The following is a 121,896-nucleotide window of genomic DNA, read 5'->3' as shown; positions in this document are numbered from 1 at the left end:
ATAAATTCATTCAAAAGCAGTGTGTAAGACTGGTGCAGGAGAACATGCCAAGATGCATGAAAACTGTGATAGAAAACCTGGGTTATTCCACCAAATATTGATTTCTGATCTCTTAAAACTTTATGAATAAGAACTAATTTTATTTGCATTATTTGAGGTCTGAAAGCTCTGCGACTTTTTTGTTATTTCAGCCATTTCTCATTTTCTGCAAATAAATGCTCTAAATGATAATATTTTTATTTGGAATTTGGAACCTATAAATCAGAGATACTGATTTAGAAACTGAATATATAATAAACTATATATATATATATATATATATATATATATATATATATATATATATATATATATATATATATATATATGTGTGTGTATGCTCTTTTCACTTTTCATGTTGATTAGAGCGCCCCCTGTCTACAGCTTGCGGTAATTCAGGCGTGCTGCGAGTCTATTGTGTATGTGCGCGTGTATGTGTGTGTGTGTGCGCGAGCTCAGTACTCACTCTGCTCCACACACACACTCGCACTCACACACTCTCTCATACACACACACACTCATACAGAGGCAGTGTGAGCAGTGTAGCAGTGTGAGCTGGGGAACAGCAGCGTTTCTCTTCGGTTTAACCTGAGAGCACTTTCCCTCTCTCTCTCTCTCAGCTTCTCCTCTAACTTCTCTTTTAATTTTTCTGTACCTCTCTCACTTTCTCTCTCTATCACTCTTTTGTGTGTGTGTTTTGTGTGTTTAAACCGCGGACGGATGTGAGCTGTGAAAGTCAGGCTGCTCTCTCTTTCATCTCCTGCTTTTTTTTGCTGTATTATTTTTTGTTGTTGTTGAGAAGTAGTAGTAGTGGTGGTAGTAGAAGAAAAAGAAAAGGAAAAACAACCTCAAGCTCATCTTTATCTCCAGCCTTATCCTCCTCCTCATCCTCCTCATCCTCATCTCAGCAGCAGCAGCAGCAGCATTATTAGTAGGGCTGGTGGTGAAGTTGAAGAGCACTGAACGCAGGACTTTGGTGGATGGTTCCTCTGAAATGGACCTGAGGTTTTATCCCCCTGCAGCAGCAGAACCTCCCTCAGCTTCAGATCCTGCCCGGCTGGGAAACTCTCACTACTCGGACTACTGCAGCAAGGTAAGCCCAGTTTACCCTGTGCTGCTCATATACTGGATTAAACACACTGTATACACTGCACAGAGTAGCTATCTTACTGAGTAGTAGCTCACTACTGAGCGGCTGAGGGGTGGGCGATATATGCCAGAGTGGCAGCGTATCACGGTACAATATTACGATATACAGTACATTGTGTATCACGATATGTCGTTATTTTTTTTTTCTATTAAGTTAAATACAAACACAGAAACACAGAGTTTGAAGTTATCATATATCGTGATACAGTAAACAGGACAATTCATTGTCATAGCACTAAAAACACTATCATATTTATAAAAGCTGAGTAAAAGAAAACTTTACTCCTTATCCAATCAGAACAGTAGGATCTAACGACACAATGACACAGAAAGTAATTACAACTATATGGCTTTGCTTTGGCAAGAACTTGGTGTTAAGATAAAGGGCTTACGATTCAATATAAGACAATATATTGCAATACAGTAAGGAAGGCAATATATTGCAATCGGTAAAATATTTTTGGAAGAAAAAAAAAAACTGTCATAGCATTAAAAAACACTATCATATTTATATAATCTGAGTAAAAGAAAAGTTTACTCCTTATCCAATCAGAACAGTAGGATTTAACAGCACGACGAGTATCGTAATACATATTGTGATACAGTAAGCAAGGCAATCTATTGAAGTAGTATACAAAAACACAATCATATTTATAGAAGCTGAGTAAAAGAAAATGTTACTCTTTATCCAATCAGAAGTGTAGGATTTAATGACAAGACAAGTACAAACTTAACAAACTCAGAAAGTAATTACAACTATATGACTGTGTATTGGAAAGAACTTGGTGTTTTGATAAAGGGCTTACGATTCAGTATAACGTAATATATTGCCATACAGTAAACAAGGAAATATATTGTGTATTGTGAATGTTTTTTTTGTTGGAAAAAAAATCATATTATAAAAACACTATCATATTCATAAAATCTATGTAAAAGAAATATTTTACTTTCTTATCTGATCAGAACAATAAGATTTAAAGACAAGACAAGTACAACCCCAACAAACACAGAAAGTAATCACAACTTTATTGTATTGGCAAGAACTTTGCTTTATGATAAAAGGCTTACAATTCAATATATTGTGTTATATTGTGATATAGTAAGCAAGGTTAAAATACTACTACTACTTATAATAATGAAAGAATTGTAAAAATAGTCTACAAACTGTCATAGCATAAAAAACACTATCATATTTATAAAATCTGAGTAAAAGCAAGTTTACATTATCCAATCAGTACAATAAGACAACACAACACTTTGCAAAAAAAAATAAAAATACAGCATTTTATAAGCATTTTGATTACATTTCTTATTTACTATGGCAACCTATTAGCAAGCTAACTGCTATCAGTAAGTTACTGTACATTTTACAGTTTTCTTTTTACAGTGTAACAGTTCTTACCTCGTTAGAACCTCATCAATAATTAACATCTCCTCTTGGCTATACAGCTAGTTTTTTATTTTTATTATCTTTGCGAAATTTCAGTCATGTTTTATGATTCATTTTTAACTAAAGAACACATCATATATTTAAGAACAAAGCACATTTTTAACAGTGCCACAGTATTGTTGGCGCCAGTCCAGAACATTTTCAATTATATTGCCAGAAATAAAGAAATCAAATATATACAAAATCATTTTATATTTTTTTATGATTTTTATGATCAAATATATGATGTTATTTTTTTTTATGAAAATGATATAATCTCGTACATAATGTATTTAGATAAACACATTACATTTTGGTAATAATAGTATTGTCATACAGATTCAGGTTCAGAATTATAGTAATATGTTAAAATTACTGGAACAGTCTGTACTTTATCTTGATAATGTTAAAAGAAGATTATCGGTATAACGATACTGTCTTCATATATTGTGGCCAAACCTCAGATGTCAGTTTAACATTTCTATTGCTGTTGTGATCAATGACATCATAATATTACACACTAATGAAGATAACATCACCATACTCAGGATGTGATAAAATCGTGTTAAGATTACACTACCTTCAAATGTTGTGACACAATAATAGAATTATCCTAGTTTTTGAAGTGTAATTCTTCATGATAATAAAAATCTTTGTGTATTTAATCATAAAAGCACCATACCCTAATTTATTCAGATTTGAATGTTATAGTGTATAGTGTAGTGTCAGTTATGATGAATTTATGATAATCTTATTAAAAATGCTTTGATTGTTTTTTTTAATATAATACATGAATATATTATATATCCACAGTTTTGAGATTATTGATGAACATCAGAATTAAAAAAAAGAAAGTATTGAGAGGTTTATATAGAAAGGTTTATTTTTATATGTAGTATATATTACCCTTTTATATGATTCTGTCAAGGTAAAATTTATTTTAACTAAAGCAAAAGTATTGATTTTTATTACATTGCATAATTTTTTTTTACATATGACAATATATTTCCAATATGTATTTTATGTATATGCATTCACTCTATTTTTTATCAGAAACTTAAAAAAGTTATAAAAAACATATATATATATATATTGTTTTTTTATTGTGATATCCTGTTGTTGACTTATAAAATGACTTATATTGCAATGTATGTTTTTATATATTTCTGTTCTATATGATCTATATGAATATGTGGGATTTAAAGCAATTTACAAATAATTAAATGAAACATATTTCAGTACATTACTGTCTTATGCAGTATATAATACTAATGTTTAGACAGTAAAGATAAAGTATATAATCTGAATATAAATGTATACAGTGCAGGACTGCTTCTATAGATAGTGTGCAGTCAGTGTACCCAGTGTACACTCTGCCCTGCCCACTAATGCCACGCTTATTAAAGTTTGGGCTGGAGTTTTCTACACTCACCACGTGGCCCAGTTAGGGCAGTGTCTGGAAAGTGTATTTTTATATTTAGTAACATTTAATTCTGCTCTTTATTTTTATTATGTGTCTTTGTTCTATTCTGCTGCTGTACTATAGTGTATATAGTATTTATAGTTTTTATGTATTGTTTAATCCAGTTTAATTGCAAATGCAGCAGGACACCTGGTGTGTTGGGGTGCGAAAAAAATATATATACCCTTTTTTGTGAGAAAAAAAAATGTCTGAATGCTGAAAACCAGACATGATTTTTTTGCAGATTTTTATTTTCTTTTTCCACTTTTTTTTTTAAATATTACTACTTACTCTACACTAGTTGCGATTTCATTGCATCATCAAAATGTTACTGTTCTTTATAAATTGTTCAGGCTTTTTTGCTTTTTAGAGAAAAAGTGTCTTTTTGGCATTTTTGAACAAATACTTTATTTTTCTGGATAATTGGTGCATCCCTAGTGTGTATGCACCTCTCTATTAGCAACTAAGGAGAGAGAGAGAGAGAGTGCTGTTAGTTTATTATTTAAGACGTTGTGGAGGAAACACATTAATGCTAATGAAGCTGAAAGTGTGTTTTATACCATTTTTGCTTGAATATTTTTAGTTGCTGAATAATTTTGATTGTTGAATAATTGGTGGGTCCATAGTGTGTATATGTGATCTATAGCTCTATCTGTGAAGTAGGGAGTGCTGATAGTTCATTTGCTCATAAAGCTGTTGAGCCTTAATGGTAATAAAGCTAAAAGTTATTTTTTTAGTCATTTTTGAATAAAATAGTTTGTTTTTTTTGCGTAATTGATGTATCCCTAGTGTGTATGAATCTCTTTATTAGCAACTCAGTGAGAGAGTTAGTGACTGCTGTTAGTTTATCATTGAGACATTGTAGAGGAAACACACTAATGACAATGAAGCTGAAAGTGTGTTTTATGCTACTTTTGGCAGAATCATTTTGGTTGCAGCATAATTGGTGCATCACTCTTGTGTATATGTGATCCATAGCTCTATTTGTGAAATAGTGAGTGCTGATAACTCTGCTGCTAGTTTATCATAAAGCTATTGAGAAGGAAGAGCCCTAATGCTATTGAAGCTAAAAGTGTGTTTTTGTCATTTTTGACAAAGAAAAAAGTTTGGTGCATTCCTTGTGTGTATGTAACCCTATTTTAGAAACTCAGTGAGAGAGTGAGGTAGTGCTGTTAGTTTATCATTATTTATCATTATCTGTTAGTATATCAATAATTTGTGTTGCTAAATATTTTTATTGCTGAAAAATGAGTGCATTCCTAGTGTGAATGTATCTTTATCAGCAGTGAGTGATTGCTAGTGAGTGATAGTTTATCAAAAAAAAACTATTAAAAGGAAAAGCACTAATGCTAATAAATCTAAAAGTGTGTTTTTTGCCCTTTTTGGCAGAATCATTTTGTTAGCTATATAAATTTGGTTGCTGAATTATTTTGATGGCTGAATAATTGGTAGGTCACCGGTGTGTATGTACCTTTATTGGGAGTGAGTGAGTGAGTGCTGGAACTTCATAATAAAGCCATTGAGAAGGAAAATTGCTAATGCTAATAATGCTGAAAGTGTGTTTTGTTTGCCATTTTTGACAGAATAATTTCAGAAGAATGGTGGCTGAATATTCTGTAAATCCCAAGTGTGTATATTCCTCTGTGTATGAGTGAATCATGAAACTGTTAAGGAGGAAAGATGCTAATGAAGCTAAAAGAGTGTTTTTGTTTTATTTTTGACCAAATCATTTTGTTTGATGAATAATTTTCAGCAAATTGGTGCAGCTCTAGTTTATGTATCTTTACCTGTATCTCTGAATGAGTGAGTGCTAGTATTTCATTATAAAGCCATTGAGGAGGAACATTGCTAATGCTAATGCTAATGAAGCTAAAGGTTTTCTCTCTGGCAGCACCTGCTCATACAGCCCGGCTGTGTGAGTAACTGAGTTATTTAGTTATTTGGTTGTTTATTTAAAAAGCAGGCGGGTAGGAAGTAAGTTCTGTTGGGTGGGTTTGGGCTTGTTTTGGGGGTCCGGGGCGGTGTGGGGTGGTGTGTTGTGGTTGTGGGGTTTTAGCGCTGTATTCATGAGCCCATGCCAACTTTGGTGGAGGTCAGATTCTGGAAAGCCCTCGGGGAACAACGGAGCTATGTGGCATTGTCTCCCCCCCTCTTCAGTTCCCCCATAATGATGGGGTGTGTGTGTGTGTGTGTGTGTGTGTGTGTGTGAATAAGGAGGGGGTAGGGTTACGGTGGGGTGATGCAGTGGGGGTTGGGGGTTTTGCATTATTCTTCTTTTCACTGCCTCTTGATTCACTGCCACAGGGGCTCATATCCATGTCTAAGGGAAGTCACATTGTCATACACACACACACACACACACACACACGCACGCATACTTTCTGCATAAATCTTAAACCCAGTAGATTGCATGCTTGTAGATAATCACAGAGCCTATACTTACTTTTTGTGATCAGATTTGTATTTTATTCTATTAATTAAGCTTTCTTGACACATTAATCACACAATAACTATTTTAGTTTAGAAAATCTAAATAAACAAGATTAATAAAAGAGATAAGAAAAAACAGACAAAAACAAATCTTTCCCAATCCAACCAGTCGTCCCATCCAGTTCCATTTACATACAGTTTAAACAAACTAACTAAATAAAATCTACATATTTTATTTTGAGTTTCATACACATTCTTTTAAAACATGTTTTCAAAATGTAACTATATTTATGATATTCTAAAGTGAATGTCTAAGAAAAGTCACATTGTCATACACATATACACATACTCTTAAAGGTCTTCTCCATACATCTTTGAAAGTCACTAGGTTATATGTGTGCAGATAATTACAGAGCTTGTACTCACATGTATAATATATAATCATATTTTTTGATTTTCTAAAAATTGCTATTCAGTTATAACACAACAATCATAAAATAATTGAAATTGAATTAGAAAAATCCCTCCAGATTTCTCCAAATCCCACTGGCTTGTCACATTCTCTGTGCATACAGCCAATACAAACTCTTAAATAAGATAAAAAAATAAAATAATTAATTAAAAAAGAAAATTAAAATAAATACATTCCATACAAAAGAAATGAAAGTAAATTGTGTTTATAAATACATTTAAAAAACAAGAAAATTATAAAAATAATATATTTAAGATTTATTTTACATATAAAGAAATATTTTTATATATTTACAGGATGTAGTGGTGGAAAGCTAGTTTATTACAATGTTTTATATACAAATTGTTTTATGTATAGTGTGATTGAAAGGGTTTTAACATTCTAATGTTTTATATAATATCATGAAGTACTACATTAATTGTATTAAAATATTTTTTCAATATATCATTGTGTTTTATGACATGCTTAAATTGAAGACATTACGTTATTTAAGAATTAACTTTAAAATTTTACTCTTAGGCTTTTGTGTGCTTGAGGCTATAAACATATATAGAAAATATATATATATATATATATATATATATATATATATATATATATATATATATATATATATATATATATATATATATATTTCTATATATGTTTATATATATATATATATATATATATATATATATATATATATATATATGTGTATATATATATATATATATATATATATATATATATATATATATATATATATAAAACATAATTTTAAAACATATTACCAATTATTATATCATATTACTCTTTTTTATTATTCACTTTTATGATATTGTAAGGATTAAATACTTCAACATATCTCATGATATCATGGTGTGATTTTGAAGGCATACAAATGTTAAGTTGAGATTTACAGTAAATTCTGATGAATATAAATCTCAATACCATTGTACACACTCTTTAATCATGTAGAAGAAGTCACTTAAATTCAATTTATCGTAGTAATATGATGGAGCATATAGAACTATATATTTTGCAGTCCTATATCAATATGTAGTGTGAATAGGGGAAAGTGGTGTGTGGTGATATGATGTTATTAAAAGTGTGTTTTATGATAATCCTGGGTTGTGTAATTTATCCTGTGTGAGAGTGTGGGATATAAACAGTGGTGTGGGGCTAAAAGCTTTGGGTCTGAACTGAGTTTATAGAGCTGTTTATAACAGAGCCAGACGGAGACGAGGAGGAGGGGGGTGGGGGGGGGGTGGGTCAGATATAATCTATACAGGCTATAATCTATAGAGTGGGGGTAGAGAGAGAGAGAGAGAGAGGGGCAGGAGTGTAGATGAGAGTATGAGTGTAGCAGTGCTGTGTGGTATCTCCAGAATAAACACACAGAAATTGATGGTATGTAGCTATAAGTGGAGACGGCCCAGAACCGCTAACACACATCGGACCCCCCCTCTGTTCTGAGTTCTTCCCCCCAGGGCCGATAGTTCTGTCTGTACTGTCTCTACTGATTCTGTACCCTTCTCTGATTCTGGCTAATAGTTTTCCACCAGGCTAACATTAACCAATATATTTCATTCAGGCTAACTCAAGCTAACAGATATAACTCAGGCTAACTCTGGTGAACCCAGTCAATTTAGGCTAATATGGACTAACTACAGGCCAAAGGAAGCATTCAGGCTAGGGTTAGTTAACAGCTTTCATTCAGGCTAAGCCAGGTCAACACTAGGTAATGTATTCACTAAAGGCTTACAGAGGCTAATGCTTTCAGGCTAACAGGTAAAATCCGGGCTAACTCTAATTAATATGTTTAAATGAAAGCTACCCAGGCTAGCACTAGCTTAAACATTTAATTCAGGCTAACCCAAGCTAACCCTAGTTAACAGATTCCCTTCAGGTGACACTAGCTAATATATTTAAATCAGGTTAACACAGGCTAGCTAACAGATTCACTTCATGCTAACACAGGCTACCCTAGCTAACAGATTCACTTTAGGCTAACACATGCTAATGCTAGCTAATATATATATATATATATATATATATATATATATATATATATATATATATATATATATATAATTCATGCTAACACATGCTACCCTAGCTAACAGATTCACTTTAGGCTAACACATGCTAATGCTAGCTAATATATATATAATGCAGGCTAACACATGCTACCCTAGCTAACAGATTCAATTCAGGCTAACACATGCTAATGCTAGCTAATATATATAATTCAGGCTAACACATGCTACCCTAGCTAACAGATTCACTTTAGGCTAACACATGCTAATGCTAGCTAATATATATAATTCAGGCTAACACAGGTTATCTCTAGCTATCTAGCTATCTCTATACCCTAGCTAACAGATTCCATTCAGGCAACACAGGTTATCTCTAATTGATATAGTAACAGGCTGCCTTTAGCTAAAAGGTTTTGTTTAGACTTCAGACTGTAGCTAACAGACACAATTCATACTAAACCAGGCTAATGTAGGCTTACCCTAGTTAACCAATTTAGTTCAGGGCAAGTCAGGATAATTATATTTAATCGGTTTCTTTAGGCTAAAAGGTTTTATTCAAAATAATCCTAACTAACACTAGCTGAAAGAGATTCACGCTATACTTATGCATTTTGGTTTAATTTAGTTAAATTAAACCAAATTGTAACAGCTTGAAATTAACTAAGCCAGGCTAACTCTAACTAACAGGTTTAATTTAGACTAAGCCAGGCTAACACTAGTTAACAGGTTTAATTTTAACTAAGCCAGGCTAACACTAGCTAGCAGATTTAATTTAAACTAAGCCATGCTAACATTAGCTAACATGTTTACTCTACATCTCTATCTAACAGGGTTAATTTGAAATAAGCCAGGCTAACACAGGGATTACACACAATAAATCTGCCTTAACTGTTCATTTAGGCTAACAGAAACTGTAGCTCTGTCTTTGTAAAATAAAGATGGAGAATGTTCAGCTAAAAAAAAAATAATAATAATTTCACTTAAATATGGGTTTAATGTGAGCAGTGCCAAAAGCACTGGTTCCTGCAGCGAACAGTAAAGCAGCCTCTGTTGTTGCTTAGCAACCCCTGGAGAGTGGAGTGATACAGGCGGGGCTATCAAAATTATTATATAGCATAATCACCTTTATAATCCATTGTTTTGCTCCTGGAATAACCCAGGCTAACCCAAGCTAACAGGTTCAGTCAGGCTAATTCAGGCTAACAGGTTTAATTTAAACCATGCTGGGCTACCTCTATGTAACAGGTTTAATTCAGGCTAACCTTAGCCAATAGATTCACTCAGGCTAACCAATCTAACAGTTTTTTTTTACAGGTTTACAGATTTATACAGACTAACCAGACTAAAGTGTTTAACTCAGGCCAATGCAGGCTAACTCTAGCTAACATGTTTAACTCAGGCCAATGCAGGCTAACTCTAAATATAAGTGCTAACACAGAGTTAGCTAAAAATCTACAATGTAAATGATATCAACAAATTTACATACGTCAGCACATTTAGCCTACAGCAGTTTAGCCCCACCCATTCAGCCTAATTTAAGCTAGTTATTTGAAAAGAGGAATAAAAATTAATTAGAATAAGAATAAGAGAGTATGTGATTGAGAGAGAGAGAGAGAAAGAACGAGAGAATTTGATGGAGAGAGAAAGGGAGACAGAACGAGAGATGGAGTGATGGTCTGTTTTGGGTTTCATGCTTTGAAAGTTATAAAAGCTCACATGAGATTCGGCCCTTGACCATTAATGGCCGGCGGAGCTGCGCTGCTGTATCAAAGTCAATGATTTATTTCACGCCTAATGACTTTCAGCTGGCGCTGGGCTCTCAACATTAATGGAGTTCGGAGGCCTGAAGTGAGATAATACAGGCAGGCTGTTAGCGCTGAGCGCCGGTCGGGGGGAGGTGGGTGTGTGGCCGGCCTCTGAGTCCTGATGAAGGCTGATATCATGCTTGTGTTCTTCAGGTTCTGTACAGTACAGTGTTGATGAGAAGAGAGAGAGATTATTAAAGATGAAGTCAGTCGATTAGATAACTATGTGAAGTTTGATGAACATGGTCTAGTTGGAAGGACCACCATCTGTTGATATTTCAAAAGTCAGTACAAATTTGAGTTTCTGATCGTCAATCATTAGGTTTGCAGTGAGAAGGTCAGGACTAAGATGAATAAATGTAGCCTTGGTCCATATCCATCCTTATAGGCCTCATATCAGGCCTTATACAACCTATATCGAGCCTTCCAATGACCATAGCCTACTTTAAAAAGCAACTATCCTGCCTTAAATGTCCATGTTACTCTGACTCCAAGGCTCTGACTCTCTTTCACTGACTTTCTTACTCTGACTCTTCTTCTCTCTGTATGAGATTTGATGCTAGTGTGATTTTACTCTTAAGCTGATTGCATTAAAAGCAGATGCGAAATCGGATATGACAGTTATGTGTTTCACCAATGACTCACTGAAGTGTGTATAAGTGTGTGTGTGTGTGTGTGTGTGCGTGTGTGTGTGCTTTAGCCCCTAGGCATTTTCAATTAAGTCGATGTCTGAGGGTCGCGAATGTCAACCCTGACATAATACTATACTCTATATATATATATATTGAAGCTAGCCACCGCCCCACTAGATGTGCTCAATTTCAACATTTCAACATTTCTCACCTAATTTACCATTTTTTATTAAGCACTTATTTGCCAAACCTGCTGCTAATACAATCAAAACTATATACTAGAAAGGAAACATGGAATGGTTGCACAACTTAAGTGGTTTCCACTTTCGGACTGATGCTTTGTCATACATACAGTTGTGGTCAAAAGTTTACATACACTTGTAAAAAAACATAATGTTATGGCTGTCTTGAGTTTTCAATAAGTTCTACAACTCTTATTTTTCTGTGATAGAGTGATCGGAACACATACATGTTTGTCACAAAAAACAGTCATAAAATTTGGTTCTTTCATAAATTTATTATGGGTCTGCTGAAAATGTCACCAAATCTGCTGGGTCAAAAATATACATACAGCAACAAAATTTGTCAATTTTGGTGATGTAGCGAGTTGTGTCAATCAAATTAGCTTCATGTCATGGCCTCTTCACTTCTTGTAAGTGATTCTGATTGACTACAGCTGTTGACTTCTCATGAGCCCATTTAAATAGGGCTCATTTGACCCAGTGATTAGACTCAGCTACAAAAGCTACAATGGGAAAGTCAAAGGAACTCAGTGTGGATCTGAAAAAGCGAATTATTGACTTGAACAAGTCAGGGAAGTCACTTGGAGCCATTTCAAAGCAGCTACAGGTCCCAAGAGCAACTGTGCAGACAATTATACGCAAGTATAAAGTGCATGGAACAGTTGTGTCACTGCCACGATCAGGAAGAAAACGCAAGCTATCACATGCTGCCGAGAGGAGATTGGTCAGGATGGTCAAGAGTCAACCAAGAATCACCAAGAAGCAGGTCTGCAAGGATTTGGAAGCTGATGGAACACAGGTGTCAGTCTCCACAGTCAAGCGTGTTTTACATCGCCATGGACTGAGAGGCTGCCGTGCAAGAAAGAAGCCCTTGCTCCAGAAAAGGCACCTTAAGACTCGGCTGAAGTTTGCTGCTGATCACATGGACAAAGATAAAACCTTCTGGAGGAAAGTTCTCTGGTCAGACGAAACAAAAATTGAGCTGTTTGGCCACAACACCCAGCAATATGTTTGGAGGAGAAAAGGTGAGGCCTTTAATCCCAGGAACACCATGCCTACTGTCAAGCATGGTGGTGGTAGTATTATGCTCTGGGGATGTTTTGCTGCCAGTGGAACTGGTTCTTTGCAGAAAGTAAATGGGATAATGAAGAAGGAGGATTACCTCCAAATTCTGCAGGAAAACTTAAAACCATCAGCCCGAAGGTTGGGTCTTGGGCGCAGTTGGGTGTTCCAACAAGACAATGACCCAAAAACACACATCAAAAGTGGTAAAGGAATGGCTAAACCAGGCTAGAATTAAGGTTTTAGAATGGCCTTCCCAAAGTCCTGACTTAAACCCCATTGAGAACATGTGGACAGTGCTAAAGAAACGGGTTCATGCAAGAAAACCATCACATTTAGCTGAACTGCACCAATTCTGTCAAGAAGAGTGGTCAAACATTCGACCTGAAGCTTGCCAGGAGCTTGTGGATGGCTACCAAAAGCGCCTAGTTGCCGTGAAAATGGCCAAGGGACATGTAACCAAATACTAATGTTGCTGTATGTATATTTTTGACCCAGCAGATTTGGTGACATTTTCAGCAGACCCATAATAAATTTATGAAAGAACCAAATTTTATGACTGTTTTTTGTGACAAACATGTATGTGTTCCGATCACTCTATCACAGAAAAATAAGAGTTGTAGAACTTATTGAAAACTCAAGACAGCCATAACATTATGTTTTTTTACAAGTGTATGTAAACTTTTGACCACAACTGTATATGTATGTTTATATATATATATATATATATATATATATATATATATATATATATATATATATATAGCAGCAGTATGGTCTTAATGCTGCTGTTTTGTGTATATGGTGCAGCCCTTCCCCTCCAGCATGCCAGTGCCTGGCTGTACAGCAGCTCTGCAGTAATGTGAAGTGAAAGTTTGAGCTGATTTGACTCCGCTAACATGAAGACCAGAGAAGAAATTAGAGCGAGAGAAGAAGAGAGAGAGAGACAGAGAGAAAGAATCACTCCAGTTTTTTTTTTTTCATTTATCAGGTCAGTGCTCTTCAGATGCAGTGTGTGATGACAGTGTTTGGAGGATTGATTGAGAACGAAAGCTCTATCAGAGTTTCACTCTTAAACATGAACCCCGATCAATAAACCCATCAATCACCCTCTCTCCCCAAACGCTCCACTCACATAAAGTTGCTAATGGTGTAAAACAGTAATGTTGGAACATAAGATAGAGATACCATTCAAAATCAAGGGTTGGTATGATATTCCAGGTGGACGCTAGACAAGGGAGTAAATGTTTGCTGTGATGTTGCTGGATGGCTGCTCTGGTAAATGGAGATCCCACGTGAGTTGCTGTGGTGTTGCGCCTGGTCTGGTCTGAAACCCTCCCAAGAAGAGTAAGAATTGATTTTGAAGAACCATTGGATGAAAGGGTGTCCACAGAGCAAGGCAGAGCAAAGTAGAGTGAGGAAGAGCGAAACAGAGTGAGGTATAGCAAGGTAAAGTGAGCCAGAGTGAGCTTGAGTGAGGCAGAACAAAGTAGTAGGGAGAAAATTAAAAGTGTGTAGAGAAGTGAAGTAAAATGATTTAGAGTGAGGTAGAGTGAAACAAAGTGAGTTAAAAGTAAGGTAGAATAATGTAGGGTGCGGTATTGTGAGGTAGAGTGAGGTAAAATTATGAAGATCAAAATAGAGCAAGGTAGAGTGAAGTAAAGTGATGTTAGGACTCAAGTATGAGTGAGGTAGAGTAAAATTAAGCAAGTTAGAATAAAGTAACAGTAAGGTAAAGCAAGGTATAGTGAGGTAGAAGGATATGAAGCAAAATAGAGTGAGGCAGCTTGAGGTACAGTGTGGTAAAATGCTGTAAAGTGAGGTGGAATGAGATACCAAAATCTATGAATAATTTTTGGGGTGTAATAAAATATCAATATATGGAAGTATCATGATAATTAGTATTACAATATTGTATAGATTTTTAAATACACAGTATTGATTTTTAATTATTCGTTTGGATGTGAAATTTGTGGATCATTTAGGGCCCATCTTACACTCTGCGCAAGGCACGTTGCATTACTAATTGCTACCTTACACCCCGTCAACAACAGTCTATTTTCACGCCGATGTGCGAGGTGGTCAGTTCAGATACATTTCTGGCGTATTGTTATCTTGATGGCGAAAAAAACACAGGTGCTCCACTGACTGTTTTGAACCCTGACAACAGTCAGTTGTCAGATGTTCATTGCTATCTTGGCAACGCAGGAGCACAGTGGGCTTTTAAAGGGAATAGCAAGTAACTTGCCCAAAACACACCTATGATTAATTATGAAAATTAGTTTATGTTTTTTGTGCATTTTGAGCTGTACAAGGTGTATTTTTGGGCCCACTAGATAGCAGTGTTGGACTCTGATCTGATTGGATAAAAAGTATACTTTTCTTCATTCAGATTTTATAAATCTGCTATTGTGTTTAAATCAAAAATGTTATTTAAACACACAAATCACAATATATCATCTTGCTTTCTGTATCATAACCCCAGTATCGTTTTTTTCTATTCACAACTCACTCTGGTACTAGATGTGTAAGAAAATATCAGTATATCACAGTGAGCTGAGAGTCTGGACGCTGCTGACCGGAGCTTGTCCTTCTGCTGAAGGATATCTGTGAGTTTTTCCTGTGTCAACAGCTAAAGTCAACAGCGCACAGGCAGCACACATGGGTGGATTGTCATAAATGTGTGATGTTTGTTCAGCCTGTGATCTTTGTCCGTGCAGAGTCCAGCTCGAGCTGTGTGTGCGGAGCCGAATCGAACAGGAAGTTAACAGCTTATTAGCAAACAGCAGGAAGTGTGTGTTTTATATGAGTTTCAGTGTAAATGATGCTGCTTCAGTTAAACATTCACACAGTTCCCCTTTTAACACCAAATAGCAGCTGATTAGAACAGGTTTAAAATCTGAAATTTGTGTTTTAGTTCTAAACCAGACCTAAGAGACCACCAGTGTGGCCAGTGTAGTGTAGTGTAGTGTAGTGTAGTGAATGGAATAAGTAAAATCTGCTATCTGAAGGCCTGAATCATTACACACCCTGTTCAGACTGTGTGGATGTGTTCAGTAATCTATAAAATACTTATTTATGTGGTTTCTGACCAAATCAACTACTGGTGGAGCTGTCACAAGGACCATTTTTATTTGTAGAATGCTTTGTTCCAGTAATTATTGCAGTTAATGAATGTTATATTTATATATATACCTTATTATTACTGCAGTTCTTCACCTCTCAGGCCTCTAATTCTTCTATACTCTGCTGAAACTGAGACTTAGTCCTTAATCGTGCTAAGCTAAAGTGCTAAAGGCTAAAGCTGTTTCCATGTGGGTCAGCCAGACGTGACTCTTCCTGTAGCAGTTTTTTGAAGGTGTAGTAAACAGTACTCACCGCTCTCTGGCTTCATCTGTAATTTCTTTAAAGAAAAGACTTCTACTTTTAATAGTTACAGAGTTCTCTGTGTTTCTGTGTCTTTTTATAGTTATTATGATATTTATTTCCATTGCTACCAACTGCAATTCTTTTTTTACCATAAAAAAAAATGGAGGTTCTAAAACTTTTGACCGGCAGTGTGTACTTTTGTACAGTGTGCTTTTATACACAGTTAACATAAGAAAAGTGTTGTATATTTATATATTTATTTTACCTATAAATGTATGTTTGCTTCTGTTAATATGCAGCGAAATACATAAATTATAACCATCATTTAAAATGGGCAATTTAAAAAATGATTTATCACTTGCAGCAAATATATATTGTAAATAAAAGAATCCCATTTATTCTAATATACTTTATGTCACTTATTTGCAGTGCTTTTATTGCCATATATCAGATATGGGTAAAGAGGCCAGTGCAGATATTATCATTAAAATGCACTCTGCTGCACATTAGCATGCTTTTAGTGCATCAGGGGGGATTTCACACAGGTGACTTTTATTACTTATTATTTACTCAGAAAAACACTGTCATATCCTGTCCAGTCCTCACAGACAGACAGACAGACAGAGAGGCAGACGGACAGGCAGACAGACAGACAGACAGTGAGGCTATAATCAGTTTGACAGTAAGACTGATATGTGTATCAATCTAAAACTGATCTGCTGGTTTATATAGTTGCTGGTTTTGCATGTTGGAAATGCGCTGTTAGAACAGTGAGTGCATTAATGCATCAGCAGCTCATTTGCATGGATTTGTATAGTGTTATCAGTAACCTGAGCCGTATCAGACCTATCAGCTCTAAACACACTTACAAATGCACTGCCTAAACAGAGCAGCCAGGTCTGCACACCTGCCTCGTCTCACTCACAATAAATACAAAGATATAAAACAGGGCTGGGTGATGTTGTAAATATATATATATATTTTTCAAATTTTTCAACATTCAATTTCAGTTTTCTCGATTACATTTTGATTTTGATTTTTTACATAACAGCTTCAGTTTTTATTTGCAAACAGACATAACCATTAATAGTGATGTGCAAGCTATTGTTTCTTTTACTATTAATATATTTTTTAAAGAATAGTAAGCAGACTTCAACCAAACACACAGCTTTTATATAAAACACAGTGCAAACATATCATTTCATGTATTTCAATTAAAGAAAAGAAAAATGTAAAATATTTAAATCACTCCCACATAAAAGAGTTCTTTAAAGAAATCTACTGAGATTTACTCTGGCAGCTCTTATATATAAGCAGTCCAGGCTAAAATATTCAATTTAATTTCAGTGTGAGTGGGCGGGGCTAAAATCTTGTAAAAAGCTGTTTTTTTGATGGTGGCCTACTACTGTATTGTTGCTTCCAAACCAGATAAAATCTAGAGTGTACTGTCCTGCAGTAACTAATATAGGTATTGCAAGGGTATCGCTGTTAGTTGCAAAGGTGTTAGGTGGTTGCTGGGGTGTTGCTGTCATATAGGTGTTGACTGCTAAAGTGATGCTTAGTGGTTTATGAGTTGTTACTATACTTTAGGTTGTCTGTGCCGAAAAGTTGCTAGGTGGTTGCTAAGATGTTGCTAAGCAGTTGTTAAGACGTTGATACGGTGTGGCTGAGTTGTTCCATTTGGTTGCCAAGGTATTGATAAGCAGTTGCTAAGGTGTTGCTATGATATTACTATGGACTTGTTTGGTGGTCGCTAAGGTGTTGCTAGAGTATATGCTAATACTTTTGTCTGGAAGTAAGTTTGTCCACAAACTTTTGGCTAAATTATTTTGTAGTTTTCAAAAACACTTTATTGATTTTTTATGTTTTGTTTAGCTGTAAAGATTGGTGTCAGAAGTGGTTCATTTAGTGTATTGTTTATATGCCACCCACCAGATTGTCTTTGGATTCCACTGTTCTGATTGGATAAAAAGTAAAATTTTCAACTTTTCTTAAATGTTTTAGTTTTTATTTCTAAAATTAAAATTACAAATGCCTACAATATTGCAATATATTGTGATATATTGAATCGTAACCCCAATACACAGCACTAGTGTCTGATGGTGAGTTATGGATGTGAATCAGATCTGAACACTTGTATTCGGACTGTCGGTGTAATTGCTGCAGGATTTTGGACGCTGATGGTAACAAAAGCTATTAGTGTTTAGAAGTGGTGCTCGCTGACCGCACGCTTCACTGACCGCACGCTTCACTGACCGCACGCTTCACTGACCACTGTCCAAAAGGATTTACTTCTGATTGACAGCCCTGCTGGAATCTGAATAGAGTTTTTAATTACGAATCGCTAGTGAGTGTGAGTGTGTGTGTGTGTGTGTATTTGTGTGTGTGTGTGTGTGTGTGAGAGAGAGGGAAAGTTCATTACCACCCTACAGGTCACACAACAGAGCCACACACAACCAAACACAATACTCAATACACACACGCATGTCACCGTACAGCAGCGGTTTGATGAACTCATGCTGTGTGGCTGGATGAGATTGGTTATCACTAGAACTGTGTATTGGCCAGATCTTGATCACTGTTTTATGATTTCATGTACGCTGCCTGACCAAAAATAAAAATCTCCACCTGGATTTAAGTAAGTAAATGATGTGGGGTTGATGCTGCAGATGGTCTGCAGGTCTAGGTTCAGCAACACAGTTGCGCCACTGACTGAATTGAACCCTGACAACAGTAAACAATCAGACATTCGTTGCTGTTTTAACAATGCAGGTGTGCTGCGTGCTCAATGTGTGTAGACCCTCCTCCTTACACACGCACAAAGACATGCAGCAGTGCACAAACCCAACTATTACATCAACAACAAAAAGAATACAGAATAAAATAACTTTGCTGTTTTTGTTAATTACCTGCTTGCGCACCTTTACAGCAGGAAGATGCAGGTCAGTTTTCTCTGCTGAAGAAATCTGCTGAAGCGCTACATTGTTATAATAGCAATCTGCCAAAGTCAGAGCGCACCTGGCTCTTGAAGAGCATGGCAAGTGCCATGCTGATTGGTTAACTTAATGTATGCCTTATGCACATACGTTTCCCGTTGTTACGATAGCAAAGACACACTGACTCACCTTAAATGAAGCTGCCTGGTGCACGGTTCACCTATAGGCTCACCTATAGATTGCTATATTTTGTGTTCTTTCTAATGTCATATTTAATGTTATATTTAGTCACATTCTATTCTATTATTTACTGTATTATATTCTGCTTTATTCTAATTCATTCATACGCTACAGGCTTTACTATGCTCTATTCCGTTCCATCTTCTCTTTATATTTCTTTTCTTTTTTATTGCTCTAAATTATTTTCTTTTATACTGTTGTGTATAACTCATGCTTTCTGTATATATTTTTATATATATAAATCTGTTCTTTTCAGTTTAAAGCATGTGTTGGTTCAGCAGTGCTGGGGGCTGGAGCTGTGTTTTGGTGTTGCCTGGAGTAAGCAGTAAGCCCTGTTCGTGCCATTAGCGCGGTGATTGCAGTTATTAGCCGCGGTTATTAGCGGTAGTTGTCTGTAATTAGTGCATTTCAGTGCACCTGTGTGAACACCTGGGATTTTCTGAAACGGCCACTGAGGAATACATAAAACCTCAGAGTGGACCAATCAGTGGAAAAAAAATCCCATGATTCATCTGTGTGTTTATTTCATGAGTCACGATCTTTATTAGTGAGCATTTCTTACCCAGAGTGCCTCTATATAAAACAGTCCGTACATGAATGACTGGAATAGAGAATAATAAAATGTACAATGGGTAATAAAATGCGATTGTGTTAGTGGGGGATTATATAAAAAAAAAAACAGTGAACTGTGTTTCTGTGCCACAAACTGGTGCCAACTTCAGCCTAAATTACCACACACTCTTTACAGACTGTGTGCAGGTGTTCTCTCTCAGTAATCGCTCATAGATCTCGTTATGTGGTTTCTGCCACTGTAAAAACTTACTGTTATCTAAAATATGGGCAACAATTCAGCTGTTTTCTGTTCAGTTCATGTTTATAGATAACAAAAATATACTAGTACATCTCAAAACATTAAATTATCTTTGAAAAGTTACTTTATTCCAATAATTCAGTTTGAAAAGTAAAACTCATATATTATATAGATGTATTACACACAGAGGAATCTATTTTAAGCATTTATTTCTTTTATTGTTGATGAAAACTCAAAAACAGTGTCTCAGAAATACGAATATTATATAAGACTAATTGATACTTTTTTGGCAGTGTGGGCAGTGTGCCAAGTCCTGCTGGAAAATGAAATCTGCATCTCCATTAAAGTTGTCAGCAGCAGAGGGAAGCATGACGTGCTGTAAGATTTTGTGGGAAAAAAAAACTGCACTGACTTTAGACTTGATAATAAAACACAGTGGATCAACACCAGCAGATGACAGACATGTCTCTCCAAACCATCACTGATCATCAGTAAATTTTACATTTTATTTGTAAATCAAGGGAGCAGAGTCTGGAGGAAGAGTGGAGAGACACACAGTCCAAACTGCTTGAGGTCTAGTGTGAAGTTTCCACCAATCAGTGATGGTTTGGAGAGACATGTCATCTGCTGGTCTCTATGTTGCCACTTTAGAAGGCATTTTAGGAACACTTTTTAACCATGGGGGCACCAAGTGCAGTGGTTTTTATTGCTATTTCCTGATGATGTTTATGATATTATACTTTGTATACTGAAATATTAGGGGTTCCTTTTACTAGAACTGTGGGGCCGAGACCAGCTCCTCAAAAAACAAACACCATAATCCCCCCTCCACCAAACTTTTTACTGGACACAATGCATTCAGATAATTACAGTTCTCCTGGCAACCGCCAAACTTTACTTCTTAATCGCTTCCATCGTGTTATAATATCACTGGCAGTTGGCTGTGGAATATTTAGTAGTGAGTAGTGAAATTTCACGACTAGACTTGCACTAATGTTTGTAGAAGCAGTCTACATGACTATGTTCTTGGTTTTATACACCTGTAGCCATGGAAGTGATTGTAGCACCTAAATCCATTGGTCATGATTCATCATTCTTAAGACATAAAGAATGATTGGACAATGAGGGTGTAAAAAAATCATTTTGAATCTTTTATTCCCCAATTATTGATTAACAACTATAGGAATCACAAGGCCAGAAACCCAGAAACCCCTTCCCATGTGAAGGCAATGGACAAATCCATTGCCTGTCAAAAACATTCTAGCAAATGCAAATATTTGGACACAGGCTATAGTTTAGTATAATATGATAAGTCCTCGGCCGTGTGTTTGTTACAGTTTGAGATTATTTCCCGGATATAATTAGCTTTGCGTCTCTGCCTCGGCGTCCGCGGCGCAGTGTGGCGGAGGCAGTGCCAGGAGATCAGCTCATTAAGTAGCTGAACATAATGATGATAAAATCTGGACATGTGTTGGCTGTGTTTTGGCTGGTGGAGCGGGTTTTTGTCTGCCCTGCCACGCGCATCGAGAAAACTCTGGCACAAATCTCTGATTTCGATTCATCGGAGGCGTCGCGTTTCTGAGCGAGCTCGGCCCGAAGACAGTCGGCGTATGAATGGCTGATTAGGCTCCCGGTTTGAGAAAACATCCAAACAGATGGCGGAGAGAAAAGCGATCCAGAATAGCTTAATTGTTTGGTTTAATCTCGCTATGAAACATATTGCAATCATTTTCACATAAAGGCGTTTTTTTTTTTTCTTCCAAATTCGGGTAATGAAAGTGGTGGTGCGGATCCAGGAGTCTTGGAATGGTGTGAAAATATCCCAACCCTTCATTTTTCCTCGTTTCCATCAGCCTGTCTGTTGGTTTCTCCAAAAGCATGGAGATTTCTTTTGATTTCTGCCTATATAACACATATAACATTTATCAGCCATAACATTAAAACCTTAAAATTTAAAGGTGGGACTGAACAATGTGGAAAAACACTCTTAGATATCCTGATATCGATGATACCTCACTTTACCTCGTTCTACCTCCCTCTACTTCTCTCTAACTGCCTCTATATTTTTCTCTGCTTTGCTCCGCCTCACTTTACCTCTTCTACGTTACTCTACCTGCCTCTGCATCCCTCTACCTCAGTTTATACCTTGTTCTACCTCACTCCAGCCCACTCCACCTCTCTCTATCTCACTCTATACCTTGCTCTACCTCATTCTACCTCACTCTGCCTCACATTCTGTCTTATACTATCACACTTTTCCTCGCTGTAACATTAGTCTCTGTGTTCCAGATACCAAAAAACCCCTTTCAGAGGCCCCCCCTGATCTGATTGGATAAAAAAAATAACTCTTCTTTTATTTAAATTTAACATACAGTACTGTGCAAAAGTTTTGGGCACCAAAGAAAATTACACTAATCCATTTATCTCAGCAATTTGAATTTTTTCCTTAAAAAAGCACCACATATGATTTGAACAGATGCAAATAAACATACATACAGTAAAAAGTAACAAGAAATTCTCATTTTTAACTAAGTATGTTATATCCTGTGAGCCAAACTGATGAACAAAGTGTAGTTCCAGATTTCTGTGTGTGTATATGTTCAGTTCCGTCAGCAGCTCACCTGATTTACCAAATTTATCAATTTACCAAACCAGGTGATATGATGAGAACTAGAAATAACTCTATTAAACTCAGGTGAGGAGAGATTAGGAGATGTTTTAAGGAAAACACTTTTCGTAAATTGCTGTTTGTATTTATTGTAATGTTAGTGTTTTACCGAGCTAATAAACACTTACTTCACAGATACAACACTTATTCTTTACTGAAAATCCCACAGGTGCCTAAAACATTTGCACAATACTGGATAAGATATCGTGTTTTTATCTTGTGATTATTATGCCCAGTTCAGGCTGATTTAACATTCCAAAACTGAAGCTGCTGAATCACCAGCTTCAGAGCAGGTTCTGATTACGGCTCGTGGGCGGCTCTGCAGTATGGGGGGTATTGAGTATTCTGGAGACGCTGTTTGAACACCACCTGTCCGATTCTCTCTGAAACCCAATCTGACAGATCACAGGAGGGGCGGGGCCAAGCACCAAAAGACCAACAGGTGCCACTTTCAACACCAAAGAATGGAGTTGGACAAACAACGAGTCATTAATACACCTACAGATGGGCCCACAAAGACGTGACATGGGGGCGTGGCCTGATCTTCACAACTCAGTCAAAAGTTTAGACACACCTACCTAAACCTGAACTTTAATGAACGTTGCATTCAGCTACTTTGGTTAAGTTGCACAAACATACACACAAGGCTTATCTAGTCTCTGTAAAGATTCAAGAATTACTCCCAATAGAATAGGACTCTAGAATAGGATGCCTAATGCCAGTCTGGGCTAAAGAGGAATAAATCCCTCCAGTATTGAGCTGTGGAGCAGAGGAACTGTGGAGCAGAGGAATGATGGAGCTCCATCCAATAGTTTCGTCTATGAAGTGTCAACTCAATTAGGTTTATTGTTATAGCGCTTTTTACAACAGAAGTTGTCACAAAGCAGCTTTACAGAGGTAAAAAAAACAGGTCCACACCTCTTATGAGCAGCACAACAGAGATGCCAATTATTGTGGTGACAACAGTGGCAAGAAAAAACTGCCTTACATTAAGAAAAAGAAACCTTAGACCAGGGGTGTCCAAACTTTTTTTGTTGGGGGCCAGAAGGAGAAATATATTTGAAGTCACGGGCCACAGACTCTGTAATAAAACAAATAATGAAATATACCACTTTAAATAACACATTTTTCCTGATTACTTCATTTACACACCATTTTACTTGACTAACTATCTTTATCTTTGACAGTGTTGTGTAAACTAAGATTTTTCAAATTGATGTTTCATTTCATGATGTCTCTTAATATTAAACTCTAGACAACTTTTAGACTCTTTGGGCCTTTTCCTGCGCTAGAAATGCGCACCCTCTCCGCTTTTAGACTCTTTGGGCCTTTTCCTGCGCTAGAAATGCGCACTCTCTCCGCTTTTAGACTCTTTGGGCCTTTTCCTGCGCTAGAAATGCGCACCCTCTCCGCTTTTAGACTCTTTGGGCCTTTTCCTGCGCTAGAAATGCGCACCCTCTCCGCTTTTAGACTCTTTGGGCCGTTTTTCTACGCTAGAAATGCGCACTCTCTCCGCTTTTAGACTCTTTGGGACGTTTTTCTACGCTAGAAATGCGCACTCTCTCCGCTTTTAGACTCTTTGGGCTGTTTTTCTACGCTAGAAATGCGCACTCTCTCCGCTTTTAGACTCTTTGGCCTGTTTTTTCTGCGCTAGAAATGGCACTCTCTCCGCTTTTAGACTCTTTTGCCCCGATTTTCTGCGCTAGAAATGCGCACTCTCTCCGCTTTTAGGCTCTTTGGCCTGTTTTTTCTGCGTTAGAAATGCGCACTCTCTCCGCTTTTAGACTCTTTGCCCCGTTTTTCTGCGCTAGAAATGTGCACTCTTTCCGCTTTTAGACTCTTTGGCCTGTTTTTTCTGTGCTAGAAATGTGCACTCTCTCTGCTTTTAGACTCTTTGGCCCGTTTCTGACACCTAGCGTTCAACAGCGGGCCAACTTTCATTCTATTTCTAAAATACCTCACGGGCCGCTCCAAAAAAGGAAACGAGCTGCAAATGGCCTCGGGCCGTAGTTTGGACACCACTGCCTTAGGAGGAACCAAGACTTGCCCAGTACAAGCAAATAACAAACAAACAAACAAATAACAGAACAAAACAACAACACAGAGAGATAATGTGGAGCTATAGCTAAAGCTAATGTAACATGTGCTAATTTATGGAACTGCAGGCAGTGGAAAGTCAGGCTGGGCAACATCAGGAACAGATGGGCATCTCGATACCTGTAAAAGAGAAAGAAAGAGAAAACAGAAATGCAGAGAGATGGAATTATTTTTGACTGGATTTATGTAAAACAGAGAATATAAAACATTATCAGAGTGTGATTATCTATCTGATGACTCCAAATGATCTGAATAAAACAGCCTAATTAAAGAGAGAGAGAGGGAGAGAGAGAGAGAGACAGAAGGTATCCACCATCCGTCCACAAACCTGAGTGAGGGACCGTATGCAGTGGAGAATATCAGCACCAGCATCTCAATTTACCCACAATTCCCTATGTCCAAGAACCCCTGGATCTGCAGCCTTATCTAAATGGGAAAAAAAAACATTAATTACCAAAAGCTAAACTGAACAAGTACGTTTTTAATCTAGACTTAAAGATTGAGATAATCGGGGAGATTATTCCACAGTTGGAGAGCTTTATAAGAGAAAGCTCTTCCTCCTGCAGAGCTCCTCTGAATTCGCAGTGGTTAAAGTGTTGTGTCCGTGTGTGAATGTGTGTAAATGTGTTCTCTGCTGTAAGACTGTGTGTGTGTGTGTGTGTTGTCTGGTGGATGGTTTGACACTGATGCAGTTTCCTCAGTGTGCTGATGTGGTCGGAGGTCGGGCTGAGCGAGTGCTCGGACAGGGCCGCTCTTTATGTCCGAGTGTTTCTGTGTCGGTTCTGTGGTCTTTGAACAGCTGTGTTTGAGCTCAGAATTGACCCAAAATAGCAAACCTTAAAAGTCTAATTGCACACTTCACTCTCCCAGAAATTCCTCTCGCTCTCTCTCTCTCTCTCTCTCTCTCTCTCTCTCTTTCTCTCTCTCTCTCACCCATGCTGACAAAGAGAAACACAAAGACAGGTCCTTAAAAACTCTGTTTTATAGATTTAATTACAGGTAGACACTCTCTTTATTCACTGATTTTATGTTTATTTGGGTTTAGTATTCTAATGTTATATAGAGTTAATTACAGGAAGACACTCTCACTGAACACTCACTTTATTAGAGTTTATTTGCATTTAGTATTATAATGTTATATAGAGTTAATTACAGGTACACACTCTCACTGATCACTGACTTTATTAGAGTTTATTTGGGTTTAGTATCCTAATGTTATATAGAGTTAATAATTACAGGTAGATACTCTCACTGAACACTCACTTTATTAGAGTTTATTTGGGTTTAGTATCCTAATGTTATATAGAGTTAATTACAGGTAGACACTCTCACTATTCACTGACTTTATGTTTATTTGGGTTTAGTATTCTAATGTTATATAGAGTTAATTACTGTTGGTGGACAAAAAAGGTGTTTAAAAACTGCAGCAGCACTGCTGCTGTATCTGATCCACTTATACCAGGGATTTTCCTCTGAGGCAGAACAGGAAAACAGGGGAACACAGGAACAGCCGCACAGTTAAATCCTGTAGTTGAGGGGTGTGAGCGCGGGACAGTGGCGAGACGAGAGAGTAATAGAACGGGACTGAAACCGTGAGCAGAGCAGCAGCGAGCGCTCAGCTCATTTGTACAGGAAACCAGATGAGAGAGTCAGACTCGATTTGGGGTGGTATTAGTCATACGCCGTGTGCCGTTTCCTGCTGAAAGTACAGAAATTGGGCCAAAGAACTCTTCCAGAACCATTTGTTTCATAAACAGAGGCTGTGAGAAGTTAGCAGCGAGTGCTGACGCTGGATCAGCTCGGACGCGAGGCAGCGCTCGCCGTGTTCACACAAACGCTTTGAGCTATTTTCAGCCTTTTCCACACAAACGCTTTGATTCTGACACTCAACTGAAATAGAAATTGGCCTTCAGTTCTCTCCTCTTCAGGCTCTCAGTCCGACCCGAGTAAAACTGATCTGACTGAGGGAGAATAAAGCAGATAAATCACAGTTTAACCCTCAAAACTGGGAGTTTCCAGCGGTTTCCAGCAGTTCCATTATGGGGGATTTATAACTCAGCTCAGTGGAAAAAGCTGTGGGCCTTTAAAGCACCTGAAGCCCACGCTTTACCTTTAATCATATTTTTGATTAGAGATATTTTATGAGATGAAAACAGTTGTTGACCTTTTTTAAAAAAAAAAAAATAGGATGTTCCTTAACCCTTGTGTGGTGTTCATATTTTTGTTACTCGTTTACTTTGTTACTTGAATTTAATTCAGCAAAATTAAGCAATTTTACATTAAAATGCTTTACACATGCTTGCTTCACCTAAATTGCAAGCAATATAAACAGCTTACATGGTTAATATTTGCCCTTTACCTTTCTTATGTTACATTTCTTTCAAAAAGTGCTTCTCTTTTTTTATTAGTTTTTTAATAAAATGTAAAAGAAAATGAATTAAACTCAAGATATGAGTAGAAAATTTGTTTAGTTTCAAATTTACAAATGAAGCAATGTTTATTAGCCCTTGACCAAACATACTGTATGTAATATAAATGGTTGGGGGGGTGTACAGTGTGTTTTTATCGAAAATGTGTTTTGATGTATGCTTTTCACAAAAAATGAGTTTGAGTTAGAAAAAATATTTTTTTAGTATCATTTGATGAAAAATGAAAACGGCTCCCACAGACCCGAACACCACACAAGGGTTAAAGCTCAACATGCTGTTTTTTTTTTTTATTTTGAACTGAACAGAATGAACATAATGAATTTTACAGGTTTTCCATTTTTAAAGTTGTCAGTTTTTCACAATTGCATGAAATACATTTTCGAATCTATAAATGTATTTGGCTTGCTATAAAAAAAAAAGTCAATTACAAAACTACAATTTAAAAATATTTATTGGATGAGTGAATTTGTCATTGTTCGGTATAAATAATTCAGTCTGTTCCTTTACATCAATCAAAAATTAATTCAGGCTTTTAAAGCCTTTAAAGGCTTTCAGCAGTGAAGAGAAGAATTATAGGACTGACATAAATAAAATTATAAATAAATAAAAATAAAAAAACATCTTTTTAGGGTCATACGGCACTTCTAATGGACTAGTAAAAAATACATTTGATGTAAAACTTTGTATTGGTAGTGTATATGCATTATTTTATTAGAATTATATCTGCACATGCAGCTGCAATATGTATTTATAGTATATATTTCAGTTGTATGAATTAGGGCTGTGTGATAAATTGATATAAAGATAAGTAAAGTAAATGAGCTGGACCTGCAGCACAGTGTGGCTATATATTACTATATATTACACACACACACACACACACACACACATACATGACACCAGTGTAAATGAAAACCAGCTGCAGTGCTGTAATTAAAGAGAGAAAGAGAGAGAGAGAGAGTAAAAAAAAGGGAGAGAAAGTGGAGTGAGTGTAAACAATACTGTGTGTGTGAGTGTGTGTGTGTGTATGTGTTGGGTGGGGCGAGGGGGCTAAGAAGCCGGGCAGATGTTCCCCCCCGGTTGCTGTCAGTCGGTGAGTTTACAGTTGGTTTAGTCAGTAATTACGGCAGTGTGTGTGTATGTGTGTACATGTGTGTTTGTGTGTGTGTGTGTAAATGTGTGTGTGAGTGAGAGAGGGAGAGAGAGAGTGTAAACAGGGGAAGCCCTCCCTGCTCACACCTGGGCAGGGGGGGTGGTTGGGGGTCACGCACCTGCAGCTAATCTCATGTCAGCCTGATTCGGAACAGTCTACACACACACACACACACAAACACACACACACACACACTCAGTAAAAGTACATATATATATATATATATATATATATATATATATATATATATATATATATATATATATATATATATATATATATATATATATATATATATATATATTGTTTTAATATTATATATATATATATATATTGTTTTAATATTATATATATATATATATATATTGTTTTAATATTATGATATAATAATATTTCATGCTAAATGGTTGCATGGCTCGAGTAGTCATAGAGATGCAGATTTCCAGTATCTATCTATCTATCTATCTATCTATCTATCTATCTATCTATCTATCTATCTATCTATCTATCTATCTATCTATCTATCTATCTATCTATCCATCCATCCATCCATCCATCCATCCATCCATCCATCCATCCTTTGCACACCGCCCAATCTGCACACTGCAAATTTGAATTGCTTAGTACTTGCACCAGATTGCACAGACCGTGTTACAAGCTGGTTGCTATGGAGCGGCTTATTGGTTAGTAGGATGATGATGATGATGATGATGATGATGATGATGATGAGGGCATTGGTGTGGAGTTGCAGCAATGTTTAAACTTTTTCTCCTTCAGCCTTGTGTTAGGCTGTTGCCATGTGGTCAGTGGTCTGGTGGTTGCTATGATATACCAGCTGGATGTTGTAGAGTTGCTAAGTGGTGACATTGGTGACACAGTTAATGTGGTAATGTTGCTTTGGAGTTGCTAGGTTGTTTGTTGGTGGTTGATATGGTATACCATACTAGGTTTTAGGTCTTGGAAACAAAGCTGTGTATCTTAACTGGGCATAAATTCAATGTTAGATATGAGCTGTTGTACAGTCGTGTGTGTGTGTGTGTGTGTGTGTGTGTGTGTGTGTGTGTGTGTGTGTGTGTTTTGCCGCATGAGGATAAACAGCTATGAGGTCACTGCCGATCAATAGTGGAATGTAAAAATAAAATATTGATGAATGTACAAAGCAGCAGATTGAGTACATGCAGATCAGCCTGTTTCAAGACTAAGCTGGATTTGTACCTCACACAACCTGTGAGTGCCATCAAATCCTCCTCACAGCAATGTTCAAACATCTGATCCATAAACATTTGGCCACATAATCCTAGTATTGACTCCAATTAGGGCTGGATATCAAAATTTGATACCAAAATGTTTTTCGATACGTACGCCAGAGCTATAGTTACTGCTCTTAAAGTTTTTTTGCACCTCGTATCCAGAGTTCTAGGGAGTTTTATCACTTGTGTTGAGTAAAGGATTTCGCACCCAGGACGGGAGAAACTTTTCCATCTGTCTCTTTTCTGACTGAATAATTGTTGTTTGCTGTTGTTTCCTTTTTTGTTTTACTCTGATTAAAACAGTTGTCATACAGCGAGGAACAGCAGCAGGAGCTCCTCAGATAAAGTGCTGTTCTCATTTTTCTCCAGGCAGGATGAAGCATTTGACTCCACAGGGCTGACCTACCATCACTCCAATGATTTAGCTTGTCATGCTAAATGACTAGCGTTAGCTAGTGAGCTGTATCTGCTTCTTTGGTGGTGCTGTTCTACACAGCATTCTGCTAGCGCCTCTAGTATTATGGAAGTATGTGAAAAATACTTTGTTATACTATGGTTATTGCAAAATACCCTGAAATATCGTAATATTATTGTAGAGTTATATCACCAAACCCTACTGAAGACCTACAGGAGGCAGCTTGATGCATTACACTGTATGGACAAAAGTGTTGGGACCCCTGCAGAGAAGAGAATAGATTGAGCTTCTTTGCATGGCATTTTCCCTGATCTTCACTAAAGTGTTTGGATCACTGATCGTGGTCCTGCGTGCTTATGGGTCGTTCTGGGTGTTTTCTCAGATTTACGGCGTGATGCCGTTGCCTAGCGACGAGGGATGTGCATCAGGGATGCCGGACCACAAGCTTTCGAGGCGTGTGACCACAACAACTTCCTGCTCATTAGCCTCTCTACTGAGCAAGAACAAAGTCCTTAATGATCAGCCATAGGTAAAAAAAAAAAAAAAAAAAAAAAAAAAAACTATGAAAAAATACAGGAAACAGTTTACCTTTAAATATTTGGGAAAATTCAGAATTCAGCTTTTATTTACTGAAATATGTTTCACACATTGTTGACAAAGATGTGCAAATGCACATTAGCTTCTAATAATAGAATAGAATAGGACTATGTGGAGCGAATAGATAAGTATGAACATGTTGGCAGTGGAACTGTGTTCTCTTGAATGATGGAGCGCCATCCAATACTACCCTACTAATGGGATGAGTTGTGGATTTGGGAATAGGCCTGTCACGATAAGAATTTTATGTGGACGATATATCGTCCCAGATATTATTGCGATACACTATACTTTTTTTATTTTAAGATTATTAAAGGCCACTGACTTAATGATAACAGAATAGCATAAAAAAGCAATTATACACCTTTTTTATGCTTTTTATTATAATTAAATAGGGAATTAAATACTTATTTATTCACCTACTTTAATTCACACTGTATATATGGAGTCACATTTAATTAGTTATTGAAGCATGACTGGCCAAAATACTGTTCACTGTTATATATGTGAACAAACATACTAATTAGGGGTGGGCAATATTATATCGTATACAATATATCGTGACACAGAAATATCATGATATTAAAAATCCATATCGTGATAATAGGGCTGTTCTGTCTTAAAATTAGTCTATTATTTACTGTGAAGCTTTAAGTGTATTTATTGTATAATTGTTTTAGTTTGCAGTTTATATGCATGCACTAAATATTCTGCAATATTATTTGCTGCATTATATTATTTTATGCTATATTATTTATTTTGCCACATTATGATTATTCTGTTATTATATTATACTATATTCCTGAAATTAATGAATTATTTTAGTTTTCCTATATCGCCAAGTATATCGTTATCACAAAAATACCCTGAAATACCATGATATTATTTTAGAGCCATATCGCCAACAAAATAGACAATATCACGATTATCAAAAAGGATTGAGGTCATGTTCATTTATTGTACGATAATCGATATTGCAGTTATCGTGTCTATTTGGGGATGATGTGGGATGGTGATCATCAATTAACACCCTAATTTGCTAATCTAAGCTCTTGTGGCTAAATGCAATCAAATCCTCACAGCTGTGCTCCCCAAAAAACCTAGTAGAAACCCTTTGCCTTCTCTGGACAGTAGAGACAGTAACTCCAACAAAAGCAGGATTAACTCTTTTAAAACTTCTTTTATCCTTGATTTTAGAATAAACAATAAATAAAGAGTTGTCCCATTACTTCTGTCCTCATACAGTGTTTTTTCAGTCTGCTGGTTTGATCTTCTCTGTAAAGGTCTTTCTCTCATCAGTGAAACGTCAGATCAGATGGTGGATAATCGGCGTGATTTTGCAGCACGTTCTTCTTCATTATCTCCTGAGTTTCCCACATTAGTGATGAGTTGATTGAACACAGGTCTCGCTATGTCTGCGTTGTGTTCGTCTCCAGATGGCTTGAGCTTCACTATTGATTAGATCTGTGAAGCTGCGACTGGAATAAAACTGCTGCAAATGACAGAGTTCATTACGTCTTTCTCGGGGAAGTTCACAGGTGTTTGAAAACAACAACGGCGAGTTCTTTGTCATTTTCGTGAAAATCAATACAGTTCGCAATAAAATACGATTCTAATATTTTCTTACAACCCTCTTATTGAGTTTGTCCTTTTGAGTTTGGTTTCTCTGAATGGTTCTTCCTCATGTTCTTATGGGAAAAAAGAAAGGAAGAAAGGAAGGAAAGAACCAGGAAAAAGCAAAAAGTGATTCTTCCTCATGCTCTTAGTTTTTGTTTTTGATTCTTCTTTTGTTTCTCTCAGTGGTAGGTAAAGGTTGTTTTTACGAACCAATTGTTGAAGTGCAACCAAAAATTGATTGAATTAAAAGGTTATTCTTCTTAAAAAGTACCAAAAATCTACTTTTTTATTTAATTAAAAACAATGTGTTTCTCATAGTCTTCTAGAAGTTATTTTAAGGCTTGATACTTCTCGCCCTGTTACATTTGTAGCCTCAATTTGGTGACAAGGGGCAAGGGACACAAGGACACAAGGATTTTCCCAACTTTTTGCAAAAACAACCTATAGTGCTGTAGAAGAACATTTGATTGCTACCCTACTACATTCCTAGTGTGGGTTCTGAACATGGAAAGCGAGGCTCAAAACTGCTCTTTCTTCTTTTCCTGTTGTATATGACGCATCTTACCATGGATACTATGGAGCAAAATAAAGTGTGGATTAAAAAAAAATAGCTGATGGTTTAATACAGGGGTCGGTAATATGCGGCCCGCAGGCCTGATGTTGCCCACAAGCATAAAACATCTGGCCCGTGAGGTTCTTTGAAGTGTAGTGAACGATAATGAAAAAAATAAATAATAAAATTCTTCTCTGGTGAGCTTTTGTTTACATCCCTCACCTGATTCTCTGTCGCGCTCTGTGGGACTTTATTTTCCGCCCGTTTTCGTTTCTCCTTATATGGACGTTTTTTTCCCAGCCACGTCTGGCGGGGCAGCGATAGTGTATTGGACCACGCCCCTTACGACCCGGGTTTGATCCTGCATGAGGAGCTGTGTGTTTGTTTTTTTTTCTTCCTTTCTTCTTGGGTTTATCTGCTTTGAGATCAACTGTTCTGCAATTGGGTTCAACAACCCTCTGGGCTGGAGAGCTACTCCATCCCATTACACTTCATTTTCCAAAACAGATTTTTTTTTTGTGGCTCACCAAGTAATGGCTTGAAAAATTGCCGACCCCTGGCTTAATAGGTAGCTTGCTGGATTAGCCACTGTGCAAACCAGTATGCCGATACACGTCCACAGCACAAACAGCCTCGAACACACCCACGAGAGACAAACTCGTTGTCTGCCAGTGTGAACACCGGGTCAATGGCAGTGTTTATTTGCTTTTAAAGTTTCTCCTCTTGAGCCTCGGCTCCACAGAAGAAGAAGAAACACCATAAAAGCCTGAGGAACAAACCCCCATACTCTTACTTAGCCTGGTTCCTCTTCTGAGTCTTGATTCCTTTTGTGTTTAAATAGGTATAATTCAATAAATCCAGGCTGTATTTTAGCAAGACTGTTTTTGGCATTCTGCCATCAGATTAAAAAACACCAGTAAATCTCTGTCTGAATTAATAGTGAAGTAGGTTAAATTGAATTAGCAGTAATGGGAGTTGGCACGAGTGCTTTCCCCTCTCCTTCAGAATAGCTGAAATAATAGCGGTCCTCTCAGGCCGGTTCTGGCTGCGGTCCACCGGGTCGACCTTTATCTCCTCCTGATGTTCACAGATACACTCAGAAAGCTCCTGATGCTCTCAGCACACCATTTGTTTATAGGTTGGTCTGCTGAGCACCGTAATCCTGCCCTCATATTTACATTTTCATATTTACAGTTCTGCATTTCCAAATTTCCGAATCTCTGCATTTCCACTTTTTCACATTTATACTTCTCCAAATCTTTGTATTTCTAAATGTTCACATTTCCAAATATCTGCATTTCCACATTTCCATGTATCCACATTTCGGAATCTCTGTATTTCACCATTTCCCCATCCGATATTCCACATATCGTCGCTGTCCAATGAAAAACACTTATCTCCAAAACAGCAACTTTACAGGAGAGAGAAAAAAACTTGTAAACTTTCAATAGAAGTCAATGTAAAAAGAGTTTATTTCAGGTCATTTTGAAGAGTTTCTATTGGTCCGTTCATCAAGAAATTTTGGCAAAGTGTAAAGGACAGTTTGTCTGTTCAGATTATGTAGAAAACTAAAAATCGACAAAAATGGAGATAAGTGTTTTTCATTGGACAGCGACGATATTCAAATTTCCAAATTTCCAAATTTCTCCATCCGCATTTCCACATATCTGATTTCCCCATCTGCGTTTCCACATATCCACATTTCCAAATATCTAGTTTTCCACATTTTCCCATCTGCATTTCTGCATATTCGAATATCTGCATTTCCACATTTCCACATCCATATTTCTGCATTTCAACATTTCCACATATCCATGTTTTAAAATCTCTGCATTTCCACATTTCCCATCCGCATTTCCTTATTTTCCCATCCGCATATCCACGTATCTGAATCTCTGCATTTCCATTTTCCCAGTATGTATTTCTGCATTTGCGCATACAAGTTTCATGTTTTCGAATATCTGCAATTCCCTATTTCCCATCCACATTTCTACATATTTGCGTTTCCAAATATCTGCATTTCCACATTTCCCCTTCCACATTTCCACATACCACATATCATTTCCTAACTTCCACATATTATTTCCACATTTCCACATGTCTGCATTTCCACATCTTCTCATTTCCAAATTTCTGCATTTCCAATAAAAATATGAGCAAAATCTGTAGAAATCCTTTCTAATAAATGCTACAATCAGCTTTACCTTAATCCATCACTGACACAGATGTGCAAATGCACACACAGCTTGTCTAGTCCCTGTAGTCCTCTGTTCTAACTGCCTGCTCTGTGATGTGCTTTTATTAAATAGAGGCCCATCCTGAAAACATTCCTTATAACTTAAACATAAATGATATGGGGTTTTTGTAGTATGTGTATACTACATGAACTGTGAAGTCATATATTGTGTGTTATATTATTTTACTATGGAAAACAATTTATTTATTCAGTCGTTAGTAAGTTCTCGTGGCCTGGTTGAACTGTCTTTATGTTATTATTGCAGTCGTCCAGTCACACATGCTTGGCCTCCAAACACACTTTCACACACTTTTTACACACACTCTTGCACACACACACGCACACGTTATGTTGGGGTAAAAATAACCTGACCTACCTTCCAGACCTTCCAGCTGTAAACATCTGCGAGCGCTGATACAGTTAAACATGTTCTCACAGCAGTTAAACAGAGCTGACCTCCCACAGCTGCACTGAAACCTGCACCATTTATCACAACACTGCAATTAAAATCACTAAATAAATTAGAACAGTAGACATATTTTATTGTATTGTGTTTATTTTTGTTATTGTGATACACTGTATACTATTCTAAGTATATTGTAAATAAACCTGCCACAATAACTATTTTATTCGGACAATATGTTGTCCCAGACATAATTGCAATAAACATTACCATCATTTTATGCCACTGATATATTTATAGTAGCATAATAATGAATAATTGATTTAGCTTCTATTGGATAATGGATTTCACTCATTTTACACCATGTTCTAAATTATTATGCATGTGATATCTTTCTCAGATTTTCCTAAATGGTAATGCAAATGGCATTCATAATAATTTCTACGTCATGACCTGTTAAATATAAATGTAACTTTATTTAACAAACTTCCCAATGATGAATAAAAAATGTAACATGCACTGTTTGTTAAGTTGGAGCAGGGAGAGGACATGAAGGTGGAAACAATTGCGAGTAATATTTAATGAAACAGAAATAAACCAAAGAAATAAACACAAAAACAGAATGAATAAACAAACATGACTAACTAACAAAAACAAGAAATAAACTGAGACACGAAAAAAGCAACCTAACCGACGTGAAAATGTATAGAAAACCGACACAGGACACGGAAGAAGACAGAAAACAGGAAACACCCGGGGACAGGTAACGAGGGGGCGGAGCTACAAATGAACACAGGTGAAAAAACACTAAGGGTGAGACATGGGAGGAAGGACATGTGCAAGGGAAACAGGAGTCACAGAACAGGATAAAAACTTGACAGTGTTTCAAATTATGCAGGCCACAGGTTTCAAGCAATATGGGAAAGAAAAAGGATCTCTCTGCTGCTGAAAATAATGAAATTGTGCCGTGGCTTGAACAAGGTATGAAAAACTATTTTTTTTACAAAACTGAAGCGTGATCATCGTACTGTGAAGAGATTTATTGCTGATTCAGAGCACAGACAGGTTCGTGCAGATAGGAAAAGGAAAAATGAGGAAGATTTTTGCCAGGCAAATTCAACAAATTAAAGAGGGCAGCTACTAATATGCCATTACAAACCAGCAAACAGGTATTCGAAGCTGCTGGTGCCTCTGGAGTACCGCAAACCTCAAAGTGTAGGATCAACCCTGGATGGTCCAGATGGATTGAGTAGTGGCCAAACATCCATAATTTTTTTTATTAAAAAAAATATATTTTGGAGGTTTGTTCAGTATTTATATTACATTTATCTTAAAATTATACTGACTGTCATTTGCATTGATCATTTAGGAAAAAAATGAAAAAACATCACTTGTTTAATAACTTAAAACACAGTTTAATAGCAATTAAAAAACATATATATATATTAAGAATATTCTAACATTAAAATGGATTACAAATAGAACTGTCCGTTTAAACAGAAAGAGACTATAGCAGAAATTACATCAATATTCAATGCAGGAGATTCCCCCACACACATATATCCCACAATTCAGTGCATTCAGAGCTCTGTGTCTTCACTGGGACCTGGCAAAAGTCATGGGACATGTCAGCGTATGTTTGCTAGTATGTTCACAACATGCTTAATCTCAGTGTGTTTGAAATATAATTTAGTGTGCAAGGGAAATCCCCACCGCCTGGTGCGAGAAGAACGAGTACAACAAGTGTTTCCTTTTGGGTCGTACGCTTCAGCCGATCGTAAAATAAAGCAATTAATTGTGCGTGTCAGCTTCTATCGGCCTCTGGTGAAATATATCTTCATTTCCAGCAGCTCGGTCGCGATGCCCGGAGCGCTGAGTTATGATCCGCTGTAATTTTCTCTCAGTCTGAGGGGATATTTAACCAGCTAGCGGCTCAGAAACACTCGGAAACGCTCAGAAACACTCGGAAACGCTCAGAAACGCTCTCTGTTTTCCAGCTCGCTCGTTCAGCTGATGGGTCTCAGTGTTGAGCCGTGTCTAGAGACCTGGTCAGAGGGGTTAAGGGTCATTAAAGTTAGCAAATGGTTGCAGAGCTAATTTACAGCCTCTGTTTAATTGAGTCAGGGCATTTAATCCTGAATAGCACGGTTCTAACTAATGTTAGCATCATGCTAACTTCATAGCAGTTTAATTCAGTTCAGTTTATGTATATTTTGGTTTGTTTAGTTATTTTAAATTATTTTAATGCAGTTTCTGACACTATTATTCCTTCTGCTGTCCATGAACATACTGTACTGAAGTATGCTAGCATTGCTAAAAACAGTAGCATCAAGCTTCAACCGTCTCAAATTCTGTAAGATAACTGTTGTATCTAAAGCTAATAGCTAATAGCTAGTCTCTTAGTGTTTTTTATGTTTATTTATTTAGTTGTAATCTTAGGAGTGTTTATGGTTTAGTATTTGTTGAGTTATTTTATCCTTGGTCTTGAAAGCTTAAAATGTTTTTGGTCCTTTAATCCTTTAAAGGGTGTTTTTTAACCATTTTCTAACCATTATCACACTCCCTGGTCCTCCTCCCCCTTCAGTTTATATAAACTACGATTCCCATGATCCCCTGTTTCCTGAAAACTTACGTCACATGCTGAACAGCTACAGTCATGAACACATTTCTTGTTTAGCAAATTTCTTTTATATACATTTGTGGAAAACTCTCTGATTTTGCTATTTATAGGTTTACGTTTGAGTAAAATGAACATTGTTGTTTTATTCTATAAAACTACGGACATTTCTTATAAATTTCAAATAAAAATATTGTCATTTAGAGCATTTATTAGCAGAAAATTAGAAATGGCTGAAATAACAAAAAAAGATGCAGAGCTTTCAGACCTCAAATAATGCAAAGAAAACAACAAAGTTCATATTCATAAAGTTTTAAGAGTTCAGAAATCAATATTTGGTGGAATAACCCTGGTGAATTTTAATCACAGTTTTTTTCATGCATCTTGGCATCATGTTCACCTCCACCAGTCTTACACACTGCTTTTGGATAACTTTAAGCAACACCTGGTACAAAATTTAAGCGGTTCAGTTTGGTTTGAAGGCTTGTGATCATCCATATTCATCTTGATCATATTCCAGAGGTTTTCAAATTGGTAAAATCAAAGAAAAAGTTGATTCTGGAAAAATGTATATTGAAATTGCAAAAAACACTGGCCATCCTGCGCTGTGACTATAACACACGTGTACGTTCTGGTACCAATGCTAAAATCCCTAGCTGTCCTAGTTGATGATCATGAATCATTAAACCAATCAGGATAAATGTTTCCCAGATGCTCGGCGGCAGTGTGAGCGGATGGTACTGAGGATGGTGTCTGTATTCCCAGGCTGAAATCGGAGAGCTGGATCAGAGTGTTAATTCTAATACACTAATTACCCTTCAAACACAGCTCTCACAGCTCGTTTTAATCAGTGGTCTGCTGATCCAGGGTCGGACGATACTGATAATATCACTGATACCAATATTTCGAGTTAAATACACTGATATTTGATCATATTGGCTGAAATTAAATCCTATCATCTATCTCTTTATTTTCTCCATCTCTCCACATTCTATCTCTCTTTTTAAATCTAATGAAGGTATCTGATACAATACAAACAGACCAAGTTTTTATTGACACCATCTCATTTATTATTTATTCTAAAATCTAAGGTATACATTAAAAAAGAGTTTATCCTGCTTTTGTTGGTGTAACTGTCTCTACATATTGATATTGGACTTAATTTGCTATGGAGATTTGATTCTCTACTATTTCTCAAGCACAATTTAGTTGATAAATGAAAAAAAAAACATTTTACTTGAAAAAATCAGTAAAATAAGTTAGATTTATTGAGTATTGCAATAAATTAATGTTAAAAAGAGATATATTACATATTGAGACTGTAGGTAAGAAGATATTTGTGATATATATAGTTTTTTGCAGTCCTCTCACACTCTCTCTCTCTCTCTCTCTGTCTCTCTCTCTCTCTTTCTCTCTCTCTCTCTCTCTCTCTCTCTCTCTCCATGGCGACCCTGACCCACTTTTGGAGCTGCTTATTATGCTGGCTCGGGTTTATCGGTGGAAAGAATGTGTGTAATTTGGTTTGACAACAGGGCCCGGCATGTTCCTCTCGGAGAACCTCAGAGCGTTCTTATTAGTGATGTCAATCGATTAAAAAAAATAATCAGAATAGTCACAACTTTATTCTGTGGATAATTGCGATTATATAAACGTTGAGTCAAACTTAATAATAGGGGTTAATAGTAGATATTTGAATATTATGTCATATTATAATATGACAGGTTAGTTTTGATGAATAAATTAGAAACTTTTGATGTGCTGAGTAAAAATGTAACGATGAGCTTTAGCATCATGCAGGAGTTATAGATGTGTGTGAGAAATAGAGAGAAAAGAGAGCGGTAGTAAGAGTTACATATGAGATTTAATCTATATTTCAACATAAATTAAAAGGAATTAATTTATCATCTGAATTTGACATGAATTTGACATTAGTGATGCTGTGTTTATATCGCTAAATAAAACACTAATAATCACCAGGCTCTCTCTAAACTGCTGACAGCACTAATTGTATGTATTGTTGTTATAGTTATGTGTATGGGGGTGTATGCAGTGGTGTTTGGGTGAGGAGTCTAAAGGGGAGCTGTCTCACACTCGCGCCTCTCGCGCTTTCCTAAGCCGAGTGATTGACCTTTAAGATTTCAGCAGAAATGAAACCGAGTGAGCTCCCCCCCCTCTCAGCTCCGCCCCCTCCCCTGGGCCGGGGGTTTCGTGACAGGCTGAGGTGTTCCTGTCCTGCTGGTGGTTGAGTTGAGGTGATGAGTGTGAGTTTCAGACCGGCCCCAAACTGCATTTCCATCAGACCTCAAACACAAATGGAAATATTCAGAATCAGCTCACACTCAGCATCCATCTACACCATCGCACCCAGTTCAGGAGACGCACATGTGGCCAGTTTATAAATAAAATATATTTATAAACTGATGAAATAACTTCTAAATCTGTCATAAATCAGATTTTATTGTTATCTTGATTTGGGTTTTTGTGACAAACTTATTAAAATAGATTAATTCTCATTAACAACAGCAAACTCAGCAACAGAGGAAGCTCTTCACCTCTGTGATCACATGACACAGAAAGACTGGAGGCAGAGTGAGGTTAAATGAGGCAGAGTGAGACAGCAAGGGCAAATGAGGCAGAGTGAGGTTAAATGAGGCAGAGTGAGACAGCAAGGGCAAATGAGGCAGAGTGAGGTTAAATGAGGCAGAGTGAGACAGCAAGGGCAAATGAGGCAGAGTGAGGTTAAATGAGGCAGAGTGGGACAGCAAGGGCAAATGAGGCAGAGTGAGGTTAAATGAGGCAGAGTGGGACAGCAAGGGCAAATGAGGCAGAGTGAGGTTAAATGAGGCAGAGTGGGACAGCAAGGGCAAATGAGGCAGAGTGAGGTTAAATGAGGCAGAGTGGGACAGCAAGGGCAAATGAGGCAGAGTGAGGTTAAACGGTTACAGTGAGGTTAAAGAGGTAGAGTGAGGCCGTGTAAAATTAAATGAGGCAGAGCAATGCAGAGTGAGGCAAAGCAAATTTTAATGAGGCAGAGTGAGACAGCATGTTTAAATGAGATAAAGTGAGGCAGAATGAGGTTAAATGAGGCAGAGCAATGCACAATAAGGCAGAGCAGTGAGATTAAAAAGGCAGGTGCAGTGAGGCAGCGCGAAGTTAAATGAGGTAGAGTGAGACAGCGAGGTTAAATAAGCCAGAGCAACACAGAGTGAGGTTAAGAAGACAGTGAGGCAGAGCAAGGTTAAATGAGGCTGAGTGAGATAGCAAGGTTAAATGAGACAAAGTGAGGCAGACTGAGGTTAAATGAGGCAGAGCAAGGTTTAATGAGACAGAGTCAGGCAGCAAGGTTAAATGAGGCAGAGCTACACAGAATGAGGCAGCGTGAAGTTAAAGGTTAAATGAGGCAGAATGAGGTTAAAGGATGTAGAGTGAGGTTAAATGAGGCATATTAAGGTTAATAGAGGCAAGAAAAGATTAAATGAGGCAGAGCGGGGTTTAATGAGACAGAATCAGGCAGCCAGGTAAATGAGGTATAGAAAACCAGTGAGGCAGAGTAAGGTTAAACGAGGCAGAGCGAGGTTAACTGAGGTAGATTGAGGTTAACTGAGTCAGAGCAAAACAGTGAGGCAGAGTTAAATGTTAAAGGTTAAATGAGGTAGAGTGGGATTAATTAAGGCAGAGTGAGGATAAGTGAGGCAGAGTGAGGTAGAGGAAGACAAATACAACTACATCCTTTAAAAAACAATAAATTAAATTATTAAGAATATCCCAACATTTAAAATGAAAAATATGTAAAACATAAATGAAAGAAAATTATATTACTTATATTTTATTTTATTTGAACATATTGGATAGTACATTGATATTGTAATTATTGTAAAAGACTTGGTTGTAGTAAATATTTTTCAGTATTTTTCCATATTGCCAAAAATATTATATTTAAAGAGGTACTCTGAAATATTGTGATATTATATCAGGGCCCCGGTTAAGAAACAGCCTGCAGTGTTTAGAGTTTTTATGTTTATGAAGCAGATTTTTTATAAAGGCATTAAAGCTGTTTGTGACGGTATGAGAGGTTTTATAATGGATATTTTGGAGCACTCTGATACGTCCAGCCGCTGAAAGCTGGACATAAAAGGGGAAGAAAATGAGCGGGGTGGGGGGTAGTGTGTTTGAATTGCAGGGTGTGAAGAATAAACACACACACACACACACACACACACACACACACACACACACACACACACACACACACACTCTCTCTCACAGTGTGATTTTCCCATAGTCTGACCTTCTATAAGAAACTGATGAGGAATGAAATTGGTTCCAGTCTACAACAACAGAAAAAAAAAGATTCGATTCACATCTTGGTGTATGGGACACACACACACACACACATATACACACACACACACACACACACAGAACAATGTCTTGGATGAGGTTTACAACAACACAAAAAACCCCAAGAAAAATAAGCTTAGTTTTACTCTATTGGAATCCAGATTACCCATACACTGTATGGACAAAAGTATTGGGACACCTGTTCATTAATCACTGTTTAGTTATGGTTGTGATGATGTTGCCAGGTGGTATCTATGATGTTGCTAGATGATTACTATGGTAGGTATCCCAGGTGGTTGCTGTGGTGTTGCATCTCTCCTGGTCTGAAGTCTTCCCAGAAAAGTGACCATTGACTGTAGAAGAAACACTGGATGAGATGGTGTCCATATACTACCTCACTCTACATCTGTTCTACCACTCTGCCTCATTCTGCCTCACTCTGCTTTACCTCAGTCTACTGCGCTTTGCCCCACTCTACCTCTATATTTCTTACTTTGCCTCAATCTACCTAACTCTATACTTCACTCTTTCTCACTCTTACCATGACTTTACTTTATCTAACCCTGCGCTCCAACTCGTTCTACCTCTGCCTCATTCTGCCTCACTCTGCTGTACCTCAGTCTACTTGTTTGGCCCAACTCTAACTCTGCCTCATTTTACCTCACTCTGGCTTACTCTACCTCAGTCTACTTTACTCTGCCTCATTCTACCTAAATCTGCCTCACTCTATCTCATCCTGTCTTGCTCTATCGCAATGTAAATTGCTTTGCCTCACTCTACCTCACTCTGCCTCGATCTACCAAATTCTACCTCCCTTTACCTCGTTCTGCCTTGCACTACCCCACTCCACATTGCTTTGCTTCACTCTGCCTCAGTTTACCTCATTCTACCTAACACTGCCTTGCTCTATCTAATCCTGTTTTGCTCTACCTCACTGTACATTGCTTTGCCTCACTCTATCTCAATCTTCCTCATTTTACCTCACTCTACCTAACTCTGCCTTGCTCCTCCTAATTCTGCCTCCCTTTACCTCATTCTGTCTTGCACTACTCTACTCCAAATCGCTTTGACTCACTCTGTCTCACTTTGCCTCATTATACCTCACTTTGCCTCATTATACCTCACTCTGCCTTACTCTACCTCAGTCTACTTTGCTTTGCCCGAATCTACCTGCCTCGCTCTACCTCACTCTGTCTTGCTCTACCTCACTGTGCATTGCTTTGCCTCACTCTACCTAACTCTGCCTCACTCTACCTAACTCTGCCTCACTCTACCTAACTCTGCCTCGCTCTGCCTAACTCTGCCTCACTCTACCTAACTCTGCCTCGCTCTACCTAACTCTGCCTCGCTCTGCCTAACTCTGCCTTGCTCTGCCTAACTCTGCCTCACTCTACCTAACTCTGCCTCGCTCTACCTAACTCTGCCTCACTCTACCTAACTCTGCCTTACTCTACCTAACTCTGCCTCGCTCTACCTAACTCTGCCTCACTTTACCTAATTCTGTCTATCACTACCCTTCTTCATATTACTTTGCCTCACTGTGTCACTGTGCCTCATTGTACATCACTCTGCCTTACTCTACCTCAGACTACTTTGCCTGAATCTGCCTAACTCTGCCTCGCTGTGCCTCACTCTACCTCCAGCCTAGTTATGTTGTGTGAGCACAGTCTGCAGTGTAAAGAGCTCCCTCTGTTGCTGAACGTGGGTAATGCAGTTTGAGTTTGCTGTTATTCACTATGTTATCGCAGCTCTTACGATGTGTTTATCGTCAAAAGTCATTTCATTACAGCAATAAAAATACAATTTATCTTCCAGCCCTAGCTGCCACATACAGAAATACACAGTGCTGGTCTATCTCTGATATCTGGAATATTCCTAATTCCTAATATTCCTTTATTAGCAATTAAAACCCACTCAGAAAGAAATTACATTCACAATCACACACTTAAACACCTTTAAACAAATTAAACTCACTTAACCGCACACACATTCAAAAACAAAACATGCCAAAGTGTTCCATTAGAAACAGAGCAAGTGAACACACTGCTGAGAGACGTGCACTCATCACATTTACCAAGAGAAATAAAAACGTGTCCCGATAACAATTTAAACCCATTTTACACAACAGCCCCCTGCTTTTATCCACTAAAAGCCTGTTTCACAAAGAACTCAGCTCCAGAGACAGCCCCGCTGCTGCAGCTCGCAGAGCCGAGGAGGGCGCGGCTATAAAGAGAGGAGCACAGGTGCGAATCCAGAAATAGGATTCATTCTATTTGATTACAGTATGTATCAGTGAGCAGGAGATATGTCACTTCTAGACATATCAGCCAGAGCCAGGCCAGCAAATGCATAAAACCAATTTGACAAAGAGGTCAATATACAGCAGCCAATAAAAAGCGGAATCTACAGGATCTGTCAGGAGCCATAAACATCAGAATAATGGCCTCCCTCTTCCTCTATTCCTCCTCTCCTTCTCTCCTTCTCCTCTCTGATCGCTTTCTGTCTGTTTATTTATTTTATCCTCTATTTCTCCACCGAACACAAAATGTTCAGCGGTGGTGATGAAACGCTCGACACTTCCTGATGAAAAGCTTCTCAACTGACGATTAAGGGTGTAAAACTACATCAATATATTGAAGTATCACGTTAATATATATTTTGTTTTGCAATACTGTAGCAATGTTCGAAAACATTGCTACAGTATAAATATATAAAAAACATATAAATATCTATGTTTAATTATAAGTTTAGGTGTAAAGATTGGTGTCAGAAGTGGTTTAAGTTAGTGTTGTATTTAAACTGCACAATAAATTCAACTGTTCTGATTGGATACAAAATACAATTTTTCTTCTACTCAGATTTTATAAATATAATAGGGGGCGATATGCTGAGATGGTGTCCATATACCTTTGGCCATTTTGTGGATCATAGTTTTGTTCCTGTGTAATCATACTGCATCAATCTACCTTACTCTGCCTCGTTCTGCCTCTCTCTGCCTCGTGCTACCTCACTTTAAATCGCTTTACCTCACACTAGATATATGTATGTATAATATATGTTATTTCACGTTATTTCGTTTTGCAATACTGTAGCAATTTTCAAAAACGCAGTATCAAGGTTTAATTATTGGTTTAGATGTAAAGATTGGTGTCAGAAGTGGTTTATTTAGTGTTTTGTTCAAACCCCGCCCACTAGTCAGCAGTGTTGCGTTTAAACCCGTATTGGCCATATTGTGGATCAGATTTCTGGTATTCTAAAATCATTCTGCCTCGTTCTACCTTACATTACCTCACCCTGCCTCATTCTGACTCGTTCTACCACACTTTGCCTCATTCTGCCTCATTCTCCCTCAATCTACATCACTTTACCTCACTCTATCTAACCCTGCCTCACTCTTAGAGCTTAGATCAGGCCCAAAATATCGGCTCGACTTGCCTTTAATGATTTAAACCGACATTTTTTTTAGTAAGTAGAGTGTTAAAACTATTTTTTTCTATACTTTCAGGCTGTTTGAATGAGCGAAATCTGTTCAGAATGATGTTAATTAACATTCCAACACTGAAGAAGATCTATTATTTAAGATAACACAGCTGATCCACAGCTTAAACATCGGTAAAAATGATGCTTAAATGACTTTCCTCTATTTTAATATAATTTAACATGCTTTAAGAATAGAAAATAAAGTCTAAACAAACATTTTTTTTGTTTTAAGCTTATAGTCTGCCGGGAGTTCGAACTCCCGCTCATGCAGCTTTACCATCAGCTGGCGGCACTCAGAGGGAGCAAAATTGGCCCTGCTCCCTCCGGGTGGGTAGATGGCGCTCTCTCCCCATCACACTTAAGGTGGCGCTGGGCGGCACGAGGCGTCTGTGAGCGGATGAATCGGAACCTGATGATTTATCCGCAGCAGCTCGAAAAAAGGGGTGATTGATTTCACACGTGTCGGAGGAGGCGTCACCGGTGATGGGGACGCACAAAGGGGTGGGACAATTGGATATCCAAATTGGGAGAAAATGGGGGAAAAATCAGAAATAAAAATTATTTAAAAAAAACAGATGCCTACATCATAGACCTTTTTCTTTAGCCTGACTTGAGCCACTTTTTAAAATCATTGTAAATGTACATGTTTGCATCTCTTGCTGACAGAGAAAGTGTTGATGCTTCATTAAACAGATTTTTGATTAAAAACGTATTTTTTAGTGCAGTGATTTGTTAAATAATATAGAGGTTATTCATGATCATCCATGATTAGCACTCTGTGTCGTTACACAGGTACAGTTACACTCTTTACCCTGGTAAAAGCACTGTATCCTTGTTATAAATGCACACCATCACAGTGTTATTTTCTCTCTCTTCTGCACTGGTTTATATCCTCTCCTATAAATTCAGTCCTCTTCACTGGTTCTGCCTTCAGCCTCCCCCTCCCCCTCCTCATCTCCTCCTATTGATTCAGTGTGATATGAATAATGTACAGAATCTGATCTCATTACTGCTCTCGGATATAGAATACTGATGATTGTATAGCATTAGCATGAAATTAGCTCTCTCTTATAGTCACTGGGAGATGATTCCTCTCACAGTCGAGTTATTGTGCTCATTTCTGATACGAGGAACGAGAGCTCAGTTGTGTGAAATGGCCTGAAAATCACGTTTCTGCCTCAATTTAACATCCCAGAATCTAATACGCTGCTGAGATTCATGCATATTATATAGGAGTCTTTGTAATATTAGTAATAGTGGTATATCTACAGTGTGTGTGTGTGTTGTGTGCAACTATGCAAACCAGATATTAAATCCCAAACTGTCTAAATGGCTCTTTAAATAAGTTAATCAATCTTACTTTAATCTTATAGAACCTCTACAGTGATAGTCTAATGCACAGCCTAATGCACAGTTTAATGCACAGTCTAATGCTCAAGTTCAAGTGCACAGTCTAATGCTCAAATTTAAATGCACAGTCTAATGCTCAAGTTTAAATGCACAGTCTTATGTACGGTCTAATGCTCAAGTTCAAATGCACATATTGGTGCTCAAGTTTAAATGCACAGTTTGATGCTCAAGTTTAAATGCACAGTTTGATGCTCAAGTTTAACTGCACAGTCTAATGCACAGATTTAAATGCACAATCTAATGCTCAAATTTAAAAGCACAGCCTATTGCATAGTCTAATGCACACAGTCCCATGTGCACAGTCTAATGCACATTATAATGCATAGACTAATGCACGCAGTATAAAATACACAGTTTAATATACACAGTCTAATGCATAGTATAATGCACAGTCCAATGTGCACAGTCTAATACACAGTCAAATGCACAATGAAACACAGTATTGGTAGGAGTTTCTAATAAAGTGGCCATTGACACTGGAAGCACAAGTTGTAGTAGGTGGTTCTAATAAAGTGTCAGTCAGTTGAAGCACAAGATTGCTGTGGATGCATGTTTTATTAAGGTGTTTCTAATAAAGTGGCCAGAGAAAAAGCATCAGGTGGACCACATATAAACGCACACGCACACTTATCTCTCTCTCTCCCTCTCTCTTTCTCTCTCTTTCTCTCTCTCTCCCTCTCTCTCTCTCTCTCTCTCTCTGGGCTCTTCACAGTGAGCTGGGGGAGTGGTTTTGTGTTGAACAGCTTAATTACAGCAGTAATAAGTGTAGCTGTGGAGTTTAGAGAGTTATTGGTGTTAGGACGAGCATGTCGTTAAGCCCCGCCCCCGAGGATCTTTGCGTATTAATCATAATGAGGAATTTGTTAGCATGCGGTCGTGTCGGTTCAGATCAGTTTCTCCTACACGGCTTCCTTCTGAAGCTGCCAGCTGTCCGGCATGGTGCTGCGCGGATCGATTTACAGGCCGCTGGCCATTAGGGCCTGTTTTGTTTTTTGTTGTTTTTGTTATTTGATAAGTCATTTGCATATCCGCGGCAGCTGCAGGACGACGCTGCTGCTTTACCTGCTCACACCTGTCCCTCCTTTCTCTCCTGTTTCCTCTGAAACTCTTCATTTTCTAAAGTGTCCTACAGTCTGACGCCTCAGCTCTGAGAGATGACACACTTCTGCTTTACAGTGATGCAACCAGGCTCCGCCCACAAGCAGCACGGGTGTGGTGTTCTATAATACCAGAGCCATCTTTAGGCTGCAGTTCTCAAAACAGTCATGACACATGTATGAAATGTTGATATATTATAGGGTGATTACAATATTTAACCCTTGTGTGGTGTTCATATTTTTGTTACTCGTTTACTTTGTTGCTTGTATTTAATTCAGCAAAATTAAGCAATTTTAAATTAAAATGCTTTACACATGCTCGCTTCACCTAAATTGCAAGCAATATAAACAGCTTACATGGTTAATATTTGCCCTTTACCTTTCTTATGTTACATTTCTTTCAAAAAGTGCTTCTCTTTTTTTTATTAGTTTTTTAATAAAATGTAAAAGAAAATGAATTAAACTCAAGATATGAGTAGAAAATTTGTTTAGTTTCAAATTTACAAATGAAGCAATGTTTATTAACCCTTGGCCAAACATATTGTTTGTAATATAAATGTGTGTGTGTGTGTGGGGGGGGGGTGTACAGTGTGTGTTTATCGAAAATGTGTTTTGATATATGTTTTTCACAGAAAATGAGCCAATGCCAATGAGTTTGAGTTAGAAAAAATATTTTTTTAGTATCATTTGATGAAAAATGATAAAAAATGATGAAACATTTTAGTGTTTTGCCCTCACTGGCCACTTTATTAGAAACACCTACTACAGTACCTTGTGCTTCCACTCACTGGTTGGCCACTTTATTAGAAACACCTACTACAGTATCTTGTGCTTCTACTCACTGGACGGCCACTTTATTGGAAACACCTACTACAGTACTTTGTGATTCCACACACTGGCCGCTTTATTAGAAACACCTACTACAGCACCTAGTGCTTCCACTCACTGGCCACTTTATTAGAAACACCTACTACAGTACCTTGTGCTTTTACTCACCAGCCGGCCACTTTATTAGAAACACCTACTACTGTACCTTGTGCTTTTACTTACTGGCCACTTTATTGGAAACACCTTCTACAGTACTTTGTGATTCCACACACTGGCCACTTTATTAGAAACACCTACTACAGCACCTTGTGGTTTGACTCTCTGGCCACTTTATTAGAAACACTTCCCTTGTGTTTTCTCTTATTTAAAGGACTTTTATAATATATAAACTGATTTATCTGATGTATGGACGTGTTTAAGTTGTTGTTTTTAATATCCTCTCTGTTTCTCTCTCTGTGTTTCTGCAGTTTGACGGTGAAAACATGTTCATGGGTATGCCTGAGCCCAGCGCGGACTTTGTGCCAGGGAACCAGGTGGGTTAATTACTCTTCCCTCCTTTTGTTTCAACTCGTAATTAAACCAATTTAAGCCGCAGCATCTCAGAATTAGTGCTGCTATCTGCCGCCGCCACAATCAGACTCTATTATAGCCTGTAAACAAAGCCTTTAAATCTTTGTGTGGGATTAATGAATCGCAGCTTTAATACGTATTTATTCGCCTTTCATTTCCTCTGTTTACTCTTCCGTGTGTGTGTGGAGTTCTCGGAGGTGTTGGATGTTCCCACCAGGCTTTAATGGAATACTCCTGTAACTTGTTAGCCTAATCTCTGTGTGCAAGTCTGTATCTGTGAGGTACAGTCAGTTACCTCACACACTCGTTTCAGCATGACTCGCTATACCTGCCAATTTCCTTTATTTCATTTTGTAGCAAAAGTAGAGTGGATTATACGTCAGACTTAGTGTGTGGGAGAACATCAGAAAATATTATATATACAGCTCTGAAAAAAAAGTTAAGAGACCACTTCAGTTTCTGAATCAGTTTCTCTGATTTTGCTATTTATAGGTTTATGTTTGAGGAAAATAAATATTGCTGTTTTATTCTATAAACTATGGACAACAATAGAAAATATTGTCATTTAGAGCATTTATTTGCATAAAATGAGAAATGGCTGAAATAATAAAAAAGATGCAGAACTTTCAGACCTCAAATAATGCAAAGAAAACAAGATCATATTCATAAAGTTTTAAGAGTTCAGAAATCAATATTTGGTGGAATAACCCTGTTTTTAATCACAGTTTTCATGCTTCTTGGCATTTTCTTCTCCACCAGTCATACACACTGCTTTTGAATGAATTTATGCCTTTACTCCTGGTGCCAAAATTCAAACAGTTCAGCTTGGTTTGATGGCTTGTGATCATCCATCTTCCTCTTGATTATATTATTATTATATTATTATATATATAGAGGTTTTCAATTTGGTAAAATCAAAGAAACTCATCATTTTTAAGTGATCTCTTTTTTATCCAGAGCTGTATATAGGTATTTTTTAATTGTTCATGAAATTAAGATTGTGTGGGACAGAAATGTAAAACTAGAAAATTAAACATCAATGCGAAATGATTTGGTCTTTACTGTACTAAATCGAAAAAAAAATGAAATATTAGAAGTTTTACACCTAAATATGGCCCAACCAAAAAAGAGGTGTTTTTAGTCCAGATCAAGTAATCATGGTCTGGTTTATCTGCAGTGTAAAAACACTTTTCTACAATAATTTATTAAATATTATAAAGTGATGCTAAAATCACCTGTAAAGCCTGAAAGAGTTTAAAACAGAGACGTTGAATAAAGAAGTAAACCTTGAACCACCCCATAACTCTTTCTTTCTCTCTCTCTCTCTTTCTCTGTCAGTGTGTGAAGTGTTATGAATAATTACGCTCGGCTCTAATAATGAAACCTATTAAAGAATCCGTCCATATGTTGGAGCGGGCGAGCGGGCGAGGTTGAGTGCTGATCCTCTGTTCTGGTGGATGTTAGTGAGGTTTCAGGGCCTTGCTCGCTCTCTGAATGTGTGATACGGGGTAATTCACACCTCTTTCACACACTCTGTGAAAATACTGCACTTAAATATGATCACTCTCTCATTTGAAGAGTCTGAGGAACTGCAGCTCTTACAGCTTCTCTTTGATTGCTCCCTTTGATCGCGGTGCTTTTAGGAAGGAAGATAAAACTTACCGGGAACAATAAACGATTAAAGATTTAGACGGATGTGATCAACATTTACATGTAACACACGTGCAACACTGCAACATGCCAGATACATCTCAGCATGTTGAGGTTGTAGAGGTTCCTAATGGTGTTCTGTGATAATACATCTCATGCATCTTCAATACTCTCACGCAGTTCCTGCAGATTTTAAGTAGAGGTGGCTGGGAGAGTTGATAGCATTTCCAAAAGCATTCCACATGTTTTCAAAAAGGAATAAGTCTGTGCATATTTTACTTTTGCATATTTTAATACGCCACTACTGTTTACTTTAATTAAAATAAAATAGCTTGACATGTAAACATAATGGCACAAATAATATGTTTTTTTTTTCCAAACTTTTACATTTAGTAAATTAAGAATAATTGAAGAATAATGTGCAATCATATGTGCAGCTACACCACAAGCCATGTAATATTATTAAAACAGAGACATCAGTCCAAATAGTTCAGAGATCTGTTAAAATGTGAAACTCATATATTATGTAGATGTATTACACACAGAGTGATCTATTTTAAGAGTTTATTTCTTTTATTGTTGATGATTATGGCTTACAGCCAAAGAAAACCCAAAAATCAGTGTCTCAGAAATGTAGAATATTATATAAGACCAATTGTTACTTTTGGCAATGTGGGCAGTGTGCCAAGTCCTGCTGGAAAATGAAATCCACATCTCTATAAAAGTTGTCAGCAGAGAGAAGCATAAAGTGCTGTAAGATTTTGATGAGGACATGTCTCTCCAGACCATCACTGATCATCAGTAAATTTTACATTTCATTTGTAAATCAAGGGAGCAGAGTCTGGAGGAAGAGTGGAGAGACACACAGTACAAACTGCTTGAGGTCTAGAGTGAAGTTTCCACCAATCAGTGATGGATTAAAGAGACATGTGATCTGCTGGTGTTGATCCACTGTGTTTTATTATCAAGTCTAAAGTCAGTGCAGTTTTGTTTTCCCACAAAATCTTACAGCACTTCATATCTTACAGCTTCCCTCTGCTGCTGACAACTTTTATGGAGATGCGGATTTCATTTTTCAGCAGGATTTGGCACACTGCCCACACTGCCAAAAGTACCAATTTGTCTTATATAATATTCTAACATCCTGAGACACTGATTTTTGGGTTTTTATTGGCTGTAAGCCATAATCATCAGCAATAAAAAAATAAAGACTTAAAATAGATCACTCTATGTATTATGAGTTTCACACTTAGAATTGAATTACTGAAATAAAGTAACTTTTTTAATTATAAAATTTTTTATTCTAGTATAATATAAAAGATCAGATTTTAGACCAGATTTTTATCTGTGGTGTGAATGCAGCTTAAGTGAGAGTGAGATAAAGCAGCATAACAGTATAAAGAGTGAGTTACGGGGTGATATACTGTACGTTTAGAATGTGTACAGCGGCACTGTTTGTCTTTACTGCAGCAGGAAACATAAATTAGTGATATTTCACTCATGTATTATTCAGCGTGATGTGGAGAGAGAGTGAACAGCGCAGATCATTCCAGCCATATGCTGGGTGATAATCTACAAAGATTTCTCTACTGAAAACTGTTTATTTGTGTGAATAAAGCGCTTCAGTTTATTCACAGCAAGCTTAGATTTCTAATATTTTGTCTACGGTTGAGTTTTCAGTGAAAATTCTCCAGCACTAAGGCCTTAGCATTAGCCGCTAATCACAGCTCTAGCGGGACGTAAATGCAGCACGATAGCGCTAGACTGAGTGTTTTAGTGACCCAGGGCAACATTAGCTAGCGGTTCATCCCACATAGCTTTTTAACATAGCAAACACACTTTCTGAATGGCCGAAAAAGCTAGCGCTGCGGTTAGCAGCTAAAGCTAATGCTCATAATGCTGTACTTCAGCGAAGAGGCTTTACTGCTCCTTAATACCTCACTGGTAGAGTTTGTACATAAGGTGCACTGGATTATAAGGCGCACCATTGATTTTTGGTCAAATTGAATAATTTTAAATGGCCTTATAGTCTGAAAAATTCAGTACTTTTAATGCAGGTTAATGGAATAAACTTGTTTGAATGATCTGGATTTTGTTTATGAAACACTGTAGAGAAAACCTACCAGACCACACTGTTTTTAGAATGCAAATATTACACGCTGCAGGAATTATGTCAAGGCACGATACCATTAAATACAATATTTTTTCTCCTCTCAGCTCATTAATTTTGTGACTGCTGCTTTAAATCCAGTTCAGCATCACTGCATTTACTTAAACAGCTGGATATTAAGCCTTGATGTGTTGAAACAGATGTTCAGGAGGGTGGAAAACACTAAAATGTGCATCTACAGTCTAAACAGACCTAAACTATACTCAAGGGACATGGACAAACGTATTGGGACATCTGCTCATTTATTGTTTCTTCTGAAATCAAATTTACTTATTAAAAAGAGTTTATTCTACAGTCTCTACTGTCCAATAAAGACTTTCTACAATAGTTTAGAACATTGCTGTGAGGATTTGATTATATTAAGCTAAAAGAGCTGAATGTCGAATGCATTATCGCATTAATTCAAAATATTTGAGGATATACTGTATTAATACTGTATAAATTCTGTATTCTGCTGGTTGGTAGGTGCTCTAGATAACTATCATTTATTCATTTTCTTTGGTCTGTTGTAGTTCCGCGTTCCTGCGAGTCCGAATCAGATGCAGCAGAGCCCCAAACAGGGCGGACAGTGGAAGAGGGAGGCGGACAGCTCGAGACTGCCCTGGGTAAATACATCACTTTACAATATGCCTCAGTGCAGTTGCTAAGCTTTGCTGTGTGGTTGATAAGATATTCCAGCTGGTTGCTGGAGCAATTACGTTACTCTTCTTCCTAAAGTAACAGCAAGTACAGAAAATAAGATTATAAATATAAAAGACTGGGAGACACTATATGTACAATACAAGAAGGACACAGATAGAATACGTGAGACAAAAAGACACAAGACAATAGTTTAACAGTGATGAAGGGGAGATTAAAGAGGGAATGACAGTTCAAGTATATACAGAACCCATATAACAGTAGTGGAAATATAGTGGTATAATAACTTTCAGCTGGTTGCTATGGTATTTCAGCTGGTTGCTGTGGTGTTTCCCCCCTAAAAATAACAAATCAGTCTCTCTTTCATTCTCTCTCTCTCTCTCTCTCTCTCTCTCTCTCTCTCTCTCTCTCTCTCTCTCTCTCTCTCTCTCTCTCTCTCTCTCTCTCTGTCTGTCTGTAATTAGTTTTATTGGCAGTAACAGGGTTGAGTTCACCTTGACCCTCAGTGTTCAGCTCCTGCTTTTAATCACACATTAGCCGAATTACACTTTACACTCTACACGCTACAGTTGCTGTGTGTGTGTGTGTGTGTGTGTGTGTTAGGGTGTGTGTGTTGCTTTCTTTAGTCTCAGTATTAAAAGTAGTAAAGAAATAAGCTTGAATTCAAAAGCACATTAAAGAAAAATTAAGTTTGTGTTTTTATTTGATAAACTCTATCTGACCAACAGGCATGTTAGATCTGGTTATCTGGTTTAATGTAAGCCATGATGTGGGTTGTTTAGATTGTCATAAGGGTCAATGGTGTAACACTGTCAGACATTGTAATGGTCACTGGTGTAACACTGTCAGTCTTTGATATGGGTCAGTGGTGTAACACTGTTGAACATTGATATAGGTCAGTGCTGTAACACTGTGGAACATTGATATAGATCAGTGGTATAAGAGTTAGACATTAAAATTGGTCAGTGGTGTAACACTGTCAGTCTTTGTTATGGGTCAGTGGTGTAACACTGTTGAACACTGATATAGATCAGTAGTATAGGAGTTAGACATTAAAATTGGTCAGTGGTGTAACACTGTCAAACATTGATATGGGTCAGTGGTGTAACACTGTTGAACATTGATATAGGTCAGTGGTATAAGAGTTAGACATTAAAATTGGTCAGTGGTGTAACACTGTCAGTCTTTGTTATGGGTCAGTGGTGTAACACTGTCAAACATTGATATGGGTCTATGCTTTAACACTGTCAAACATTGATATGGGTCAGTGCTGTAACACTGTTGGACATTGATATGGGTCTGTGGTGTTACACTGTCGAGAGATTGATATGGGTCAGTGATGTAACAGTGATGATTGTGTTATGGGTCAGTGGTGTAACACTGTCAGAGATTGATATAGGTCAGTAGTGTAACATTGTCAGTCTTTGTTATGGGTCAGTGGTGTAACACTGTGAGTCTTTTTATGGGTCAGTGGTATATCACTGTCAGACATTGTTATGGGTCAGTAGTGTAACACTCTCGGACATTGTTATGGGTCAGTGGAGTAACACTATCGGAGATTGACATGGGTCAGTAGTGTAACACTGTTGGACATTGATATGGGTCTGTGGTGTAACACTGTCAGACATTATTATGGGTCAGTTAGTCTTTATGTGTCAGTAGTGCAACAGTGTCCCACTTTATTATGGGTCAGTAGTGTAACACTTTCAGACTTTGTTATGGGTCTATGGTGTAACAGTGTGCATTGTGTTATGGGTTAGTGGTGTAACACTTTCAGACTGTTATAGATGTCTGGTGTTAGATTTTTTGATGGGTCAGTGGTGTAACACTAACAGTGTTATGGGTCAGTAGAGTAACAGTGTGAGATGCTATTTATCTTAACATGCTATTGTAGCTGTAACTGCAGTAATACAGTATTTATTAGTGATAAATCTATAACTGATCAGTAAATATACAGCAGATGAGTTTCGTTTTACAGGGTCGTTTCAGACTGACGGGTCTGTTAGTGAGCGGTATTGTCAGTGTTGAGGTTGGGTAGTGAGATGAGTGTGAGGTCGAGTCATTACTGTGATTTTATTGTGAGCTGAGTGACAGCGTGTGAGAAAAGGCTGCATTTGAGCTTCACTTGTGGGAGTTTATCTCAGTTTTGGTTTGAACTCGTGCTTTCCTGAGATCATTTTGTCATTTTGTCGCTTTTCAATATTTCCCACTTGAACCATCTGCTTTTTTAGAGTTTTTAAACTGAGAATAGTGAACCAACAGTGTCCTTTGAGCAGCATCTTTTGGGCACTGATGGAGGACCAGAGCTTCTGTCTCTGACTTTACGTTATTTATCTACAGGGTGTTTGAGCTGTAGGTAGGAGTGTGTAATAGAGTGGAGGACTGAGAGATTAAACACAGTGTTTAAAAACTCCAGCAGCACTGCTGTGTTTAATAAGAAAGTGTCACAATACTTTTGTCCCTGTTGTGTATCTGCATTGGTTTAATGCATTGTTGGATCTCAGGAGTCTGTGTGTGTGTGTGTGTGTGTTGGCTGTTGAACAGCAGTTACATTTATATGTTAATTAGCAGTGAACGTTCAGATTAGCCTCGAGCTCGGCGCACTCTACGTTTATTTATTTTAACACTGTAGCAAGATGAAGTGGTGTGTGTGTGTGTGTGTGTGTGTGTGTGTGTACCCACATGCCAGTGATTCCAGATAAATCCAGCTACACACACTGCCGCTAAAATGTCTAACTTCGAAAATATACATGTTCCTCATGTTTCTGGAGGTTTCTCAGAAACACTAGAGCCTCAGTACTCTGTTCTCTCGACTGTATATATAAAGAGCAAGAAGAACCCATTAGTGTGAATGAGGAATGAGGCAGTATGTTGATTTAAAAACAGCATTTTTATTTTATTCATGATTTTATTTCTTTTTTTCTACTTTCAGTGTTTGAATATTCTTAATAATTAAGTGATAAGTTTATTTATATTCTCTTATTTCTTATTTTTTATGTCTCTCTCTCTCAGAGTGGCTGGTGTACAGTAAATAGGCTGGGTTATTATGTCCAACTACTGTAGCATTTAGCATTTAAGCTAACATCACTCAGAGCCGCATTACCAAAACAGCAAGGCAGGCTTGTTTTTGTGTTTTGTTTCCTTTAAAAAGTAATATAATTGTAAGTTATTATAAGTAATTGTGTGTAATTGTATGTAATTGAGTAATTACACCATGGCACAACGACCTTCAGGACACCTGTAGAGCCAGGAGACGACACAGCCAATCAGCATCTTCAAAAGCTTCTGTAATTTGAATAAGGTGTTTCTGCAGGTTGTAGGTGGTGTGAAGAGCACACACACACACACACACACACACACACACACACAAAACGGCTCATATCTTGTTTTTGTGTGTTTTTATGTTGGTTTTAAATTTGTTTTAAATCATACAGTTGTGTAGAATGGGTCTGTTGTGCAGCTGTGGGGTGTGTAACAGGTCAGTGGTGTGATAAGAGACAGTATGGTGTGTTATGTGTCAGTGACATTGTGACAGTATTGTGTTATGTGTTAAAGGTCAGGGGTGTGATAGTATAGTGGATGTTTTGTTATGTGTCAGTGGTGTGACAGTATTGTGTTATGTGCCAGTGGTGTAACAGTATACTTTGGCGTGTTATGCGTCATTGGTATGACGGTATGGTGTGATATGGGTCAATGGTGTGACATTATGGTGTGATATGGGTCAGTGATGTGACAGTATGGTGTGATATGGGTCAGTGTTGTGACAGTATGGTGTAATACGGGTCAGTGGTGTAACAGTATGATGTGTCATGCATTAGTGGTATTACAGTGTGGTGTGTTTCAGGTCAGTGATGTAACAGTATGCTGTGTCATGCATTAGCGGTGTGACAGCATTGTGTTACAGGTCAGTGATGTAACAGTATGCTGTGTCATGCATTAGTGGTGTGACAGTGTGGTGTGCTACAGGTCAGTGGTGTGACAGTGAAGTGTGTTACAGGTCAGTGGTGTGATAGTATTGTGTTATGGGTCAGTGGTGTAACAGTATGATGTGTCATGCATTAGTGGTATTACAGTGTGGTGTGTTTCAGGTCAGTGATGTAACAGTATGCTGTGTCATGCATTAGTGGTGTGACAGTGTGGTGTGTTACAGGTCAGTGATGTAACAGTATGCTGTGTCATGCATTAGTGGTGTGACAGCATTGTGTTATGGGTCAGTGGTGTAATAGTATGCTGTGCCATGCATTAGTGGTGTTACAGTGTGGTGTGTTACAGGTCAGTGATGTAACAGTATGGGGTCTAATGTGTCAGTGGTGTAACAGTGTGAAGTCTGTAACAGGTCATCACCTCACTGGTCTGTGTACAAAAGAGCCATTTAGCTAAACAAATACATGCTTTAAGTTAAGGAACGAAGAGTTTTTTGTAGACATGGTAGACTATAGTGTAAAATAGGCTTTTAGTGTTGTTATGAATCTGTTATTACTATTAATATTATTATTAGAATTGAAATAGAATTACAGGAAGTATTGTCATGTTCTGACTGTACCGCTCTTCTCTCGTGGCATTTGTTTTTCTCTTCTTCATAAGTTGGCAGTGCCAGCGTTTCTCTGAGGACCTCACTGTATGAATTATGCCAACATATTTCCCCCAAACCCGACGCCGACATCTGTGAGGCACAACACAATCAAATATGCAAATGAGCGCGATACATTGGCTTTTAGCGGAGAAGTAGGAAGCTCATTAAACGGATTATTGCAGTCCTTAAAAGTAACAGTTGGACGTTATTGGAGCTGAGTTTAGATTTGGACGCCAGTCTGTACCTAATTGCCTGGATCTGGCAGTGTTACAGCTTCATTTAGCTCAGCGCTAATAATGCTATATATTACTGCTAATACAGCACAGACAGAGAGAGAGAGAGAGAGAGAGAGAGAGAGAGAGAGAGATTCATTTGTGTCATCTTAAATTAAATCAGCCTGTTTCTCTCTCTCTGTCTCTCAGCTTTTCTCCTACATTAAATCTCTTTTTAAAGAGCAGAAGACTGTTTTTGTTTCTTTGTTCTTTTTGAACACACAGATCAAGCATAACATTATGACCACCTCCTTTTTTCTACACACATTATCCATTCTTTCAGCTCTACTGCTTATATAGGAGCACTTTGTAGTTCTATAATAATTCTTTAATTCTATGTTAGAAATCTAGTCAAATTCTTGAATTTTTTTAATATCTCAGTTAGGGGTGTGCCATATCATATTGTACGTAATAGTAAAATTTTATGTTTAATTTAATATTTATTGCAGTAGTGTATTCTTGAAACTATTATTTTTTTAATTCACTGTTTTGTCATATCGCCAAGAGTATCATTATCACAAAAATACCATGAAATATTGTAATATTATTTTAGGTCCATATCGCCCACCCCTATCTTCAATACCCAAATACTGTGTTCAGGTAAATTGCTGTGGTGGTGTATTGCTATGTTGGCAACTAAAAACACAGGTGCGCAACTGAATGATTTGAACCCTGACAACAGTCAACCATCAGATGTTCATTCTCTTCATTATCTTGGCTAAGCAGTTGTTACACACCCATAGACATGCAGCAGTGCACAAACCCAGCGTTTACATCAACAATAAACAGAATACAAAATAAAATAACATTACTGTTCCTGTAAATAACCTGCTCACACACCTTCCCAGTGTGAATGAGCAGCTCAGTTTCCTTTTACTGAAAACTGCAGGAGCGCTGCGCCATTAAAATACCAGTCCGCACCTGGCTCTTAAAGAGTAAGACAAGTGGCAAAAGCACACCTATGATTAATTAAAGTATTTAGTACATGCCTTTTGTTCATTTTCAGCCCACAAGTTGTACTTTTCCCATCGTTATGATAGCAAAGACACACTAGCATTCTCTAAATCAAGCTGCATGATGCAGAGTTGACTGCTTGCATGTATATCGGTAAAACAATGCTCACAGTGTTTAAGAACTCCAGCAGCACTGCTGTATCTGATCCACTCACTGTAACACCTCATACACCACCACCATGCTAATCACTGCTAATCACTGCAGTGCTGAAAATAATCAATCCACCACCCAATTAATAATAATAATAATAATGGAGTTGATCTGTGGTGTTTTTCTCTCCTGTTGGGCTCTATATATTAAAGAACAGGGTGAAAGAAATAGAATAATAAGGTAAACAGAGAAATAGATACAGAAATACAGTCTGTAATTATTAAACAACAACAAAGTACACTATAAATAGTTTTATTTATAAAACATAATATTTATTTCTCTATCAGTTCAGATTTTTATAGAACCGTTATATTGTTCAATGTGTCATGGTGTGCACAGAATTGCAGACACGTGCAGATACTGATATAAATATATGTTTATTATAAAATAAACAGATGTAAACCTAGTCGATACAGAAACAATGGGTAATCACCAGTAAACAGAGCAATGAAGACGAAACCATACCATAAACGAGAAACAGTCCAGAGTTCATACACGAGAGATCCAATGTCAGAGGTAATCCAAGAGGCAGTAGTGAAAACACAGTCCAGGTAATACACAAACAATCCAGTATCAGAGGCAAAGGCAATAATCGGCGTCGAGAAAACAAAAGCAAGGTCATACACAAGATAAACTGAGACAAGAGAAATAGAACGCTTTGTAATGAGGAGAACCTACAATACGCGGCGTGGTAGTCTGTTTGGCGTGCACCTTTATAGTGCCAGTAATCAGTATTCGGGACTTCCTGGAGGAAGCAGGTGAGGTGTCACGTGATCAGGTGAGTGCGTGATGTTAGCGGGTGGTGCATTCTGGGTAGTGTAGTTGTTGACCTGAGAACCTCCATTAGAGCTTGGTGTGGAAGGGACAGAGGAGCTAACAGCACCAGACGTGACACAATGTTGTAATGTTTATTCATCTTCTTGTATTAAAACATTTAAACAGGAAACAGCATTAAGTAAAAAGTAGCTCTTTAATACTGCTATTAAAGAGTAGCTTTAATCTGAACATGCTTCCTGTCTGTAATAAACTCAGACCCGGCTGTGGAAGAGCTGCGCTGTGTGTTTCTGCTGATATCTGTGTATATTTTATTTATTTAATATTTTTTTTTTCTGCAGTATTTCACTCGACGGAAATGTTGAGGGAATAATTCATGAATTTGCTGGAATTTTATACACGGCTTTCATCTCCTTATCTGCTTTACATCTTTTTCATCACACTCTAAACTGACAGGGGCCGAGGAGCCGAGCCGCGAGAGGACCGCCAGAAAAAAAAAAAACACAAATAAATAAATAATATAAACGGCTGAATCTGCAGCCAAGCCCAACTTCACAGCCAGAGAGAGAGAGAGAGATCTGCCTCTGTATAATAAACATTAGAAACACTATAAAACACTATAAAACAGTAAAAACACTTAAAAAGCGGCCCAAATCCATGTTGTGTATCAACAAACAGCCTAAAAATAAACATCAGGTTTACTGAGAAGATCAAATCTGGGTCACTTTCACCTGCAGTGTGAACAAAACTTAAAAAAAGGGACCAATTCAACACCAGCGATCATCCTGACTCATTAAGGATGCTCTGATATTACTGTACGTTTTAGAACCACACTGCTGAGGTAAATTTATGATTAGAATCGCACTGCTGAGGTAAATGTATAATTTGAATGGTACTGCTGAGGTAAATTTATGATTAGAATAGCACTGCTGAGGTACATGTATGATTAGAATAGCACTGTTGAGGTACATTTGTGATTAGAATAGCCCTGATGATGTCCAGTAATCATATTAGCCCAGCACAGCTGAGGTAAATTCATGAATAGAATTGCATTGGAAAGATACAGTTATGATTAGAAAAGCACTGCTGAGGGACAGCAATGATTAGAATAGCACTGCCAAGGTAAATATATGATGAGAATGGCACTGCTGAGGTAAATTCATAATTAGAATAGCCCTGCCGAGGTACAGTTATTATTAGAACAGCTCAGCTGATGTAAAATTATGAATAGAATTGCACTGCTACTGTTGGTATGCTGGGATGTTAAAATGTGTTCAATAAATATTTTTACACTGTAGTTTTGTAGTTGCTTTGTCTTTATGTATTATGACTAATTGAGGGTTTTCCATACAGTGTGTGGATTATAATGCAGTCAGAGTTACTGTTAATTCTGATTATCGTATGTTAGATCTTTAACACTGATCTGAAGAACCTGTGAAATGTTCTATGGAACGTAATGAACATCAAACAAACCACAGAACAGAAGGTTTACAGTTCTTAACTCCCTTATTTATCACACTCTTACCGACAGATTGGGCCGTACTGGATTTTTCCAGTCCCTCAAGTTACATCAAGTTCTGCTGTACACTATATCACACATTAATCAGTTCCGATTTGTAATCTGTTATTTTGTGCTGCAGAAATCTTTTATTGTGGTTTATTACACACATGAATTATCATGATTGATATATTTTAGGTTAGGGCTGCATGATATTTCCAAAATTTTACATTGCAAATGTTTTTTTTTTTCAGTTATATATATATCGCAATATCCCGATCAAGAGCTGAGTCAGAGCTGATCACTCAAAACCCGAGAAAAACAGCAAAAGAACAGTAATTGGCCCTTTAATTAACCATTTAAATGGCTTTTTAAAAGGTTAATAAGAGCGTTTGTTTTTCTGGGATTAAACGTGTAAATTCAGCTGTAACTGGAAATATCTGCACTGCAAAACTGTGCTGGACTAAGGTGCACAGCTTTCCACACATGGCCATGTGGTTACCTCGTGTTTATTCCTTCCCCTCCCCCTTGTGCTTCTCAGACAGCAGCAACGTGTCACTCACACAGACACAGAGACAGCACTGTGTATCTTCTTCTTGTGTCAAGAATCAAAGCATTGCAACAATACGTGTTTGATTTCATTGTCTTTAGTGACATTGCACGTCCTGCAATGTGACTATTGCGTCTTCATGCATCGTGATGGTGATGCTTAAACAATATATGGTGCAACTCTATTATAGTTCAATAGTTTAAGTTGTTTAAGCTGCTAATAAATCTTAGCATCATGCTATAACAGTTTCTCCCGTGTTTTCTGTGTGTGTATTACAGTCCTACCCAGTACCCGGTCTTGGAGATGAGGATTTTAACATCCCGCCCATCACCCCGCCCACTCTGCCCGAGCACGTTTTGGCTCACCTGCCCGACACAGACTCGGCGTACCACCCCCTGTGCCCACCCGTCTCTCAGAGCGGACTCCACCCCTTCCACCTGCAGGAGCTGCCCATGTCCGTCCCCAGCATGGTGGGCCAGGACACCAGCCTCCTCACCAACTCACTCTCAGTGGTACGTCCCAATAATCACCTACACACTTAATCACTAACTAACTCACTGACACTGCTGTTCACACTCACTCCGGTAAAAGTGATCTGAATCAGGATTTCATCACCACTATGCAAATACGTGATGTAGATATGAATAATACTTTAATTTGATTCTGGATAGTATTAGAACATCTAATTAAACATATATATATATACGTATATATATATATATATATATATATATATATATATATATATATATATATATATATAATTGTGGATTTCAATCTTATTAGAACTTAACTCTGAATACTAACTGAATAATTCATAGTGCCAACTGAATAAGTTATTGTGGAATTTAAATAATTCATAAAGGATACCAAATAACTCATAGTAATTACTGGTTAATTCATAGTAGGTACTTAATATTTCATGGATACAATTTTTTAAATATTTTTTAGAGATTCATAGTAGATACTGAATACTCTATAGTAAATACTCAATACTGACTACTGAATATTTAAAAGTAGATGCTGAGTATTTTGTTGTGAATTGACATTAATAAATCATAGTGGATACCTCAGTTACTTATAATGTACACTAAGTAATTTATGGAAGATACTAAATCATTCAAAGAAAATACGAAATGATGTATAGTGGATACTGAATAATTCATAGAAGACAATTAATAATGAACAATAATTACTGAATAATTCATAATAGATTCTTAATAATTCATAGTGGTTACTAAATTATTGATAGTAGATACTAAATAGTTTAGAGGATGTACTGAATAATCCATAGAAGACACTAAATAATTGATGGTAGAAATTAAATAACTAATAATAGATACTAAATCATTCATAATGGATTCTTAATAATTCATAGTGGATACTAAATTAGTAATGGTAGAAACTAAATAGTTGATAGGAGATACTGAACAATTCATAGAAGACAAGGAATAGTTGATGGTCGATACTAAATAATTAATAATATATATTAAATAATTCATAATAGATACTAAATAATTCCTAGTGGATACTCAATAATTGATGGAGGATACCAAATAATTCATAATAGAGACTAAATAATCCATAGTGGATACAGAATACTTGATGGTAGATACTGAATAATTTGTAATAGATACTAAATAATTCATAATGGCTACTGAATAAATAATGGTAGATACTGAATAAGTAATAATAGATACAAAATAATTCATAATGGACACAAATTAATTGATGGTAGATACTGAATAATTTGTAATAGATACTAAATAGTTCAGTGTGGATATTGAATAATTGATGGTAGATTCTGAATAAGTAATAATAGATTCTTAATAATTCATAGTGGATACTAAATTAGTAATGGTAGAAACTAAATAGTTGATAGGAGATACTGAATAATTCGTAGAAGACAAGGAATAGTTGATGGTCGATACTAAATAATTAAAAGAAGATATTAAATAGTTCATAATAGATACTAAATAATTCATAATAGATACTGAATAATTGATGGAAGATACTGAATAATTCGTAATAGATACTAAATAATTCATAATGGCTCCTGAATAATTCATGGTAGATACTGAATAATTTGTAATAGATACTAAATAGTTCAGTGTGGATATTTAATAATTGATGGTAGGTACTGAATAATTCATAATAGATTCTTAATAATTCATAGTGGATACTAAATTAGTAATGGTAGAAACTAAATAGTTGATAGGAGATACTGAACAATTCATAGAAGATGGTCGATACTAAATAATTAATAATAGATATTAAATAATTCATAATAGGTACTAAATAATTCATAATAGATACTGAATAATTTGTAATAGAGACTAAATAATCCATAGTGCATATGGAATACTTAATGGTAGATACTGAATAATTTGTAATAGATACTAAATAATTCATAATGACTACTTGATAAATAATGGTAGATTCTGAATAAATTATAATATATACTAAATAATCAATAGTGGATACAGAATAATTGATGTTAGATACTAAATAATTCATAATAGATACTAAATAATTTATAGAGGATAACAATCTTTTATAGTACGTAGTGAATAATGCATAGTAGATACTGAATAATTCATAGTGGATACTGATTCGTCTTGCTTAAAGTATTGTAATATATTGTTATATAATGAATCGTAACTCTTGTATTGTGATGCGTATTGTTCTTGCCACACACACACACACACACACACACACACACATTCACTCATTACTTTCTAGAGAAATGAAACACACAGCGAGTCGAGTGTGCTGGTGAGAAAGAGTGTGTGTGTTGTTGTGTGTGTGTGTTAAGTGTGAGAGTGTGTGTGTGTGTTGTTGAGTGTGGTCGGAGCTGGGGACAGAGTCTGAGGTGCGAGAGCGTGAGTCAGAGCGAGAGCTGGGTTTCTCAGTTTTCAGCTATTGTTTTCCACAGCGCTGTCACCGGCGGCCCGAGCGCGATATTCAGCTTTATTTACACTTCCCATACTGCTGCTAACCACACACACCTATTCTTACGTGGCGTGTGATTTATTATGACATTTCCATCAGAACCGCACTGCCTTTCGCCCGTTTCAGAGGTGATGCTCTCTTACCGGAAATTAACCAACAGTAGGTTTATAGGTTTTAACTGATAGACCAGAACTCATCACTGCATGTGTAAGGGTGGGCGATATGACCCTAAAATGATATGACAATTTTGGTAACGTTTGGGTAAAGTTTTTGCGATATTCTTTGTGATGTGAAACCAACAGTAAAATATAAGGATATGTACAGATATATTTTACTGTTGGTTTTTACAGCACGAGGTCCCATTTACAGAATGTTAAGTAGATTATTTTAGAATAGATTTATTCATTACTCATTTCCTCCAGTATTTTTACTACGGTCCCTAAAGTGCCGCTCGGTGCTACAGGGAGATGTGAGTGTGCAGCGGTATTGTGTCTCAATCAAGGTGAAATATAATACAGTATATCATATAAAAGTAAAGTTTAGTAAAGATGGTGACTATCGTTAAGAGTATAATTGTTTATCATTATTTGATTAAAACGATTTAAACTGCCTTTAGTATAGGTACCAGTGCAATTCTTACATTGTTGAATTTATTTATTTTTTTTATATAAAAAAAAGAAAACATTTTCTGATTTTAGTCTCCTGAAGTGTCTTATTCCATGTAAGCATTATTTTTTTGATATCTTCTCAAATAAAAAAGGACACTTTTAGAAATTAAAATTACTTGAAACAAGTACGTGAAAGTTAGAAATAAGTTATTTTATTTTTATAAATTATTATATTAATTTAACAAATTACAAATGAGAATTATTAGATATATAGACTACATTTAACAGGATTTTAATTGCTAATACATCATTTTTCACAGTGCAATTATTAAATTAACTTACTGTACAATCTATTACCATGACTATTACCATAATCATTTTTGATAACCACAATACTGTTCACTATGTATGTTTAGCAAAGGGAGTGGATTATATAGGAATAAACAAGTATATCCACATAAAAAAAAATAGAAAATACAATATTATTTAGGTCATTTAAAAATGTGTTTGTTTTAAAGTGTCATGGTGTGAATATTCTTAATAATTTAAAGTAATTGAATGTGCCCCTGATCATCTGATCTTGGCATCATATTGTTAGAGTTGGACAAAAACCTTGTGTCTTTTCAGGAGAGGAAAAGAAACCTGATTTTCTTTTAATGGAAATCACTGTAAATAAAATATGTGATTTTTCTTTTATTATTTATTTTTTAGAGCATTTCTATTGGTCCATTCATCATGAAATTCAACACAGTGTATACAATATTATTTAAAAATATAATATAATATGATATAATGTAAAAATTGATCTATGACCTAAAAATAATAAAAGAAAATAATTTGAAATATATTTGAAAGGTGTGTAATTGCATTAATATGCTGTTACATTATCATTATATCAGTAGAATAAACTGAAAGTTTAACTCTCAAATTTACTCTATTTACCACCTTTACTCTAAATAAAGACATTTAAAGATATACTTTTGTTTCTTTAGTTTTGCACTGTAATTTCTAAGCTAAGCACAGTTTCTGAACTCATTCAGCATAGTTTCAGGCATCATGCAGTGTATGTAATGATCTGAGTGCATTACTGGAAGTGTGGAAAAAGAGTTTTTATGATTTTTATCTTGTGAAATTCGTTACAGCTGTCGCTTTTGCTCATCGGATGTTTTACCGCACAGTCAGCTCGTTTAGTTTAGTCAGTTTTAATATTTCCGTAATTAAACCTACGCTGGGTAGTTGTTTTAGGCTGAGGCATGTTTACCAGAACTGAGTGGATAATGGTGAACTGGTAAAAATGGTGCATCACTGGAAATTTGATGAATCCAATATGTTAATTTGTCAGCAGATCACCAGACATTTCCATGACCCTCACCTAACCGCACGGAGCTAACGCCAGTTTAGGGGTAATTTATATTCAGCAGAAATATATCTGTACTATATTTAGGGACGGGGCATCTCGACTGTGTGCTTTTACTCTAATATTTCACTTCATCTCTGTTTCAGTAATCATAAAAAACTGCAGCAGCGTTAGTGTGAGTGTGAGGTGAGTGATAGTGAAATATCGCCAGAACAGCCGTATTCACTCGGTGCGGGACTTTTTTCTTTATTACCAATAACACCGCACCTTTAGTGTGAGGTACATCTAATAAAATCATTATCAGTAGACATGTGCCGATCTGGTACTCAGTATTTTGTTTTATTAATTCATCATTTTATTTTTTTATTTATCATTATTATTTTATTTTGATTATTTTTAAGTCAGTTTTAGCTTCATTTAATTCTATTGATTAATTTTTAATCAATGAATCAATCAAACTTTATTTTGATTGGAAGTACATTGAGGGCAACCCTCATTTTCAATGCAGCCGAGCATTTACAAAAACAGGGATTGACATGACATTTTAAAATAACAGTCAATAAAAGATAAAAATAGATATAAGTAAAAATAGAATTAGAATAAAAAATAATTATAATACAACTCGGTTTAATTGATAAGAAATAAAAAAAAATAAAAGTTAAGAATAAATAAGATTACATAAAACAGTCACAGGCTGTATGAAGATGATTAGATATTAAAAGTTTAAAATGATTAAGTGATTTTATCTTTTTCTTAAAATATTTTTTCTATTTTTATACTATTTTCTTTTTCTTTCTATCTATCTATCTATCTATCTATCTATCTATCTATCTATCTATCTAGCTATCCTTTTTTGTTCTATCTATCTATCTATCTATCTATCTATCTATCTATCTATCTATCTATCTATCTATCTATCTATCTATCTATCTATCTAGCTATCCTTTTTTGTTCTTTCTGTCTGTCCATTTGTTTCTACATACATCAATACACCCTTCTCTCTCTTTATCTGTGTATGCTTTTTTCCTTCCATCCATCCATCCATCCATCCATCCATCCATTCATTCATCCACTAATCTATCCACCCATGAATCCATCCATCATTTCATCTTTATCTTTACAACCTATGCATCCATCTATCCAACAGTCCATCCATACACCTATCCATCCACACATCTGGTCTTGTCTCTTCATCTATATATCTATCTCTCTTTCCATCCATCCATCCATACATTAATTAATTCACGCATCAGTTTCTCCATTTATCCATTTTTCCATCCATCTACATTGGACCATATCTCTATCTAACCCCACAAACCCATCCATCCATCCATCCATCCATCCTTCCATGCATGTATTCATCCCTCCCTCAGTCTCTGTGTCTATATTAAATAGATGAGTGTGATATATGATCTGTATTAAATGACAGTTGGAGGATATTTATTAGCTGTGATTGACAGACTGAAGACAGACAGTGGTTCTGTGTTTTATTGATGTCTTTGCTGTAGCTTTGATGTAAACACCTCAGTTTATAAGTGTGTGTGTATGAGTGTGTGTGTGTGTATGAGTGTGTGTGTGTGTATGAGTGTGTTTTATATGTAAAGCTGTGTATAAAGTGGGAGTAAAGCACTGGAGGGTGTTCCTGGGTTCTGTTCTCTCTCTCTCTCTCTCTCTCTCTCTCTCTCTCTGCTGTAAGATTCTGAGATTCACACAGGCATTTGTTCTCTTCACCTTAATGTTCTCTCGCTCCGAGAACATCCATTTAGAGCCGCTATGAATTCTGGTTGCCAGGCGACGGGCAGGAGCGCGTGCGCTGGTGCTGTGCAGAATGAAAGAGCCGGGCTGATGGAATTAATTTGCTCTCAGCATTAGCCTGGTGGAGCTGCTCTCTCTGGTGGAACCGGTGCAGTTCTGCGTTCGGGTTTATGGGTCCGGGCCACGGCTCTGTCGGTTCTGATAGAAACACACAGAAATACCTAAAACCTGTTTGGAAATATTAGATTAGATATTAGTTTTGGGGGCGTTGAGTGGTGTTGGGTGAATTAGGGATAATGGAGGTGTTGGGGGTGAATCAGGAGTACTGAGTGGTGTTAGGGGAATTGGACAGTGTTGGGTAAATTGGGGGTGTTGGGAGTATTGAGATGGTGTTGGGGTTTTGGTTTTGGGTGGTGTTGGGAGTATTGAGTAGTGTTAGGGAGTATTGGATGGTGTTGGGGTGGTTTTGGGTGGTGTTGGGAGTATTGAGTAGTGTTGGGGAGTATTGGATGGTGTTGGGGTGGTTTTGGGTGGTGTTGGGAGTATTGGATGGTGTTGGGTTGGTTTTGGGATCTGTTGAGATACAGATTGCTGCCCCCACTGCTGGTGTGATGATCTGGGGAGCTATTGCAGTATTATTAATCATACTTTTACATTTATAATGGTTTTAAAATCAGTTTGAATCCCATTTTAACGAGGAAGTGAGTGTGAAAAGGTGTGTACGTTGTTTGTAATGCAGAGTATTGAGGTTTTCTGTGCTTTTGTGTGAGCTTCTGCACAAGGACGTGAGATACGCTCTCATTACTGAGGCTGAAAAAGTGCTTATCACTGCACTGTGCTTTTATTACCCAGCGCAAACAGTGGCTGAGATCTGCACCAGCACTTACGCTATTTATACCTTTTTAATGGAAACAGAAGGGTATGAAAGTGGGCTGAAGTGATCGGCTGCGTAAAACTGACTTTATTCCCTGCCCTTAGAAAGACACTGGATCGCTGAGAGACGTTCTGCCAGGTTTTACCTCACTTATCCCTCACTCTCTTTTTCTCTCTCTCTTTCTGTCCGAGCTTCTTTGTGTTTGATGCTAAAGCTCTCTGTTAAACTTTTACTCAGCACATTCATTGACACCACTCTTTTAAAATTAAATCCATTTTACCTTTTGTTTTAAATTTAGTCTTTTATTAACATTTAAATGCTCATTATTAAAAGCTTCAGATGTAAGAAGTGTGATTAATCATGACTAGATCATTTTTAAATTAATTGACCCCAGTGTAATTGAAGTGCAGGGTTTTTTCCTCAGTGCAGTGTGCAGATCTGGACCAGAGAGCACAGTACAGTAAAAAACATGCATTTAAAGAGGGCTGATATGAAACGAATGCAGCCCGTCCCACAGTACAGGCAGTACAGGTCAGCGGGTGAGCAGAGAGGAAATAAAGCCTGAGTGTTTGTTAGTTAAAACTTAAAAAGTGCAGAACAGGCAACCTTTAGGGGGTTTTGTGTGTGACCTCATCATGTGACCTCTATTCAGAGCGTCTGGGCCTTTGTCCTCCCTGCAGTAGAGATTAATGGGTGAGTGGAGATGATAAATACCAACAGCCTCTCTCTCTGACAAACACAATTCAATATTTCTACAGCTTTCTAATGGCCCTGCTGACCATCCATCCAGCTACACTGTAATACAGTAATACAGTTTCTCTCAGGGCCTGATTGGTTTGAATATTTTCCTTCAATAAATAAAAGTTTCATTTAAAAAGTGATTTTTATATTTACTCTTAGATTATCTTTGTCTCATAGTTAAGTTTGGTAATCAGAAAAAATATCAGTATGACAAAAAAAAGAAAGAAAAAAAAATATATATATATATATATATTTATATAAATGATTTACTAAATCATATATATATATATATATATATATATATATATATATATATATATATATATAATGATTTACTAATTGGATTACATCTTGGATTATGTTTTTTGTAATCTGCTAATTTAAATATTTGTTTTAATTATAATTATTATTATATGATGTATAGATATTAAGTAAATAATACAATTGTAACCAATAGTATTTGTTATTGTAACGCTGTGTGAAGGACGGGACGAGGAGAGCGGACGCTAATGCAAGTAATATTTATTTAAGAACTGAAAACAAAACATAAGCCAAACAGAAACTCATACACAGGGAGACCAACTAACAGACGGGATTAACACAGCCGTGACAGACGTGTAAACGCACAAGAACCGACAAACTAACACTAATGACAGAGACGCTTAAATACACACACAAGGCGGGAAAGAGAACAGGTAACACCTGGGGATTGACTAATGAGGGGCGGAGCTACAAATGGACACAGGTGAGTGGAAAAACACCAGGGAAGAAACACAGAGAAGCCGGGTCACGTGAGAATAACAGACATGAGAATAGACAGAAAACAGGCAAAAGATGTGACAGTTATATTATATTATAGTTGATGTGAATGTAAATAGTTCACATCCTCTATGTAAACACTCCTGCACATTTAGTGTAAAAGTACAGTTTAATTTACTTATTTTAACATTTTGGAAAAATAATCGATAAATGGAACCAGTGTAGAAGAAATTATAGTTTCAAATAATTCAGTAAGTAACAGAACATTCTGTTTAAAATGTGCAGAAAAATATTTAATATTTAAATTCCCTGACTTTCTTTCAGTTATTTACATCTTTACGTTCAGATTATTGCTAGCTACATTAGCATTGTTAGCATTGTGAGCACTTTAACCTGTACGTTTTGTGTGTTTGATGGTCACTGCTGGCTGTAAATCAGTGTGTTATGCTGGACCGGGCGGTTGTGGAGTTACTGGGTGTGTAAAACTGTGTGTTTCTGTGTTTCAGAGTAAAGTGAAACAGTAGATTTTGGGTTTTTGGTGAAATGAGTCGCACTGTTCTCACGCTGCTGCCGTCCGCTCAGCTTTCCCATCAGCCTACTCTTTCTAATGAAACACACACACACACACTCACACACTCACACTCACTCAGTCTCTCACACACACACACACAAATTACAAATATAAAAATACAAAATCCATATTTACATGATTTTCTGATGTTCTCCTCCAGTCTAATCCAGCCTGCTTTAGCCCCTATATGCAAAAATATAAAATAGGAGATTTGAATTTTATATATATATATATATATATATTTTTTTTTTTTTTTTTTTCCTGAATCAGAAACGGATCAATGAGTCAATAAAGCAAACTTATTTTCCTGTTTAAAATAAGAGTACATTGATGGTGGCCTCATTTACAACATAGCTGATACGTAAAGAGTTAAATACAGCATTTTAATAATTATGCAAAAAAATATTAAACAAATAAGATTAACATCAATAAAATAAATAAAGTAAAAATGCAAGAGTAGCAATCAAATGTAAATGTAAATGCTAATGTAAATCATAAAAGTAATACAAATCATGAATAAAATTCAGAAAGCAAAAATGAAAAAAGCAACTGCAGATACATAGAAAAAAAAGAGTGTGACTGAAAATCTAAAACAAAAAAATGCATAAGCAAATAAATATATATATAGCAAAAATAAAATATATATATATATAATAATATAAATATAAATCAAACTAAACAAAGAACTGAAATATACAACAAAAATAATAAAAAATCTTTCATTAAAGCATATTATTAAAACATAGCTTATCTTAAGCTGTAACTTAAAATCTAAAACAATAAAACATTCATAAGCAAGTAAAAAAATAAATATAAATATATTTAAAAAAGTTAGTCAAACTAAACAAACAAAGAACTAAAACATACCACAATAATTCAAAACTTTTAAAATCTTTTAAAATAAAACACAACTAAAACATAGCAAAATCATTAAGAAAATATTGACATAAATATTGACATTTTATATATTCAGCTATGTTTCTTATTTCAGTGTATTAAACTCAGTGTAAATCACTGAACGGTGATATAGGAGCAGCTCAGTGTTGTGTGTGAGTTTGGTGAGTTTGTTGGGGAAACAGAGGTCTGACCTTTTTATCAGCGCGTGGGTCAGAACCTACAGACGTTCCATCCCGACACTGACCACATTACCCTCCTATACACAGCACAGGGTGGGCACCCCCCCCCCCCCCCCTCTTCATTAGAAACAGTGGGAGGAGGGTGATGATGATGGGGATGCTGATGCTGATGAACACTCCGACTCATTTCACTAAAAAAACAAACTCTAATGTTTCAGTTTACAGAGAAACACAGATCTACACATCCAGTAACTCAGTACTGCATCAGTCCAGCACAACACACTGGGTTTTTTTTACGGGGAAACTGGATCACAGATGATCAGTCAACAGTGATGACCAAACCAGTCTGAATGATCTCTCTAATAAATTAAAAAAACACAGATAAAAAAAGTGCTGATGATGCTGTTTCTATATTTTTAGAAAAAAAGTTAAATCATATAATTTTTTTTTAATTTTGCAAAAAAAAAGATTAAATAAAAAAATCTAAATGTAATATGAATTATTATTATCCTCTCTGATATACGAGTACCTTGTATCTCCAAAACAGCAAGTGTACAGGAGAAGGAAAAACATATTTTTTAACATATTTATTCAAAGTTATTGGTCGCATTTCAGAATAAAATTCTGATACACTATAAAGAACAGTTACCTAATTTAAAATGTGAAAAGGTTGTGTGACAGTGATAAGATTATTATTATTATTATTATTATTATTATTATTATTATTTTATTATTATTATTATTATTATTATTATTATTGTTGTTGTTGTTGTTGTTGTTGTTGTTATTTATTATTATTATTATTATTTTATTATTATTGTTGTTGTTATTTATTATTATTATTATTATTTTTATTATTATTATTATTATTATTATTATTATTATTATTATCTAATTGAATACTTTATATAATGTTTGTACATGTAATTTCATTTTATTTAATTTCATTTAAATGTCTAATTGCTATTTTATTTTCTTAAATGTTTGACTTTCCTGAAATAAAAGTAAAAAAAAATATATTACAAACCTGCCTGTATGTCAGTGGGTACATATATCTGACTGTATAAAAAAAAAGTGAAAATATATATTTGTATGTGGTCATAACAAAGTGAACTGGATTTATTTAACTTTTTTGGATTTATTCAGATTAATGCATCATTAAACAGTTATATAAAATGCAGTTTTATGACTTTCTACATAGTGTACTTATTAAAAAAATAAAATTTTATAGTAAATGTGTCTAAAACAGTGTGGTGGTGCTGCTGCAGGCCTTGTGTGGAGCCGGTTTCCTGTGTGATCAGCTGACTGTTTGTGATGGTTGAGCCGTGTGTGTGTGTGTGTGTGTGTTTTGATTGATCAGAGTTCTCTGTGTGCTCTGTATCTGGGGGCAGGGCTCAGGGCAGGGGGTGGGACTCACCTGTCCACCCCTGAAGCTCCACCTGTCGGGGGGCTTTGTTTGTGTAACAATAGCAGGTGTGGGGTAGATTTCAGCACACCTGCTGCTGCAGGCGGTGTCAGGTGACCCGGCCCCGCCACCACGGCTCCAGGCTGAGAGGAATTGATTTCAGCCTCCAGCTAAAACACAGCTAATCTTACTGCCCCTCTCAGCTCTTACAGATTACAGCAAAACTGTTACATTTACAGCCTCCAATACAGTCATGTTACAGAGTTAACTAAAAATAAAAATAAACGTTGTGTTACAGTTTGAGTAATGTTAGTTGATTAAATTATTATTTTAAGGTAAAAGTTGTTACAGTTTGAAGTAAAGTTGTTACAGTTGAGGTAAAGTTGTTACAGTTTTAGGTAAAGTCGTTATAGTTTAAGGTAAAGTTGTTACAGTTTGAGGTAAAGTTGTCATAGTTGAGTAAAAGTTGTTATAATCAAGGTAAATTTATTACAGTTTGTGTTAATAAATTGAATGAAAATTGTTACAGTTTAAGATAAAGTTCTTATAGTTGAGTTAAAGTTGTTATAGTTGAGGTAAAGTTGTTACAGTTTTGAGGTAAAGTTGTTACAGTTGAATAAAAGGTTTTACAGTTTTTATTGGTTGTTTTTTTTGGGTTGTGATTGAGTTGTATAGATGTTGTTATCAGATTGTGTTATGTGGTTTTGTATGAGTTGTTAATGGGTAGTTTATGGGTTTTTATTTGGTTGTATATGGGTTGTAATTGAGTTGTGTAGGAGTTGTTATTAGGTTGTGTTATGCGGTTTTATACGGGTTGCCGTTTGATATATGGGTTGTTTTTTGTTATTTTGGTTATGTTTGAGTTTTAGGTACAGGGTGTACCCAGAGTGCCAGTGCAGAGTGTGTTCCTGTGGTTTAGAATAGGTGCGGTTAGCGTGTTTGTCGTGGTTTTGCAGATTTATTACTCCCTGTTTTCTTGTGTTTATATATCAGTGCTGTCAATCAGTTTAAAAAAACATATTCAGATTAAACGCAACAATAGTGACTTGTTTTATTAAGTCTAGTGACTTAAGCTTGTAATAGTGGGTTTTTAAATATAAATAAAAAATGGATGAATAGGAAAATTGAATTATATTTTTATTAGTGGTGGAAATCACTTAAAAACAGAGAGAGTGTTATTTATGGGATTTAATCCATATTTCAGCACTGAAGTCTGAAGTTAAAAGTTTGTGTTGACACGTTATTATTTCTATGTTATTTTGCAGATGCAGCAGATGGTGAACTCAGACTCGAGGTACAGCAGCCATCCACACGTCGACCCCCTCAGACCCAGAGTCCAATCAGGCATGACTCCTCAGGGTCAGCTGACCACCATCAACCAATCACAGCTCAGTTCTCAGCTGGGTGTGAGTGGAAACGGCAGACACGGATCTCCGTCTCCCCCGGAGAGCAAATCGGCCACACCCTCACCATCCAGCTCAGTGCATGAGGACGACGCTGAAGATGCTCTGAAGGTATTATCATCAGAAATACACTGACATGCCGGAAGTCATGGGAAATCATGGGAAAGAATGTTAATTGATCATGAAGTGTTACTTTAGGGGACAGGTCATTAAGGACTGGTCATCGTGCTCATAGTAAGGCCAGGTGAATTATGGGAGTTTGATAATGGGTTCAGATGGATTGGACATTCTATTTCTGAAGTTAAAGTGCAGGTATTTAACATTCCTCCATAGCAACACCTTACCAACCACCTAGCAACCAAATGCTATACCATAGCAGGCCCTTAGTAACAGTAATAGTAATAGCATGCCTTTAGAAACAGCCTAGCAACAACTTATCAACTGCTTACAACCTCTTAGCAACCAACCTGTTACTATAGCAACCATGTGGCAACACCTTAGCAACCACCTAGCAATATCTCTGCAATAAACACCTATATCATGGGTCAGCAATAGGCCCGCAAGCATGAAACATCTGGCCTGTGAACTATAATTCCTGATAATGAAAAAAATAAAAATAAAATGCTTCCCTGGTGAGCTTTTGTTTACCAACCTCCCCTGTCTTTCTCTGTTGCGCTCGGCGTGACTTTAGTTTCTGCCTGTTCTCGTTTTTCCGCCTGTTCTTGGGCTCCATATCTCCTTATAAGGGCGTTTTTCACTATTCACTAGCCGGGGCAGCGGTAGTGTATTGGTCCGCGACCATGACGTCACGGGTTTGATCCTGCGTGAGAAGCAGTGTTTTTATTTGTTTATTTCCTTTCTTCCTGGGTTTACCTGCTTTAGGATCAACAGTAATTGGACCTGCAATTGGGTTCAACAACCCTCTGGGCTGGAGAGCTACTAGTCTGTAGCACTCCATCCCATTACATCTTATTTTCCAAAACAGAATAATTTTTTCTTTGTGGCCATGTAATGGCTTGGAAAATATCTGGCCCGCGGCCAAACTTAATTGCCGACCCCTGACCTAAAGTATAGTAACACCTTACCAACCACATAGCAACATTTTCACAACCAAATGCAACACTTCACAGCCAACTGCTATAAGTCGTAGAGTCTTTTTTGTTTTATATGATTTAGTTTCTTTAGTTAAATAAAATTGCTTTAAGCTGTAAATTTCTAATATATCAAATATAATAAAAAAAACGAAATGAAATTCACATTTACAATATGTTATTTATTCTGTGTGTTGGTCACAAGTAGGGGTGTGCCATATCGTAACGTACACGATAATATCGTCAAAATGTTTAGATATCGGGAACGATCTTATACTCTAAAATATTGTGCCATATTACACATCCCATTTCCCATTATATATCTACTAGAGACAGATTATATCTGTCCAGTACCATTTATTTTACTTTAATCCTGAATAAATGGAGATATTTGGAGAGCATTATTATTATTATCATGACATTCTGGATCATTGACTTCTGTTACAAATCTGATAAAATTCTTGTATTTTTTAATATCTCACTTAGGGGTGTGCCATATTATATTGTATGTAATTATATATATTTTTTTTCTTGCAGTGTATAGGTTATTTTTGCAATATTTTTTTAGTGTTTTGTCGTATCGCCAAGAGTATCGTTATCGCGAAAATACTAGAAATATCGTGATATTATTTTAGGGCCATATCGCCCACCCCTAGTCACAAGGTGAAGTAAACCTCCAGTTTTAAGGAATGATGATTTTCTGGCAGTGGTTTACTTCAGTCTGCTGCTTCCTCAGTGTCTGTTCTGTAACATTAGAGCAGGTATAACCCAGTTAATGATAGTAGCTGATGCTCCAGAGCTGTTGAGGAGTTCTCCCGGGCTGGAGACGGTCCATTCAGAACTCACCCAGAGGAAGCCCAGGGCTGCTCATTAAAACATCAGCAGCTGTACACGACCTGCGTCACCTCTCACTTATTTTCACTTATTAACCCTGCTGTCCCGATACACATGACCTATGAAATGTGTATATATACACACCATATACTTACCAATATATATTTAGTATCTTATATTGTTGCATTCACTGGCCACTTTATTAGAAACACCTACCATTTAATGTATCTCCCCTTGACTTTTAAATACAAACTCTTTGTATAGGTTTTTTTCTAATAAAGTGGCCAGTGAGTAAAAGCACAAGGTACTGTAGTAGGTGTTTCTAATAAAGTGGCCAGTGAGTAAAAGCACAAGGTACTGTAGTAGGTGTTTCTAATAAAGTGGCCAGTGAGTAAAAGCACAAGGTACTGTAGTAGGTGTTTCTAATAAAGTGGCCACAGTGAGTAAAAGCACAAGGTACTGTAGTAGGTGTTTCTAATAAAGTGGCCAGAGAGTAAAAGCACAAGGTACTGTAGTAGGTGTTTCTAATAAAGTGGCCAGTGAGTAAAAGCACAAGGTACTGTAGTAGGTGTTTCTAATAAAGTGGCCAGAGAGTAAAAAAACACAAGGTACTGTAGTAGGTGTTTCTAATAAAGTGGCCAGTGAGTAAAAAAACACAAGGTACTGTAGTAGGTGTTTCTAATAAAGTGGCCACAGTGAGTAAAAGCACCAGGTACTGTAGTAGGTGTTTCTAATAAAGTGGCCAGTGAGTAAAAGCACAAGGTACTGTAGTAGGTGTTTCTAATAAAGTGGCCAGTGAGTAAAAGCACAAGGTACTGTTGTAGGTGTTTCTAATAAAGTGGCCAGTTAGTAAAAGCACAAGGTACTGTAGTAGGTGTTTCTAATGAAGTGGCCAGTGAGTAAAAGCACAAGGTACCTTGTGCACTTTATTATGTTTCTAATAAAGTGGCCAGTGAGTGAAGTATAAGAATTATTATTGTGAGCTATATTAAATTGTGTGGATTTTTTTTTCAGACTGGTGCTGAGAAGAGAGCTGCTTCAGAAATGTCCAAAAAACCCAAAACCCCGAAGAAGAAGAAGAAGAAGGACCCGAACGAGCCGCAGAAACCCGTCTCCGCCTACGCCCTGTTCTTCAGAGACACACAGGCCGCCATCAAAGGCCAGAACCCCAACGCCACCTTCGGAGAGGTGTCCAAAATAGTGGCGTCCATGTGGGACGGACTGGGAGAGGAGCAGAAACAGGTACTTTATACTGTTTTACACCTGCCATGTTTGTCCTACCAAAGGAGATGGTGTTGATCTGGATAAATATAACCATGATTAAGATGATTCAGAGTTTCAGATTAATTACAGGACATTCAGACAGACCATAATCACCCAATAAACAAGAAAAAAAGAAAAAAACAGTGTTCTGCTGAAATCTGACTAACCTTGGTGTGCAGGTGTGTCACCAGCAGCAGTTTGGGTAAAACAGATTACTCTGGTGATTCTGTATCTACTGTAACTGTAGATTAACCCCTATTTATAAACAGAAATAACAGGAATCTGACAGGAATCTGTATAAAATGAACAATCTAATTCAGTTAGTAGGAGAAAATAAAGCCAAAAAAATCACAAATTAATATTCCAAAGATATAAGCATGAAATATAAAAATATAAAAAACTCATATTTCAATAAGTCATATTGAAATATAAAAGTATACATACATAAATTCTTACATACATACAGACAGACATATATATGTGTATATACATAAGTACATATATAAATATATGCCTACATAAATATATACATAAATTCATGCATAAATACATAGATACATACATTAATATATATATATACATACATTAATATATACACACACATTCATATATACTTACAAACATACATAAATTCATACATACATACATAAGTTCATACATACATACATAAATATGTACATAAAGTAAAAGTAATAAAAGCATCCGAAATAAGAAGAAAAAGAAAACTATTATTACTATTATTATTATTATTATTATTATTATTATTATTATTATTATTGTTATTATTATATTGTCTTCAAAGAAAATGATAAACCAAAAAAGGCATAAAATAAAATAACAATTATGTAAAACAGTTAATTAAAATAAATCTGTATGATTAATGTATGACATCACAGAGCTGAGCTTTGTCATCTGGAGAAAAAATAACAAGATTATTCCTCTTAAACCTATTTTAAATATCTGACATTTCTTAATGTTGCTTTTTTGTCTATTTTATAAGAATTTTAAACATAATAAAATTTTGTTTTTCTTATTTCTTAATCTACCGAAAGTGTCTTATTCTTTTGGCAGATATTGTTTCTTGTTTTGAGCATTAGTTCTTGAATTTATACAATTTATAAAATAAAACAATGCCCATATAATAAGCCAGATTTAGTTTATTAAAACACTTAAAACACATACAGGGAAGTTAGTAATAATATATTAATTTTTGTAATATTGTACATAATTAATATTGTAATAATTTGAAAATGAGAATTATTGGATATTTAGATTACATTAAGAGGATTTTATTTGGCACAGTATAATTTGTTGCAGTGTGTTTTTCCCCTGATTTTTGTCCGGGTATTTTAACCCTTTGAGGTTTGCGGGGACTGTCCCGCTCCCTGTCCCGGTCCCGGCGCGGTGTGTGTTCACGCTCAGCTCTGATGATAACACTGTTTAAACAGGGGGCGGAGTCATGTGGTTATTCTGGTTTATGTGTTTTTCACGTGAGACACGTTTCCTTCTGTTATGACAGATAAAAAAACACACACACACCAAATGTCATGCGAAAACCTTTTATCTCCAGTTTTGCTGTTTTCAAGTTTTCAATTTTCTCCATAATGTGAAACCGGCACTTATTGTTTACAACAAATCAAGCATAACATTATGACCACCTCCTTGTTTTCTACACCCATTATTCATATATGTATATATTTATATGTACATATGTTTGTGTATACATACAGTACAGCTTTGGAAAAAAATGAGAGAGCACTTAAAAATGATGAGTTTCTTCGATTTTACCTAATTGAAAACCTCTGAATTATAACAAGAGGAAGATGGATGATCACAAGCCATCAAACCAAACTGAACAAGCAGTGTGTAAGACTGGTGGAGGAGAACATGCGAAGATCAGGAAAACTCTGAATCAGGAGCAGGAATCTCTGAATCTTTGTATTATTTGAGGTCTGAAAGCTCTGCATCTTTTTTGTTATTTCAGACATTTCTAATTTTCTGCAAATAAATGCTCTAAATGACAGTATTTTTATTTGGAATTTGGGAGAAATGTTGTCTGTAGTTTATAGAATAAAACAGCAATGCTCATTTCACTCAAACATAAACCTATAAATAGCAAAATCAGAGAAACTGATTCAAAAAAATGTTTGTTCTGACCTTTTTAAAGCTTTTAGGTTGAGCGTCTGTAAGAAACAAGATTATCTCCATCTATCTTCTGCTGATTCTCTGCAGATTGAGGTTTATCTCTCTACAGTTGTGTTTTATAGTTGTATTTATTTTTATTCAGCAAGTCTGTGGGCCGGGGGAACAGGGTGGGAGATGTTTACCTGATAAGAGAACATTGCGTCTCTGCTCTGAGTGTGTTGCTGCTGGTGGAGGGCAGTAACCATGCTGATATATTGATGGGCAAATAATTACCCATACGGGACGACTAAAAGGGGAAATGTGGAGGACCATAAACTCTGAGAGCTTCAGTGCACTTAACTAACCAGCGCTCAGCCCCCCCCCAACACACCTCCACCCCCCACCCCCACCCCCAACTCACAAACACTGCACCATTACTGTTCAGAGACAAATAAACCCACAGTCTGAGAATATGATGGGGCTGGGCTAGCTCTCTCTCTCTGCCTTTCATTCACTCTCTCACTCTTTCACTCACTCTCTCATTCACTCTCTAACTCTCTCTCTGCCTCTCATTTACTCTCTCACTCTCTTTCTCTCTCTCTGCCTCTCATTTTCTCTCTCTCTCTCTCTGTGACTCTCATTCACTCTCTCTCTCTCTCTCTCTCTCTTTCTTTCTCTCTCTGCCTCACATTTTCTTTCCCTCTCTCTGTGACTCTCATTCACTCTCTCTCTCTCTGTGACTCTCATTCACTCTCTCTCTGCCTCTCATTTACTCTCTCACTCTCTTTCTCTCTCTCTGTCTCTCATTTTCCCTCTCTCTGTGACTCTCATTCACTCTCTCTCTCTCTCTCTTTTTCTTTCTCTCTCTGACTCACATTTTCTTTCCCTCTCTCTGTGACTCTCATTCACTCTCTCTCTCTGTGACTCATTCACTCTCTCTCTCTGTGACTCATTCACTCTCTCTCTCTCTCTCTCTCTTTTTCTTTCTCTCTCTGCCTCTCTGTGACTCTCATTCACTCTCTCTCTCTCTCTCTCTCTCTCTCTTTTTCTTTCTCTCTCTGCCTCACATTTTCTTTCCCTCTCTCTGTGACTCTCATTCACTCTCTCTCTCTCTCTCTCTCTCTTTCTTTCTCTCTCTGCTTCACATTTTCTTTCCCTCTCTCTGTGACTCTCATTCACTCTGTCACTCTCTCTCTCTCTCTTTCTATATATGTCACTCGCTCACTCTCTCTCTGGTTTCTCTGCTGCAGGTCTATAAGAAGAAGACAGAAACTGCTAAGAAGGAGTATCTGAAGCAGCTGGCAGCGTACAGGGCCAGCCTCGTCTCTCAGGTACCAACTGAACTTCTCCTGAAGGGTTTAGGAAAATCTATACAGGCCTGAGGTCATGTCTGTTATAATCATTTAATATAAATAATCTAATTAAGTTTGCACAATACAAAGCAAACAGGGTATGATAGCCAATTCCCAGCAACCACCTACCAATACCATAGCAATCATTAAGCATCATGGCAATTGCCATAAATACACTAACAATATCCTCCAATACTCAAGAACCTAATTCATATTATGACAAAAACTACTCAACTAAGTGAAGAAAAAATACTTTAAGAAATGAAGATCAGTCAACTCAAAAAATTCAAAAACTTTAAAAGTATCCTCAAGTGCAGTCGCAAAAATCATTAAATATGTTATGATGAAATGGGCTCTCATCAGGACCAGAGTTACCAGCATCAGAAACCGCAAGTTAACAGCTCCCCAGATAAGAGCACCTAAAAGCTTCTTCACAGAGTATTTTGGTTTGTTTAACACTTTTTAGTTACTACATGATTCCTTATGTGTTCCTTCATAGTCTGAATCACTTCAGTATTCATTTAAGTAGGGAAACTAAATAAAATTTAAACGAATTGAGAAAGTGTGTAAAAACGTTTGACTGGTACTGTATATGAAAATAGAGAAAATACAAATTGACTTAGTATTACTTATATTATGCTAATGCTAACTGTTCCCATATAACCTTGCTAATAATATATTAAAGCTAATGGGAATGTTGTAGCATTACACTCACTATGCTAATACTAAACTCAGTAGTCTTTGTAACCTTGTTTTGAATTGTTATAAATAAATATGCTGATGCTACACCTGAAAACGAGTGGAAAATGAGTTAGCACTACTCAAGGTACAATATATAATGATTCAGCTTTTATTATTAGCCACATTTTTATAATAATTATTTTTATTTTATCAAAGTTTTAATCCAGTTTTACTCTGACCCTCTGCAGAGCTATAATGACCCCAGCGATGTGAAAGTGTCCCAGGCCTCCCAGATGTTGGGTCCGAAGCCCCCAGTGTTCCCAGGAGCCGGCCAGTCCCACCCAGGCCTTTACATGGGCCCCCCGTACCACCAGCAACCAGGCCTGAACCCCCACCTACCACCCAGCCTGCGAGGGTGCCCCCCTCGGACCAGCGCCCCCATGCCCGGCTCTGTGGGCATGAGCGGCATGGCCACTACCCCCCCACCCCTGCAGATCAGCCCCCCCCTACACCAGCACCTCGGCCTGCACCAGCAGCAGCAGCAGATCAGCAGCCACACGCTGCAGCTGCACTCACCGTCTATGGCACAGGTGAGACTATCAGACACACACACACACACACACACACACACACATTCACACACACACACACATACACACAAAACTTTTAAATGAATTAAATTAATTAAAACTTTAAAAAACAATCAATATATTATAAGAATATGAATTAATTATATTATAAAATGAACCCATTAACATTGGTTTATTTCATAGTATACACAACACAGGAATTTTTACATTTAATTAAATAAGTATAAAAAGAATAGAAATTAACTTAAAAAAAACTAAATTTCACAAATGAAACAGAGATAAATATATAAAAATAAAAATAGAATAGAAACAATACAAATTAAAATGCACATGAATCAACGTTTTTTAAAGAATAAAAAATGAATGTTAAAAGATTTTAAAACAACAAACATTTTTATATTTTTCTATATATTTATTATTTTTGAGTGTTTAAGAACCAAAAGTTATAATTATAATCATTCTCCATCCGCTCTGATTATTAGATATACTAATTTTATATACTAATACATATATTATATAGCTGTATTACACACAGAGTGCTCTATTTTAAGCGTTTATTTACTTTAAATTCACTATATATTCACTTTTAATTTATAGATATGTACAGTCTTGTTTATTATTATTATTATTATTATTATTACTATTATTACAAAATTACTATTATTTTCAGTAGCTGCATACTTTTTTCAACAACCAGACATATATAGGTATATTAGAATTTATACACATGTTTACTGATCACATGCTGTAGGTCATGGGAGGTGGGACAAGTATAGTGACCCATGACTTTTGTCGTGTCCCATGGAAGCTAAAGAACATTGCACTGACCTGTGGAACCTGTGGGCGGGGTCTCAGGCATTGAATGTGGATGTGGTTATTTCTGCCAGTCACTTGTTGACACATGTCTGTTCATACGGACAGTTCTAGCCAGACGCCACCGGTCACCATCATTACCACCCACTGCACTGCACTGTACTGTCCACTGTGGGTGGTAATATCAGTCTGTTATAGTGCATACATGGTATATCACACATTTACTGTGTGTATATGTGCTTTGAGGATCAGGATAAAGTGGTTTTCCATCTTATTCACTATTTAATTTTTATGTAATTAATTAATATTTCATTGTTTTGTACTGTTTTTCTGCAAACAAGCAAGTTTTATATTATTGAGAACATTTTTTAAACAAAGTTGAACAAGCTACAGTCAAGCTACAGCGTGTGTGTGATAGGTGTGTGTGTGTGTAGGTGTGTGTAGGTGGTTGTGTGTATACAGCAGATGCTCCTCCATTTCATTTTTCATCATTTCCGGCTCCTTCATCCTATCTCTCACTCTGCAGAATGAGGTCAGGAGAGAAGCCATTAATATCTGCCAGTGTGCTTTATGTCGGCCAGCCACTAGTACACACAGACACCCCCCCCCCCCCCCCCCCCCACCAGCCGACCATACAACAACACCACCCTACACCCCCCCCCCACCCATATCACACAGACAGATTTTCAATTTTCTGAGTAATAAACAGCTGCATTAGAGTCTGCTGTGATTTAAAGCTGCACAGAATATAAAAAAAACTCACTGAGATTGATGAACACATCACAACAGCCCCCCCCCCCCAAATAAACACCTCCCCATTCTGTTTAGACCTCTCTCTATCACTCTCTCACTCTGTGTGTGTGTGTGTATCATTTTGAACTGCCCTCCTGTTATTAGCCTCTGTGCCAATACTCTGTACACACTTCCCCCTTTAATAAGCTCAAAATAAGGTTTAAACTAAACACACACACACACACCTCACTTAAGAGAGAGATTTAGACTAAGATTAGCTGCCCAATCAGAACAGCTATCAGAGTACAGCACCAATCAGTAGAGAGGAAGTATGTTACAATGTGTTACAGTGAGGTACAATGTAGTAAAATGTGGTACAGTGAGCTACAATGTGTGACAGTGCGGTATAGTGTGTTACAATGGGGTTCTGTTCTACAATGAGATATAGTGCAGTACAGTGTGTTACAGTAAGATACAATGAGATACAATAAGGTACAGTAAGGTACAGCGTAGTACAATATGTTACAGTGAGGTATTGTGTAGTACAATGTGTTACAATGTGTTACAATGAGGTACAATGTGTTACAATGAGGTATTGTGTAGTATAATGTGTTACAATGAGGTACAATGTGTTACAATGAGGTACAATGTGTTACAATGAGGTACAGTGTGTTACAATGTGTAACAGTGAGGTATAGTGTAGTACAATGTGTTACAATAAGGTACAGTGTAGTACAATATGTTACAGTGAGGTACCGTGTAGTACAATGTGTTACAATAAGGTATAGTGTAGTATAATGTGTTACAATGAGGGACAGTGTGTTACAATAAGGTATAGTGTAGTATAATGTGTTACAATGAGGTATTGTGTAGTACAATGTGTTATAGTAAGGTATAGTGTAGTATAATGTGTTACAATGAGGTATTGTGTAGTACAATGTGTTACAATGAGGGACACTGTGTTACAATAAGGTATAGTGTAGTATAATGTGTTACAGTGAGGGACAGTGCAGTACAATGTGTTACAATAAGGTATAGTGTAGTATAATGTGTATTACAGTGTATTACAGTGATGTACAGTGTAGTACAATGTGTTACAATGAGGTATTGTGTAGTACAATGTGTTACAATGAGGTACAATGTGTTACAATAAGGTATAGTGTAGTATAATGTGTTACAATGAGGGACAGTGTGTTACAGTGAGGGACAGTGCAGTACAATGTGTTATAGTAAGGTATAGTGTATTATAATGTGTTACAGTGAGGGACAGTGTATTACAGTGAGGTATATTGAAGTACAATGTGTTACGATGAGGAAAAGTTTTCTAGTGTATTAATGTGTCACATTGTGTAACATAGTGTAACAGTGTAATGCAGTCGTAGGTATTATTATGTCTGTGTATCTTATAGTGTTCAATGTTACATTTTTCCCAGTGTGTTAAAGTATAGTACAATGTGTTAGTGTGTTGTAGTATATGACTTTGTGTTACAGTATATTGATGTGTATTACTGTACATTACACTGTAATACAATGGTGTGTTACTATATTGTTACAATCCACTATACAATCCATCTACAGGTGTGTATTATGGGTATCGCTCTTTGTAGTGTGTTAGTGTATAAGTATGTGTGTTTGTTACGGTGTGTTAAGCTGTATTATAGTGTATTAGTGTGTGTATTTGTTGCAGTGTGTTCTGAGTAGAGAGAGGAATATTGATATTGTTAATTATTGCTGAGTGAGACTCATATTTTCAGTTGAAAGCATTCCTGAGGAAAAAGAAGGGGAAAAGAAGAAAAGTTGAGAATTCCCATTTGAATTTGAATAAGCCCATCGTAAGTTTTCTGTTGCTGGGAATTCTGGGAAACGTGTTCAAAAGAGAGCATCTCGTTGATTGAATTTTTATGTGTTGGGTTTTATCGCTGCTCGGCAGATGAAGGAACTGTTGCAGTGGATGATCAGAGTTATAAAGAGCTGGTTGGGTTGGGGGGGGGGGGGGGGGTTGGTGGGGAGGGGGGGTGTTATAAGGGAAAAGTCTGTAATTTCCATGAAGATTATAATGGGAATTTGTCTGAAGTCGAATTTTAGATTACCACAGGGCTGTGCTGGTCTTGTGGAGGAGAGTGAGAATTCCGGAACGCTTAAACTTGGCTTTTTCTTTCTCTCCGATTGTGGAAGGAGGGAGGGACGGATGAAGAAGGGGGGGGGTGCAGTCTTAAACCCGTTTCACAGATCCGTCCTTTATGGAGGAGCTTTAAAATCCAAAGGGGAGTAATAATCCATGTTTCATTTTTGCATATTTGTGGAGCGCAAACAAAAAGGGGGTGGCGGTTTGAGTTTTTCGGGAGTCGGCGGGGGGGAGGGGCGGGACACAAAAGGGCAGATGGAGTCTTTGTGTCAGAATGAAGGGGAAGAATTTGAGGAACAGTCCATGAATAGGTAGAATCTCTGGAGGGGGAAGAAAGGGAGTGGGGGGGGGCAACGCTGTGCCACCTGCTGTCTTGCTCTTTCAGGAGAGGGTCTCTTGTGTACCCGCCAGATTAACTTCCCATTCACACACACTCTCTCTTACACAACCACAACACAGCCCAAAACTCCTCAAATTAGAATATCGCACTCGTTTATTCCCTCATTTCCCTCCATCTCCTCCCTCCCCACCGCTACGACACTTGTGCCCCTGGTGTGAACTGTGTGGTTGTGTCCACTCTAGTGTACAAATCGAACACAAATCAGATGAGATATTTATTTATTTAATTATTTATTCTCATCAAATAAAAAAGTGTTAATTAAAAATCCACTTAAAGCTATATATTATGTTATGTTATTGTTATATTATGTTTTCAATTCTTTTAATATATTGAAACACCTGCTAATTTATTATTCTCCTGCTTTTACTTAACTGTCCTTACTGGCCACTTTATTGGAAACACTTTCTCACAGCTTCTTTATTGTCCACTTGATTTGAAACACTTGCTAATCCTGTCCTTTCACTTACTGGCCACTTTATTAGAAACACCTACTACAGTACCTTCCACTTACTGGCCACTAATCCAGGGCTTTCACTCACTGGCCACTTTATTAGAAACACCGACTAATCATGTGCTTCCACTCAGTGGCCACTTTATTAGAAACACCGACTAATCATGTGCTTCCACTCACTGGCCACTTTGTTGGAAACACTTTCTCACAGTTTCTTTATTGGCCACCTGATTTGAAACACTTGCTAATCCTGTCCTTTCACTTACTGGCCACTTTATTAGAAACAACTACTAATCCTGTGCTTTCACTTGCTGTTCACTTTAGTAAAAAATATAGAGGATTTAAAGGTTTTTCCACAAATATTTGGACGCAGAGTAAATATAATGTATATAATTGTGGAACAGTATTATTAATATTGTTAATATTTGGTTGTTGTTTCTCTTTTAGGGCTTTCCTCTCCAGGCTGAATATCAGAGTATGATAAACGTCTCCTCTGCTGGACCGGGCCTGTCCCCCTCCATGGACTACCGCACCGGCTGCAGAACCGGACCCGGACAGGGGGGTCTGGACTGGACCCCGGATTACTGCGGCAACGGGTACGCCTTTACAACAGCCTCCATTCACTTACACAGTTACCACACCCACACACCTTATACTTATATTCACTGACCACTTTAACGGAAACACCTAGAGCTTCTCAACTGGACACTTTGTTGAAAACACCTTCCCAGAGCTTCTCAAATGGCCACTGCAATGGAAACACCTTCCCACAGCTTCTTTACTGGCCACTTTATTAGAAACACGTACCCTACTTTATTGGAAACACCTTCCCGGAGCTTGTCAACTGGCCACTTTATCGGAAACACCCTCCCAGAGCTTCTTTACTGGCCACTTTATTGAAAACACCTTCTCAGAGTTTCATCCTTGACCACTTTTTACATTACATTTGGCAGACGCTTTTGTCCAAAGCGACTTACAATATTGAAGTGCAAATAATAGAAGAGGTTAAGTACAAAAATAATAGAAGTTAAAAATAAGACATCTATAGATAGGGCCTTAAGGAGGTCAAAGGGGAAATAATGGGATAGAGGAGTAGAGAAGAGGAAGAAGGAGATGAGGTTAGAATTAGTTAGTTTGTTAGAGGTGTTAGGAGAGTAAGTGCTCTTTGAAGAGCTCTGTCTTCAGGAGTTTATTAAAGAAGGTGTTATTAGAAACACCTTCCTAATACTTTAATTCACTGGACACTTTATTGGAAACACCTTGCCACAGCTTCTTCACTTGACACTTTATTGGAAACACCTTCTCACAGATTCTTTACTGGCCACTTTATTGGAAACACCTTTCCTCAGCTTTTTTATTGGCCACTTTATTATAAACACTAATCATATTCTTCCATTCACTGGCCACTTTATTAGAAACACCTCCCCAGAGCTTTTTCTTTACTGGCCTCTTTATTAGAAACACCAAGGTTTTTCTTTACTGGCCACTTTATTAGAAACACTAATCATATCCTTACATTCACTGGACACTATTAGAAACACCTCCCCAGAACTTTTTTATTGGACAGTTTATTAGAAACACCCACCTTATACCTACGTTGACTGGACACTTAATTGGAAACACCTTCCTACAGCTTCTTTATTGGCCACTTTATTAGAAACACTAATCATATACTTCCACTCACTGACCACTGTTTTGTGTTTGTTATCCACAGCGCCCTCCAGAGGGATAAAGGCTTGTACCTGACCTGATTGAGACCATCTTCACTTCCTGCAGCTTCACAGGACCAAGGCAGTTCCACTCCAACTGTCCACCTCCTGCCTACCCGTTCAGGCCAAACACACACGTAACACACACCTCAGAGCTGCACGCGTGTGTGTGTTTGCGTGTCGCTCTTCAGCCAGACCCTGTTTTTACACTCAGAGAGGTCCCAAAACGTTTCTCAGACATTGTGAACGTTAAGGACGGGTGTTAAGCATGAAAATGTCACCAAAATTAGGATTAAATAAAAAAAATAAAAAATTAAATTGCTTTAAATACAATCATACAGGTTTAATACCCCCCACGACCACAGTCCCTGTTTCCTCTTATAGTGGTGGTCCTAATTATAGAACAAGACACAATAAGGCATCTCCTAAAGTGTGTGAGACGAGTGAAGCGAACCGAAGCGAGGTTAACCTGCGAGAAGTTAAACCGCCTGTGAGCACTTACCGTCGAGCAACTCACCTACCCAAAAAACCAAATACGCAAAAATTAGGAAGATCAATTTTTAAAAAATATATACACATATAGAGACAGTGTGGACGACTCTCTTATGTCGCCCCACCCACACACTCTCTATCTCTATCTTTCTCTCTCTTTTTCTCTTTCCTCAAATAACAGTGGTGATTTTTAGGTTTTGTGAGCCCTTTAGAATTTATTTTTATTTCTACATAATTTTCACACAAGTCCTATAGTTGGATAAGGGGAGTCAAATCAAACAAATGCAAGAAAAATATTAGATTTGCTCATTCAGTTATAAAAGATCACTACTGCGTATCTGGGAGTGATAAATGTATGTGGACGTTTTTTTTTTTTTTTAACTCCGCCCACATTTCTATTGGATCAAGATCCATTATGTGGTAGAACGATATGTGTTCTTAGGGTCATTGTCTTGTTGCATGACCAACATTCTCTTGAGATTCAGCCAGCCCTCCTGGCCCAGATGCAGTAAAACAGGCAGAAACTCTAATACTACCTCCACCATGTTTCACAGATATGATAAGGTTTAAATTCTGGAATGCAGGGTTTTTCTTTCTCCAAACATAACACATAATTAGCCAATGTGAGAAAGGCCTTAAGTTGCTTAGAAGTTACATGAATTTTCTTTTTGATAGACTTGATAGATCTCTGCTGTCTTTTAATAAAAAAGGCTCCACCCACTCACACCTGATTATTGTCCCAGTGATTCATATACTAATTCATATACTTTAACCACTCAAAAAAAATGTGATACTGAATCATTTTCCTCACTATATTAATGAACAATGAAGTCTCATTTGCTTGATTTGGTTCTCCTCATCTACTTTTAGGATATATGTGAAATCTGATTAAGTTTTTTGTCAAATTAATTTAAAAATATAGAAAATTCTAAAGGGTTCACAAAATTTCAAGCACCAATCTCTCTCTCTCTCTCTCTCTCTCTCTCTCTCTCTCTCTCTCTCTGTTCTGCTCTTTGCTAGTGAACTGCCTTAGAAACTGAAACTGAACTGTTGTATAAGTATAAAAGTGGTCGTTCAGAGGCATCGCCATTAAACCATGTTATCGGCTTCGGTAGCCCCGAGATTTCCAGCTGTAAATAGAATCTGTGTGATTATTATTTACTCCTAGAGTATAAAAACTGAATCTTTTGTGTTTTTTATTTTTATTTTCCAACGTAATTCCAACTGGACCGTTCCGGTTCACTTTTAGAGATAAAACTACATAAATACATACAAATACATACATAAAAATGGAGAACTAACATATTTTCTTGGATTCTTGATGGAATTTCCCAGCCAGAATAGATTTGAACAGTAAATGCTGACTTTTTTTCCTGATTTTAATTAAAAAAAAAACCTCGTAGCATGAAACGAGTTCCGGAAAAAACGAAGCGAATTTAAGATAAATGAAATACAGTAAATACGATTATTTTGTACGACGCAAAAATACTACTTCTACTTCTTTTGTATCACGTCTGCCACGCTGCTGATGAACGCAGTCAGTCATCCCGGCCGTGTGTGTGGAAGTGTCGGAAGCTTGTGCGGTGTTAATTGGACGCAGTGGCAGATTGGATTGGGCTGTATAACCCCGGCATATGGCTGATCAGCTCCTGCTCCTCTACACTGTGTCTATATCAGATCTTTTTATGGTACTTGTTTGCGCCTATTTATGAGATAATAAAGTAACTGTAGGTGTTTTTAAGTAATTCTGTTAGCGATTCTGGGATGTTTTTTCTGTTCATTTGTTTTTGTTTCCTGTTTTATTTTTTTTGGCAGAATTGATCCAGGCGATAATGTGAATAATTCTTATTTAGTTTTTATTGTGTTTGAAGAATAAAGGCAACCCTGCATTTTTTTGTGCAGTAATCAATTATCGTGTGTTCTGTTTTTATTCCTACAGTGATACAGACTTTATATATACAACTGCTCTACAGATTTGAATCTGAATTTTTTTTTCCTTAATGTGAATTTTAATACAGGTTAATACAGAAATATGTACTATATGTACTATAACAGAAAGGAAAAGAATAGCTCTCACTGTATGTCTCTCTCTCCCTCTCATTCTATCTGCCTTTCTTTCTCTTAATGAATCTCTATCTCTATTTTTCTCTCTCTCTGCCTCTCAGTATCTCTCTCTTTCTCTCAGTATCTCTCTCTTTCTCTCAGTATCTCTCTCTTTCTCTCAGTATCTCTCTCATTCACTTATTGTCTGTCTGTATCTCTCGCTCTCTCTGTTGCTGTGTATTTGTTTACTCTGTCTCATTGTATCTCTCATTCACTCGTTCTCTCTTTGTATCTCTCACTCTCTCTGTTGGTCTGTATCTATTTTTTACTCATTCTCTCTGTATTTCTCACTCTCTGTCGCTCTGTTTTTCTCTCTCTGTGTATCTGTCTCTCTCTCTCTGTGTCTCACTGTATCTCTCTCTCTCTATGTATCTTTCTCTGTATCCGTCTCTCTCTCTCTGAATGTCTCTCTGTATCTCTCTCTCTCTCTCTTTCTATGTATCTCTCTCTCTGTATCTGTCGCTCTCTCTCTGTATCTCTCTCTGTCTCCCTCTCTCAGGATCTCTCTCTGTATCTGTGTGTATCTCTCTCTTTGTCTGTCTCTCTGTATCTCTCTTTATCTCTCTCTTTATGTCTGTGTATCTCTGTCTCTCTTTATGTCTGTGTATCTCTGTCTCTCTGTATCTGTCTCTGTATCTGTGTGTATCTGTCTCTCTCTCTCTCTGTATCTGTCTCCCTCTCTCTCTCTCTCTCTCTCTCTCTCTTTCTCTCTCTTTCTCTCGCTGTGGGTCAGGCTGACTCTGAGCTCTGCTGTATTTAGACAGTATAAATCAGAAGCCCATTATCTCTCACTTCAGGCTGGTTTATTGGCTGAGTGGGCGGGGCAGGTCTGGGGTCAGGCTTTATCATGCTTTTATCGTTTTATCGTGAGAATTAAACTTTTGTCACTTATAGATCACCTATAGATCAGGTCCTTCTTTAGCCAGCTGTCAATCTGCAGGATAGATCCTGTATATTAAGGATGTCCTGATTGGTTACTTTGATCCATAGATAAGATGAGAAAAGCAGCTGATTAATATTGATGTAAAATATTTTATAGTGTTTAATAGCTTATGATTCAGTCTGACTGATTTACCTGACCAGTCCCTTCTGAGATCTCTCCTCAGAGTTGCCAGATGAACAGGTATGCCTGGTAATTGAGCTTTGTGAACACCAGGTGGCGCTCTGAACACTGTGATTAAAGCAAATGTGTCTGACTCATCCCTGATCCTGAATCACTGGACCCGATTGGTTATTGATCATTACTGACCATGTGCATCCCTTCATGACCACAATTTACTGTGATGTTCCAGGTTTCTCATTTGGTGATGTATCTCAAGTTTGTGATGTGGTAGAACAGGTGATTCACAACGTTAAAAAAGCATGAATGGGTTAAAAGCAGAGGTTAATGGGTTAAAAGGTTGTAAATTTCCCCATTGTGGAACTAATAAGGGATTAATAATAATTATTATTATTATTATTTTTATTATTATTATTATGATTAGTAGTAATAGTAGTATTAGTATACGGAAAAACACATTTTTGAATATACTACAAATATATTCAAGACAGTACATTTTAATTTTATAAATGTTTTCTTTACATTCTTCACATTTTAAAAGTAAATGTGTATGTGTGAATGTGCTCTTATGATGATTCACATATTCTGCTGTAACACAGTACTGCCATCTGGTGGCCACGAAAAGAGTTGCATAATAATTACATTATAGCACTATAGTCACTACAGCAGTGTGCAGGTGTTTATAAATAATACAGAAGGTAATGCTATATTATGCAACCATATCATTATCAGATACAGTTTATCCCATTGTGAAGCACATACACAGTACCAGTCAAAAGTTTGGATACATCTTATCCGGTTCAATGTGTTTCTTTTATATTATGATTTTATACATTGTAAATTGTGTTAAACAAACCAGAATATGTTTTTTTTTACTTTACCTGGAATAGTTTTCTCAGCATCTTGAAGGAAGGAGTTCCTGGAGGTGCTGAACAATAGTTGATGCTTTTCCTTCATGCTGTGAAGCTCCAGCTCATCTCAATTAAATCACCTCAAATCACCATCTCAGTTCATCAGGTTTAGATTAGGGGATTAATGTCGAGGATAATAATAATAATCTACAATATAGAAAATACATTAAATAAAGAAACACATTGAATTAGAAGCTGAGTCCAAACGTTTGACTGATACTGTATAGACAGGGGTGGATTAAGGTGATCAGGGCCTCTAGGCTACATATCCTTCACACACAAAACAAAACAATAATATTTATTTGTATTAATCTCATCAATCATTAACAAAAAATATTTGTTCATAATTTTATTAACCACAACAATATTCTGTAATTAATCATAAATAAAACCATGATTTATTTTAGGCATATCTCATATATTTAGGCATATCTCGTAGTTTTGATTATTTTTAAATTAAAATATTTTAATGTGTTTAACTGAGCGCTTTAATATAGGGAAAAACAACCTGGAAACATGCCATCAGCTGTGTGTGTGTGTGTGTGTGTGTGCTCTGGTGCGCCAGAAGTTGGGTGGGTTCACTCTAAAAAACAGAGGTACAATATAAGTACTTTTTTGTACTCAGAGGTACACTCTTCATAATTGTACCCTCAATGGTACCATATTGGTCTTTACAGGGTCAGATTTGTTCCCTCTGAAGTACAAAGTCATTCCTAACAGCAATAAGTACAGATTTGTACCATTTAAACAGCCAAAAGGTACATTCAGTATTCTGTATCACTGTACTAATGAACAATATATATTTAAATAGCACATTTTTTATTTGAAAGCCAGACAATTTTAGATCATCAAGTTTTTGACACATATTCAGTTGATGATAATGTTTATAATCTTTATAATCTTTACTGGCACAAAAATATGGGTACAAAAAAGGACTCTCACTGAAAGGTACTTTTTTGTACCTCAATATAAGGTACAGCCCCAGCGACAAGCTTCGTACTCTTTTAGGTACAAATCTGTACTTACTTTTCTTAGAGTGTTGGTTGTGTGAAAATGAACCACTCTGATTGGCTAAAATCACTTTGCCCAACAAATCTTAAACTCACAAAGTGTTTATTATTAAAATATCATTAAAAATGTTTATTTAATAAAGTGTGGCCAATCAGTGGGCCCTAATTATTGCATGATGGGTCCCAAGGATGCAGCCTAGGGTTGCATGTGCATTAATCCGCCCCTGTGTATAGGGCATTATGTTGCATTTAATGCACTGGAGAGCACTTTTCCATTGGAGTGGCACCTAAAGAGGCAATTTTGCATGTATTCTCACCTGTAGAGGAACATTAATCTTACTGTAAAAGGCACTTTTGGGACACTGTCTAGTAGGCGTGGCATAATAGCACCCATATCTACTGGATGGACAGAAGGGCACTGATAGATGGGAACTCATTAAGACATATTATCAAAATGTCTTGATCAAGAGGCACATCATCATACTTTACTAAATGAATGGGCACCCTAGTGGGCACTCAGAGGCTTTTTTTCCCCACATGAGCTGTTTTACAAAGAAGAATGTGGCCAAAATCTCAGTCTCCGGATGCGCAAAGCTGGTAGAGACAAACCCCAAAAGACTTACAGCGAATGATGACTCTACTAAGTATTGATATAGCGGTGCTGAATATTTGTTAGATTTCTATTTAATAAACAAAAAAAACATGTATTACTTTCGTTCCACTTTACACTTATTCAATACTTTGGTTTGTCTTTCACTTAAAAGCTCTATAAAATACATTTAAGTTTGTAGTTGGAAGGTGACAAAATGTCGAAAATTACAAGAGGTATGAATACTTTTGCTCACATGTAGTAACACTTCATGATAAGTTTGTATAATGGGTGTATGTCTCCACAGAGCTCTGAGAGTGATGCATCAGTATTATAAACATAAGCACTGCCCAGTCTTGTCTTTGTCTGCCAGTTACCCAGAACATTCTGATGTTATCACTAAAACTTTATGACTGTATTAATCCTCCAACTCCTCCCACCAGCGACTCACCTCGACCTGCTGCTTTCATCATAATCCTGAACACATTCATGTAAATATTATACTGGCTTGACTCTAAATCAATAAATCTATTAAACAGGACCTGCCTGACAAAGTGGATTAGACCAAAAGATACTCGAAAGCTAGACATCATGCCAACATTCAAAGGAATTCAGAAACAAGTTGAGATCAGTTATAAGACCATTTCTCAAGTTTGGAACTCCAGTGAACCACAGTAAGAGCCATTATGCATACATGTCGAAAAACGTGGAACAGTGGTGAACCTTCCCAGGAGTGGCTGGCTGACCAAAATTACCACAAGAGTGCAGCAATGACTCATCCAAGAGGTGGTAAAAAAAGACCACACAACAATATCCAAAGAACTGCAGGTCTCACTTGCCTTAGTTAAGTTCAATGTGCATGACTCCACCATAAGAAAGAGACTACACTGCTGAGCAAAAAGAAAATTAGGGCTTGTCTCAATTTTGGGCTGACGAGAGAAAATCTTTTTGGAAGGTGTGTGTCCCATTACATCTGCACTAAAAGTAATTTACAACCTCACAAATTCCATGTGATTTTTGGTCTGACCCAGCTTAAGCCATTTGAGCAGTACTGATTCACACATTCAAGAGATTGGATTTACAAATTAAAAAATATATATTTATATATAATTAAAATATTTTTTTCACATTCGTACATTTGAATTATTATTAATATTACTTTCTGTTTCAAGTTTGCACATTCCAGTTAATTTGTGGATTTGGATTTTCGTGCATGCAGTTGTTTAAACGCAGTTACAAGTTTCAGTACATTTGTGACTTCTGTTTTACAAACTCAAAATCTTTATGACCCTTTTTTGACTCCATACTTTGCTGCTTTAAAACCTGATCAACTTCCTGTGAGAACATTCATTCTGCTCTCTGCCATCAAATCCTGAAGGAAAATGTCCGGCCATCACTTTACTACATCCTGTAATCATCACCTGCGTGGGCGGAGTCTCTCTATACTTCACGCTGATTGGGTTGCAGAATGCTGCCAGTTAGATGAGTTGCTTTTCCAGGTGTTGAGGCAAATTCTACCTCTCTGCCAAAATTTGAGATCCTTAAGCAGGCAGATTACACTCGGAATCCTTTTATTTCTGTTTATGAATAATGGTTAATCTACAGTTACAGTAGATACAGAATCACCAGTGTAATCTGATATATCGATACTGCTGTATGACGCACCTGGACACCAATGTCAGCAGGTTTCGTCCTTTGGTTTGTTTTAACCCATGTGTGGTGTTCGGGTCTGTGAGACCCGTTTTCATTTTTCATCAAATGATACAAAAAAAATATTTTTTCTAACTCAAACTCATTGGCATTGGCTCATTTTCTGTGAGAAACATATATCAAAACACATTTTCGATAAACACACACTGTACACCCCCCCCCCCCACACACACACACACACACACATTTATATTACATACAGTATGTTTGGCCAAGGGCTAATAAACATTGCTTCATTTGTAAATTTGAAACTAAACAAATTTTCTACTCATATCTTGAATTTAATTCATTTTCTTTTACATTTTATTACAAAACTAATAAAAAAAAGAGTAGCACTTTTTGAAAGAAATCTAACATAAGAAAGGTAAAGGGCAAATATTAACCATGTAAGCTGTTTATATTGCTTGCAATTTAGGTGAAGCAAGCATGTGTAAATCATTTTAATGTAAAATTGCTTAATTTTGCTGAATTAAATACAAATAACAAAGTAAACGAGTAACAAAAATATGAACACCACACAAGGGTTAAGTCTGAGCAGAGTCTGCCCCAACTTTGGTCTGAAAAACTAAAACATCTAGAAAAGTGTTTTTATAATGCAGACGAACCAGCCATGATCCAGTACATCTAAACAGAGACCATCTCTTTTGTTCAAAACAAATGTTGGTGCTTTCGACCGGGTGTGTGGTTTGTCACAAACACCTGCTACTTTGCTCCAGACCAAAACTACAAACTGAACTATATGGACCAAACAAAGCAGATTAGAAAACATTCTAAAACGTACACTGACTGTAGATTTCATAGTATAATTTAATTTAGTAAAGAATAAATAGGTTTTCTTCCATTTTTTTGGTCTTAAAAATGTTAAATTTTTACTTATTTTTTATTTATTTATATATTTCATGTTAAAAGATGCAAAAATGCAGCCCTGACAAATCCTGATTGTGACTGATTAAATACTAGGGGTGGGCGATATGGTTGTGAAATAATATCACAATAATTCATTGTATTTTCGTGATATCGATACTCTTGGTGATTTAAAAAAAAAAAACACTGATTTAAAAAATAAATTTCAAGAATACACGACTGCAACAAAATGATTGACAGATATAATCTGTCTCTAGTAGATATATTATATAAAGTGAATTGAGAACAGTGTGGATTTTTCTTTTGCTAAAAACAGCAAAAAAAGTAGTACCCTGATGTGATAATTAGGGGTGGGTGATATGGCACAATATTTCAGGGGATAATAATATTGTTCACGATATTAAAAATTGTTGGCAATATTATGGCACACCCCTATTAAATACTATTTATGATTCACTATATTTAATATAAAAAAATATAAATTTAATGAAATGTGAATTGTTAAATTTAGCCTCAAACAGTGAGACAATTAAACTGATAACGTTGCACTGATTGATTTGGTTTGAAGGGAAGAAAAAAAAAGGAAATAAGAGATTTTCTGCCAAAATATTGCTTTAAAACAACATTACCTGTTCAGTTCTGTGTTTACAGTTAGACGGGGTTACTATCAGGCATTATCAAACTCACAGTGAGGTCACTGCGGTCCATACCACAGCACTGGGTGAGTGTGTGTATGTTTTACTATCTTTTTGAGGACCTGATTTATTATAATGTTATTACAAAAATTGGCATTTTAATAAAAAAAATCTAAAAGAGCGATATTATTTACTTTTTGTTACAGTGGTAAAGTTAGAGTTCGGAGCAGGTGTAGTGTAAATCACTTACAGTTATTATTGTGTGAACAGACAGTCCTCACAAAACAGCAAAACCAACATGTGTGTGTTAAAGGGTGAGTTTGGTCACTGATTTGGGTTACTTTAGGTCAGGCTTAGCTTAGCTCTCTTTACTGAGTGTCCAGGAATAACCCCTCAGATCCACGACCTCCAGTAACCCCTCAGCTCTGACTCTCACAGTCACTCATAAAAATAACAGGAGCTCTCCATCATCAGAACAGCACCCGGCCCGGTCACCGGAACCCCACACAGCATAACAACCTGTTTTCATCAGCCGCTTCTGAGAACCAGCTGCTGTCCACTGTGTCCACTTCATCATAACAATAATAATGAAATTAAATCATTAAATACTACATTTATTGTATTTGTGTGGCCGCTAACCACAGCGCTAGCTCTTTCTCCATTCAGAGATGAGTATATCAGACTGTAGTCTGCATGTTCACCGTGTTAAAACAAGCTATGTAGGACGTGCCCTGGTTTATCGGAACACTCAGGATTCCTCAGTCTAGCGCTATCGGGCGGCATTTACACCCCTGTTAGCGCTGCGGTTAGCAGCTAATGCTAATGCTAATGCTGCTGCACCCAGCCTTAGTGCTGGAGAAACTTCACTAAAAAACACACCTTTAGATAAAATATTGGAAATCTAAGCTTACTGTAAATAAACGGTGATTTACTCAGGAATAAACAGTTTTTAGGAGAGAAATCTGTGTAAATTAACATCCAGAAAAAGGGGAACATGGTCACACCCTTGCTCACTTTGATGTAGGCATTCTTTACTAGTGTCACTTAATGCGCTTTTTAATCCAGTGCACCCTATATTCTGAAAAATATGGTAATCCTCTCCTGTTGGTGTTAACACAGTAGTGCATGCAATTAATCTGGAAACTATAAGGGATAAAAAAATATTAATGACGTTTTTTGTTTGGTTATTTTTAATAATTTGTATATTTAGCTATTTTTATAAAATTTCAACCTATTTAAAAAAAATCACCCTATTTAAATGTGTACAAGAATTCCCTGGCCACCCTGTTATCCTAAGATAACCCCGCCCCTTTAAGAAATTAACCTTTGACATCATCATTGACATCACCACCTTCACTATGTTTTATTTTCAAGGGAGAAAAGACACAAAGAGATACAGGTTAAGGTGTCCACCCTGTTAGGTAAATTTTAAGGTAATTAAAATAATTTTTGAAGGGGGCGCCAAGTGGTCCAGCGGTCTAAAGCGCTGCCACTATGATTGGGAGGTCGCAGGTTGGAACCCCCGCTCATGCAGCTTTGCCATCAAGCTGCCGGCGCTCAGAGGGAGTACAATTGGCCCTGCTCCCTCCAGGTGGGTAGATGGCGCTCTCTCCCCACATCACTCCTAGGGTGATGTCTGCAGCACAGGGCGTCTGTGAGCTGATCTATCAGGTGCTGGCTGCTCGGCAATGCTGCATCAGCAACAGCTGGAAAAGAAGCAGTGGCTGACTTCACATGTATTGGAGGAAGCATGTGTTAGTCTTAACCCTCCTGGTGTGTTGGGGCATCACTAGTGATGGGGGGGAGTCCTAGTGAGTGGGTTGGGTAATTGACCGTGTAAATTGGGGAGAAAATGGGTAAAATTTGAAATAAAATTATATAAAAAAAAAAAAATTGAAAATCAAAATGTATCTTTAGAACAGCATAAAAACAAGTATAATGAACAATTAAATTCTAGATCAACCACGATTACATCGAATTACTATTTTTACAAAATTATCCACCCTGTTGTATGTCAGGGAGGATGTATGCAGGACAGGAAATAGAAATATTATTATAAATATAACTAATGATAAGAATGAAAAAACTTACATCCAAAATGCACAGTGTTTCAATAATGATCTATAAACATTTTATTTAGAGTGAAATAAACAGCTTGTCAGTGGTGTACAGTGATGAACAGGAGTGTTGAGAGTGGTGAATCGATCTAATCAATATGATTGCAGTGTGTGTGTGTGTGTGTTTGTGTGTGTGTATTTGTGTAAAGGTAAACACAGTAGCATTCTTGGAAGTCTGATTACACTCAGTCTGAATTAGATAAAGATTTAGACACTGTGCCATTTTCATCAGACACAGGGGCAAACAGGCCCGCCCCCAAAGGTCACATGACTTAACCTGACCTGATTGATTTACCTCTATATAAACTTGCTTGAACCCGACTTATAATATCTCACCGATATCATTCGGAACAAAATGTATGATTTTGAAGATGATGCACTGTACACTGTAGCCCCACTTATTTTGGCAATAAAAAAATAAATAAAAGGTAGATATACGTAAGACTATGTACCTTATAAATACAGTCTAAACAGTCTAATCTGGTCTAATCATGGTCTAATCTGACCAAGTTGTTCAGTAGCAATTAATCTAACATTTTTTTTAAATTTTTAATTCAGTAATTAAAGGATTCAGGATTAAAGTTACTTATCCAAGTTACTGTGTGTTACTTTTTTGATATTTTTCATAGTTAAAGATACTGTAGTGTTCGGCCGAATGCGTTGAAAGGATGGACAAGAAAGACGTTTATGGCATCACATCAATGTCAAAAGTCGGGGGCGCAAAAATAACTTCTTGCGAGCGCAAATTTGAAGTTTACGAGCAAAAAAAGGGAATTGTTTGCGCGCTGAACAGAATATTGCTCATTTTTTCTCCTGTCGGGTTTTTTTTTTCCTCTCAAATTCACAGTTCTCCTTGTGCGCAATGCAAATTTGTTTTGAAATGAGTGGTTTTGACAGTTTGGGGGGGCGGGGTCAGGGTCGCCTCCCTCAGCGAATGCTATTGCCTGCTATTGCCTACCTCCAAGAGCCAGAAGAGGGTGGAAAAAAAAGGACAGCAAGAGAGAGTTAGCTAGCTGGCTATGCTAACATACAAACAACCCTCTCTAGCGCTGTCTACCCAGGTTTTAGCATAGCCAGTTAGCTAACTCTCCTGCCGTCCTTCTTTCTCCGCCCTCCTCCAGCTCTTGTTAGAAGGCGGCCCATCACAAACCATGGATATATCAGCCAATTGCATTCGCTGAGGCAGGCTTTCCGGACTCCGCCCCCAAACTGTATAAACTGCCTGTTTCTACGCTCTCGCACAAAAAAAATCACTTGAGAAAAAACAGAAGCCGCAGGTAATTCGCGTAGCCAATTTTTTTGCACATTTGCGCTTGCGAGAAGCGTGTTGGTGTTTTTGCGCCCCTTACTTTTGACATTGATGTGATGCCATAGTTACATTAAAGACCCTGATAATATGACCATGACATGGCCAGACGCATCACCAGACCGATCTCTGATTGAAAATGCACGTCAGATGCTGTTGAATGCGCTATCAACTTTATGTAAGAATATGCAAGCTGCATAGGATGGATTATCACAGGACTCCATTAGGAACCTCTACAACTTTGACATGCTGAGCTGTCTGGAATGTTGCAGTGTTACACAGGTGTTACACATTACTTCTGTATGTGTAGCTGAATAAATATTACCCCTATCAGAACTGCCAGATGTGACATATTCCCCCACTTCCCTCCTTTGTGTAATGTATCTGAGTGCGGGAGGACAGATTGTAGTGGACGCTTCTCCTTGAACTCCAGTGACTCGTCCTGTTTGATGAGTCAAAAAACAACCTGGCATAAAGATAAGCACGTGTCATCTCGGCCAACAGCGAACATCCGATTCAGCTGCAGCAGATAAACTCTAGGCCCTGAGGTTACAGAGTTCAGAGACCAAACACTGAACCTGGAATCTGCTCTGTACTCAACACATTTGTTTCAATACCAGGATAATGTGTCTTTTGTGTTGCTGGATAGTTTTATAATTTTCATACACAATGTGTAACAATACAATTTACAACATTTAATCTGATTTCTTTTTTTTTCTTTTTTTTTTTTTTTTTCAAATATAGAGGAATAACATTAAGGAGGGTGTCCACACATATATGGGAATGTTGTGTAAGCTCCTTTACCCATAAAACCATATTTTATACATTAAACCTGTTTAATAGGGCAGATCTGAACAGACTGGGTTTGCTTACAGAGGGCATTTCTAAAAAAAGGCCAGTGGCCAGTGAGTGGAAGCATGAGGTACTGTAGTAGGTGTTTCTAATAAAGTGGCCAGTGAGGGAAAGCACAAGGTACTGTAGTAGGTGTTTCTAATAAAGTGGCCAGTTAGTGGAAGCACAAGGTACTGTAGTGGGTGTTTCCAATAAAGTGGCCAGTTAGTGGAAGCACTAGGTACTGTAGTAAGTGTTTCTAATAAAGTGGCCAGTGAGTGGAAGCACAAGGTACTGTAGTAGGTGTTTCTAATAAAGTGGCCAGTGCATTGAAGCACAGTGCTGGTAGGTGTTTCTCATAAAGTGGTGTTTTTTGTACAGCTTGTTTTTGAATGAATATGCAATAAATTAGTTATTTAAGAAAAATAAACTATGCACTCATTCTGCTCTACTATAAAAAGTTTTAATTGCATTCTTTAAACAGCAAATGTGAGAACTGTGGCAAGCGTCCAACTCATTAACAAGCAATTCTACAGCAATCATGTTGTTCACAAAACACACAGCAGCCCTAACATTTATGATCATTTCCAGGTTATATATACAGCGCCAGTATTGTTCCATTAATCATAAACATAAATAACAATAATTACACTACAAAAAAGTATCGAAACTGTTAGTGTCCTCAGCCAGGGTTTTGCTTTAATAAAGGAACTCATGGCTCACAGGCAGTAAATATTACTGATAACTAAAGAAGCAGAGCCGTAAAGTTTTAACTAAAGCAGGGATGCACCACATGTATGGCAACCAAAAAAATATGTTTCCAAAAAACATATTTCGGTTTGGTCCATAAAAGCCATAAACAAAAAGTTTCTGCTGCCACTATGATTGTCTGTTCAAATCAGATCATGCTGTTTGGCATCAGCAGCCGGAGTCCGAGAGAGAACAATGGTCCACGCTCTCTCTGGGTGAGTAGGTGGTGCTCACTCCCTACAGCTAATGCAGTCGTCTCTTAGCTGATGCATCAGAGCTGGGGATCTGGCACTTTCCTCCAAATGTGCTGTGATAGTGATGCTGCATTGATTGGCGGCAGTTGGAAAAGAGGCGGAGTCTGATTTGACATGTATCGTAGGAGGTGTGTGCTTATGTTTACACTTCTAATGTTGGGAGCATTGAGTGGGTTCAATAAGTGTTCAATAAATATATATATATTTTTTTCTTGTAGTTTTGTATTTGCTTTTTTTTTGGAAATTGTCTTCAGTGGTGAAAAAAGTGGCGATATTATATATTCAGCTTTCAACTGAATATTTCATTTAGTCTGGTTTCAGCCAAAGAACTGTTTTTAGTGCACCTCAAACTTAAAGCAGCTTTTGAATATGTTAAATGTGAACATTATCACTAATCATTTTAGAAGCCTTCAAAAAATAACACTTCAAATCAGCAAAAAACATAATTATAAATATACAATATTAAATCTACTTACATTTATACACATTACTGCCACGAGAAAGCACTGTATATTATATAATAAGGGGTTAACACTGACTTGGTCTAAACTCTAAACAATGTGAAGTTACATTTAAGTATCTGATTACAGAGCATTTTTTGAGTTAACTCAACTTCTGTAAGTCAAGTGTTCTTCTAACTCTCATCTTAGACGGTTTGCAGTAGGCAATTTAGACTCATTTTGATAAAAGGATTAGCATAAACACTTTAGCAATACCTTTCACATGTAGCAACACCATGGAAACCCAACAACTACACCATAGCAACACTTTCGCAAGCACAAAACAAGCCACAGCAACGGCTTAGAAGCACTTTTTTTAACCAACAGCTACACCGTAGCAACACTTTAGGAACCACTTTAGGAATACTGTAGCATCTTCCCTTTCACACCTTTCATAGCAACCAGCATTTATACCATAGGAGATCCTTCTCAACCACCTAGCAACACCTTATCAGCCAAGAGCTACACCATAGCAACAGCTTAGCGAACAACAGCACTTTTACCACAGTAGCACCTTCTCAACAGCCTATTAAACACCTTTACCAAAAGCAATAATTCAGAAACCACTTAGCATCGGCTTAGAAACTAACAGCTATTTCATAGCAACCCTATCATGCCCATAGCAACCTAACTGTTACAATTGCAACTACTTAAAAACCCTTTAGCAACTTCCTAGAAATACAATAGCATTATTAACAGAGCTAAATTAAGCTAACTCAAAAAGCGCTCTGTAATCAGATGCTGCTTCATATTTAAGTTACTTAGTTTACATCGTTTACAGTGTAAAAATGTCACAGTTTGGTGTTGGGAGGTCCTACTGGGAGTGTACGCTTTCCATTAGCGCTGTGTTCAATCAGACCAGTCCTAACGAGGAATTTCCAGTGGCAGCAATCTTTGGTTTGTCTAGACAGAACGTAACAAAACAACAACAACATCTACAACAGCATTCGTGCTTCAGTCAATAAATACGGACAGTGGGATCATCCTATTGGGCTTTGAGTCGGTATCTGAAGTCGACGTCGTAGGTGGGCTGTAAGATGCCCAGTCCAGCGCGGGACTGGTCCAGGGGAGGAATCTTCACCGCGGAGTCCAGAAGCTCCAACTCGAAGTAGGACAGAACCAGAGCCAGGAACTGCTTGATCTCGTGGACGGCGAAGAAGCGTCCGGGGCACTTGGTGACGCCGGAGCCGAAGGGCATGTAGAAATAGCGCAGTTTCCGGCCTTCCCTGTAGAAGCTTGTCTTCTCCTGCCCGTTCTCATCCAGGTACCGGTCATACTTGTAGGTCTGGAGGGGAAGAGCAGGGGATGGTCAGTTAAAACACAGTGTTTATGGACATTTAATTATATTTTTATTCATCTGATTATTTGAAACTAGTGAAACAGGTGAAGACTGCACACTTACCAGAGGATCCGGGTAGATTTCAGGATCAAAGTGCAGCATCTGAGGGTAGAGGGCGATGACGTCGTCCTTGCGGATACGGTAGGACTCTTTGTTGTCCAGATGGAGCAGGAAGTCCTCTTTAGCCACTCGGACATTCATAGACGCGCTGGACAGCCTCATCGCCTCCTTTATTATACTGTCTGTAGATCACAACACCACACATACAGAAATTTAATCTCATTAACTGGATCTGCATTAATGCCGTTTCTAACTAAATGGACTGATAGATCTGTAGATAGATGGGTAAACTGTTACATAGGTTGGTAAACAGATGGGTGAAGTTAGTTAGATATGTTGATAGGTACCTAGTTAAATAGATAGATAGGTAGGTAGATAGGTGGGAAAGCTAAGAAAGGTTGGTAAGTAGATGGGTGAACCATTAAATAGGTAGGTGGATAGATAGATATCTTAATAGGTACGTAGGTAAGTAGACTGGTAGGTTGGGAGGTAGGTAGGTAGAATTGTAGGTAGATGGGTAAACAGTAAAAAAGGTTGGTAAATAGATGGGCAAACCATTAGATAGGTAGGTGGATAGTTGGATATGTTAATAGGTTCATAGGTAAATAGAGGTAGATGGGTAAACTGTAAGAAAGGTTGGTAAGTAGAGGGGTAAACCATTAAATAGGCAGTTGGATAGATAAATATGTTATGGGTAAACAGGTAAACTGATAGGTAGCTAGGTTGGTATGTAGGTAGACTGGTAGGTAGATTGGTAGGTAGATGGGCAAACTGTAAGAAAGGTCAGTAAGTAGATGGGCAAACCATTAGGTAGGTGGATAGATAGATATGTTAATAGGTACATAGGTAAATTGGTAGGTAAATTGGTAGGTATACGGGTAAACTGTAAGAAAGGTTGGTAAGGAAATTGTTAAACCATTAGATCGGTGGATGGCTGAATATGTTGATAGGTATGTAGGTAAATAAACAGATAGGTAGGTAGATGGGTAAACTGTTAGAAAGGTTGGCAAGTAGATGGGTAATATATATATATATATATAAATATCTATAATATAGATAGTCAGGTAGGCAGGTAAGTAAATAGGTTGGTAGATAGATTATTTGCTAGATAGCTAGATAGCTAGGGATTTTTCCTACCGAGAATGGGCATGTTGTCCAGCTGTTCTCTGGTCAGAACCAGCTGAGGGTTATTGGGATCCACCTTCTGGCTGGAACTCTCAAAAATCTTCATCACTTCTTCACTAGCAGCCTTTAATGCTGTGGGACACCTGAAAGCAGGCAGAGGACAGATAGATTAGTAAAGAAGGTGCAGTTTTGTTGGATGAGGCTAGTAATCAACGTGCTAAAACTATACTGCAGTGTTGTTGGATGAGGCTAGTAGCCAGCATGCTAAAACTATTCTGCAGTTTTGTTGGATGAGGCTAGTAGCCAGCATGCTTACAATATACTGCAGTGTTGTTGGATGAGGCTAGTAGTCAGCATGCTAACACTATACTGCAGTGTTGTTGGATGAGGCTAGTAGCCAGCATGCTAAAACTATACTGCAGTTTTGTTGGATGAGGCTAGTAGCCAGCATGCTAACACTATACTGCAGTGTTGTTGGATGAGGCTAGTAGCCAGCATGCTAACACTATACTGCAGTGTTGTTGAATGATGCTAGTAGTCAGCATGCTAACACTATACTGCAGTGTTGTTGGATGAGGCTAGTAGTCAGCATGCTAACACTATACTGCAGTGTTGTTGGATGAGGCTAGTAGCCAGCATGCTTACACTATACTGCAGCGTTGTTGAATGATGCTAGTAGTCAGCATGCTAACACTATACTGCAGTGTTGTTGGATGAGGCTAGTAGTCAGCATGCTAACACTATACTGCAGCGTTGTTGGATGATGCTAGTAGTCAGCATGCTAACACTATACTGCAGTGTTGTTGGATGACGCTAGTAGCCAGCATGCTAACACTATACTGCAGCATTGTTGGATGACGCTAGTAGTCAGTATGCTAACACTATACTGCAGTGTTGTTGGATGACGCTAGTAGTCAGTATGCTAACACTATACTGCAGTGTTGTTGGATGAAGCTAGTAGTCAGTATGCTTACACTACAGTAGCAATGTTGGACGAGGTTTGTAGTGGTAGTGATGTTGAGCTATCGAGTTTGATTCACATTAATACACCAGCATGCTAACACTATACTGCAGTGTTGTTGGATGAGGCTAGTAGTCAGCATGCTAACACTATACTGCAGTGTTGTTGAATGATGCTAGTAGTCAGCATGCTAACACTATACTGCAGTGTTGTTGGATGAGGCTAGTAGCCAGCATGCTAACACTATACTGCAGTGTTGTTGGATGAGGCTAGTAGTCAGCATGCTAACACTATACTGCAGTGTTGTTGGATGAGGCTAGTAGCCAGCATGCTAACACTATACTGCAGTGTTGTTGAATGATGCTAGTAGTCAGCATGCTTACACTATACTGCAGTGTTGTTGGATGATGCTAGTAGTCAGCATGCTAACACTATACTGCAGTGTTGTTGGATGACGCTAGTAGCCAGCATGCTAACACTATACTGCAGCATTGTTGGATGACGCTAGTAGTCAGTATGCTAACACTATACTGCAGTGTTGTTGGATGAAGCTAGTAGTCAGTATGCTAACACTACAGTAGCAATGTTGGACGAGGTTTGTAGTGGTAGTGATGTTGAGCTATCGAGTTTGATTCACATTTATACACCAGTTTTTCTTCGCACAACTTTCCCAGTCGTAATCAACAATACCTTCTTTGGTCAATCCAGCAAATATGAAAACTGAAAATTGATTAAAATTCTAAAACAAATTGAGTCAGTTAACAATGGAAACTTGCACTGCATCATTTAGCTTCAGGTACGTATTTGTGATGTGCAGGAGCTGCAGGTATTTGTATTAAAGGTCATGGCACTAAATAGCTGCTACTCAAGGATGTGACCTTCACCTCAGCGAGAGATACAGTAGAGGTGTTTGCCAAGAGCCATCCACTTCTCTTATCTTCAGCACCTCAATTAACCTTGAGCATTATCGGCTGCTCTAATGTGTTTGGACTATGCTGATAGTAGTCAAGGGAGAGACTACTGTGCTGAGAAGCTAACAGACTGGCTGTATATTGTAAATGATCGTGACCGGCGGCTTCTGGCTAGAATTGCCCAATGCGAACAGTGACAAGTTCAGAAATCACAAAAAATGGGTTATATTGACCATCATTGACCATGTGTTTTATACAGCTCTGGAAAATATATATATATCACTTAAAAATGATGAGTTTCTTTAATTTTACCAAATTGAAAACCTCTGGAATATAATCAACAGGAAGGTGGATGATCACAAGCCATCAAACCAAGCTGAACTGCTTAAATGTCTGCACCAGGAGTTAAGGCATAAAATTATCCAAAAGCAGTGTGTAAGACTGGTGGAGGAGAACATGATGCCAAGATGCATGAAAAAAACTGTGATTAAAAAGTTATTTCAGTTATTCCACCAAATATTGATTTCTGAACTCTTAAAACTTTATGAATATTAACTTGTTTGCATTATTTGAAGTCTGAAAGTTTGCATCTTTTTTGTTATTTCAAATAATATATGGCTATTTCTTATTTTCTGCAAATAAATGCTCTAAATTACAATATTTTTATTTGGAATTTGGGAGAAATGTTGTCCGTAGTTTATAGAATAAAACAACAATGTTCATTTTACTCAAACATAAACCAATAAATAGCAAAATCAGAGGAACTGATTCAGAAACTGTGGAAAGTGGTTAAAAAAACAAACCAAAAAAAAAAAACAAGGATGCAAAAATGTTGCTCTATATTTTTAAGCAAAAATAGCACATAATTTTTAGAGGGTAACTAAACACATAGTGTGCACCTGATGAGGTAGAAGAGGCACCAGAAGGTGGCGGGTAAGGTGTTAGCCTGGGATGCCCACAGGATGGCGACGTGGGTCCGGGCCTTGCCGATCTCGTTGAATTTGGACAGAGTGTCGTTGAGCAGCATTCTGAGGGAGATGAGATCAGAGATCTGGGTGCGTTTGTTGAGGTTCTCGTGCAGCATGGTCTTTGCCAGGTTCTCCCTGGCGCTGTGGCCGCTCTTGAAGACGTGGATGGGCAGGCCGGCGACCAGAGCTGGGAAGATCTTGTCGAACTCTTTGAAGTTCTCCAGAGCGTTGAGGACCAGGGCTTTCTGGGCCTGCTGGCGGGCGATGGTCGGATCTCCATCCAGCTCCTTGCCGAACAGGGTGAGGTAGCCGGACTCGAACATCACCTTGTAGCAGAAGGCGAAGATGCCGTCCACCTCCCAGTCGGAGCGCCTGGCCTTCAGCATGTTGGACTGCAGCATGACGCTCTGCAGGTTCTCCATCATGTTCTCGATCAGGGAGGGCAGAGCTTCACCCTGCAGCGTCTTCAGGAAGGTCTGGTGCAGGTTCTCTGTGGTGTAGCCGTGGCTCGGGTCCATGCTGTCGTGACCAAAAGCCTGGTATAAACACACAAACGGCATATAATGATTATAGTAGAATTCCAAATGAATCTCTTGGTGAATTATGGTCTTGAATCACACACTGGAAACACAACTATGGAAAATAAAGAAACCATGGATATATTCACACAGTTAGGTGCATATTTAAATTAAATTAAAAGATCAATTGTGCTTTACTAAACTATAAAAATATATACACATTGGTTCATATCAATTAATAAATACTTTATAAACACTTTAATTACCACAAATATTAATTGAGTAACTCATCACTAACACCATTATTTTAATTTGTGTATTGCTGTGTGTGTCAGTATGTAGTCACTCCCCCTCCCGGGCGAGGGTAGCTGCCTGCCTGTTTCAGTGTTGCATCATTGACAAAGATTGACATAGAATTGACGTTGCATAATTTATTGTTTAAATTATTGTTGAATAAAGTTAATAAGTGTTGGTCAGGGTGTGCCAGATTCACTGGATTTGTTTTTGTAATTGTAATTGACTTGCATCATTTATTTGCATTCTGAGCTTGTTTGCCTGACTGTCAGTATGTAGTCACTCCCCCTCCTGAGGGGAGGCTTTCTTCTGCTATGTATTGAGTTGTACTTTAAATAAAAGCTTCAGTGTTGTCGGTTACAATAGCAAGTCTTCTTTGGCAAAGATTCACGCTGAATTGACGTAGGCTGTGGAATTCTTGTTGAATACAGTTATTGTACGTTGGACAGGGTTTACACGGTTCACTCTCTGTTTTTTGTTGAAGGCTGAAATATATTACATTGTTATATAACGGACTGTCCGCCATGACATGATAAAGATGGAGTCTTCTACAATCAGACTCTTCTGTTAGCTGCCTTCTGCTGTGTACACTCGCCCTTTAAAATGGCACAAAAGAAACAAAGTGCCCTTCTGACTGCAATTTTTGTGGGAAAAATGTGGATTGAGTGCCTACTATGGCACCCTTTCTTGCAATAAATTATGATGATGTCTTTTCTAGATTTTTCTTTTTTTTTTGTTTCCTAGATGTTTCTTAAAAATATGATAATGTGTCTTAATGAGTGTCATCTATTATATGCACAAATTACAATTGAGCAATTGACTGCATTGGGTAATACCTCAGAAAAAACAGAAGCCAAAGATTTGACTATTTTTTTTTATAGGCTCTAGGCATCATTTATTTGCAATTCAGGCTTGTTAACATCACATTACTGTCACTGTATAGTCACTCCCAGGCTACGCTCTGTTCCATCAGGCAGGTGCTACCAGCCTCTACTACCAACTAGATACTTACAATTATTTACCCACCAATCTACAATTTTATAAACATGTTGTCCAGAAGGGTTTTAGGGTGTAGGATGAGAATTGGGATAGAGCCTATAACATGTGGTGTTTGTTTTATTGGAAAAAAAAATCATTTCCAACCATATCCTTTATATACAATTTTATAAAACATTTTGCACATAATGTATAGAAAATCCACAAATATAATCAACTACATTGCAAGTTTTTTTGTAAAACGTCCTTATTGGCTCTTGGCCAAAGGCATAAGAGCGGGTTTGACATTGAGGGGGACACATTTGCTAAAATGAATGAAAGCCCACGCTACATTCTTTATTTAAAAAATCTAACTTTACGTTTTATAAAGATTTTTATAAAGATTTTTGATTTGCCAAACTCTCCCAGTCAGAACAAGACATCACCCAGAAGCGTTTTTTGTTGCAGTACATTGTTATTGCATGTAAAGCCGGTGTAAAGCCGGTGTTGTGTGAATTCAGCACCCCCGCCAGGAAAAGCACCATCTCTCAGGAGAACGCACCCACATCTTCTTGGCTTTAACTTTACTTGGAAAATGGAAATACCCTACTTTTCTAAGCTGGGCTGACTCGTAAGAAATACACCTACAGCCTCTCCCGAGAGGGGGTGCTCTTCATGGCGGGGGTGCACTTTCAAAATAAAAGTTTTTTTTTTTAAATCCACCTATTGTTAAACCCACCCATCCCCCCCGGTTCCTACACCAGTGCTCCTGGCATCATTTATTTGCATTCTGGACTTGTTTGCCTCTCTGTTGATGTGTAGTCGTTTCCCCAATGGTTATCTTTTGTTAGATACTAAGCTATAGTTTATCTGATGCCTGTTTTTTTTCCTGATTTTATTGTTGATGGCGAATAAACAACGAAGTCACTATTGAAGTGGATTGATGTTAATTTAAGGAAGCTTTAATTTAAGGAGCCATGTGAAATTAAGGTGGACTGTAATGAAGAAGTCCTTTTGGGATGCTCAACTGGAACCCAGTAACAACTCTAACCATATGAGCCCCACATCACCATGCTGGCTGTGTGAAGAGCAGGCATCACTTACCTTTACAGAAGCTGCGAAGTGGAACTTCTTCCAGTCCAGGTGGCGTCCCTGCCGGATGACGGAGTGGTACGAGAAGGGGTCGCACAGGAAGTGGACGTACTGTCCGGCGATTTTACAGGTAAATATGTGGCCGTACTTCTTCTGCCTGCTGCGGAGGAACTCCAGAGGGTTGGCACCGAACTGAAGGGCACAGCCGAGGTACGGGATCCAGCCGTTCTCCACTGGAGGCTCTCCAGGTTCTCTGAAACACCCACAACAAAGAACAATTAGCTTAACAATGTTCCCTCAGGCCTGAGCAGAGCGATACTACTCAGACACGCTGTATCGGCACATTACATCACGCAGCGCTGAGATCAGACAGGGTTCCAGTGAAGATCTGATCTGTGGTCTGATTGCACTGCCTGATTAACCCTGGAATAATAAACACACTGGCTGGATACAGATTATATGGAACTTGAAGTGAAAGACTCAGAGTTAAAATGAATTTTTTTTTTTCCCTTTAACATGAAATACGCTCCACACACGTGGCTCACACACTCCGCATATGGCACCAAGAGCCTGGGGGGCTCCAAAAACCAGGCTAGCGAAAAATCATCATAATAATAGTATTATAATAAAAACACATATTTATATGTATAGATTTCAAATATAAATGTAACATATTGGCTAAAGAAAAAGAGAATCTCCTCTGCAAAAGTTGAAGTGCGCTTCTAAACCGTGTATTATGGTAGCCACATGCACAGCTGAGATGGGGGAGAAGCTGCTCCCACTTCTAAATGGAACAGAAACATAATTTAACCAGGTCTAATCAACCACAAATACATATCAGAAAGACAACTATCTATCTGTAGAACAGTGTAACATTCTGTAAATGCACTACTTTCTCTTATTAAAGATAAAATATCTATATTTTCAGTTTATTTTTTAGTATATAACTATATAACGTTATATATAGACCACAATTTAAAGTATTTTAATAAAGAAGGAAATCAAAGTGTCATCAAATGAAACCACTAACGTCTTGAAAAATATTTTCATAGTATTAATCATGTTTAATTTTAAAATTATGGAGTTATATTGGAGTAATAGGATGGCAATCTAGACAAAAAGCCTATTTGGATGTACAGACTAGAGTTTAGACTCCTATAAAATACGCAAATTAACAGGTTATTAAATGACTCAAACTTAAGAAAAATGCCCACTTGGTTTTGCATGAACCAGAGTTTAACATATTAAATTATTGTGTGGGGGGCACCACAAAGCATTTGTGCCTAAATACACTACACTATATGTTCAAATATTATATAAACATGAACCAACGCTGTGAACTGTGGAGAAGTGGAACTGTGTTCTCTGGAATGATGGAGCTCCATCCAGCACCATTAAATCCTCATATCAATGCTGTAATATTTATTAGCCTTTTTAAATGTTTATCTCTTTTTTTTTTAGACAGTAGAGACAGTGACTCCATCAAAAGCAGCAGGATAAACTTGTTTTAATACAATTAGTTTCATAAGAAACAATGAATGGGCAGGTATAACAAAAAATAAAACTAGGTGTTCCAACTGTCTATTTAGTGACTTATGTAAGACACCTAAATTTCAGAATCATGTGTAAAGCGTCCTCTATGACCCGTCCCAGCAGAGCTTAATCACTTGATCTAAACCTAAAAAAAAAAACATTCCAGTCATTTGATTGCTTTACACTTTGCTTTTGCTGAAGATTTGTGATGACTAGACGAAGATCAGGAATCGTCTGATTCATATAATCAGCTTCACACATGAAACAATCAAGCTTTATCTGTATTACTTTACTGGAGCTTCATTTCATGCTTAATCTACACTTGAAATCTGTTAATCAAGATTATTTAATAGATGAACCAGTTTATCAGTGAAAAAAAAAACATGAAACATGAGATTTGAGTGGCCACACTTTATGTATGTATATAAGTAATATTAGACTCCATGAGGAGGAACTGAAAACATTCTAAACTATGAAGGAACACGTATGCAATTATAAAGTAAATGGAATTGTTCTCCAACCAATGGTCTTTAAAATCTTTAATATTAATCTAGTAATGTAGCATTAGTGAACTAATTATTACAAATAAAAAACAAATATTTTTGAGAATATGTGTCCACATTTTTGACTGGCACTGTAAATATACTGTCAGCATTACATAATGCATTATCAAGTTGGTTAAGTGCGTTAAATAGTTTTGTATCTCTTTTTTGTATCTGTTCGTTATTACATACTATATATATTTTGTAATTTACGGTATATATGTCACTATACTGTATATTCAATATTAACACACATATGTGTATATACAGTTTTTTTTTACATCATTGTACAGCTATGCATATATTCAGTACATAAAAACAACTTGTCTGTATGTATATACTGTATAGACCAAATAAGGATTTTTTAACAGTTTTGTGATTTTAAAATAATAAAAATAAGAGTTTTGTTTGCAATGTTACGTACACATAAAACATACAATCATACAATTAAATAATTAATGGTAGATTAAATAAACTAAAATACACTCTAATTGGCTGTAACCTAACATGATGTCATGTGGTGTGACCATGATTTATCTTGAAATTAATTTAATTCCTTGGCCTTTTTTCTTCTAACATGATCTCAGTAGTGTAAGTGTTTGCAATCATTTTTAAACAAAATATATTTATAATCTCATTTTGGCTCTACAATGTCACAGTTGCCTTTTAAACAAATACATTCATTATAGTTGTTGCTATTATGGGTCGCACCACATGACATTTTAAATAACAGGCAAAATACAATAGATAAAAAGTAAGCGCATATATACAGGAGAGGTATTATATCTGCTTAAAAATTTGTAAATTTTTAAATACTCAAATACTCTATATAAGTGTAAATATATTTACCTCCTTCGGATCCCCAGAAAGAGCCACAGGCAGCAGCACAGTGCCACCACCACTGCCCAGATCAGAGCCACACTAATCATCCTGATACAGCAGACGTGCAGACAGATGCAGACAGATGCAGACAGATGCTGGGTTTCCCTCAGATGCAGATGTAGTTAGAGATGCTGCAGCCCTTTCCCAGCTTTTATACCCTCCACCAATCACACGCCAGCTTCCACGTCCCCCCGTAAACCAGTAAACCATTCACAGCACACAAAAAAAAACCTAGAGTTTTTTTCCCCTGCTGGATACAGCCTGCCAGAGACCTCTAGGAAATCTGCCTGGGTGGATATGGCCTTGAACGGAGTCCATGGACACCTCCACCTGAAGCTCTGCCGACTGTACTTTGGTAGCTGTGCTGAGTTGGGAAACAGCTTCAAGGTCTTTTTTCATCTGTATGTCTTCTTTGACATGGGTGAGCCCAGGAGAAGAAAAAAAAAACTGTGGTTTTCCAGCATGTTACCAGACATATACTAGAAAGTACTCGAGATCCAGACCAACCGTAAAAGTACTCTAAAAGTGTTCTATCAAAACAGTGACTTCAGTAGAAGTTGAAGTGTTTGTGAAGTGTTCTTTAAGCTCCACACTCACGTAGAAGTACTAAAGTATTCAACATTTTTGTATTTAAGTTTTGCATGTAGTTTATAGTAAAATGTAGTAGTGAAGTACTGGAAGTAAAAGAACAGTACTGTGTTATTAGTGTAGTTATTACAGAAAGCAGTGGAAAGTTCTCAGAGTGAAAGGCAGAACAGGAGCAGCGAGGTCTTCTTATGAGATTAGCTTGATGATGAGCAGTAGTGCTGTAGTCAAGACCAAGACCATGAGTCCAAGACCAGAATAAAATGTAAATATAAAAACATTAAAGTATCTTCCCTATTTATCAAAAGTATGCTTAAAATGTAAAAAAAAAAACAATTATAATTTGCCCTGAAACAGCTTATCACTAAGGTTAGCTAGCTTATCACTAAGGTTAGCTAGCTTTTCACTAGCTTCAGTTCTCTCCCTGGTAACATTAATATTTTAGCTACCATGTCACTAAAATTAGCTAGCTCGTTGCTAAGGTTAGCTAGCTCATTACTAGCTGTAGTTCTTTCCTCTGTAACATTAGTATTTTAGCTACTTCATCACTAAGGTTAGCTAGCTTGACGCTAAAGTTAGCTAGCTCATCACTATCTGTAGTTCTTTCCCCGGTAACATTAATATTTTAGCTACCTTGTCACTAAAATTAGCTAGCTCATTGCTAAGGTTAGCTAGCTCGTCGCTAAGGTTAGCTAGCTCATCACTAGCTGTAGTTCTTTCCTCTGTAACATTAGTTTTTTAGCTACTTCATCACTAAGGTTAGCTAGCTGTTCACTAGCTTCAGTTCTCCCCCCGGTAACATTAATATTTTAGCTACCTTGTCACTAAAATTAGCTAGCTCATCGCTAAGGTTAGCTAGCTCATCACTAGCTGTAGTTATTTTCTCTGTAACATTAGTATTTTAGCTACTTCATAACTAAGGTTAGCTAGCTCGTCACTAAGGTAAGCTAGCTCATCACTAGCTGTAGTTCTTTCCTCTGTAACATTAGTATTTTAGCTACTTCATAACTAAGGTTAGCTAGCTCGTCACTAAGGTTAGCTAGCTCATCACTAGCTGTAGTTCTTTCCTCTGTAACATTAATATTTTAGCTACTTCGTCACTAAGGTTAGCTAGCTTTTCACTAGCTTCAGTTCTCTCCCCGGTAACATTAATATTTTAGCTACATTGTCACTAAAATTAGCTAGCTCATTGATAAGGTTAGCTAGGTCATCACTAAGGTTAGCTAGCTCATCACTAGCTGTAGTTCTTTCCTCTGTAACATTAGTATTTTAGCTACTTTGTCATTAAGGTTAGCTAGCTTGTCGATAAGGTTAGCTAGTCCTTTACTAGCTTTAGTTCTCTCCCCGGTAACATTAATATTTTAGCTACCTCATCACTAAGATTAGCTAGCTTGTCGATAAGGAAGAGCAAGAGGAAACTTGCTCTTCCTTTCCTGGGGCGGTCCTGACATTTTTTATAGATTAAGTAGTATAATTAGTATGAGCTGAAATATGGTAAAAAAAACTCCTCCAAAAACTAGTCATAAGAACGAGCTTCCGGGTGAATTTGAAGGGAGCATGAAAACTGTGTGGGTGTGGTCGGGATATCCTAGCGGACATGCATGACTGACAGATGTCTATCACTGAGGAATGAAGATTTGTTTACATTACCATAGCAACGCACACAACCTTGAGACAGTAATGAATAACTTGGTGCATATTTGGACAGGTTGTTAGCTAGGCAAGGCAAGACATGTTTGCTTTACACATTAAAAAATAAAATAAGAGAATTCCAATAAAAAACATGTAATTTAATAACAATACAAATGGAAATGAAAAATAAAATAACATGAATAAAATACAGTTGCAAGAAAAAGTATGTAAAGTTTGGGATTACTTGGATTTCTGCATAAATTGGTTATTAAATGTGTTCTGATCTTCATCTAAGTCACAACAATAGACAAACACAGTCTGTTTAAACTAATACCACACAAAAAAATATATATATGTTTGCATGGTTTTATGGAACACAACATTAACATTCACAGTAAGCGGGGGTGGGACGTATGTGAACACCTAGGCTAATCAATTTTCTAAGAGTTAATTGGAGCCAGGATGTGATGAGATTGGATGGTTGTTGGTTAAAGCTTTCCTGCCCAATTAAAAAACAAACACCAGTTTTGAGTTGCTGTTCTTAAGAAACATTGCTTGATGTGAATCATGCCTCACATAAAAGACACATAAAAGCTCTCAGAAGACCTATGTTCAAGAATTGTTGACTTGCATGAAGCTGGAAAGGGTAACAAAAGTATTTCTAAAAGCTCCATTAATAATTCTGTGAGGTAATTTTAGCTGTGGGAACAGTTTTTACAATGCATCAAGTAAAAACCAGGCATTAGCCTACACATATTTTAAAGAGAAAAACTCTTTATTAGCATCATTCTTTGCAGTACTACAAGAAAGGTCATTTAATTAAGTGTTAAAAAGCAGATGCGAGGACCAATTCAGACCATATAACTCATATCAAGGAGAACCTGTAATAAAACTGATTATGACAGACGTCCTTTTGATAAACTAATCCAATCCAGATAAGGTCTAAACATGATTACTGGAAGCATAGCAGCTGCCTAACCTGTATTATTTAATCTCATTACATTCACGTCCATCATCATCCATCTCAGTTTTTTCTTTTTAAAGTGGTTGACTACCTGAAGGCTTAGTTAACCCTTACGCACTCGTACACTCCATAGGGGGAGGCAGGGGAGGCAGCTGCCTCCCTTGGTACCCAGTGACTGAAAAAGCATTACTAAAGTGCATGCTAAAGAGTAAAAAAAAGACACTTTAGAAAGTGCCTTTCTTATGAAAAAAAGTTAGTGGAAATCAATGTAAAAACATTTTTATTGGACCCTTAATCAGCAAATTTACAATTTTAAACAACGTTATAAAGAAGCACAACCACATTCCTGTTTTGGAAAATAGTTAAAATTGGTAAAAATTAAGACACAAGTTTATATAACACTGTAATACCTGTTAAAATCATGTTCAGACACTCAGACAAATATTGACGCTCCAAAATTTTCCAATGACGTCTGAACATTTATGTTTCTAAAGCCCTGTGGTCGTGGTGGTCAGTGCCAGCAGAGTGGCAGCAGGTTAATCTGTACAGCAGCTGGTCAGCAGTGGGTTTAGACCAGAGTAACCTTCCCTCAGTAGGAGCCACTTCTGGATGAAGGGTTACTCTGGGTTGGGGCTTCTTCAGTGCAGACTGATGTACACACTGATGAACATCACTGACATTAATACAACTCAACAGACCAACAGCAGCCAGCGCTTCAACCTGCGACCACTGATCCAGCCTGACATGTAGAGGTAAAGGAAGGTAAAGAGAGAGCAGTGCGGTTTATACAACAATAGGCTCTATGCACTTAAGACTTTCGCCTTCGTCTATACCGGCAGTTTCAATTCCGGCTAGCTAGAAGTGCTTTGTAAACAATGGCATTTTACACACAGTGTTTGCATTATTGCATTTTATTAAGATATAAGATGCGTTCCAATCTAAAAGCAGCTGCATAGGTAGTCATTTAAAAACAACTTAAAACTGTCTAACATACACTAGTCTGATAAACACATGCAGCGGTGAGTGTAAATACAGGAGAAAATTACTTACATTTGTAGAGAAACTCCCCGCAGTGCCGGCAAATCCTTTTTAACCTACAGGAGTTGGACAATGAAACTGAAACACCTGGTTTTAGACCACAATAATTTATTGCGGTGACGGACAGTTCTGGTGGAAACAGGAGAGTTGAGGTGCACACTGAATTCTGCCGTGATTTGATCAGCCGTGGTTTTATGTTTTTTGGATACAATCCGGGTTAGCACCCGAACATCCCTTTCAGACAGCTTCCTCTTACAGCGTCCACAGTTAATCCTGTTGGATGTGGTTGGTCCTTCTTGGTGGTATGCTGACATTACCCTGGATACCGTGGTTCTTGATACATCACAAAGACTCGCTGTCTTGGTCACAGATGCGCCAGCAAGACTTGCACCAACAATTTGAACTCTTTTGAACTCTGGCATGTCACCCATAATGTTGTGTGCATTGCAATATTTAGAGCAGAACTGTGCTCTTACCCTGCTAATTGAACCTTCACACTCTGCTCTTACTGGTGCAATGTGCAATTAAT

At 37.2% G+C, this 121,896-nt stretch overlaps 2 protein-coding genes across 3 annotated transcripts; one reads left to right on the top strand and one right to left on the bottom strand.

Annotated features, from left to right (window-relative positions):
* The first annotated feature begins 520 nt into the window (after positions 1-520).
* Positions 521-93,217, top strand: tox (thymocyte selection-associated high mobility group box). 2 transcript variants are annotated; one of them, XM_022667713.2, is made up of 10 exons: positions 521-1,132; positions 49,758-49,823; positions 54,193-54,285; positions 63,429-63,662; positions 76,514-76,762; positions 79,591-79,818; positions 83,214-83,294; positions 84,245-84,586; positions 89,555-89,703; positions 90,822-93,217. In XM_022667713.2, the coding sequence occupies exons 1-10, from the start codon at positions 1,034-1,036 to the stop codon at positions 90,856-90,858; spliced, it is 1,578 nt and encodes a 525-aa protein (XP_022523434.2). In that variant the 5' UTR covers positions 521-1,033; the 3' UTR covers positions 90,859-93,217. The 2 variants fall into 2 exon arrangements, with proteins under 2 accessions (XP_022523434.2, XP_022523435.2); XM_022667714.2 differs by lacking the exon at positions 54,193-54,285.
* An 11,674-nt stretch (positions 93,218-104,891) lies between these two features.
* Positions 104,892-117,563, bottom strand: LOC103040934 (cytochrome P450 7A1). The gene is made up of 6 exons (XM_022667712.2): positions 117,116-117,563; positions 114,204-114,444; positions 111,244-111,848; positions 108,485-108,615; positions 107,351-107,529; positions 104,892-107,233 (listed from the first exon to the last, which is right to left on the bottom strand). The coding sequence occupies exons 1-6, from the start codon at positions 117,193-117,195 to the stop codon at positions 106,934-106,936; spliced, it is 1,536 nt and encodes a 511-aa protein (XP_022523433.1). The 5' UTR covers positions 117,196-117,563; the 3' UTR covers positions 104,892-106,933.
* Positions 117,564-121,896: the final 4,333 nt, after the last annotated feature.

The sequence above is a fragment of the Astyanax mexicanus genome, chromosome 18 (genome assembly GCF_023375975.1).
Source record: "Astyanax mexicanus isolate ESR-SI-001 chromosome 18, AstMex3_surface, whole genome shotgun sequence".
Taxonomy (NCBI): Eukaryota; Metazoa; Chordata; class Actinopteri; order Characiformes; family Acestrorhamphidae; genus Astyanax; species Astyanax mexicanus.
The sequence above is the reverse complement of the archived record's forward strand: the minus strand, read 5'-3'. Positions and strand labels throughout refer to the sequence as shown.

Coding starts and splice junctions, on each gene's coding strand:
- tox (XM_022667713.2), top strand. CDS start 1,034: ATGGACCTGAGGTTTTATCCCCCTGCAGCAGCAGAACCTCCCTCAGCT. Junction 49,824..54,192: donor ACTTTGTGCCAGGGAACCAG/GTGGGTTAATTA, acceptor GGTCTGTTGTAG/TTCCGCGTTCCTGCGAGTCC. Junction 79,819..83,213: donor TGGGAGAGGAGCAGAAACAG/GTACTTTATACT, acceptor TCTCTGCTGCAG/GTCTATAAGAAGAAGACAGA.
- LOC103040934 (XM_022667712.2), bottom strand. CDS start 117,195: ATGATTAGTGTGGCTCTGATCTGGGCAGTGGTGGTGGCACTGTGCTGC. Junction 114,445..117,115: donor TTTCTGGGGATCCGAAGGAG/GTAAATATATTT, acceptor TGGGTGTTTCAG/AGAACCTGGAGAGCCTCCAG. Junction 111,849..114,203: donor ACTTCGCAGCTTCTGTAAAG/GTAAGTGATGCC, acceptor TGTTTATACCAG/GCTTTTGGTCACGACAGCAT.